This window comes from Denticeps clupeoides, chromosome 15 (assembly GCF_900700375.1).
Source record: "Denticeps clupeoides chromosome 15, fDenClu1.1, whole genome shotgun sequence".
NCBI classification, from domain to species: Eukaryota; Metazoa; Chordata; class Actinopteri; order Clupeiformes; family Denticipitidae; genus Denticeps; species Denticeps clupeoides.
In genome coordinates, this window is record NC_041721.1 from 20,100,042 (window position 1) to 20,244,220 (window position 144,179).

General features: G+C 40.7%; 4 protein-coding genes and 1 pseudogene across 15 annotated transcripts in view; 3 read left to right on the forward strand and 2 right to left on the reverse strand.

The window, feature by feature from the left end:
• Positions 1–17,946: 17,946 nt before the first annotated feature.
• Positions 17,947–66,177, reverse strand: pcnt (pericentrin). Of its 9 annotated transcripts, XM_028954282.1 has the most exons (46): positions 66,042–66,177; positions 64,951–65,070; positions 64,706–64,849; positions 60,711–60,860; positions 60,545–60,625; positions 56,712–58,274; positions 56,547–56,642; positions 56,183–56,317; positions 55,600–55,677; positions 55,422–55,509; positions 55,204–55,268; positions 54,904–55,066; positions 53,573–53,643; positions 53,180–53,267; positions 52,860–53,106; positions 51,735–52,224; positions 50,189–50,341; positions 49,573–49,722; positions 46,925–47,085; positions 46,608–46,813; positions 46,246–46,424; positions 45,799–45,946; positions 45,524–45,715; positions 44,390–44,622; positions 43,938–44,057; positions 43,762–43,782; positions 43,229–43,459; positions 42,801–42,968; positions 42,465–42,617; positions 41,920–42,087; positions 40,881–41,825; positions 40,225–40,395; positions 39,682–40,137; positions 38,601–38,706; positions 38,359–38,525; positions 33,185–33,373; positions 31,738–31,902; positions 31,447–31,609; positions 30,110–30,311; positions 29,799–29,904; positions 28,770–29,195; positions 24,897–25,007; positions 22,852–23,090; positions 22,599–22,766; positions 22,397–22,503; positions 17,947–18,708 (listed from the first exon to the last, which is right to left on the reverse strand). In XM_028954282.1, exons 1-46 carry the CDS (start codon positions 66,087–66,089, stop codon positions 18,665–18,667), a joined length of 9,675 nt encoding a protein of 3,224 aa, XP_028810115.1. In that variant the 5' UTR covers positions 66,090–66,177; the 3' UTR covers positions 17,947–18,664. The 9 variants fall into 9 exon arrangements, with proteins under 9 accessions (XP_028810115.1, XP_028810119.1, XP_028810113.1 ...); XM_028954286.1 differs by lacking the exon at positions 56,183–56,317; XM_028954280.1 differs by having other exon boundaries at positions 53,195–53,267; positions 55,422–55,677.
• Positions 61,296–61,445, forward strand: LOC114765431 (uncharacterized; annotated as a pseudogene).
• A 2,584-nt stretch (positions 66,178–68,761) lies between the features above and the next one.
• On the forward strand, positions 68,762–83,240 carry senp2 (SUMO specific peptidase 2). 3 transcript variants are annotated; one of them, XM_028954944.1, is made up of 17 exons: positions 68,762–69,017; positions 69,430–69,479; positions 69,625–69,728; positions 69,834–69,918; positions 70,470–70,557; positions 70,702–70,879; positions 71,519–71,625; positions 71,715–71,794; positions 71,882–71,948; positions 72,185–72,245; positions 72,371–72,547; positions 76,634–76,765; positions 76,924–77,133; positions 79,313–79,392; positions 81,426–81,510; positions 81,656–81,751; positions 81,943–83,240. In XM_028954944.1, the coding sequence occupies exons 1-17, from the start codon at positions 68,875–68,877 to the stop codon at positions 82,003–82,005; spliced, it is 1,806 nt and encodes a 601-aa protein (XP_028810777.1). In that variant the 5' UTR covers positions 68,762–68,874; the 3' UTR covers positions 82,006–83,240. The 3 variants fall into 3 exon arrangements, with proteins under 3 accessions (XP_028810777.1, XP_028810778.1, XP_028810779.1); XM_028954945.1 differs by lacking the exon at positions 76,634–76,765; XM_028954946.1 differs by lacking the exons at positions 76,634–76,765; positions 76,924–77,133.
• A 1,387-nt stretch (positions 83,241–84,627) lies between these two features.
• On the reverse strand, positions 84,628–98,967 carry pjvk (pejvakin). 2 transcript variants are annotated; one of them, XM_028953760.1, is made up of 7 exons: positions 98,928–98,967; positions 94,908–95,242; positions 94,106–94,301; positions 93,615–93,756; positions 93,427–93,544; positions 92,715–92,858; positions 84,628–85,214 (listed from the first exon to the last, which is right to left on the reverse strand). In XM_028953760.1, exons 2-7 carry the CDS (start codon positions 95,116–95,118, stop codon positions 84,913–84,915), a joined length of 1,113 nt encoding a protein of 370 aa, XP_028809593.1. In that variant the 5' UTR covers positions 95,119–95,242; positions 98,928–98,967; the 3' UTR covers positions 84,628–84,912. The 2 variants fall into 2 exon arrangements, with proteins under 2 accessions (XP_028809593.1, XP_028809594.1); XM_028953761.1 differs by lacking the exon at positions 98,928–98,967 and having other exon boundaries at positions 94,908–95,082; positions 95,189–95,204.
• Positions 97,466–144,179, forward strand: part of col5a2b (collagen, type V, alpha 2b) — a 51,286-nt gene continuing 4,572 nt past the window's right edge. The window contains exons 1-51 of the mRNA XM_028953758.1: positions 97,466–97,634; positions 102,167–102,379; positions 103,888–103,910; positions 103,989–104,021; positions 104,108–104,140; positions 104,277–104,330; positions 106,639–106,731; positions 107,259–107,333; positions 107,565–107,609; positions 112,896–112,949; positions 113,085–113,138; positions 113,438–113,491; positions 113,619–113,672; positions 113,843–113,896; positions 113,996–114,040; positions 114,263–114,316; positions 114,431–114,475; positions 114,604–114,657; positions 115,551–115,649; positions 115,721–115,765; positions 115,872–115,970; positions 116,509–116,562; positions 116,633–116,740; positions 116,818–116,871; positions 116,949–117,047; positions 117,137–117,190; positions 117,289–117,387; positions 117,519–117,572; positions 120,478–120,531; positions 120,614–120,667; positions 120,742–120,795; positions 120,888–120,932; positions 123,808–123,906; positions 124,214–124,321; positions 124,509–124,562; positions 124,639–124,692; positions 125,013–125,066; positions 125,313–125,366; positions 125,950–126,057; positions 126,154–126,207; positions 126,376–126,429; positions 130,541–130,702; positions 130,879–130,986; positions 137,294–137,401; positions 137,608–137,661; positions 137,788–137,895; positions 141,851–141,904; positions 142,093–142,200; positions 142,384–142,437; positions 142,505–142,612; positions 142,862–143,192. Coding sequence (XP_028809591.1) covers positions 97,508–97,634; positions 102,167–102,379; positions 103,888–103,910; positions 103,989–104,021; positions 104,108–104,140; positions 104,277–104,330; positions 106,639–106,731; positions 107,259–107,333; positions 107,565–107,609; positions 112,896–112,949; positions 113,085–113,138; positions 113,438–113,491; positions 113,619–113,672; positions 113,843–113,896; positions 113,996–114,040; positions 114,263–114,316; positions 114,431–114,475; positions 114,604–114,657; positions 115,551–115,649; positions 115,721–115,765; positions 115,872–115,970; positions 116,509–116,562; positions 116,633–116,740; positions 116,818–116,871; positions 116,949–117,047; positions 117,137–117,190; positions 117,289–117,387; positions 117,519–117,572; positions 120,478–120,531; positions 120,614–120,667; positions 120,742–120,795; positions 120,888–120,932; positions 123,808–123,906; positions 124,214–124,321; positions 124,509–124,562; positions 124,639–124,692; positions 125,013–125,066; positions 125,313–125,366; positions 125,950–126,057; positions 126,154–126,207; positions 126,376–126,429; positions 130,541–130,702; positions 130,879–130,986; positions 137,294–137,401; positions 137,608–137,661; positions 137,788–137,895; positions 141,851–141,904; positions 142,093–142,200; positions 142,384–142,437; positions 142,505–142,612; positions 142,862–143,192 — 3,970 coding nt within the window. The 5' untranslated portion in view covers positions 97,466–97,507. The remainder of the gene's footprint in view (positions 97,635–102,166; positions 102,380–103,887; positions 103,911–103,988; positions 104,022–104,107; positions 104,141–104,276; positions 104,331–106,638; positions 106,732–107,258; positions 107,334–107,564; positions 107,610–112,895; positions 112,950–113,084; positions 113,139–113,437; positions 113,492–113,618; positions 113,673–113,842; positions 113,897–113,995; positions 114,041–114,262; positions 114,317–114,430; positions 114,476–114,603; positions 114,658–115,550; positions 115,650–115,720; positions 115,766–115,871; positions 115,971–116,508; positions 116,563–116,632; positions 116,741–116,817; positions 116,872–116,948; positions 117,048–117,136; positions 117,191–117,288; positions 117,388–117,518; positions 117,573–120,477; positions 120,532–120,613; positions 120,668–120,741; positions 120,796–120,887; positions 120,933–123,807; positions 123,907–124,213; positions 124,322–124,508; positions 124,563–124,638; positions 124,693–125,012; positions 125,067–125,312; positions 125,367–125,949; positions 126,058–126,153; positions 126,208–126,375; positions 126,430–130,540; positions 130,703–130,878; positions 130,987–137,293; positions 137,402–137,607; positions 137,662–137,787; positions 137,896–141,850; positions 141,905–142,092; positions 142,201–142,383; positions 142,438–142,504; positions 142,613–142,861; positions 143,193–144,179) is intronic.

The window sequence follows — 144,179 nt, forward strand, 5'->3', positions numbered from 1 at the left end:
CTATAGTTTTAAACAGGAATCCGGGATTATTTTTGTTTTTGTCTATTAACGAGGACAGATACGTTGATCGAGCTGCGCTAAGAGCCTTCTTATAGTTAAGTAGGCTCTCCTTCCAAGCTATTCGGAATATGTTTAATTTACTTTGACGGCATTTGCATTCTAATTTCCGTGCGGTGTTCTTAAGCGAGCGCGTGTGATCATTGTACCAAGGAATTAAGTTTTTATCTCTTACTATCTTCCTTTTGAGGGGAGCGACTATATCTAACGTACTACGCAGTGTTAATTCTATACATTTGGTCGCTTGGTCAAGTTCAGCGGGGTTTGACGGTGAGTTTATCAGCGTTGATAAATCTGGTAAGGTATTAATAAACCTCTGTGCCGTACTTGATGTAATTGTCCGTTTGTCTCTATAACGAGGGGGATTGAGTTTGTTGTATCTGAGACATATTTTAAAAGCGATGAGGAAATGATCTGAGATCATTTCAGATTGCGGAAGAGTAACTATATCTTCTATATTTAAACCAAAGGTCAACACAAGATCGAGCGTGTGACCACCTTTGTGAGTAGGTCCTGTTACATGTTGGTTAACTCCAACTAAGTCTAATAAAGACAGGAATGCGGTTCTTAGTGAGTCTTCTAATTTATCACAGTGGATGTTAAAGTCGCCGACAATTAGGGCTTTATCCACAGATACAACTAAGTTGGAGACAAAATCTGTAAATTCACTAAGAAACTCAGAATAAGGTCCAGGGGGTCTATAAATAATAATCAATGGAACGAATTTAGGATTTTTATTTTGTGAGACTACATGAGTTATATTGGTATGTAGAATCTCAAAAGAGTTAAATCCTTGTCCGGGCTTATGAGTAATACCGAGGTTATCCTTATAAATTACTGCAACGCCACCTCCTCTTCCAGTTAAGCGAGGTTGGTGTACGTAGCTGTATCCAGGAGGACTAGACTCGTTCAATGCTACAAATTCGTTTTGTTTTAACCAAGTTTCAGTCAGGCACAGTACATCGAACCCCTGATCTGTAATCATTTCATTGACAATGAGCGTTTTAGGTGTGAGAGATCTAACATTTAATAATCCTATTCTTATGTCGGTGCTGGTGGTAGGTTCAGAAGGAGTGATAGTAACGGGTAGTAAGTTCCTGAAACAGACACCCCGCTCAGCCCGTGGAACAGACACAGTGTCAGCATATTTATGAGTTTTATTATTAACGTTTCTTGTAGAATCTCTTGTTTTAATAGAGCGAGGTACAGACACAGTGTCAATATTGTACACGCTGGGTGGCGACTCTACGCAAATGGCAGACACTCGGTTTAGCCGGTCTGTCTGCTGCCTGGTCTCGGCTCTGGCGAGTCAGTTTTGTTTTTTGGTTCTAAGACTATGAGCCAATTTTTTAGACAACTGAGTGGCACCCGCCCAGTTGGGGTGGATGCAGTCTTGCCCAGCAATAAAATGTCTTTTAGGGGTTTTATTAAACAGACAAACCTATTGCTACACGAGCCAGTTGCATTCATTCATTCACACCTAACTATGGTATTAGCTAACTATGGTATTAGCTAACTAGATACCAGGTGTCTGTTGCATAACAGCAGCTCTCGTTGAGTGACATGGTTTCTGGTGACTTGAGTTCGGGTTTCTCTGTTTCTGCTGAGGTTCTTCACCTTCGATGGTTTGTGTGTACCACGCCCCATGGTAGGTGATAGGCTACAAAGTCTTACGATGTGTGACGTGTCAAACTTAACTCTAGCTGTGGACTTCTGAGCAGCTGATGCACAAGTAATGATGAGGATGACATGCGTCTGAGTCTTTTAGGATCCTTTGGGGTCCTGAGTGCACTGTTTTATTGATTTCACGTAATGTCTGTAGGTGAGATTGTCTCACTGAGAATCTTCACAGACATATATCTGTAGGAAAGTTCTCCTTGTGGTCAGATGAGAGGAGGGAAGCAATCCTTCCAGCCAGCATACTGCCATAGTCTGCATCCTCTGGCCCACCCATAGTTCTCAGGGCTCTGTGGATGGTTATTCCCTGTGATCTTTGAATTACGAGTGTTTTTTTTTTTTTTTTTCTTTGTTTGATTTGAGGTGCAGATGGGTCTCTATGGGTGTGACTCCTGACAGTCATTAATTGACCAAACAGATAGTTCTCTGGTTGAGAGAGGTAAATAAATCAAGGAATACGATAAAGGAAGGTCTGGTTTTAGATGATAGTTCTCTTAATGCAGAATCAGACCCTGTGGGCATTTGGTGCAGCAGCATCCAATCTGGGTGTGTTCCCCACATTATGTTGTAAAAGGAAGTGATTGTGCACTTGATCGAATAGGTTTCATGGGACACTGGGTCTCTTGTTTGCAGTGATCTCCTCAAGATCATCAGGTCAGTGATTGCCTAGCGGTTAAGGAATCAGACTCATAATCGAAGGGTTGTGGGTTCGAATTCTGAGTGGTCATGGTGCCAATGAGGTCCCCTTAACCAATGTACCATTCTCACACACAGCTTCCCAGGCAACATTATATGGCTGCCAACTGCTCACTAAGGTCACGGGTTAAATTCAGAGGAGTCGTTGTGTTTTGTTGTGTGCACCATGTGTGCTGTGCTGCAGTGAATCACAATGACAATCACTTCACTTTCATTTCACATTCATCTGGCATACAAATTGTTTTTCACATACATGACCACTGTGTGGTCAATTCACAGCATACTCCTGTGAATTGACCAGATATTACAAGTAGATATTCTTGTTGATTTGACACACACACAGTGCATCACTTTGTCCAGATTTAGTTTGTTTATGTTAGCCTTATTCCAAAAGGATTAAATAAAATTTCCCCCCTCAGAATTTTTCACACAACATCCCATAATGCTAAAAAAAACTGAGACAATCACTCTGGCACAGGGTAAATCTGGACTCAGCAGACCACATGACCTCCTTCCATTGCTCCAGAATCCTATTTTTATGCTCTAAGGCAAATTTTCCCTGTTTTCCCTGATCTGTTTAGTCCCAATCCCTTGCGTTCCTTTCACACTGAGCAATATTTATCAAAAGTGTTGATAAAAGGGTGAAATCACATTAGATGAACACAGGACAATCATTCAGCATGCTCTAAAACATGAGTAATAATTACTTTTCCTTTGCATGTGTACTATTAATATAAAAAAGAATGTTTGTAGAAGTTCTGGGTCAATCTGCTTCCATACATGTGATTTTTCAGTTCTTTATAGCACCATTCTATTCCTCTCCACCTCAATGAATTAAGTTCATTCATTCAGTCTTTACATTACATTATTTTGCAGACACTTTTATCCAAAGCGACTTACAAGAGGAAGACACCAGCTATTCTCGTTCGATTTCTATAGATTTTGAGTTTACAAAACTAAGAGCCCTGATAAGGCCTAACTTGTCAGCAAAGAGCATGCTCGGAGAAGTGCTAGACGAAGAAAAAATTGTAATATATATATATGTATTGTTTTGTGCAATGTGTATGCATGTGCGTGTGTAAGTGTTATTTGTCTGAAATACTTTTTGAATAAGAGGGTTTTCACCTGCTTCTTAAAAGTGGTGGTAGTCTCGGCTAGTCGAATGGAGGAGGGCAGGTTGTTCCACCAGCCAGGGACAACAACGGAGAACAGAGTTGATTGGAATCGGAGACCCCGTGAAGAAGGAATTTTTAGTCTCCTTTCGTTTACTGATCTGAGAGAGCGTGCAGGAGTGTAGCTAGGTAGTATTGTATTGATATAGGAGGGTGCAGTTCCATTTACAACCCTGTAGGCGAGCATAAAGGATTTGAACTCAATGCGAGCAGCTACCGGGACCCAGTGGAGAGAGGTAAGAAGAGGTGTAACTTGGGTGTATTTTGGCTGATTGAAGATAAGACGGCTGCCATATTTTGGATCATCTGGAGTGGTTTTATGGTAACTGCAGAGGCTCCAGCCAGGAGAGAGTTACTGGACAAGGAGCTGAGTAGCCTGTTGTGAGAGAAAAGGCCTAATCTTGCAAATGTTGTAGAGAGTGAACCTGCAGGATCTGGAGATTGCAGCAACGTGATGGTTCAAACTCAGTTTGTCATCGATCCAAACTCCAAGGCTTTTTGCAGACGCCGTGGGTGTTAACAGTAGCAAGCCAATTTGAATTGAGAGGTTTTGCTGAGGGGAGTTGTTGCCCGGAAAGATCAAAATCTCGGTTTTGGATAGGTTGAGTCTGTCTGAGAGACAGGCCGAAATTGTTGTTGCTATAGTAGCATCTTCTGGTGGGAATGACAGATAGAGCTGGGTGTCATCAGCATAAGAGTGATAAGAGAAGCCATGTGATTGGATGATGTGACCAAGTGAGTGAGTGTATATTGAGAATAGCAGGGGGCCAAGGACAGAGCCTTGTGGGAACCCCTGTGATTACCCTAGAGAGGACAGATGTCTCACCTCCCCATGATACAGTATTCAGGATGGCACTTACTGACTAAGCAATATTTGCCAGCACATCCTTGGAAAGGCATTTCAAATCGGTCAGTGTGTACAATATAGCTTTAGGCTGATATCAATTTGATAATTGGGCCCTACAAATGCAAACTGAAGACTAAAGAATGCTTTCCAGTTTTCTGATTCCTTGAGATTAAATTTAATAGGTTTATATTAACAGAGCATAATTTAAACACTGCAGGAACATGTTATGTGCAATTTAGGCCTCATCCACATGACAGTTTCTCTAAATTTCTACAAGAAGTTAATATAGTGTTTGGGTTATTCTTTGCATGTCTGTGTAGATGGGCTTAAAGACTCCCCGAACAAACTACTGCTGCCCAGCCTGCTTGTTGCGAACACATTCTATAATTAGCAAGATTGATGATCTGAGATTAAGGATTTTGTTACAAAGGTGAACAGTTTTTTTCTCAGAAACCTGGACATCCCCAACTCTACTATTGAGCTTGTTGGGACATACTGTTTAACATGCAGATCACACTGGACAAAGGAGGAGGTGTGCATTCATGTAAGCAACTCTTAGTGCACCACAGTTACCATTACAGAACAGTATTATGCTAAAGTACAGACCTTTCCATCTTACAAGGGAGTTCACCACAGTGTCTCACTGCTGTTTGCACCCTCCACCCCAAAGCCATTGCCCAAGACAGCACTTGCTAAATTGCACAAAGCGATAAACAAAAATCTTATCCAGAAGCTGTGTTCATTATCACCGACCTCAGGTCTGTACTGCCTAAATTCTACCAGTTTGTAGACTTCCCAAACAGAGGAAATAACACACTGGATCATATTTACAGCAACATTGCAAATGGATACAGAGTGTACCCCTCCCCCACCTTGAACACTGTGACCATTTCTCTGCTGCAGACCCAATCATACAAGCCCCTCATTAAGACACCAATGAGGGGCTTGGTCTGAATGTGCTATCACAAGTCTGCAGGATTGTGCCAATACCTACAGTAGGTAGAGACATTTTCACTCTTTGTTATATTGCAGCCACTTGCTAAAATCATTTAAGTACATTTTTCCTCATTAAACACAGCACCCCGTATTGACAGAAAAACACAGAATTGGTTGCAGATTTATGAAAAAAAGAATAACTGAAATATTACATGGTCCTCTTTGCTGTGACCCTTATATATTTAACTCAGGTGCTGTCCATTTCTTCTTATCCTTGAGATGGTTCTACACCTTAATTTGAGTCCAGTTGTGTTTGATTATACTGATTGGACTCGATTAGGAAAGCCACACACCTGTCTATATGAGACCTTACAGCTCACAATGCATGTCAGAGCAAATTAGAATCATGATGAACTGCCTGAAGAGCTCAGAGAATTGTGCTAAGGCACAGCTCTGCCCAAGGTTACTTGTTGAGTGAGGTAAAGAAGAACCCAAAGATCACTGTGGCTGAGCTCCAGAGAAGCAGTGAGGAGTTAAAGTTGTAGAAAGTAAACCATCACTGGGTTTTATGATGGAAGCCTCTCCTCAGAGCAAGACACATGAAAGTAGGGCTGCAACAACTCATCGATTAAATCTATAAAAATAGATTACTAAAATAGTCTGCAACAAAATTTATAATTGATTTGTTGTGTTGCACGACGAGACATTTGATTAAAAAAAAAAAAAAAAAAAAAAACATTAGTTCAGCACGGGAGGCAGCGAAACACTCTCGGTCTCTCTCCGCACTGATGCCTGCAGAGTTCGAAAGGGCAAAAAAGGGCGAAGCAAACAAAAAAATAAAAAATGAACGGAAGTTGGGCCATAATTCGCCTGCGTTTTTATGAAAAAGTGCCACTTCCATTGCCTGACACCGCCAGTGGAAGCAGGCAGCAAGCAGTGGCCTGAGCATGTGTGACTCCTGGTCCCCGTGGTCTATTTTAGCAGACATCTGGTCTGACCCACCCACTTCTCTTCCCACAACAAAAACCCACCAGACCACAGAATCCCGAACCGCCACGGTGCCACTGAGCAAAGTACCATACTTACACACAGCTCCTTTTTGTTTTTTGCTGTGCTTCACCAAGGGTGACTAAATGTGGCAGAGGACACATTTCGTTGTATCACCGTGTGCTGCAGTATTTCACAATGACAATCACTTCACTTCTTACCTCTGCATCGCTGCCACATTAACACCATCTATGCGGCTGTTTTCTGCAGCAGGCAACATAGCCTCAAAGAGCTAGCCTGAGCCAGGAGCATGTGAGAGAGACTAAGTGTGTGGGTGTGTGTGGCAGTGTGAGAGTTTTTGAGTGTGTTTGTTAACATGCTCTGAAGTAAGGCTTGCCCTAAGCCTTGCAACAGAGAACAAACGCTCTGAGGGCGTTGAGGTGGCTGGAATACTCAGAAATGTCTTTGCCAGCTTTGGATATCTTGATGCTCTTGGAAGTCGCTTTGGATAAAAGTGTCTGCTAAATAAAGTAAAGTAAAAGTAAAGCTGCATTTGCTCTCCACCATGGCAGTGGATCCTCTTTTTTGGAGAGAGGATGTTCACCGAAATATTGCAAAACCTCCCTCTCCACCTCTTGATTTTGCTTCTCATCCTCATCATCACTGCTATTGGAGTCTGATTATTCGAAACATTGAGAAATTATCCCTTGGCTTGAGTAGCTGGGCGCTCTATGTTGGTGGTGGATTCATTTCCGTTTTCACTGGACTGTCTTTCTTGCCTTTTGCCAGGTAGTGCCATTGTTTGAATTGTGCTTTGGACCTTAAATGATTCTTCAAGAACTTAAGTTTCTGAACCGGCGGTCCAAGGCAGCAGCAATTAGGGCAGTGTTAGGGTCCTCAGGTTTAAATACAAACAGGTCTTCCCACCTGTCAGTGATCTGTTCAGCTGCAGGACCCTGAAATGCTGAACTCTTGAGGGTCTGTACCAGCTGTGGAAGCACAGACAGGGTCACATATTGTTCCCCACTCAGGAACATTGTAGCCCCTTCGAAAGGTTCAAGGATCTGAGTCAGCTCTTCAGTCATGATTCACTGCTCCAGCTTTAGATCCAGGTAGTGATGCTTTCCTCGTGGGTTGACTGCAGGATCGGAAAGAGCTGCAGTCACTGGCCATCTCTGTTCAAGGAGCCTGGATAGCATTTGAAGTGTACTGTTCCACCTGAGTGCTGTTGCACTCCCATTTGCTGCTTATTTTCTTTAAGTTTTGTGCAGGCCAGTTCACTCTTTTTAAAGTGCTCCACCAGGCACCTCGCAGAGGCCACACAACTTGAGATGGTTTTGTTATTTTTCAGTGTATTTTGCACAACTAAATTCAGTGTGCCCTGCACATCTAACAGAGGCCCATCCGTGTCACTCTTTCAGAATTCTGGCAGCTGCCACTACATTTGCCCCATTGTCATGGACATTTGCCTTCACCTTTTCAAAAGGAATTAGAAATTTGGTAGCAGCCTCCTCCAGCCAATCTGAAATGCTTGTGGCTGTATGTCTCTCCTCCAGGGGCATTGTAGTAAGGGAGAGGGACTTCATTTCCCAATCATCTCCCAAAAAATGACATGTGACCCCCCCCAGATAAGCCTCTGTGGCCACACTCGTCCAAATGTCTGTTGTTAGTGCAACACAGTCTGTCTCCTTAAGAACACTCTTTAATTTCTCTGCTACTTCTGAGTACTTTTGCTCCATCATATTTGTGAAATGTGTTCTTGAAGAAATGGCATATTTGCGATTGAAAGCTTTAATCATATTCATAAATCCTATGTCCTCAACCATGGACAGTGGGTGAATGTCTGTTATGAGCATATTTAAAATGCTCTTGGTAAAAACTGCAGCTTCTTCCACAGTGCATGAGGGTCCTGTCTGGACGAAGCTGTCCATGCGCTGCTGTGATGTACTATGGGGAAGAAAAAACAACATTGATTTGTGCAACAAATGCTATAAACTCACCCAAAAGTAATTCAAATTTAATTTGTCACATACATAGTCATACACGGTATGATATACAGTTAATAGAAACAAGAGTGTCTCTTCTGTACTTAATGCGCTCAATGGTGGTGGATTTGTCGGTGAAGGGTTGTTGAAAATACAACAATTTGTTTAAAAAACAAAAACGGCAGTCAACCTCACTGGCGCCATCTTGGGTAAATCTGCTAATGAATGTAGATTTGTCCATCTGTTGCATTTATTATTACTACCTTATGTATAGGGAAGGCGTGTTTTGAGTTGTAACTTATCAGTGTGTGTGTGCGTGTGTGTGTGTGTGTGTGTGTGTGTGGTGCGGCGCGCGTGGGAGAATTTGTATTTGCTCTCATGCTACTTATCATGCCTCATCACTATCGACTCATAACACAGGCTACAATAATTAGACATTATGTACGTTCTAAGAAGCGCTAATGTTCATATCATTTAGCAATCATAAAAATACGATACCTTGTAGAAGCTCCGAGTACGCTTGGAGAACTGTAGTTCACGTGAGGATGTTTTCGGTTCAGGTGCTGTAGCATTGACGACGTACTTTTATGGTAGGACAGGTCCGTTTTACAGTGTATACACTGCACTACATTGTCCACCTTATGCAGCGTAAAATGGTCCCACACTTTAGACATTTTTTGCCTTTTACACACACACACCGGTATCTTCATTTTCTGCCATCTTTGAAATGTGCTTCAGGTAAAACAAGTGAACCTGGCTGGTGTGGAGCTCCACAGTAGACGGAAACACGTATACGACTTTGGTGAATTAAACGAAGCTCGAGGCAGAGAATTTGCCTTGAACATTTTTTGTAATCGAATTATATGAATAATCGTTTCAGCCCTACATTACATGTCCATTATGATGCTACTGATCCATTTGAAAATCCCTGAAGCTTTAGTTGTGTAAGAATGGACATCACGGGAGCCTGCTTTTGCCTTGCATAACAGATGTCTGCAAGGGGAGGTGTGACATTCCTGTGTCGACGGTTGTGGGTGAAGATTCGGCACCCCTGTTTTACATGCCTTTTGTCCTTGATGGTTGTGGGTAAAGATTCGGCACCTCTGTTTTACATGCCTTTTGTCTGACGGCAACGTGTGAAGTATCAGCCGTCAGGACCGCCCACCCTCTTTGTCTTCCCCAAATGGGAGGCACCGGGGGCGTGACATCAGAAACAACAGGTTCTGATTGGTCAGTGACTACTTCCTGTAGGCCAGTGACAACTTCCTGTAGGCCAAGGGTATAAAGGTCTGCTCACATGTGGAAAAAGGGACCTCTGAGCTTTCTTGCTCAGGGGGTTTTCCATCGGAAGCCGGAAGGCTTCTGAGCCTTTCTCTCCCCCTCTCTTTCTCTTCTCCCTCTTTCTTCTCATTTTTATTTTCTCTGTAACCTTGGTACCTTTTTACATTCAATATTCACATGTAACTACAATAATTATTTACCGGTGTCAATAAATTAGAAACTGTTCATTTTTAACCTCTACTGTGCCATGCCTCTTTCTGCCAGGTAACATCAAATTGGAGTGGTTGAATACAGTGCTTTGTGTGGAGGGAGAAAGAGTTTTTTCTACACACTCTATTCTCTTCTCCCACACCACATCGTCTTTTTTTTACAGTTGTTATGTTGGTGGTGGCTGTGGTGACCCTCTGGTTTGTTTCATGCTAAATCATCGTTTAGCAGTTTCCAGGAACCAGGATTTATCTGCTGGTCTCCTCACTGGAGTCAGCCAGTAGTCTGTGCGCTTGATTCAGTGTCTCAGAGAGAACCAACAGAAGCAGCGGCAGATGGTGGCATTGTATGACTGATATTGAAATATGTGGTTATAGTGGTATATTTGTGCTACAGCAGCCCAGTACCCTAACTAGGACAGCCTTACTAGGGTGAATTTAACACCTGTGTCTGTGTTTAACAGGGTGACTGTGTGATAAACTTTGTAATTGACATTGTGTCTGGGTCTTTAACAGAAGGCCAGAGAAAACAGATCTGTTTTCAGTTTTGATTTAAACACTGAGACTGTGTCTGAGTCCAAGACACTGACTGGCAAGCCGTTCCACAACTGTGGAGCTCTATATGAGAAGGATCTGCCCCCAGCTGTGACCTTCTGTACTTTGGGTAATAAATGCATGGACAAACTTTTCTACATCGTGCATTGAGATGATGTTTCTTATTTCTGCAATATTTCTCAGGTGAAAGAATGCTAGTGACATTATCTACATGTGAATCGAATGAGAGACCTGCATCAATGATGACACCTAGATCCTTTACTTCAGTACTTGGTGAGATAGAAAGGCTATCCAGAGTTATGATATAGTCAGCCAGCTTCTGTCTGGCTGTTTGAGACCCAATTATGAGAGCTTCCGTCTTATCAGGGTTTAACAGAAAGTCGGTGAGCATCCACTGTCTAATGTCCTTCAGACAATTCTCTATTCTGCTGCCTCTCATCTGGCATTGCTGATAGATACAACTGTGTGTTGTTAGCACAGCAATGAAAGCTAATACTGTGTTTGTGGAGGACGTCACCTAAAGGTAACATGTATAAGGAAAATAGTAACAGACCTAGGACAGAATCTTGTGGAACATCAAACTCTACTTTACTATGTAAAGACGAATCACAATTGATGTCCACAAACTGATACAGATCATCAGATATGATCTGAACCATACAAGAACTCGACATGCCCTGGACTAAAACCTTCTCCTTCTCTTTATATGCCCTTTCAATGATATCATACGCTCACAATTACACCTGCAGAAAACTCCCTAGAGGTTGAAGGCCAACCAAAGCTTAGGAGGTAAAGGAAGAAAAGAGAAGGCAAGCAAGGCCTATTAAAATATGTGGAGGGGTAGTATGCTGAACTATAGTAATAGTAAGATCTGTTTACTGGCCAGGCCTCAATCCTTAATTGTAAGAACTATTTACTGGCTAGGTCTCAGCAGCCAGGCAATGAATTATGATGACAGATGTGCAATAACATTCACTGAACTTGCATATTTAACTAACACTCTGTGTGTGTGTGAAGGAACACAGATAAATAAGATGTTTGTTGGAGACTTATATAACATTGTAAGCATTATGCATTTATATTTTGAACATTTATTTATAAACCGAAGTCATAGAAATGTAATATGAATTGATATGCCTAAGCACAGACACACACACACACGCACACAGAGGAGACAGCGTCTCTCCCTGAGCTGGAACTTCCCTGAGAGAATTCCACACAAATTTTGGGAGTGAACGTGAATCATTTAAACAAGCCCCTGACACATTGTAACAAACTGCAGCTGCAGAGAACTTAGATAACACAGACAATTAAACACATTATTGAGACAGGGCACATACACACAAACAAGACCTCAGTGTTTTGGGTCTTCTGGGTGTTTTTAGGACATGACCGAAGATCAATGTTTAAGAATGAAAGCCCCGTTGTGCGGGGGGTCTGTTGTATTATTTTTTTGCATATTGCAATAAAGAGAACTGTATACGTGGTTTACTGTTACTGGAGTCTTCAGCAAAATCCTCCACCACACAACTCTGTGAATCATCTTGAATGGCCCAGCCAGAGCCTTGACTTAAGCCCAATTTAATCTCTGGAGAGACCTTAAAATGGCTGTCCACCAATATTTACATCCAACCAGCCGGAACTGGAGAGGATCTGCAAGGAGGAATGGCAGAGGATCCCTAAATTCAGGTGTGGAAAAACTTGCTGCATGTTTCCCAAAAAGACTCATGGCTGTATTAGATCAAATGGGAGCTTCTAACAAATACTGGGGGTCTGAATACTTAGGAAGATTTCAGTGTTTCTTTGTTAATAAATCCGCAAAAATGTGAACAATTCTCTGTTTTTCTGTCAATATGGGGTACGGTGTGTACATTGAGGGAACAAAACATATGGCTGCAATATAACAAGGAGTGGAAAATGTAATACTTTACATACCCACTGTATGTGAAAATGCTCTTCATTGAGTGGGAGTAGCTTAGTGTTCATTAGGGAGAAAAGAGTCTGCTGAGCTGGATGGACAGTTGTTGCTTTTGTAGTCTGTGATTGATCAAGCATCTTGATAAGGGCATCTGATAAATGCTGTAAATGTAATTCAGACCTTTAGCTTGTAGGAGTGCATTGCTTCTCTGATGCCTCTTCAGGTTAGCACTGGCATAATGAAACATTTAAAAGACTATGGAAAAGTGTCTACAAACATTTTTTTATTTTAATAGAACAAATGCCAAGGAAAAAGTAATAATTAATCATTCACATTTTAGAGTATGCTGAATGATTGTCCTGTCTGTGTCTAATGTGGTTGTCACCACACACGTTGTAACGTCGGCAAGCTGATGAGATAAGTAAGCGCAGAGACGGGACATTTCGGGAAACAATGACTTATTAATAACTGAAACAAAACCAGGCTGAATGATACCATGAAACATTAAGGGGAGAACTTGAACTAGCCCGCAGGTGTGTGGGGATTGCCAGAACTCAAAACACAAACACAAAGTTACCAGGTCCACAACGATAGATCTCCCTCAGATCTACATGCTGCTTCCAAAACCTCTGCATGTCTAACTGACATTTCATCTTGGATGGCAGCCCATCACCTCAAACTCAATTCCAACAAAACTGAACTAATATTCATTCCAGCAGATTCTTCACCACACCAGGATCTTGCTACTTACCTGGACAACTCACAGCTCCCTCCTTCTACAACAGTCTGCAACCTTGGAGTAACAATAGACAACCAACTCTCCTTCCCGACTCACATCAGCAATCTTTCCCGCACATGTAGATTCCTTCTCTAAAATATCAGATGAATCAGCCCCAACACAGGCCACCCCGATACTAGTTCAGTCCTTAGAAATCTCACGAATGTAAGTCCTTTCTAGCTGGTCTACCTTTATGTACCATCTGACTCTACAACTAATACAAAATGCAGCAGCACGACTGATCTTCAACCTTCCCACTACCCCACTGCTACGTTCCCTCCACTGGCTCCCAGTAGCTGCACGCATCAGATTCAAAACACTGATGCTGAACTACAAAGCCAAACATGGAGTAGCACCATCCTACCTCACAGCCCTTATTACACCTCGCACTGCACCTCATATACTCCAAGCCTTCAGTACTGCTTGCCTGATCCCTCCATCTCTGAAAGTAAAAGGACGACACTTATCTAGACTCTTCTCTATCTTGGCCCCAAGGTAGTGGAATGAACTTCCCCTTGAGATCAGAACAGCTCAGTCACTGAGCACTTTCAAACAGCAGCTCAAGACCTTCCTCTTTAGAGAATATTTAGATTAACTTGTAACCTTCTTATTGTCTGAGTTATGTACAGAAACTACAACAGGGTGAATAAAAAGATTGTATTCATAGTTGGGGGTCCTAATCACTTAATTGATGGTAACATGGTAGCACGTTTGTAAGTGGCTCTGGATAAGCGTGTCTGCCAAATGCCTTTAATTTTAAATGTAATGTTAACACACAAGCCAGCGCCAAGGGTCTTATCGCACAGCGCTGCATTCCATTCTGCATGAAACTTCTCTGTAAAACAGTCTCTATATTCCAGCTGTAGTTTGATGTAGTCCAGTTTATTTTACAGGGAACGGACAGTGGATAATAGGACTGACATGAGAGTAGCCGACTAGGATCAGCTTTTAGCCTAGCATGGATCCCTGCCTGTTTCCATCACTTCTGGTTTCACTCCACAGTTTCTCGTACATAATCCTGTATGTCAGTGGGAAGAGCACCAGTGTCCATATAACTTAATACATTAGAAGTTAATTGCCCCAGCGAATGCACGAATCAAGGCTAAAGGCAGTCCAATGCAATATTAGTGTGTAAGACACTAATTTATTTAGTTATTTTTGATAGGCAGTGTGTATTGTAAACTAGTATCGTGTGGTGTCAGGAAAGGGCTTCCATTGTGGTTTAAATTGTAATAGCAATAGAAGTAATGCACCAATGTCCTGCCCACTTAAATCAAACTTTTAGAAGTTGAGAAATAAAATAATTACCCAAAAACTGGATAGAGACTAGATTTACTACAGTTTATTTATTAAAAAAAAAAAAAAAAAAAAAAAAAAAAAAAACACACACACACACACACACACACACACACACACACACACACACACACACACACACACACACACACACACACACATATATATAAAACACAGGTCTGCAGCTGTGTGGGTCCTTAAATTCAAATTCTTAGTCACATTCATAGTCATACATGGTATGATATGCAGTGAAATGCTTTAGCAACTGCTACTGACCCCAGTATTGCAAATATACAACGAACCAATATGCAAATATTGCAAACATAAAAACATAAGTGTAATATTTGGTTAACATAAAATGTGTACCAGGTAGGGTGGTGGTGTGCAAATGAGTGAAGTCAAAGTATAAAGTGAAAAGTGAAAGTGCTGGAGTTTATTAGAGTTCTATGAAGTGTCGTGATCGTTGACCGCTCGAATAGCCTTCGGGAAGAAGCTCCTCTTCATTCTCTGTGTTGGAGCGGAAGAGTTTCCCTGATCGCAGCAGAGAGAAGAGTCCATTGTTGGGGTGGGTGAGGTCCTTCACTATCTTCCTGGCCCTGGTCCAGCATGCTTGCTGTAGGTTGATTGAAGGTCAGGGAGCTTGGTACAGATGATTAGTTGAGCTGATTGAACCACCCTCTGTAGGGCTCGCCTGTCCTGCATGGTGCTGTTCCCGAACCACGTTGAGATGTTTCCCATCAGGATGCTCTCTATGGTGCAGGAGTAGAAGTTCCTAAGGACCTTGGAAGGCAGTCTAAAGTCTCTCAGTTGTCTGAGGTGGTAGAGACGCTGCCGGGCCTTTTTCACCATGGTGTTGATATGACAGGACCATGACTGGTCCTGCGTGATGTGAACACCGAGGTATCAGAAGCGGTCCACTCTCTCCATTGGGCTCCTGTTGACAGTGGTCCGGTAGTTACTCTCCTTAGGTACTGGTCATCATTGCAGTCTGTCACTTGTGGGGCTCAACTCCTGGGTCTGTAATGAACTTTAATCGGAGTCAGAAGTTCGGTGTCTTGATGCAAGTGTGCAGATGACACTTTGAGACACACAAAGTTCACAAGCAACATCTGACTGCCTTCCACAGACCATTAAGTGATGTGTGTTCATGGCTGTTTGAATGATGAACTTGGAAAGACAATATTAGCTTTTTATACCCACAGAATGTTGAAATTGATGACACATTGAGGAAGATTGAGGAAGTATTGAGACGATATGATAAGGCACACCAGTACACAATGAGACTATTACATGGAAAACACAAAATGAGGTGTATCACCCCAATACAATTGATCCCTATCCCAAGAATGTCTGAAGAGAAACAAACATTGTATGTATAACATCCACTAAGACTCACGATATCTTCAACATCTCACTGAGCACTGCCGTATTTCCTACGTGTCTGAAGGCCAAGGCCACAACCACCGTGCCTGTGCCCAAGAAGTCTTCAGTGTCTTGTCTCAATGACTAGTCCCGTTGCACTTTCACCATCATGATTAAGTACTTCGAAAGGTTGGTCATTAAACATATGAAGACCCTGCTGCCCTCCACACTGGACCGACTAAAACACACCTATCACTCAAACCGCTCCACCACCAAATCGCCATCACCCTGCATCTGACCTTCACCCACCTGGACAATAAGGACACATGAGAATGCTGTTCAGAGTTCAACACAATCATTCCTCATAACCTGGTCAAGAAGCGGAGCCTTCTGGGCCTGAAAAGCTCCCTCTGCAACTGGATCTTGGACTTCTTGACAGAGACCTCAGTCTGTCAAGATCAGGAACAGCACAGAACAACCTGAATCCCAGGGCCAATGGAAGAAACTGGTCCTTCCATACATGGCTAGTGTGTCTGAAAGACTAAAAAGGATTTTTGGGAACCACCACATACCGGTCCATATAAAACCTGCAAACACTCTGAGACAGAGAGTAGTCCATCCCAAAGACCAGACAACAAAACAGAAGAGCAATGTAGTGTATGCGGTCCAGTGCGGTGAAGAGTGCTCCGAGCTGTACATTGGGGAAACCAAACAGCTGCTACACAGGAGGATGGCCCAGCACAGAATGAGCAACACCTCTGGGCCAGAATCAGCAGATTACCTTCACCTTAAGGACAAAGGATAAGAATGTTCAAATATTGGACAGAAGATGAGTGGTTTGAGAGAGGAGTGAGGGAAGATTTACATGTGCAAATCAACAAACCCTCATGGCCTCAGACACAACCTCTCCCCAACCTTTTCTGCCCTTTCTTCAATCCCCGGAAAAATCAGGCCAAATTCACACATTCACCAGGTTGGCCACATTTAACGACCCGGTTAATGGGGGTAGGAGGAGCCAATGCTGTTCATCAGTGATGCACAGCTCAAACCACATCAAGTTCGCCAGCAAGAACAATGAGTCAGTGTACAGAGAGGAGGCATCCCAGAAGCAAAATCAAGACACCTGAACAGTCAGGCACTCACCCCTCTGGACTTTGTTGTCTACATGTTTTTGTTATATGTTATTCTTTCACTGTCTGTGTCCCCCGTTTGCACTTTATGTAGCCCATTTAGCCATGTTTGTCTCTAACGTGCACTTTGTCAGTATGTAACTGTAATCGTTCAAATGTAGCACCAAGTTCTGTAGAAATGTTATTTTGTTTCAATATGTACTAACATGTATATAGCTGAAATGACAAAGCTCAACTTCAACTTCATATGCCTATTTTATTGTGAGTAGTGTATAATCTGATTATAAATATAAAAGTTTCTGCCCTGAGGGATTGCCACCATATCATGGTGAGGGGGACACCAAAGTTAATAATATTAAATAAAGCAAAGTGATTGTCCTCTGCATTTAACCAAATCACCCTGAGTGAGAAGTGGGCAGCCATGACAGCAAAGAGCAGTGTGTGGGGATGGTACTTTACTCAGTGGCACCTTGGCGGATTGGGATTCGAACAGGCAACCTTTTGATTACGGGGCCGCTTCAACAGCTACGCCACACCACTGACCCATACAGTTATCCAGACACAACCCCACCCATTTCCCACCTCCATTGCCACCATGTGCCCCATTCACATTTCTTCCTGCCACTTAATTTTACACACACAGGTCTAGAAACAGCATATGGTTTGCATATGATACAACTGTGATCAATCTAATCTCCAACAACGAGACCACTTACATGGAAGAGGTGGGAACCTGGAGTGCTTGAGCCATGATAATCTCATCCTGCACTCTAAAGACATCACAGGAAATAATACAGGACTCTGCTCACGCACAAGTCCTGGTTCTACCCAACCGCCATGCTGAATCCCCAGCACTCACTAATTAATATGAGGGAATCACCGGACTTCTGCACGAGCACAAGCACACACCACATACAGTATACTGTGCATGCTGTGACTTGTACACTCACACACAAACACCCACTTTGTCCTTAATACATAATGCTTCGGTAAAAATTGAGTACTTTATTCTAACTTTCCTACCCCATTATATGTGTCTTTGGAGTTGTGCAATAATCACAACTCTTTACTTTTTTTTTTTTTTTTTTTTTTTTGCGTTTACATGCACATTAAATTGTAAATATTCTAAACTGTATCTTGTATTAAATTTTTACTTATATTCTATTTATCTTTGTTAAAAACACTAGTTTAAATATGCATCTGCTGGTTTTCTCCAAATGCTCTCGATGAACTTGTATATTGACTATAAATAACAGGTTTTTCATGTGGACAGGGACTAAAAGCAATCACCGTGAAGCAATCATGGCAAGTAGTATTTTTAAGTTCAAGTGTATTCATTGTTTCTCAATTTATTACTGTTAAATACAATTATATTAGTATGAACGCTGGTTAGAATGGACTTTTTTTTAAACTAGGACCCCAAAAGATGGGTGTCCATGGTAGCTACATACCACTAAGAACCGGCCCTTTACATGTCTTTCACTATTCATTCACAATACAGAGCTCAATGAAATAAAATTTATTTGTCCACATAAAATGGTGGCAATTAAAAAAAGAAATGTTTTAAAAAAGGTTTCTGAACTGCTTGTGGATTTTAAAAGTTAGTAATATTCTATATTTGCACAGTTAAATTAGAACATTAAACATTTTACAAAAAAAAAACACCACCACCACAATTTTAAAGATTAGTAGGATATTTTGTATAAAACTGAATACAACATATTATACCAATAAAAATCTGTAGACACAGAAATAGCTAGAAAATTTCAAAAGACATTCCTTTATCTGTCTGCTTTCTTGGGACAGGAGAGAAGCAACATGGATCCTGATAGAGAAAGAAAAGTGTAAGACCAAAAATGAATATACAGTGAAGTATGAAGTATTTAAAAAAATAATAATAAAAAAAAAATTTAAATAAAATAATTGTATCTGGAATATGTGTTTGGTTCCACCCATTGAGAACAATTACATACACTTTAGTAAGTACACAAAGGTGAAAGACATTGTGATAATTTGGGTTTTTAGTTGTTTTTAAAGGCTAGAAACTGAGGCTGACTACACTGAGATTAGAGTCTCTCTAATGGCATTCATTTGACCACATTTCATATAATGTAGACTAAATCATTCAGGATTATAACTGTTATGCAAATGTACAGGCTAAATAACACTGGTCACATATGGTTTCACAATATATGTACAGTACAGGCCAAAAGTTTGGATCAAAACCCACGTGTTCATTCATAGTTATATACTTAACCTTTTCAGTTATTTCACCTTTTGTTTTATATTCTAGTTTCTTCAAAATAGACACCCTTTACTCTGATTACGGCTTTGCACACTCTTGGCATTCTCTTGATGAGCTTCAAGGAGGTAGTCACCTGAAATGGTTTTCACTTCACAGGTGTGCCTTATCAGGGTTATTTAGTTGAATGTATTGCTTTATCAAAGAGGTTGGGACAATCAGTTGTGTTGTGCAGAGGTCAGGTTACTATATAGCAGACAGCCCTATTGGACAACTGTTAATTTATATTATGGCAAGAACCAATCAGCTAACTAAAGAAAAATGAGTGGCCATCATTACTTTAAGAAAGGAATGTCAGTCAGTGTGGAAAATTGCAAAAACTTTACTTGTGTCCCCAAGTGGACTTGCAAAAACCATCAAGCACTACAACTAGGGCTGCAACTAACAATTATTTTAATAATCGATTAATATGTCTGTTATTTTTTTATTAATCGTTGAATCGGATAATATAAAAAAGAAAAAGAATTCATTTCCAACCCTTTATTCAAAAACAGAACCAAAATCTTTAGAAAGTGCACAAACATGTTGCTCCTTGAGCTGTTATAATAATAATAAAATAAAAATGGACTAACACAAAAAAATACACATGTATGCTTTACATCTGCCAAATATAGACTTTTTTTTTTTTTTTTTTTTTATAAATAAAGTGCCACCTGAGCTGCCAGAACGATAAATAATTAAAAAAAAAAAAATAAACAATACAAATCAGAAAATTTAACAGGATTTGTTTGAATGTCAGAACTTGTTCTCTACACTACACTGCAGATGCACACACTCGCAGACGCACACACTCACAAACTCTCACACTGACACACACTGCAAAAAATGCTTTTCTAACTTAGTAGTTTTGTACTGATTTCAGTCCAAATCTCAAAAAAAAAATCTTAAATCAAGATACATTTACGAGACACATGAAATAGCATAAGAAATGATGTCTTGTTTTCTGATAAAAAATCTCAAAATTAAGTGATTGTTTAAAACAAGCAAAATTATCTGCCAATGGGGTAAGAAAACTAATCTTAATGAGATTTAATCTCAAACAGAAGTTTTAAGAAATCACTTAATTTTCTCATGCCGTTTTTCTTGTCTAGTAATCTTAATTTAAGATTTTTTAGATATTAGGACTGGAAACGAGACAATATTACTAAGTAAGAAAAGCTTTTTTTGCAGTTTAGCTATACATGACAATCGATTGAAAAATGAATGGTCCAAAAAAGGCTAGTGAATAAAAACATGTCTTTAGTCTTTTAATGCAAAGTAACTTATAGCACCCCTGCTTTACTACTGTTATTAACGAGCTAACGCTAACTTGTCATGCTTGTCAAGCTGGATGACGGGTTAACATTTACATTTACAGCATTTATCAGACGCCCTTATCCAGAGCGATAATCAGTACTTACAGGGACAGTCCCCCTGGAGCAACTTAGGGTTAAGTGTCTTGCTCAGGGACACAATTGGCGAGTAGTCCACGCGGAGACGCAGAGAACAGTCCGAACGCTGTTTCATGCCCCCTCCACACCTGTAGGTGGCGCTGTAAGTCCCCATCTAGTTCTCCTCCGCGGCGAGTTAAACTCCCGCACCAGGGACATTACGTTCCTCACTTCACAGCGGAACTAAAGTAGGATTCTGTAGTGACTTGCCCTGCTGCTGAACTCCCTTCCTCCTCATCAAACACGCGTTTCAGGTGCTGGATCAGTGCCATGTCGCTTTTGCATATTTTCGCGCAGATTTCTCTGCCTCCGCCATGTATCTGTCCTCTACCTCCGCTCGTTTTTTCTTATTTTTGCTCCGCACTGTCTATGAGGCGCCAAACTCTGCTAGCATCTGTGCGCGAGAGAGACCGAGTGTGTTCACTCCGCTCCGCGCTCAAATAAAGTTTTTTTAAAATAATCAAACGTCTCCGCGTCGCGCGACATAACGAATCGATTAGGAAATTCGTTGCCAACTCTTAGTAATCGATTTTAATCGATTCAATCGATTCATTGTTGCAGCCCTAGCTACAACGTAACTTGCACACGAGGACAAACCCAGGAAAGGAATACAAAAAGTTCAGTCACCAGCCTCAGAAATCGCAAGTTGTCAACATCTCAGATCAGAGACCAGATAAATGTCACACAGAGTTCTAGCAAGGACTGTCTAGAACAACTGTTAAGAGGAGACTGGATGAATCAGGCATTCATGGTCAAATAGCTGCCAAGAAACCACTACTAAGGAGAGGCAACAAGCAGAACAGATTTGTTTGGGCCAAGAAACACAAGGAATGGACATTAGACCAGTGGAAATCTGTGCTTTAGTCTGAGGAGCCCAAATTTGAGATCTTTGGTTCCAACTGCAGTGTCTTTGTGAGATGCAGAAAAGGTGAAAGGATGGGATTCCACATGCCTGGTTCCCACTGTGCAGCATGGAGGAGGTGTGATGGTGTGGGAGTGTTTTGCTGGTGACACTGTTGGGGATTTATTCAAAATTGAAGGCACACTGAAACCATCCCATCTGGTTTGCGTTTAGTTGGACGATCATTTATTTTTCAACAGGACAATGACCCCAAAAACACACCCCCAGGCTGTGTAAGGGCTATTTGACCAAGAAGGAGAGTGATTGAATGCTGCGGCAGCTTCCACAGTCACCAGCCTGAACCCAATTGAGATGGTTTGGGGTGAGCTGGACTGCAGAGTGAAGGCAAAGGGGCCAACAAGTGCTAAACACCTCTGGGAACTCCTTCAAGACTGTTGTGAAACCGTTTCAGGTGACTACCTCTTGAAGCTCATCGAGAGAATGCCAAGAGTGTGCAAAGCCGTAATAGGAGCAAAGTGTGGCTATTCTGAAAAAACTAGAATATAAAACATGTTCTCAGTTGTTTCACCTTTTTTGTTAAGTACATAACTCCACATGTGTTCATTCATAGTTTTGATTCATTCAGTGAGAATGTAAATGGTCATGGAAAAAAAAAAAAAAAAAATTGAATGAGAAGGTGTGTCCAAACCTTTGGTCTGTACTGTATGTATACTGTAGTGAAAATATCAGATTTCTTTGCTTGACTACCCACTGCAAACTGCTTACTATATGCTGACATTTATGTAATTGGATTTATTCTGTTATTGAACTACTTTTACAGCATTAATGTTTATGCTTTTGCTCAGTGCTGTTTGTGTTGTGTACTGAATCCTTTTAAAAAGTACATTGCCTCACATCAATCTATCAGTCCTCGTTTTACCTGGATTGATGACTTCTAGTCGCTGCTGGATTTTTTCTAAGTGCTGGATGTAGTCAGTCAGCGAGCAGTCAGCCTCCCGAGATGTGGACATAGGGCTTGTGTGCATCCTAATGACAGATGTCAGCCAAGAATATGCATTAGAAAACACATGGAAAAGAGCTAATAAACTCATATGCTAGAACTCATAAAAGCAATAGCTTACCGGTTCTGTAGTATAAAGGGAGATTTGACTGAAATCCTAGCAGCAGTTAGTTGAGCTGTTGGATCTCGCATGGTAGCACTGTTAAAGATCTGGACAGAATTTTCAGACTTCTGAATCTCGGTCCTCTTTCTAACAATCCGATTCCATTTCTTGGTGAGAAACTTGAGTCTGCAGAAAAAGTTCAATAAATGTAAACTGCATGGGACAGCAAAGAGTTTCTAAACAGTCCTTACTCCTCAGTAATTGTGCTCACCTGGAGATGGCAATGACTACACGCACCCAAGTCCTGAAGCGGTTGAGTGGTCGTGGACGGGGAGAAGCAGCTTGGGGGTCCAATGAGGAGGGACGTCCTCCCATGCGTGCAATAAGGGCCAGTGTGACATGCTCACACTCCTGGAACCCACCCAGCAATAGGAGCAAGTACCGCTTTTGGTAAACCAGAGACTTACGGAAGCTCTCTGCACGTAAGTATTTCTCATAGAGACGCTGCATCTGCATTTTACAAAAATCACAGAACAGCGTCAAATCATTAAAAAGCCTCCACACATATACATATTATGTAAGCAGAAAATATGAACTGTCATGTCAGTCAAAATTTATATTGTCCCTGAAAAGTACCCACTGCCTATGGTCAAGGAACTGCTGGAATGGCTAAATTAGTCTAAAAGAATTGCTTATGTCTGCTTGTGTGACACAAATGGGGGTCTCCGAATAAGTTTTTGTCCACCCTACTTGTCCACCATTTTTGCTGATATTTCTGGGGTATGCATTGCATGATTAAACACACTTACATTCTAACATGCATGCTGTTTTATGACTATGACTTATCAATTCTTCCAATCAAATTTTCTACATTACTTCAAATATGTAAGTGAGATAAAACTTAAGGACATCTGAACCAGGTGTTTTTCTGGTGTTTATGTAGTCAGGTGATTGCGAGCTGATCAACAGGGTTAGAGGGCTACCACCAGAAAAATGGACATGCCAGACTGCAATCAGGTGACTTGTTTGCAAGATCTGTTTTTCTCAGTGAGTGTGTCTGGCCCCTCACTTAATGCCATGAGCAGCAAGGAGAGGATCAGCTGGCACTGGAACACACCATTGCCTTTCCAGTGTTTGTTGTGCAGAGATCAGTGTCCAAAAAGGAGCCCTCTCACAGGCACCTACGTGTGGTGATCCAGTTTGTCCTTTACCCAGTGACTGATGTAAGGGATTGAGAGGTAGTGAGTGCATGATGTGGAGTGTAATAAACAATGTTCCTTCTGTTCTGCCATTCTCCCAACGCTTGGGGTTCACACTGCCTTTCCTACTGCCCAGCTGGTCGAATGGCAAGCATGTGAACAGTTGCTTTGGGTTAAGCTCTGTTGCTGTCTTGCACTCACTTTCAGCTTGGATGCAGACTGGTGTTTCAAGCTTATCGCTGACTTCTGCTAATGCAATCTAAACATGACAGCAATGGTGAGGAGCCTTAATCTACTCTGCCCAGTGAGGACATATGCTTTTTGTTTGTGTGAGCAGCGGTTTGTCTGCATTGCGAGGTCAGCATGAGGCCAGCCTCTGTAGACTATGGAGACCATCGCCTTGAGCAGGGGACTAGTCCCAATGGATGCATACATTTACAGCATTTATCAGACGCCCTTATCCAGAGCGACTTACAATCGTTAGTTACAGGGACAGTCCCCGCTGGAGCAACTTAGGGTTAAGTGTCTTGCTCAAGGACACAATGGTAGTAAGTGGGATTTGAACCTGGGTCTTCTGGTTCATAGGCGAGTGTGTTACCCACTAGGCTACTACCACCCACCATGTGTGCTTACAGCCACATTACTCACAGTGTTTCCACAGTTTTGTCTGGTTAGGAACTTCTGCACAGATTTCTTGTGTTTTGTCAAGTGAATTGACTAAAGAGAAATGTCATGTTATCTGTCCCTGAAGAGGAACAAGGTACAATACTACTGCCCTGCCGTGGTGCTACTTAGATTGACAAAGAGCAGCAATTAACTGAGGAGAGATTGGAGTAACAGGTGGTTTTATTCGGGTACATGGCCCCTCCCCTGTCACACATCACCTGCCTATAGGTGTGATTAAATGGCGTATGCAGCTACACACACAGAAGCATGGTTTTCCCATATTTCTAGTACCTTGAGCCTCTTCAGGGAACAGTGGTTATATGCATAACCTTACATTTAAAGTGCTACTGCATTCTTCTAATGATTTAATCCATGAACACAAAGCCACATTATGGAGAACTGTGGTGCCTTAGCAAGATGGGTGAGAAAGATCATAAACCAGGGGTATCACCTTGGGGTGTGAAGGCTCAGACACATGGTCAGCCTTGGTCATGCGAAGGATGTTCCGCAGGCAAAACACGTCATTCTGCTCTGCTGTTTCTCTGATCCCATCGGACCTCATCTGCACAAAACACAGCAAAACATTTAAAGTTAAAAAGCACAGCTTTCTAAAACCGCTCTCCAACCAATTACATCAAGTTGGTATTTTTTTTTCCGCTGGCATAATGTCAATCAACCTGTGGGCCAAATCTTGACTGATTCATTCATTCATTCATAATCAGTGCTTGGAATTTGTGGGTTTTTGTTTATCCATCCGCATCCTGAGGATTTACCACAAGTTCTCAATTGGTTTAAGGTCTAGGGAGTTTCCTGGTCTTGGACCCAAAATTGTAATGTAAATGACTAGGATGTGGGATGCATCAACTATAATAACTATATTAACTATAAGAAGGCTCTTAGCGCGGCTCGATCAATGTATCTCTCCTTGTTAATAGACACAGACAAAAATAATCCCGGATTCCTGTTTAAATCTATAGCCAAACCAACCAGGAATAAGACAGAAACGGATACTACCACTCAATATCATCATATTAGCGATGATTTTATGAATTTCTTTAATACTAAAAGAGTCGCGAATAGAGATAAAAAGCACAACAAATAGCTCCGCCGATATTTCTATGGAAAACAATATTCAAATAGCTGACCACCGATTAGAACGCTTCAACCTTAATAAAGAGCATGAATTAATTAAATTAATCTCGTCGTCAAATCAATGCACTTGCGCTTTGGATCCGATTAAAACAAGGTTTCTTAAGCAAATAGCACCCAATATGATCACTTCTATCCTCAAAATTGTTAACTCGTCGCTTAGCACCGGCCACATACAAAGTTCGTTCAAGGTAGCAGTCATTAGACCCCTGATTAAAAAGCCTGATCGCAGTCGGCTTTCAAATTAGACCGATATCAAACCTTCCCTTTATATCAAATCTTAGCTTAGCGCATACCTAGACAGTAACAATATCCACGAAGTATATCAACCGGGATTTAGACCTCATCATAGCACTGAGACAGCGCTGGTTAAAGTGGTTAATGACCTGCTGTTGGCCTCTGATCAGGGACGCATCTCGCTGCTTGTCCTGCTTGATCTGAGTGCAGCGTTTGACACTATCGATCACGTTATTCTCCTTGCCAGGTTAGAGAATGTTATTGGGATTAAGGGAACAGCCCTTGAATGGTTCAGATCATATTTGACCAACCAATATCAGTTTGTGGACATCAATGGTGTTTCGTCTTCACATAGTAAAGTAGAGTTTGGTGTTCCACAAGGTTCTGTCCTATGTCCGTTACTTTTTTCCCCTACACATGTTACCTTTAGGTGACGTCATCCGCAAACACGGTATTAGCTTTCATTGCTACGCTGACGACACACAGCTCTATGTCAGCAATGCCAGATCAGAGGCAGCAGCTGAACAACAAAGAGAATTGTCTGAAGGACATTAGACAGTGGATGCTCACCAACTTTCTTCTGTTAAACCCTGATAAGACCGAAGCTCTTATACTTGGGCCTCAAGCAGCCAGGCATAAGATGGCTGACTACATCATAACTCTGGATAGTCTTTCTTTTTCACCAAGTATTGAAGTAAAGGATCTAGGCGTCATCATTGATGCAGGTCTCTCATTCAATTCGCACGTAGATAATGTCACTAGGATAGCATAAGAAATATAATTTCAATACATGCTGCAGAAAAGTTGGTCCATGCATTTATTACATCAAGGTTAGATTACTGCAATGCATTACTGTCTGGATGCTCTAGTAGGTGCATGAGTAAACTCCAGCTAGTACAGAATGCTGCAGCCAGAGTTCTAACTAGAACCAGGAAATTTGACCACATCACCCCAGTCTTACAATCACTGCACTGGTTATTTACAACCCGCCACACCCCCTTCGATCAATGGGTGCGGGGTAACTATTGGTACAAAGGGTACAGAAGGTCACAGCTGGGAGCAGATCCTTCTCCTATAGAGCTCCGCAGTTGTGGAACGGCTTGCCAGTCAGTGTCCGGGACACTGAGTCTCAGTGTTTAAATCCAATCTCAAAACCTTTCTGTTTTCTCTGGCAGAGTCCCCCTGTTAGACACAGACAATGTTAAATTCACCCTAGTTAGGCTGGCCTAGTTAGGGTACCGGGCCACTGTAGCACCAATATACTACTATTACCACATATTTCAGTATCAGTCGTACAGTGCCACCGTCTGCCGCTGCTTCTGTCTGTTTTCTCCGAGACACTGAATCAAGCGCCCAGACTACTGGCATACTCCAGTGAAGAGACCAGCAAATAAATCCTGGTTCCTGACAACTGCTAAATGAGACTACATTCTGGACTCCTCCAACCCCACAACTGTAGGATTTATTATTATATTGTACAAATCATCACCAGCCCTGCACTGACACCATTTGCAGGCTCACTCTACCCTGGAAGGGGGTCCCTCACTCCTTCCCAACGTTTCTTCCTTTCTTTTTTTTTTCCTCTCTCCTAGAAGTTTTTTTTCCTGTGGAGTTTTTCCTTGTGTGCAGAATGGTAAAGTGTGGTGGGTGTCAACTGTAGGGCCTGTTAAAGCCCATTGAGACATACTGTATGTGATTTTGGGCTATATAAGAAATAAATGTTGTTGTAAGGCCAGGTCGGACTGTTATGGAGACCTTGGGACAGGGACTAGGAGTCAAGAACTGGTATGGTGCCTTAAGGATGTGAAATGTCTGGTGACAATTTTGTGGGGGAGAGTGTAATAATTGGGAATGCAGGGCTCCGGGAAAGGGAAAGAGAGTGTGCAGCAGCCACAAGGATGGTCCAGAGTTAAAATGACAATAAATCCTCTTTCTGCCCTCAAGTCTTATAGGTAAGTAAACTCTGGTAGAGTAAGAACTTGTCATCTAGGATGCATGGGGAAGTTGCATAAAACATTAGTGCAGACACGACTACAGTCGTACATCAGACAGGAAGGTGCAAGCTAATTGCTAACCGGCCAGCATGAAAACAGGTTTAGTAAACTCAGGAATACTGCACAGATGCCATTATGTGCAATGCGATAAGATGTGCATTTTGCCGATTTGTAGTTTGGAAATCAGAGTTAAAGTTGTTGTTAAACTAGAACCAATGAATGTTCATATTTTCACTTTTGGGATTTACTGATTAGTTATGTTGTTAAGATGGTATAGTTAATTTGGGAGAAAATGCAAATAATTGTTGTGTGTAAATAAATTATTAGTTATCTGTTCAATGGAAATGTAAGAAAAAGAATTGCAGAATGTTTTAGTTTGTTCTGTTTAAGCATTAATATTATGTGATATGACCTGCAGGGCTCTGGGATAGCACAGGAGAATAGGAAAAGCAAGCAGCAGCCAGAGGTCCAGAGTTAAAATGACAATAAATACCTTTTCTGCCCTCATGTCTTACAGCCTCCCCACCTACTTTCATTTGAATGTGCTGCGCCAGGGTGTTTGGCCGTGCCTCACCCAGTAACAAACAGTTCCCACACGCTGCTCCCCGGGAGCCTTTTATGATTTCTGCATCAGCTTTAGTGAGCGGTGGGCAGACATTTCATTCAGTCACTGTGTGCTGTCCCGCAGTGTATCACAATGATTATCACTTCACTTTCAAAGCTCTCAGAGCTTAAATAAAAATCAATAGCGGGTAATTACTAATTATGCAAAAGTCAGCCTTTTTATGAACATAAGTTCCTACATGCCTGGTTCCTACATGCACATGTGCGTGTAGCGTATTGCATATTGCACTACATTTGAATAAGTCCACATTTGTATGCTTGGCCAAATGTAATACTGACATGTTGCATGTCCAATAGCTGGCTAATTAAGAGACCTGTACCTGTTTCTGCAGCTGCTCTTCTTCCTGGTGCTTCTGCTCTTGCAATGAACTCATTTGCAGCTGCTCCACCTTGACGCCCATTTCCTGTGCATGAGCACGCTCCTTCTGGAGTTGTCCCTGAAGTTCTGCAATGCACTTTCTGTCATGTGCAGTAGCAGCTTGCAGTCTACGTGCTTCTTCCTCAAGCCGTTGGGCATGGTTGTGGCTCAGCTGTACCAGAGTACCAGACAGTCTGGAACACCGGGCACGTTCCTCATCCAGCTGCAACAGAGCTTGCTGTGTACATTCACGCTCATGGGACACTAATGTGTCACAGCGGGAACGTTCAATCTGCAGCTCAGATCGCAGATTGCTGTTTTGCAGTTGCTCCTGATCCAAACTCACATTCAGCAATCCCAGTTGAGATGCCTGCTCTTGTAGTGTATGCTTGAAAGACAACACATAAAAGCAGATTCAGATTAACCTAATAATAATAATAATAATAATAATAATAATAATAATAATAATAATATCAACATATGAATGGTTTTAAAGTTCCCCTGACATGAATTCACTTTAAAGTTCAAAGTTCAAGTTCCCCTATTGTCAATGATTGATGCTAGAAATAAAAGTGTCCATTCTGCTTCGCCTTTCAAAGAGATGCAGCTCAGACAGCCTGAACTGAAATTTGTCCCTTTATGTAGTCACAAGGGGATTAATGTTTTTCTAGAAAAACGTCGACACGGCTTGCCTATGCCAAACATTGTGGTTGAATGTGTTTATGTCATTTCTGCAAATGCCTCCTCAACTTCTACAGGCCACTCTCCTTGTTCCACCTCTCACCTCCTCATTACCATTTAAAAGCTACAGACATTGAAACGGCACATCCCGGGGAAATCTCACTGTGGGACTGGATCAAAGTTATTCTGCACCAAGGCAGAATCTCAGAGAGACACTTCAGATACAGTATTAGGTGACCACTAAAACCTGTTTTTAAAAAAAAAAAAAAAAAAAAAAAAAATGGCATGTGAATTTAAGAATTTTAAAAACCTCTAGTTGCTGCAGCTGATCCTCCAGCTCTTGAACCCTGGTCTGTTTTCGATGGACAGCCTCCTCACATGCTTGGCACTCAGCACATTTGTCCTCCAGCTTTTGTCTATGCATGTGAGACACACACACACACACACACACACACACACACACTCTCTGTTAAATGCAATATGGGAAATAATTGGCAATCACAGGGACCAGTGTATTTGCTGTAATGCTACCATTTCTAGACATGGAGGGATCATGACAAACTACATGTGTGTGTTGCATATAGATATGTAAGAGAAGCAGCGCTAAAGTTGCGTACATACCTGTAGGAGCTCAGCTCATGATGTAGCCCCTCCAGAGTACTAGAGACATTTTCCAGCTGCAGATGAGTCTCATCTAACTGCAACCTCAGCTTCGAATACTTATCCTTCTCTGCCTGCAATTTGCTGTGATGCTCCTCCCCTTGAGATCGTTCTAACTGAAGCTGAATTTGTAGCTCCTGTGACACCATCTGCAGCTCCTCAACTGAAAACAAAAACTATAAAATGGCCGAAAGCACAGACTGCATGGAGAAGCAAAAAAAATAAAAATGTGCCCAGAGTAAACTTGTCAATGAGTTCTGTATTCGACACACAGATTGTCGCTGTATTTTCTCTCTCATTAAAACAAAAACCTAGAAATCTTCACTTTTTAAAAAATATAGCCAATGTGCAGATTTAAGCACTTCTGATGGTATGACATTTAAGGACATTTCCAAATGGAAAGACAGGGAATAGTTTAATATACATTAATTTAGTGCCTTTCAGCTTGGGGTCAAAGTAAATGTGTAAAACCATGTAAGTCACGCAATTTCACACTCCTGAAAGCCATAGATAGTGTATAGTGTAGATAGTGATTTCTTTTTTTTTTAACGTTGTATAGTCAAAAGTGCAGCAAGTGGAAGAGCAGCTGTATTATTTAGCAAAATTTCACAATTTACCAGCTGCAGCAATTTAAATACCAATGGGTTTATGTAAATTCACAGACACGCATGACCATGAAAGTGGAGATTTCTAGGTTTTTTATTTAATGAGTAATAGAAAATGAATGTCTTTCAAATGCAGAACTCTACTGAGGTCAAGACCTTTTATGGGAGAGGGGTTCAAATATTGTGTTTTCTATAATTGCAAATTTGCACAATATTCTACGTTCATGTCTACTTCGGAATGTGAAAGTTTATTCAAATTATATATGGCAATATATAGTCAATGGTTCAATTTATATTGCAATATGAATTTTATACTATTTGCAAGCAGCATTGAGCAGGCCCAATGTAGTAAGCACACTGATTTGCAACCATCTTGCAAAGCTACAAGGCCTGTGAAGTGTAGTTGCAGGTGGACAATAAGTTATGTGAGGAGCATTCAGTTTGAAGTCTTGTTGGCATGCAGATGTGAATCGGGTCAATGCTTACTGACATGCATAATGTTTGTACGCATAATATTTTTTGTCACGAAAAACAAAGGCTCTAAAAATTATTATTTTGAATACAATAGAGCCTTTGTATGTTCTGCGCATTGGGCCCCTTTTATAACTGCATGTGTATGTTCTGGTCAGAGCCAGAAAAGGAAACATGCAAGCTCTAAATTCTATATTCAGAAGTTTGTGTGTGAGTCTGTACCATCTCTTTGCAGGTGCTGCTGCAGTTGTGCACTCTGTACGTGTGCAGTTTTGAGGGATGTCTGCAACTCCTGCAGCTGCTCCTGCAGCCTCTGCACCTCTGACTGCTGATTGCACCAGTTGGCACAAATTAGCTGTTCAAGTGAGCATGTCAGCTGCTCAGTCTGAAAGAGGAAAAAAAAATACTAATATAGAGCACAAAAAGACAAGAAAAAAAACCTTTTGAGGTGATACCATAATACAGTACAATCATAGTGACTTACAGCAGATCATGTTAAAATTTGAAACTGACCTGTTCCTGCAGCAGTGTCTCTAGGTGTGTGAGAGGGCTGTGGTGCTGGGGTGCATGATAAAACAGGCTCTGCAGCTGTGCGTGTAGCCATGACCTCTCATTTTCCAACAGACCCTTCACTGCTTGGAGCAGCTCCATGGTCCAGTCATTACAATCACGGTCCATCTGTCAACGCACATAATTGACATTAATTTAATAGACTAATTATTGTCTTTAAAATACGCATACACCTGGTGAGCCTACCTATTTAGATTTATTATTATTAGAAAATAAAAAAATGAATAATTTTATATATACAGTACAGACCAAAAGTTTGGACACACCTTCTTATTCAATGTGTTTTCTTTATGACCATTTACATTGGATAATTCCCACTCCGCATGTGTTCATTCATAGTTTTGATGCCTTCAGTGAGAATCTACCAATGTAAATGGTGATGAAAATAAAGAAAAACACATTGAATGAGAAAGTGTCCAAACTTTAGGCCTGTACTGTATGTGTGTATCAAAATTGGTCAAGCCTACAGTCCAAAAACAGGTGTTTCCAATTTTTTGTTACATGTAATAAAAATGGAAATATCCCCCTCACTTAGTGCTATGTTACAGCATCTTTGGCAGTATTGACTGACCCTACAAGCTTGCTACACTTTTCATTTGGGATTTACTCCCACTATTCATGGCAGAATCTTTCAAGCGCAACTCAGTATTTGCTTGTTCAATGTTACAAAATGTTTGTATCGATTAAAGGGGGAAAGGTTACCTCCCCTTTCTCATGCTTTGTCTGCTCAGAGAATTTTGCACCCCTCCCGTAAAGAATTTGCTCCACCGACAATCATGGCTTGCAAACATCAGAGCCCAGACTTGAATCCAATTTAACATTTCTGGAGAGATCTTAAAAGGGCTGAGTACAGACATTTTTGGAGCACTAGTGGAGTGCACTAGTAGTACTAGTAAACATGTTGGCCTCACCAGTATCACAATTAAGGTAAAAAAAATGCTTTAACTAGTGAAGTATTTTGGCTTTCACTAGTACTACTACATTTACAGCATGTATCAGAGCGCCCTTATCCAGAGCGACAGTCCCCCTAGAGCAACTTAGGGTTAAGTGTCTTGCTCAGGGACACAAAGGTAGTAAGTGGGTTTTGAACCTGGGTCTTCTGGTTCATAGGTGAGTGTGTTACCCACTAGGCTACTACTAGAAAGACATTTGTAATTTACTACTAGCACTAGTGGCCTGAATGTGGCACACTAGTGAACTAGTAAGACGTTTGGCAGCACTAGTTCAGTCCAAATAATCACTATTCTTGCTTATTGCAGAATTTAGATTTGCATAATACATTTCTTTAAAAAGCACTTTTCAGTTTTTTTTCTGTAAACAAACAAACAAAAACAAAGCGGTGTGTGGTTTGAGCACTGGTGAAGTATCACTGGAATACACACACACTCACCTTAGGCTGACAGTCGGCCATTCTGCATAGCAGACTTCTAAGTGAAAGCACAGTCTCCTGCAAGGCCTGCCTCTCCTGCTGCCATGAAGGTGGAGGGGATGGATCTGAGCCCATCTGTCCTGAAGGGGCGGAGCGCCGGGAAAGAGAGAGAAGTCTGCAACTTTCCTGATACATTCGCTTCAGCAAAGTCTGCACACACACAAAAAAAATGTTAATAAAAAAAAACAAAACAAAACTTTTAAAATGTTTCAGTTTCTCTCAACCAGCTTTAACCACTTTAAAATGTCAAATGGGTGGTAGTAGTCTAGTGGGTAAGACACTCAACTTTATTCCAAAAGACAAGTCACAAGTTCAAACCCCACTTACTACTACTACTACTGTCCCTGAGCAAAGTCTCCACGGGGGACTTTGCTAATGAGTCCACACCACAGTTAAATTGTAATCAAAAAGCATTGCAAATCAATAAACATTGAACTCTGGTAAACAGGGCCGATGGCACTTACTGACACATGTAAGAAGCAATTTCCAAATTTCTAAAAAATTATAGTAAGAGGAAAGAGGAAAGATTTTCATAGCAGAAAAAGGACATCTGGAGGACAAGGAAAAGTTACAAGAACCAGTAAATAAAATTCTACAATTATCTGGCCATCGAGAACTACAAATCAAAAAGGAAGAAATTAGACCATGTCAGACAGGAGCTTCAACACCTGGGAATTTATACAGCGCCGCACTAGGTGTGGAACTAGGCTGCAGCGACGAGTCAATGATGTCAAAGAATCAGTTCTTAAAAAAAAAAAAAAAAAAAAAAACGTCAATGTCAAATCCAGTACTTGACATCACGCCCAGACACACGTGGGAGACCAAAACAAAGCAGAATGGGTAACGAAACTCAGTCCACTTCTCAGGTTCAGCAGCCTGCACTCCCAAGCAATAAGTCATCAGAAAACAACTCGCAGTCCTACCAGAAACGTAACGGTAGTTACATGTAGTCTTTGCGAGATGGAGCTAGCATACCACACTAGCACGATGCTCTCACTTACGGAGTCACGAGTAAGTAACGTTACGCTCACCAATGTTTGTAGTGTATTGTGCAACGTGTACTTGAGCTCTCTGCACTTCATTGATGTGAGCCTAACCCTAACTGCTAATACCTAGTGGCTAAACATGTTGAGCTAACGTTAGTTAGAAATAGCATATACTGCTGGCATTATTGGAAAGGATGGCTAACAGAACACCGCTATCTAGCCACAAAAGCAGTGTCTGCATCACCAGAAGTTCCATTTCATTTTGCAATAAACCATTTTGGGACTAGGGAATTGTTAAAACTAACTAAGGAATGTGTACTGTGAACTACACAGTGTTTGTATTGAACTGCATTTTTTTGAGATTGTATAATACGAGATTTATTTTCAGGCTTTCAGTCTTCTTCCTTAAAAGCTGTAAAATAGTAATTTTATTTTGTGTTAAACTCAGGAATGTCCATACTGTGAACTACACAGTGTTTCTTTTTGCACAGCATTTAAAAAATAAATAAATAAAATAAAAATTCAAGAGATTTACTCTTGGGCTGTAAAACCGAGTGCTATTCCTTAAAATAAAATGACTTTCACAGTTTGTTTTTCACAAGCTGGGATATCCACACAGTGAACTCCACAGTGTTCTGTTTTGCACTACAACTTTTCTTCCAATACCTTTAAACTTAAGTTATTGGTACTCTAAACAAAACCATTTTGTGACACTGCTGTTATTTTGTTTTAAGCAGAAGATTTTTGGCTTTGGACTCTTTTGTATAATAAAGTAATCTATGTAATCTTTAGGGGCAATTAGTGATTTTACGATTTTTATTTATTTTTTTAAAATCATGCAACAAAAAAAAATGGTTAGATAAATCTAATTAGTCATTAGAATTGTAGACTTATTTTATTGAATATCGCTGAATAATCATTTAGGGTGTCTTCATTACACCGGAGTTTCTTATACTCCCATTTGCTATTTGTTCAATCAGTGATCTATATTTTTTATGTCAAGGCTTTTATATTTGTTTCAGAATGGACCTCTTCCATTGCCGAAGGATTTTCTTTTAAAAAGATTAAAAAATCTATTTGTGCTATTTATATGGAATAATTGAAGAGCTAGGTTGCATTTATCTTTGCTATAGCTACTCTTTTATAGAGGAGGCTTGTTTGAAGGCAAGTATTCGCTACAATGAGCAGAAAAAAAAAATTTCAGTGGGAACTCCCAAGTTCAACAAATGACCACGGTGCAAGAACAAGTTCAGCTGCAGGAACTTGCTCAGGAATGGCAGCAGCCAGGTGTGAGTGCATCTGCACGCAAAGTGGGGTAAAGATAGTGAGGTGGAATATGGCCTAATGTCAAGAAGAGCAGCAAAGAAGCCACTTCTCTCCAAGAAAAGAGAATAAAACACTGAAATTGTATCCATGGGCAGTAAACTGGGACGAATTGTTTTGAAAAACAAAAAAAAAAAAGTCCAACACTGCAAATATTGACTCTTTGCATAAACTTGATGTACTTGTCAATAAAAGCCTTATCAAATAAAAATCCTTATCAAAGTTATAAAATGCTTGTAATTAATACTCCAATATACCACAGAATAAACAAAACAAAAAGATCTAAAAAACACAAAAGCAAATTTTGTAAAACCAGTATTTGTTTCATCTACCCAGTGGTCCTCACAAAAGCCCAGATCTCAATCCCATTGAGAAACGGGCAGGTCAATGTTCAATCTGGATGAGCTAGAACAATTTGACATGGAACAATTAGACTGGGCTCATATACCTCAAGAGACATGTGCCAACCTAGTGATTAACTACAGGGAGAAGCTGTTGTCAGTGATAAGAGGCCACTATTGACCATTAAATGGCAGGGGGGGAGCGAGTAATTTGGCACTGTTTTCGTGTTACAATTCAGCAAAATCAATAAAATAAAATAATAATAATAATAAAAAAAAAGTCTTATAAAGATGATGCCCACAAACAGTTGAATACAAGCAGACTAAGGACATTAATTTCTTGAACCAAGATGACCTTACTTGGTTCAGATTGTGTCAAGCATGTGTGGTGGCAACCAGGAGACCAAAGACCAGTGTGTCTTGCCTACAGTCAAGCATGGCGCTGGAAGTGCCTGGTCTGCAAGACCCCCCAAAACCCTTCAATTTAATGACTGCCTTGCTAAATAGAAAAGGTGCTGAACTGGGCAAACATGTCACCAGGCACCCCTTAAGGCACTCCTGGAAAGAAAAAATTTGGAAAATTGGCCCATACACCAGCGCAGGTTGGGGAAACCGGAGTGCGAATGTAATAAACAACCTAGATATAAACTTTATTAATTCGCATTTTTCATGAATGAAGTATTTGAAAAGCAAGGCTTCCTGTATATTGGTAAGGGTCTGATGTTGGGAGATTCTCAACCTCATTACGTGTATAAAAGAAAAGACAACAGAACTAATCAATATACCCAGATTGCTGCACCGAGGACCAGGCCAAAGAGCTTCCCAAGGATGTCAGATTGTGGACCAACACAAGGCTGGAATGGGCTACAAGAACATTGCCAAGTCGCTGAGTGAGAAGGTGACAACAGTCATTCAAAAATTAAAAGAATCATAAAATAACTGCCAGTCTCCCTCAGTGCGGAGCTCGACACAGGATCTTACTTCATGGAACTTCAATGGTAACAAGAACAATGTGAGACCAACCCAAGACTAGAGGAACTGATCAATGATCTTAAGCAGGGGTGTCAAAGTCAAATGGACAGGGGGCCAAATTAAAAATTTAGGAATAAGCCAAGGGCTTGGACTGATCGAATGTTCATTGAAAAAAAAGAGACCACATATAGTCTAGTGATCCCCATTAAACAGTCTGAAAACCAAAAAATATATTGCTATATGATCAAATAAATAAATAAATAAATAAGCTTTATGAAAAATCCCCAAAACATGAACATTAAATGAATGAAGCGGTATTATTTCAAGGCACCATCAGTATTACTTCTCAGGGAAATAGCAAAAATTGCCTAAATTTACTTCAAAGAAATAAATATCAGCAATTTTCTATAATTCACTCAACTGAAATATTTTTATTTGATTGAAATACAATAAAGTGCAAAAATCTTCAAGGAAAAGTCACATGTGGTGTGAAAACAAATATTTCACTTTTAAACTTTAACTGAGTAAAAACTCTATAAATACGTCATTGCACAGTAATGTTCACTTTTTTGAAGCTGTGGCTGATACTTGGTAGTGTCATCTTTTGAACAAGTTCATCAATGTTCGGGGCCAGGCTCTGGGCTGAGGAAATCCTCAGGATTGAGTGGAGGTGTTCTGCAGTAAGTCGACTTCTGTGTGATGTTTTGTTTAGCTTCATCAAAGAAAACAGTTGTTCACACAAGTATGTGCTGCCAAACATAGACAACGTTTGAGCAGCCTGGATGCGCAACTGGGGCATTGTTTCGAGGAGGAAATGGGCAAACTCCGCAGCACCCACCGCCGCATATTTTGCTTTCAGTGCATCACTGCATTGGAGCTCGATCAACTCCATTTGGACGTTTGGTGGTGAGCTTTCCACGACAACTGCAAATGGATTACTGAGCACTTCAAACCTGCTTTTTTGTGCTTCAAAGTCAGCAAATCGGTGTCGAAAGTCAGCGGTGAGTACACTCATTTTATCAGCAAACTGTGCGTACGGGAACACACTGGTAGAGAGCTTTTGAATAATGAAAGGAATTGGCCTCCCGCTCAGAGCACCACCGTTGAATTGTGGGAAATGTAGTGCGTTGGTGCGTGTAAAGTACCTGGATGCTGCTGGCGTGCAGTGACCTGCGGGTCAGTTCTAATAATAAATTTATATAATCCCCGGGGCCAGAAAAAACCCTCTCAGATGTGGCCCGCGGGCCTTGACTTTGACATATGTGATCTTAAGGGACCTCAGTGTTGTGATCAGATGAGATCAAAATCAAGCTATTTGGCATCAACTCAACTTGCCATGTTTAGAGGAGGACAAATCCTGCCTATGACTCCTCATAGTATCCTCATAGTAAATAAATTAATAAAAGACATTGTATTACAGCTCAATGTTTCAGTCTTGATAACAATTGCTGAATCGTAATTGCATACCTGCAGTTCACAAAAGAATTAATGGTAAAAACACAAAATACCTTACCTGCAGCTCAGGTGACAGCTGTTCACTGTAGTACATGCTTCCTGCAGCACTGTCTGCATTGGTAGGTGCAATGCCTCTGCAGCGCAGGTATTCCACAAACTGAGCATCCAAACGCTCTGTATTCTCCAACTCCAGTTTCAACCGCATTCCCAGATTGGGACTCATATCTACACACACAAAACGAATGACACATAATGGCATGAAAGCAGACACACACACACACACATTAACCAATCACTTACTGCTGCCATATCCATCACTAGTCCATTCAGGTTCAGAACCAGGAGAGGGAGAGCAGATGAAGTGGGAGGGAGTCAGGGTCAGTTCTAGGGTGTCCAGCTCCCTCAGCTAAAAACACAAGACAAACATTACAGCAGAATCTATGGGTTTTGTCTAGTCTAACGAATAAAACGTAAATTTAAAAACACTAGGGCCCTATGATTTCCATGATGCAGAACACCAGAATAGCAGAATCCAACAAATCAGTTAAGTTTATAGCAGAATAATACATAAACAATTCATGAATAAGAACAACTTCTCTTTGGTAAGAACAAATATGTGACGACCACTTACAGTCAATAACTCATATCAAAAACAGAGAAAACTAGCAAACTTTTAATCATGCAAGTAAAATCATATGAAATGCACATATTTACAAAAGGAAAGAATAAATGCCCAAGCACTTTGTTGAACAGTGATTAAATGTGAAGTCATATTGCCGGTTATAAAAGGAAAACATGGAAGAACTAAAATGGTGCTTTGCTCAGTGGCACCTAAGGGTCATGTAGCAGAAAACAAATTTGAGATAATTGTGAAACCAGGATTATTTCTCAGACAATTGCACCACCAAAATTTCTAATTGTTGCAACTCTAGCCTCGGGTAACCTGCTTGCCAGATGTTTGGGCAGTAGCATAGATGCTCAATATGATGGTGGTGTACTGGCTGGCTGAAGAATCAAAGTAGTATAGTTGATCACATTAATGTTAAATAGAGTTTAAAATGAATTAGATCGATACAAGGTGACCGATTTACATTTACAACATTTATCAGACGCCCTTATCCAGAGCGACTTACAATCAGTAGTTACAAGGACTGTCTCCCTGGAGCAACTTAGGGTTAAGTGTCTTTCTCAGAGACACAATGATAGTATGTGGGAATTGAACCTGGGTCTTCTGGTTCATAGGCAAGTGTGTTACCCACTAGGCTACTACAACCGGTAAACACAATAAAGTAATATTATTCACATTATTAGTCAAGAATAAACTATGCTTATGAATTATACCATTTCTCTGACTGAATGCACAGCTCCACTAGCATCTTACCTTATTGCACTCAAGTGAGTCCACCATGGAGTGGATATCTGAAGAGCAAATGGAGCCCAGAGAGCGTGTAGAGGGGGGTCCAGACTCAGGGGAGGCTGCACGCTTAGGGAGTGACTCCAGATGAGAGTTATGCAAACCACTGAGATCTGACAGGCGGGAGGTATGGAAAAGTCTTGAGTGATCGTCGCTTAAGTCAGGTTTGCGTAACAGCTCAGGCGAGCAGAGGGATAAGTCATGTGACATGCTCTCTTGGAAGCCCAGGCATTGTGGTGGTTCTTTGGGGGTCAGAGAGCACTCCAGATCCTGTATACTACAGCGCTGTCGCAGATGCTCCAACTCCCTCTGCTGACAGGCTAACTCTTGCTCTTGCACGACCAGGTTATCCTGCAAGCCACAAAGCTCTGCCTTCAGGCGAGAATTATGCACTACTAGATCTGCTAGGGCGTGGTCCTTGGACTGAGAGACATAGAGAGAAACACAACAGCATTTACATTTTTCTTCTGTACTGCACACTTGAATGCATACCCACTCACATTTTAGTACCTGGCCCTCCTCCTGCAGCTTATCTGCTCTTTCTGCACTGGAGCTAAGACCCTCTTTCACTGCAGCTAGCTCCAGCTTCAGGGCATCATGCTCCACGCTGAGCTGGCTTAGCTGCCTCGCCTTCTCTCTAATGGCTGATTCTGCCTTGGCCAAGGTCTCCTCTGCACAGGTCTGCAGAAGAAAGTCAATTCAGCAGTTGCCCTCAAAATAGAAATGGGAACTGGAGTGCTACTAGAACATGGTGGGTTTTACACCACCATTCTACACATCTGCTTTATCAGACCTGACATTTATTTCTGCTGCTTTAACTAGTCACATAAATAGTGCATAAAATAATTTAAATAGAAACAGTGAGAAATATAAACTAAAAGTAAGCTTGTGGGAATTTATTTAAAATAAAAAATGCAATAAACAGTGCAGCTGCTCATATGTAGGACAGGTTTTATTTAGTTTTTGTCTTATAACACTGGTTAAAAAGTTAGGGGGTTAGATGGTGGAATCAGTAAGCACAATATATTTGGTAACACCTGTAAAACTAACATACTGACCCAGTAGCCTTGTTACTTACACACTTCTAAGAACACCGGACTCGTTTTGAGTTCAGGAGTTAATGACCGCAGCAGCAATGAATGAAAAACTAAATTTTTAATTCCTACCAAAACATCCTTCTGGGCTTCCTCATGTCTGAGAACTTTTTCCTCCAGCTGGGACTTTAGATCCTGAATGAGAAGGTTCTTTGAAGTCACTTCCTGTTTCAGCAACTCATTTTTCTCCTGAAGTTGTTTCACTTTCAGTTCCACAAACTGCCCCCCCCTGGTCTCCAAGGTTGCAATCTCTGAGCTTCCTGTCTGAAGTTTCATTTCAAGCAAAGTTACATTTGACCTCAGATGTTCTGCAGCAGTGTGGCTCTCCTCTACTTCTAGCTGAAGCATCAACACCAGTGACTCCAGTCTGTCCTTCTCCACAGTCATAGATAGCAGGTCCTGGTGGGCTTCATGCCTCTCCTGCTCAGCGGCCTTTACCTGGAGCTTCAGCTTCAGCAGGGTGTCCTCACAATGACTCAGCCGGTCTTCCAGCTCTTGGAGACAGACTTCCAAATGCTCCACCTTGTTCTGTCTCTCCTCTAGCAGGCCACAAAGCTCCCGTACCTCTCCCTGTTGCTGAGACAATCTTTGTTTTTCTTCAGTTAGACAGGACCCGAGAACCTCCACCTGGGTTCCATATTCCTTCTCCTGGGAAAGCAGAAGCTTTTGCAAGGCCTGCTTCTCCATGGCTGCTTGCTCCAGCTCATGTTGGAGTTCTTGGTGTTGCAATGATGACTGCATGTTATATCTGGTGAGTTCAAGGCACAGGCTTTCTTCCATGACACTGATTGGGCCAGTAGTCCAGCTGGTGCCCCCCTCACCCTCACAGTCTCCTTGGCTGCTGGGCTTGTGGCAATCAGGGCCATGGTGGGCCAACTCTGCCTGCAATTTGTGAATGACCTCATGCAGCTGTTCCACTTCCTGCTCCTGGTCCTGCTTCAGGCGCTGCTGGTCACAGCGCAGTGCTTCCAATTGGTTGCTCAGATTCTCAACCTCAGCCTGTTTCTCCTCCACAGCCTTGAGCACCAAAAAAAAACAAAAAAAACACATAGCATCATAAATGCTTTTGGGTTATGTAATCAGCTTTGGTGGGCTTCAAACTGTGCCTTACACAGTTGTCTTTGAACGTGTGCAGCTCCTGCTGCATACGCAAGATCTGCTGGTTTAGGTGGTCAATCTCTTGGTTTTTGTCTTGCAGAAGGGCTGCAGGAAGCTGGGAATGCACATACTCCATGTGATCACACTGTTGGTGCTGCCCACGTAGTGTGTTCACTGTCTCCTACACAGGAAACAGAGACCAATATGACACTTCCAACGCCCCCAGTGAGTGGCAACCTGTTGCAGCAACTATGCGTATTTCTGAGCATCCTTCTTATTTTTAAAGATGATTTTATTTCAACACAGCCTGCCTGCAGCATAATCTGTCAAACCACACATTAGAGGTCTGCAGATAAAAGAGGACTGGTGAAAAGAGACCGACAGACACACAATTCATTTAGGCAGTGAATGGAAAATTCCTCTGTTGATGCCTTTATCATGTCTATGCAACACCAGCATGAGAGGGATTAAAAAGACTGTAGGTTTTAAAATATATATTATAGTTTTTAGCGCATATTGCCCATTCACAGGTGTAGTAGTGAAATATTAAAATGGTACTTGTAGCTCAATGAGTTCCAGCTGCAGCTGCTCCTTTTTGCTGTTGTGCTCCCAGCTGAGGAGCTCCACTTGCTGTGAGAGTTGCTGAACCTCCTCCCCCCGTCTACTCAAATCACTCTGCATTTCATGCACCTGCTCCAAGAGGAGCTCAACCTGACAAATATACATAGTAATCTTTCAAATAGGCAAAACACCAATGTGTGTAAAAATGTTTAAAATCAGGCGTCCCCAGGGCAGAGATAATGTTAAGTTTACAACTCAGCTTATTCTTATCAAACTACTAGGAGGTCACAGCAATTTATGAAGTCTTTTATTCACAAGAACACAGACACAGACCTGCTCTTCCTTCTTCTGTAGCTCCTGCTGAGTCAAGTTGAGCTGTTCCTGGAAGCTCTGGTCGGAAGCTTTGTCAGAGAACCAGTGTCGAGATTCATCTAATTTGGACTGCAGTGCAGAGATTTGGAGCTTATCTGCATAGAGTTGCTGCTGCAAGGCCTCCTTATCCTATGAGGGTGTGGGATCATTAAATGTACAGCATGCCCCTGACCATGCTATTGCAGTCAGATAATCAGATAAATGTGGAGCATAGACAAAAATGACAAATAATGACTTAACATTCTGCTAAAAGACAGACATTTCTCTATTTACAGGCCTGATTGTGAAACAATCTCCGGGAGGTGAGCAGCAAGTGGGCCCAGATATTTAAACAGCCTGATATATAATAACACGAATCATGACCCTTTGCAATGTGACTGCTTATGTACCTGCATTAGTTCCTGCTGCTGCCTGTGCACCCTCTGCATTTCCTGCTGTGTTGGCACACTAACGGCCCCAGTGCTAATCATAAGTGCCTGCTCCAATTCACAGATGCGGCCTGCCATCTTATCAATCTCATCATCACGCTCATCCACATCACGCTGGCACTGCTCCTTGGCCTGCAGGAGGGTAGAATAGTCCTCCATCTTGTTCTTAATGAGCGCCTGCAGACTTTCGACCTGGGCAAAGAATCCAGGTCATTTCAGACACAAAGCAGAATTTAACAGACTCACTGCAAGATTGTATAAAGAGCAATGGACAAACTCAAAATGGCAAAGGAGATGTAGAAGGGCCTTAAATATACATTTGCAATGAATTTACAATATGCAATGCACAGCCATTATTCAATCTACACTACAGCACAAGCAAAGAGCAGTACACTGAAACATGAAGGAAGGGTTATGGGAAGTGGGACTTCACACAAAGCAGTGAAACACAGAAGCATCGAAGAACTGTTGAAGCCTCTACTGCGGTGTCATACCTGAAGGACCAAGTCTTCAATCTACATCATTTAGTAAAGGGGAGGGAGAGGTGGAAAAGTCAGCATCATTTGGCATGTCAAAAGAGCCATATCACATTCTAACTGGATAAAAACCTATCATGTTAAAACCACTGCACAGACATAAAATGGAAAATTATTTTAGAGATGACCCTTACCCTTTGACAGGTCATGTCCCCTGTGCTGTGCCCTTTGGCCGAAAGTTTTAACTGAACCTCCAGGTTCTTGATCTCCTGCTGAAACTCATCTCTTTCATGTTCACGCTCCACTGCTTGTTCCTGCACAGAAGTCCCCAGATTAAAGCTGCATTAAAACATAAGTCAAACCCTCTGAAACTGGAAAAGTTCATACTAGAACTGCACTCAATTAAATCAGGAAACATTTTAGGCTTAGCTGAAATAATTTATTGTTTTGAGATTTCAGTTAAGACATATCAGAGTTTTTTCCTATCTCCACTTAAGTGACACGGAAGATGCTTATAAAATAAATAAATAAATAATTAACTAAATCAATACTATTAATGCACACCCCAACAGTAACAGTACATTTCTGCAGTCTATATGTATGCTTACAAATATTGTGCAGTCTATAAAATGTACATGGAGCTCACATCAATGAACTGTCTGTTGTGCTTCAATTGTTTCTCCAGAGCTGTTATTTGCTGCTGTAGGTCCTCGGTCTCTGTTCTGTGGACCTCCTCCAGCTCCTGGGTATGATTCTCCTGCTCTTCCAGTGTGCTCTCCAAGAGATGGATGCGGCACACAAGGAGGCCACGTTCTTTTTCCGCCTGCCTTTGGACATCCAGACTCTCCTGCACCAACTGCTGCCTCTCCTTTAACAAACCTGCACACAAACCCAAAAGCACTCAGTAAAAGGATTTTTTTTGTTAGCATGGTTCCTGCCGCTCAGGTGTCATGAAACATCCAATAAAAATTTAATTTTTTTATTTGATTTTAGCATTTTTTCCCCTAATGAATGCTACTATTCATTAGGGAAAAAATAAATAAATTAATAAATAAACAAAAAAAACACCATACAAAGAAAGCCTGTGTTCCTGTCCCTTTCTATAGATTCCCATTACAGGAGACCGTTATTTAAGTGCAATGGACAAGCACTCCATGCCTAGAGAAAATAGCAGTGGCAGGGCTGTAGACTAACTTTTTTGCACTGGTGCACCACATTTTGGACTGAATTGTATTTAACAGTTTTACAGGTTCACTTTTCTTCTTTTTTAAATAGTTTCATATAGGCAATATTGACATGTAAGAAATTACCCAAATGACTAAACAAGCTGACTTTTTATTGTGTATACCATGTCAGAATGACAGACATAATTTTTCCAAATAAATAATACACCCTGCAGATGCAGATACATTTTTTGTTCAGGTCTGTAAATATTTTCTATGGCCCTGCACCACAGATGCACTAGCATAGAAAAGAAAGTGAAGTGATACACAGCACAGCACACAGAGTTAAATGAGTCCTCTGCTTTTAACCAATTTCTCTTAGTGAGAAGTGAGCAGCCATGACAGGCGCATGATTATGGGGCTGCTTCCTTAAGTGCTAGGCTATCACTGCCCCCGCTAGGCCACCACTGCTGCCATAACTTAAACAAAATGATAATTTAATGATTTTTCATGTGATTTAGTGTTAATATGAAAAAACGGGCCAAGCACAAAGCTGATACAGCTCCTGAGGACTTAAAACAATATCCCAGACACCCTAATTTCAAAGCTCCACTCACAGTTGTCTCTCTCCTCAAGGGTACCAGTAAGGGTGTCTCTCTGTCGCAGCAGTAGTGAATTTTGCTCCTGCAGCTCCTGCAACTGTAATTGAAGACTCTCCAATTCCTGCACTAAACGTAATTCCTGCACTTCCTTTTGCCCAAAACACTCCTCCAGAGAGGCTTTCTCACACACGTATCCCTCCAGCAGGCCTGAGAAAATAGATACAAAAGGAACATTTCATAAACCAGCTGACACTCCCACCCAAACACTATTCTGCTCCAGATAAGCTCACCTGAAGCCTTGTGCAGCTCCAACTCCAGTTGTTTCTTCAGTCCAGTCTCCTGGTCCAGTTTCTCCAGAAGCTCAGACTGATGTACCAGCAACTGGGTGGTATCACCACCCTGTCTCAAATGTTCCCCAAAATAATGCAAGGACTGAGCCTGAAACACACAGACACTAGAAACTCTAAGTAGTGTACACACAGAAAACTAAGTCTAACTAAGTGAAGACTGTGGTATTTATCAGACACCCTTATCCAGAGCGACTTGCAATCAGTAGTTACAGGGCCAGTCCCCCTAGAGACACGGAGCGTTAATGACTAAATGGTAACAAGTATGGTTCAAACCTTTGACTGTGGTCTTCTGGTTTATAGGCTCGTGTCTAACACACTACCACTTAATGAGGCATAAGGCCTAAAGTAAAACTGTGCGTGTCTACATGAGACAACCTAAGTACTTGCCTCTAAGAGCCTCTCCAGCAGCTCCTTTACAGCACTGTGTAGACGGGAGCACACTCTCAGCACCAGCTCCTCATTCTGAGGATCCAGCTCTGGACCACAGAACAAACTTTCACACAGCTTTTGAGATAGGTCTACATCCTCACTCATTGACCACAAACTGCTATCCGATACACAGCCAGCTATCCAGAAAAGAGAATAAAATAAACAAAAAAAAAAAATTACCAGAAAGATTGACTAATGGCAATTTGGTAACCTTTATTAAAAAGTGTGACACTTTAATAGCACAACATGGTATTGAATACATAGTTATTAAATGTATATTTCATTCTTAAAGTATAACAGATAATTCCAGCAGTACTCACCAGTTTCTGGGCTGCAATCAGTCTCTCTAAGTGCTGGCATGGATTTGGGAGTAGGTAGCTGGTTCTCCACAGTCTTGCTTTGAGAAACTGGATCCTTAGGACATATCCCAACTCGAGCACTTATCAGCTCCTCTGTTGCCATAGTGATCTTTAGCATCGCTAGTATTACCTGCTGAAGGTGCCCATGAGCCTCGATGAGAGTTTGCCTGCAATTATTAAGTAATGATTAATGCTGAATCAAAGAATTGTGATTGTTTAAAGTGTTCCTATAGAGATGGACCGGTCAATGGGTCATTCTTCCAGTATAACTGTCTGACCTCTGCTGGCTAGAGGTGGAAAGGTCATCCCGAAGCATGGCCAGCAGGTTACTGGACTCCTGGTTCTCTCTCTCCCTGCGCTGCAACAGCCCCTCCAAGGTTGCCATCTCACAGCTTTTGCCCTCCAGCTGCCTCTGTAGGTCACACATCTCGGTGCGCAGCTATTTACACAGACATGCGCACATGAAACACACACACACACACACAAAATCGTGAGAATCTTACTCGGGCCCGGTTCATGCCAAGGAGAACACCCAAAAAGTATCTGATCACCTGGCATGCAGCGCACAACGTGCTCAACACGTCACACTGTTGTCACTCATCACAGACAATGGACCACAATGGCGGCAGTTTCAACACAGGGGCTTGGTGGTCGCAAACGTAGAGACGACATATGGGTGTATTTTAAATATAACCCAGCAGATAATAAAACAGAGTGTATTGTGAAGGAAGGCCACAAAGTAGGCGGAAAAAATACGACCAACCTTAAGCGGCACCTGAAGGCTCACCACAAGGATATTTTTTCGAAGGTAAGTTACTAGTTCTGTTAACATATCGTATAGCCTATGTAACGTTACAATGTTACTCGACAATCGGCTCGTGATAAATTTCATAGTAAGCTTATAAATTTGTACGTTTTCCACATACTCCTGCCGCAAATGGGCTGCTAACTTCAGGCTAAAGTTAGCTTTTGTTACGCTAATGTCAGTTCATTGTGTGTGTGTTACTTTAGCCATGTTTACATTCAGTGACGGTGTGGTCATCTCTTTGTGTGTCTATGTTCTGTCAGCATGTAACTTGATATGTTAAACAGGTCGAGTTATTGTTATACGTAGTCTGCTAGCTTCAGTCTAAAAGCTACAAGTGACGCTCTACAGGCCTAACCATGACCTGTGCCCTCACAGTCAAGACACACACACACACACACACACACACACACACACACACACACACACACACACACACACACACACAATATAATTTGGCTGCTGCTCGGAATGAAAGATCAGAAAGTTTTAGTACAGGGCCAGTTAATAAGCTATGTATTTTTGTTTTGCTTGTTTGAGACTTAAGAGAGAGAGTGAGAGTTAAGACCATTCTATTTTCTTAACATGGTAGTATTTTGAGTATTTTTCATAGTATTTTAAGTATTTTTATGGTATACCTACATTTGATTGTTTTGTATTCACCTGTAAACCTTTACAGGACATGTACGTTGTATACAGAGATAGAGTAATTGTATCCCTTCTTTGTTTTTTCCTCAACCAGATCCCAGAGGCCAGAACTCCTAAAGAGAAACCTGGTGGTCCAAAGAACAACAGGGCACAGTCATCTATCCCAGCAGCCTTCGCCGCAGCATCCAAATATAAGTCAGACTCCCTGGAACAACGTGCCAAAGAACAGGCGATCGCTCTTTGGAATCTTTAATTATTTTATTACATTGTTTGCACAAGTTAAAGATAGATGTATGATGTCTGTTTTTACAAATAATATGCATCTTAATTGCACTGGCAGACAAGGCCAAGTTGAGCATATGTGTTCCGCATCCATCACTCATATTTTGGGTATGTGTATATTCATTGTACAATTGTGGCTTTATTTCTCAGAATTGGCTAAAGTAGAATGTTTTTGTTTTTGGCTTTTTTGGAGTAATGAACATTGATTCCACTGTTACCACTTTATCTGTGTGTAATGCACAATCATTAGATCAGAAAGTATTTGCAGTTGGGTGGAAACCTTGTACGTCTAAAACCATTCCTTTATTATTGTAATTATTGGTGAAAATAGCTGATCTGCAAGCTCACAATGTGTTGAACTTATAGATCTGCTTCTATTTTCACAACTTGTGTGACACTGCCCAGCAGAAATCCCCAATACTTATTAACCTTGACCTAAATTAATTTGTTAAAAGACTATACTTTTTTTCTTTTTTTTTTTACTAAAACTAGACAAACCTTTTTGAGTTTCTGTCGACTAAAACTGGACTAAAACTATCACATATAGAAGTGACTAAAATTTGAATAAAACTAATAAACATTTTAGTCCAAAAGACTAAGACTAAGACTAAATCTAGGATGGTTGTCAAAAACACTGACACACACAACAGCTACCAACAATAATAAAAAAAAAAATTGTCCTGGAGAGCTGAAGCTTATTTATACATCAATCAGTTAATAGGTACTCCCCCATTCAGGTGTAGATTAAACTAACACGCTGAACTAGAGCTCCTCCCATACACAGCCCATAAAGCTGCACTAACCCCCCGAGTTAATCCAAACGAACACCATGGAAACAAACCCCAGTAGTCACACACTTCCACAACAGAGGGACCAATCACCAAAGCAATATAGAGCTAAAGCCTTCAACATATCACATTCTTTTAACACCAGAATGGCCTCCATTCTGGAAATAAAGAGCTGTATATGAAATCAAAAGGCAAATAATAATATACCATTCTGACTGAATACCAGGGTATAAATATTAAGAGAAAAAAAATACACATATTGAGAAAAGGTGATTTTTTTTTTAACAAAACCGTGGGTAAAATGCATTTTCCCAATTCTGCAGCTAATGTAATGGTCAGATTAGAAAGACAAATTTGTGTAAATATTATTTCTAAAAGTATAAGCAGACATTACATGCGTTACCTGGGTCACCACAGAGTCTAGCTCCTGCAGCTGCAGTGTGAGCTGTTCCACCTGCTCCCTGTAGGTCTGGTCCTTCTGTTGCCTCGGGCGCTCTTGCTCCTCTGAATTGCAACTCTTCTCCTCCCACATGAGCCACTTCTCATTTTCTTCCTGATGTTGGTGATAAGTACAGCATGATAAGAAAATGACAAAACCACAAGCCAGAGAATAAATCCTTGCATTTTCAATTGGGAAAGACAGGGGGGGTTAAAAATGCCTAAATATAAGGAAACCTTGGAACCAAGCAGAAATTGGATGGTCAGCGGATGTTGGCAGTGGGGTAAGGGGATGAGGGATTAGTGCTGACCCAGAAATTTCCAGCTGGTTAAAGCCAGGTCCATTTGACCAGAATCACTCATCACTGCACACAGAGATTAGAAGATCTGATCTCAAAATCAATTTCTTTTTTTTGCCACATTTAGCTGGCTGACTAGCTGTTGTTGACTTGTACTTGAGCAGATCAAAGTGTAGCAAACACAATAATGACATAGCATACGACAAAGCATGGCAACATTTACTAAATCAGGGAAATAAAAAAAAAAAAACATCAGAAAAGAAAGAAATTGTGCACACACACCTGCAGCTGCAGTTTCTCAGTGCGTCTCAGATCTCTGAGCTCCAGCAGGGCGGCAGTATGTTGAGTCTCCAGATCTAAAACCTGCTGTTTCAGAGCAGCCAATGCTGAACAGTGAGTTCCCTTCTGCTGGGACAAAGCTGCAGACAACTCTTCCTGGAGGACAGAAATATAGTTAAATATATAATGAGGCTTTCCACTCAAAACAAAGCTGATTGTTTTACTTAAAAGGTCCTTAAACAAAACAAAAAGCACTTGTGCTCATACACTTCCCTAGCAAATATGATTAACCATGGACTAATTTCTTGGTCTGAGTTAGTGTTTTTATGTTTACCTATGTTTTATGGTCACCTAATTGTAATTTAGCCTAAATCAATTCCACAGACAACAGTCCAGTGTTGTGACCCATAACAGGAAAAGCCAAAAAGTTGATTACACATGGGAATTATCAGTTTGGATGAAAATCACAGCATGCATGACTCAAAGCAAATAGAATTAAGGGTAAGTTGTCTTGTTATTGTTACTGCTTATGAACGTAAACTGTTCCTGTTAGCTTTGATTGGAGAGAGGTAATACCATATAACCTCAAACAGACGGCCTACCTGAAAAGTTGTGCTAGCAAAAACAATAACATTTGTTCATCTAATTGATGTTAGAATTGTTTTACTGTATGTGACTTGTCCATTTTTCTATGACAATCACTTCACTTTCACTTAAATTAGGTGGATCCGAAAGTGAAATGATTGTGTGCTGTGCTTCACGATGACCGTGCACACAACCAAATTGGTCATCTGCACCAGTCACCCTTAGTTAGTGTGCAAACATTTTGGAATAAGGTTGTAACGTAAAATATAGAAAAAGTGATTCACTGTGAATAACTTCCGGATGCACTATGTGATTGTATGCACTATATGACTATGTAATAAAACATTTACAATCAAATGCAGACCCTAAACTTATTAAATTTGCATGTAATAAAAACCACTGCAAGCCTGCCACATTTAAATCAAAGTTAAAACCTATTTTGAAAAAGGCATGAAATGAAATAGAAATAGCCATAAATTCTTTCATTTCAACAGGTCTCAATTACTGCAGTGCCCTTTATGCAGGAGTAAGGCAATCTGCGCTATCTTGCCGCTGTATCCATATGATCTCATATCATGGTTCAAAAATCCAAATAATAACCCGGAAACTGCAAACCTTCCCCCCCTGTTTTTTCAGTTAAAACAGCAGTATGGCAAAATTTCGATTACACTACTGAAAACAGATATCAGTTGCATTGTCAACAAACCTTCTCTCAGCCATAGATGAAAAAGATTGGGAGCAGTGTGTGGGGATGGTACTTTGTTGAGTGGCACCTTGGCGGATCAACATACATATATACATATATGCATATCTAGATATTACTTCCAAAAGCACTGCATCGCATTTAATAAAAAAAAAAAATTAAAAAAAAAAGAATCCAATTGGCACCAAATCCAATTCGTAGCCCAGCTACATTTTATTTTAAAAAGCACCTACTGAAATTTTCTGCATCTCTTGGGCTCACCTGATGGGCTTGTATGAGATCTGCAGTCATAGCATTAAACTCATCCATGTGCACTTGGGCAAGATCTCTCCTCAGGTTCTCTGTGACAGAATGGTGTTCCAGTTGGAGCTGCTCTATTTTGGAAGCATGCTCTTCCTCCAGAGTTGCTTTGAGCTCCAACAGAGTCGCCTCTTTCTCATCCCAAATCATCTGGAACCTCTTCAGGAATGTGTTCTCCAGGACATCCATGTTGACATGTTGAATGTCCATCATTCTTGCCTCAAGGTAATCTTTCTCTTGCATGTGCCTGCTCTCCAACTGCACTTTCATGGCTTCTTGCTCAACCTTATTGGTCTCTTGAAGCCCTAGTGTCATGTGCCTGGTGGTTAACTCTGCTTCAGAATTTGTGGGAATGGACAGCTCCATTTTGTGTTTCTCCATGATTTTCTCTGGCTCTGATTTTGAAATGTGTTTTTTCATTATATTCCTGGCTTCCAGCATTTCGCATTGGCTAGGAGAGGAACAAGAGTGATGGTCAGAAAAATTCAGAAGTGGTGGAATTTTAGGAACCCTCACTTAAAAAAAATACTTATAATAAATACCTAATCTAAAATTGTTCAGCCTTTGGGAATTGTTCAGCATAATTGTACAAAATTCTGCATTATTATTAGATCCGTTTCTACACATCTTTAGAAACTACATATCTTTTCAATATCATATCTTATCTTTTCTTTTTCTTTTTTTTTTTTTTTACACTAAAACATCCAGAACTTGTTAGAAGCAGAGCTTGAAAGAACCTAACTTTTTTGTTCACCTGCTCACAACACATGCTCTATATGGTTCTACATAGACTGAGTCTCTTTTCCCACATTTTAACATACACCATACTATTCTGCATAAACCATGAAAACTCACAAATAAAATAGCTTTAGAAAATAACCCTAAAATCTTTGCTGGCAGACCAGACAGAAGTTAGATAGTGTACTTTCAGTCACAAAGTGATATGTATAAAGACACCATGCCTCACTGACTCAGAGAGCCTGGGATTAAATCAAAGATGAAGATCAATCAATATATTTGACCAAACAACAGTACTGATTTCTTTAAATTCTACTGATCATTATACTGAACCATCTCCAATGATACCTGGCATTGCCAGTCTTGAGAACGGACTCCTCCAGCGTGTCCTCTACCAGTCGCAACTGCAGCAGGGCAATCTCCTCACGGCGGCTCTCCTCAATGGACTGCAGCCACTGCTGAAAGAACGTGCGCAGGTTCTCCAGCTCATGCTCATTCTGTTCCTGGAGATCCTGCCTCTGTTGAGCAAACTCCTTCTTCAGCTTTCCTACATCATCCTTCCAAGTAGAATGCACCAACAGATGTCCTTTGAGCTCTGGTAAAAGAGTGAGATAAGAGTATGTTGTGTATCGAACCCTTTGATGTAGCGGTCTTAAAACCTTTTTAACCTGCCAGCTCCTTACGACTGGCCCTCATGGTCTCAAGTTGATCCACTTCCTCTATAGAGGAGACCTTCACCACTGCTTCCAGTTTTTCCTGAAAAAGCATAGAGCAATCTCTTGTTCACAAAGGCCCCAGAAAATGCTGTTAAATGCCACTTAGTTCTTATTCACCTTGTTTTATAATGCAGGGTATATAGTCTCAAATTTACAACATGCGAAACACTTACAAACCAAAATTTAATAATTAACTAGCAGCGAATCATACGGAAAGCATAGGTACTATAGATGAGAAGCGCGAGCTCGAGCAGCGAACTGTGGATAAATGTGCTTTACAGATACATTATATGAATAAAATAAAGTAGTAAAAAGTACAAACTTCCTATTCCACCCCAGACTCACCACTTGAAATGTCTCTTTATCATGTAGCTGTTGATTGGGTATATGGCTATCCTGCAGCTTCTTTACCTTGCCTACACACACACACACACACACACACAGTTAACAGAAGCTCCAAAATAATACATTGGGGGAATTGTTCTTTCTCTCAGTTTAAATAAACCTTCCAATTATAATTCTGGACTATTATTCTAAGCTCTAAAGACAAAGCATGAGTTTAATCCATTGATGTTGCTTGACACACAATACTTTTATGAATATTATTTATTTGTAAGTGTGCAATGTAGTTGGTAGAGGCAGGTTTTTTTTTTTATGCTTACAGTAGTTAGGGTCTAACTAACTAACTAACTAACTAACTAAACACATTGATGCTATGTGTTTTAGTCTAAGCGCTAGTAGCAGCTGCAGTTACTGCTTCATATTCTTTTAATACCCCCTTGCCACGTTAACCTAAATCCACCTTTTGTCCTCTCGTAACTTGTACTGAACATTTTTGCAAACTGGATTGGCATTGGTCACCCGCTGTACAGACTGGTGTCAGTAATGTGCTGCACACATTATACAGTGGTGGCCTAGTGGTTAAGGAAGCGGCCCCGTAATCAGAAGGTTGCTGGTTCGAATCCCGATCCGCCATGGTGGCGCTGAGGTGCCACTGAGCAAAGCACCCCCCCCCACACTCCATGGGCGCCTGTCATGGCTGCCCCCTGCTCACCAAGGGTGGTGGGTTAAATGCAGAGGACAAATTTCACTGTGTGCACCCTGTGCTGTGAATCACAAGTGACAATCACTTCACTTTATTTTTTTATTATACTGCCTAAACACTAGTTTAAGCACACTCTTGACAAACCAGAAATTTACATGATATCCCATTGTAATGCATTTAGTCTTGAATGACAGCCTAATGACATTGCTTAAGAGGATTGTTTAGCATGAATTTGCCACCAAATGTTTACATTGGAGCACAGTTCCAATATAAAACATCTCGCATGGGATCCAAAGCATTCAATAAACTCAACATTAAAATGTTTTTTACTGTCATGAAGAAATAAAAAAAATAAATAAAAAAAAAAGTGAAGTGATTGTCACATGTGATACACAGCAGCACAGCACATGGTGCACACAGTGAAATTTGTCCTCTGCATTTAACCAATCACCCTGAGTGAGCAGTGGGCAGCCATAACAGGCGCCCAGGGAGCAGTGTGTGGGGACGGTGCTTTGCTCAGTGGCACCTTGGCGGATCGAGATTCGAACCGGCAACCTTCTGATTATGGGAAGGCCTCCACTGCCCCACAAAGTATAGTAGAAAATTTTAAATTAATGCAAAAGACACTTACGAGCAGTAGATTTATGATCATTTGAGGCCTGGTTCAGATTCTCTTCCACCTTACAGTTAAGTTCAGCCTGGCTCTCAGTCAGGTTTGTTTGAGCGTCTTCCATCCTGGCTTGAAGGACAGTCTGCTCTCTGGCAGAGGGATGCTGAGAGAGCTTGATCACTTTCTGGAAAGGAATGAGGGTAAAAGAACAAATGTGAACAAACAGCACAGGATATTAATGTTTGTGAATCTCCTGTGTGTGAGTGTGTGTGATATATATATATATATATATATATATATAAAAATTGGATTTCTACTTACAGTCTCCTGTTCTACGAAAGATCTGTGTTCTGAGATGTGCTTTGCACATTCAATCCTTAGCTCCTCTGACAGGGGGGGAAACCCAAAAAAAAAAAAAAAAAAAACACTTTACAATCAGACTAGATAGAACATCAAAACAGATGTAGGTTGTTATTCAGATGTTGCAAACATGTTATTTCATTAACAACTTATTTTTGCCAACCAAACAACATGCTCACCAATCGCCTGCTGGTGCTTATGTTGGGTTCTCTCAGCCTGCTCCCTACTCTGGTCGCGAAGTCGCTCCAGCTCAAAATGATGACGTGTCTGAAGCATGGCACTTTCTTGAGACAATTTTTCTCTGAGTGCAGTCTTGAGCTCCAGCAGTGCTGCCTCTTTGTCCTTCTGCATGCTTACCTGCAAAAGCTCCATTTGGGCTGTGTGTAGGTTGGTCAGACTCAGACGGAGTGCCTCTAGCTCCAGATTATGCTGTGTCTGTAGGTGGACATATGACTTTGCTGACTAAAGTCAGGTGGTCATGACCGAACAACTTGCTTAATAAAAATCAAATAATTTTTCTGCTAAAACCCTTTGAGGCCAAAAGCCCCCCAAGTAACGCAGTGCAGCCAAAAATAAATAAATAAATAAATATAAAATTGCCAAAAATATTGTGGGTGCGGGTTCAAGACCATGCTCAATTACACATCGGGTAGAAGCAGAAACTATGGAGATTCCTACGGTGGAATTTGGTGAAACAGTTGTAATAAATCCCTAATAATTCCCAAAATTACACATGGTGGCAAAATGTACCAAAATGGACAGTTCAGACAGTCCACTACATAGTTTTCAAATTTTTTGGTGAAGGTTATGGTTGAGATTTAAAGCTGCCACAGCTTTGTGCAGACAACCAGATCGGCAAGTACACGGTACTGATCCCTGATGTGGATAGCCAAAAGGAGACAACTGTTATTTTAACATATCTTAAAATGCTATATTATACCTGTGCCTGGAGAAGTTCAGCCTTGGGTGCCTCTTCAATGCTTTTCTCAAAGAGTTCTTCACTAAGCTGCTCTAATTCCTTCTTTTTCTGGGCTACTAGAAGAGCCATAGCCCTACGGTGCTCTCGTTCATTGACCTTTACATGGAATTTAAAGATAAATTAATACAAGTCAGAGAAATTCAGAGGCGTGTAAATACTGAACTATGAAGTTTTTTGGGGGCGACCATAAATCATGGCTTGACGCAGTCAATTACCATGTCTTCAGCATTTCAGGGCAGAGAACTCATTTTTCCTTATATATTTTTAAACTCACAAAAGACTAAATAATATAGAAAAAGGAGCAACTGAACAACCCAAAAAGTACCTCTTTCACCAAGCAAAGCTGTTTTCGGTGCTCCTCTTCCAGGTCGGCACGGAGACTTGTCAGCCTTTCATCAATTTGCTCATTCAGCTCAGAAAGCTTAAAAGAAACCAAAACATAAAACAATGCCTTATCTTTCATTTACAATTCTCCAATGATTCTACTCACCTCATTCTGATGTTCCTGCTCCAATCGAACGATTTCCTCCTGATGAGCACTTTTTAACTGAGCAGATTCAATTTCTTCCTTTCTCAAGAGTGACTGCAACTGTTCTTTGTGCTCATTCACATGATCCTGAATAGTCTGTCTCACAGCAGCCAGCTCTTTCTCCAAGAAAATCTCTTTTTCCATGTATTCCTTGTCTGCCTTTTCCCACTCTCCCTTCAACCTTTCCAGCTCTGACTCCTTGGTATGTAGTTGGTGCTCAAAGTTCTGTAGCTCTGATGCTAGTATGTTCTCCATACTCTTAACCTGATCGTGAAGAGCTTTAATACACTGCTCCAGGGCAGCTTTCTCTGTGGCCTCTTTATATGTTGATTCCTTCAGATGTGTCAAGCTGTTTTTGAGGCAAAGGACCTTTAATTCAAGGGCTGCCTTGTCTTTCTCTAGTGTCTCAATTTTCTTGTCCCTCTTCTCCATTTCACAGGAGACCTGATGAAGCTCCTTGTAGACAGAGTCCACTTCAAGAGTCTTCTGACCTAGAAGTGTTGAGGTTGACTGGTTTCTTTCTTGCTGTTCCTCTAGTTGCTCAAGTAGTTGGTCCCTTTGATTCTCTAAGGCTGAGCACTGTTGAACAAACACAGTCTGGACATCACAGTCTCCTTCTCCATCCAGATTTATTGCCTGATCCACAGTGCAACTTATGTGAAATAATTCCTCCTCCTCAAATTTCAGCTTTTCTTTTTCTTGAAGGACCTCCAGCTGCCTGTTGCGCTCCTCCAGTTCACTGAGGTCCTGACACTCCGGGAACAGCAACTCTTTACCCAGATTTACAGCTTCAGTATCCAGGATTAGATCTTTTGAAGCAGATGCATGAATGCTATGAGATTTGCTGAGCTCAGAATGCAGACTCTCTGTATCTTCCACTGGAAAGTCCTTTTTGGTAAGATCAGAAGAGAATTCTCTATAGCTCAACATCCCTGACTCAACACAAAGTGTCTTGATTTCAAGCCTAAACTGCTCAGATGTTTCCAACTGGCTTTGTCTGTCCCCAATTTCACTAGCCCAGGAGCTGTTTATGGGGTCCGCAGAGGGCAGGTAACACTCCATCTGGTTGGAATCATTGTCTTGTGAGGATGAGGCATCTAGACACAGTTTCTCCTTAATAGAAAAATTTGAGAAATTGGTACACTGGATCTTTGTAAGTATCTGTCGAATCCTTCTAACCTCTTCATTATGCTGTTCTTGCAGACGTTGTAGATCAGCTTCATGCATTTCTGCCAGCTGGGCCATGTCCATGCGCCTCTCCTCTTCAAGCATCTGCAGTCGTAATTCGTAGTTGGAAATGTCAGCCTCATAATTGGACCTCAAGCGGCAAGCATTTTCCTCTCTCTCACTAAGCTGATTGCGGAGATCTTGTACAAGACCATCCAGCCACGCTCTCTCCATGCTGAGCTCCACCTTGTCAGCCAGCTCAGCCTCCATATTCTGGACTGGCTGCTGCAAATGATCAGCATGATCCCGAGCTTGGCAACGGTTTTCACATTCATCCTCCAAGTCTGCCAATAGCATCTGAAATAAATTGTAATATTTTATATTGATTAATCAAACAATGTAAAGCCCAATTCATATACCAGTAACCATATCAATTTAAAACCCCAAATTAGCAGCATAAATTCAAAAAATGAATGTACTAGGTTAGGGCTAAACTATAAAATTTAACTCAACATTGCGAATGCTATGTTAAAAATCACAATGACTATTCTTGCAACCCGACTGACTAAAAACTGAAAAGACAGTTTCAGAAGACACTACGAGCATTGTGCTGCATTCGAGAGCAGCTTGGCGGGGTTATCAACCGTTTCTCCATTGGCCGACTGTGACGTTTTCTCTACGGAATTCTTAATGGAAATCCATTCAGGGCAGGTGAGCTCCAGGAGTCTTCAGACCATAGCAATATGTTATAAAATGTTTTTGATAATCTTTGATCTTTCTGAAGATGATTACTCTAATGCAGCCTTTCATAACAATAGCTGCATTTTAGATGCACTTATGATTGTGAGGTATAATAAAAGTGAATGTTACACATTTAAAACTTTATCCGCAGATACAGCTAGGTTGGTAATCTGCTAAAAGAAAGTTGGAATAAGGTCTAGAGGGTCTGTAAATAATAAATTAGAATGTTTATTTTTTATATAGCCCAAAAGCACATAAATTATGTCTCAATGGACTTTGACTACTGTAAAGGAAATCAGTCTGGAGCTCAGAAAGAAGATACTAGAGGCTCACATTAAGGGGGAAAGCTAGTTATTATCAAAAAGTTTGAGAGACAAATACTGGTTTTCACAAAGTTTACTGCTCCAGTGCATCTTTTTGCCAGTCATTTTTGTAGTGTATTGAAGTATAAATTATTTAATGATAAAAATATAAGTATAAAAGATTAGGTTTTAACTTATAAATTAAAAATTACATCAAACGTAAACAGAAAACATGGAATACAGAAGAATTATAACGGAATATTGGAAAAAATAAAACTGAGCCCCGCGGCAAGCGCAGAGTCCGCCCTCAACTGACACCACGGATGTCTGAACACCAGACCGCTTTTCTGCTCGTTGTTGCAAAATCAAAGGGTCCACACAGGTGTACGAGACTTTAACTGTATTTGGAAAATTATGTGACCATGTAGAAAATGTACGGGATTAATCATGATTCATTGATATCGAGGCATTGACAATCATAATTGAATCGAATTGTGATGCCAGTGAAGGTTCACACCTCTAGGGGTCACACCATGAATTTCTCTTTATTCATACCCAGAGGTGCACAACACTATTCATTGAACAAGACTACATGAAAAGACTACATACTGTGGTGGCAGTGGTGGCCTAGCGGTTAAGTAATCAGAAGGTTGGCGGTTCGAATCCCAATCTGCCAAGGTGCCACTGAGGTGTCACTGAGCAAAGCACAGTCCCCACACACTGCTCCCCGGGCGCCTGTCATGGCTGCCCACTGCTCACTCAAAGTGATGGGTTAAATGCAGAGGACACATTTCACTGTGTGCACCGTGTGCTGTGCTGCTGTGTATCACATGTGACAATCACTTCACTTCACTTCTATTCTGCTTTGTAATGGCATTTTAGCTGTTCTGTTCTCAATCCAATGTATTTATCTAGCAGAAACCTTCCTCTGAATTACCTAATCATTGAGATTTGTAGCTTTTGTGAAATATCTAAGGTTTTCCTAAAGTGATTGTCCTTGTGAAACCATGAAGCAAAGAACACAGTGACACACAATGAAATGTGTCAATCACTCGTTGTGAGCAGTGGGCAGCCAAGGTACTTTACCCAATGGCACCTTGACTGATTGGGTTTTGAACCTCCTTCCTTATCCGCTAAGCCACCACTGTCCCTGTAGTATCTTACAGTTATTTTCTGCATACCACATTCTTTGTGTAGTGGTATAATGCTACAGTCTGCCAAGTGCAGTGTTTGGTGGCAGTATATATAGACCTACTTTTGAGTTTGTTAAGGAAAATAAAGAGTCAAAGTATATTATGTGGTGGGATTCAGAGGTTGTTGCACAGTGACAACATTAACCACAACTACCTGTTGTTCAGTATGAAACCAGCAGCACAAATTCTGCATTGTTTATACAGTGTTGGGTCTGAAAATGGCTTGAAACGATCATGCTAAGAAATCAGGAGTATCATTTCCTTCACACTGACTAATCAGATGTGCACCAAGTTGAATCAACAACCAATAACAAAGATGAGGGTAAAAAGTGCCAAAGAAAAGCAGCAATATTTGCAGTGTCTTGTAAATTGTTCAGAGATTAGGTCTGACCTGCCAAGTGTCATCCAAGCACACTTGGTCCACATGGGAGACCTGGTTCTTGAGGGACACCTGACAGGAGTATTCCTTTATCTGTCAAACAAATTTGGGGAAAAAGAAGAAAAATTACACACATCAAGTTTAGCTGTAGAAATGAAGACTGAAGAGACGCACATACCTTTTGGAGCTGCTTTTGTAGGCACTGTATCTGGTCTGTAAGTTGCAGTGCCTCCTGCTGCACCTGATCTTTAGTCTCTAGCGCTGTCTGAAGGTTCACACTCAGTTGAGAAATAATCTTGTTTCGTTTCTCCACAGCATATTGTAGCTGCTGCTCATTAGAGATAGGGGCTTTACTGAATTACTCCACTTAATTTCACCATAATTTATATACAGAACACACCTCACCAACTCTCATTCAAATGCAACAAAATTATAAAACAGGGTTTATTACTGCAACAAATCATTTTTCTGTTTAATTAGCATGTTGTTGCAACTAAATTGGCTATATTTCAGGAGAAAAAAACAACACATTGTACGCTCACTAATGTCATATGCACTAGATCTCTCATTAGAATGTAAAAGTGAAAGAGAAGTGAAGTTCAAACCAGCAACATTCTGATTTTGGGTCTGCTTCCTTACCCATTAGGTCACCACTGCTAATAATAAAACTGCACGTTTGGCTTGGTTAGTGAAGAGTGGCATGCAGTGATGTCACATTCTTGCTGGTGGGTTCATTGCAAAAATGAAGCTGTGGTTAACAGACTGTGCTTCTATGCCTTTTTGCTAAGTGTAGTATCTGTTCTTAGTGTAATATCTGATATGTCTCCCATTGGGGGACTACATATCAACCAGATTTTTTTAACAGGGAGTTGGTAAAAGGGCTTGCTTCTTCCACTCCATGCATAGACCCATATTTAAAGTGAAAGTGAAGTGATAGTCATTGTGACACTGCAGCACAGCTGCAATACTACCCCAGTATTGCAGTACCTCTGGGAGCAGTGCACGTTTCTCCAGTCAGATAGGTCATAGGTGAAAGTGAAAGTCATTGTGAAACATTGCAGCACATCACATGGTGCACACAACAAAATGTGTCCCCTGCTTTTAGCCAACCACCCTTTGGTGAGCAGTGGGCAGCCATGACAGGCTCCCAGGGAGCAGTGTGGGGGGGACGGTGCTTTGCTCAGTGGCACCTTGGCGGATCAGGATTCAAACCAGTAACCTTCTCATTATGGGGCCACTTCCTTAGACACTAGTCCACCACTGCCCGTGATATTTGTGTACCCAAAGATGGCTGCGCCCATGCATGCTGCAGCTTACAGAGCTCCTGAGACCACTGTGTTAAACGTTAATTTGTGTAGCGTCTGCGTAGGATCACAGATGGTCGATCTTCAAAGAACCTTTTAACCTTTGACATTTACATATAAATTACAAACCTGGACCATCAGCCTGATTGTCCCGTCTTCCCCCACTGTCACAAACATGATGCTAAGCAGACTGGGTCTGCAAACTGCTCATCGGGGCTCCAAGCTTCAAAGCATTTCAGAGACCTCCTGTCGGGCTCCACCCTTGCAATACACAATCACGCACACACTTAAACACGTTCTCTGTACCTTGTGCTAGGAATATGTGATTATAAGTGGATCCCGTATATGCACGCGTTGTGTGTATGTTCCCTTGTATGAATTATACTAGTTACAACTTTCTATTTTGCATTAGGTAAACTCTAATTACCTATAATTAAGTGTATAAGTGTATCTCTACTTTCCTACCTCCTAAAGGTCCCTTTCTTGGTGTCAGAAGGAACATCTCCTTATTACTGAAACAGTGATGCATACTATGAGGTCACAAAATGCATCATACAATTTCTATAAGGTAGAAATTGTAACTGCAATGAACTACAGTTTCTCTCTGGACCAGCCATAAAAATTCCGGTCAGTCGTAAACCCAGACAAAGGGAACTTCTCCCGCCAAAATTTCACACTTGTGATTGGCCATTCAGGCCACATGATGGGCGTGCCAGAAAGCATCAAAAAGAGCGTCACACAGGCACGCATGGCTCAGAACTTCTTTCCTCCTCCCGAGACACTTTTTTTCAACACTTTGATAAGCTCACCTCTGGGGCTTACTCTTTGGCAAGTTTACCTTCAAGGAAGACCTCCAGCTCCAGACCTAAGGATCGAGGATCGTGACCCTACCGCATCAGGACTCTTTTGCATGAAACAAGGACCAATGCAAGTAACATCTATAACTATTTAGATGCACGTTTGAACCCCTTTTTAAGGAGAACTTTGATTCTCTGACGATTCTCATTAGGCTGTGGTTAATTGATGTGTAATACTGCCATTCTCTTTTCATCACTTTCCTTTACCCTGTATGTATATGTTCGTCTAATTGTTGTATGTTAGCTATAGCCGTGTTTATTAAATTCTTTAAATTCACAATCGTTTGTTTCTGTGTGCTGCGCACATCTGGAGTCACTGAACGTTTGACCCTTTAAGCTACATGCTAAATTACTGCTAGCACGCAGAGTGGGAAAGCTACCTTTCCTGGCAAAAGGGGGGCTAATCGTTCCCAGAATTGATAAATAATTATATTACCTGCTCCGTGGACGGACAGATCAAGTAATTGTAACATTAATTCTGCTACAGTCTATCTCAAAATCTAGTCTAAATGTTTATTATTAATTATAACCAGTTATAATTAATTCTAGATATTTCCTTTTGAGCAAATTCGTTACATTTGTGTCTGTCTCTTAAATTTATAAAATGTAGTACAGTTTAATGATAGTAGCACACAGACATATATTTGGTTGATAAAATCTGCTCTGTTTTCGGAACAAGGACTATTGTAACTCTCAGGTCACAAATGATCGATTGCTTGACTAAATGTATTGAATCAAATTACAGCGTGCCAACCAGTGGGAGATGATAGAGAGGCAGCAGGAAACATCCGGCTGGACTGAATGAGTGGACAGGGAAGCCGCTTTGTCCAGTAAGACCCGCGGAGGTGGACTATGTAAACTGAATGGTACACAAACACTGCAGCAGTTTCACAATACTGTTTATCACTGATCGAGGTCTTATCGGTAAGATGACTGCCATTCTACCTGCCGAAGGAGTACAGCTGTGTGCTGGTGGGTCGCTGTGTTAACGCACAGCTAATGTAATTTCCTCAGGGATCACTGAGGAAATTACGTGGACAGTCAACACCACCTCATTAATTAAAAAGCTCACAGACCAAGTTTCCCTCACCCATCCTTACCACATTCTACAGAGGCACCATTGAGAGCATCCACAAGAGCTGCATCACTGTCTGGTACGGCAACTACAACACTTCTGACTGCAAGAGCCTAGAGTGAATTGTGAAGACAGCTGAGAACATCATTGGGATGCCCCTGTGCACACTGTGAATCCCCGAAGCTTCGCACTCTCTTATCTGTTTATTTGTATTTGGTGAGATGACAATAAAGTTGACTTTGACCTTTCAGGCAGTGGTGGCCTCGCGGGTAAAGAAGCAGACTTATAACTGGAGGGTTGTGGGTTCAAATCCCCAAACGCCAAGGTGCCACTGAGCAAAGCACTGCTCACTAAGGGTGATTGGATAAATGCAGAGGATTTTGTTGTGTGCAGAGTGCTGTGCTGCAGTGATTCACAATGACAAACCACTTTCACATGCTCCCCCCTCATGACGTTACAAGCTGCTCTCATAAAACCAGTCACCTTTAAAACCAACCTTTCCTCCATCTTTGTTTCTATTGGTTGTATGTCAATGGGTCACATCCTAACTGATCTTTATTTCTTTAAAAAAAAAGCTTGGTGTTGCAGCTCAAAGTAGGCACGGTTAACGCTACTATTGAGCACCCCCACCTCACAACTGCACCACGTAATGAGTTTCATAACTCTCATTTTAGTTAACAAACCCATAGAAAATGGGATTCACAGCACAGCACTTTCCTTGCCGCTGTTCACATTTAATTGAAATATTAATATTAGAGTAATTATCTCACTAGACCATAGTACAGATCTATGCACAGACAAGGGGTCTAAAATACTTTGCAGCCAAGATTAATAACAAACAAGCTACATATTTTAAACATTTTGCTTAGTTTCAGCACAATAAATAATACCAGCATAATTTTTCAAAATGAGAACTATGCAGCGTTGCAAGTATTACCTTAAGATGTTCTTTGCCTGTACATGGAACCATCTCTTTATCTGGGTCCCCAGTCTCCTTGGCCTGATCAGTTGCATTAATAATTCCAGGGTCGAAACTCTGCTCAGGTAGGCTATACTCCAAAGCGGGAGGCCTGAGAGTGACCTGAAAGTTTATGGCAAGAGGATGGAATTTAAAAAAAAAAAGAAAAAAAAAGTTATCTTTGTAAGATTGACTACACCAAGAATGTGTGTTATTATTCCTACCTCAGGGGCTTTCAGTTCACTTGTTCCTTCATTCATCTGGACATTTGTGCTTCTTTTTGTAATTTTTTTTTGCAAACCCAAACTGTCACTTTTCACCCGACGCTGTCTGAAGTGATCAAGCTGCAGACAAGTATAAGGACAGGTAACAAAATAACAAGCACTCTAAGTATGGAATTAGATTTGTGCCAAAATGTTTAAAACAAAACTTTGAATATAAAACTAAAATATAACACTGAATAAAATAAGAGGTTGTAATTTTGACTAAATACATTTTTACTTACATCTCACTCTTTCATTTTCGCTTATGACATTTTCAGATATGCTGCTTATTTTTACAGTTTCACTGTCGGATTTCAGTCAATTTGCCCCGTTTTAGATTTACACTGCCTGAGGATTTATTTGGACTTCTGGCACAATTCTCTCCTGTGGACAGGGCTTTGCCTCATTGGGCAGCAGGTATTTATGTGTTGTACATAAGAAATAAAAAAAAATATCCATAAACAAAGTCAGAGAAAATCTGAAGTTGCTGTGTTTGCATGGAATGAAAGCCTACATCAATACAGGAACATGTGAACTTGTGAACTGCAGCCCATCCTTCTGTAGCTTAGGGCTTTATCAAATGCTAACTTCTACCAGCCTGGTGAAATGTTGTTTTTTGTTCTCCTACATATAGATAGATAATAGATGATCGCATGTGGCGCTGTATGAGCCCTGTTATTTTAATAAAAGCTTAACAATAAGTAGAGTTTTACTAAAACGACGCGGACAAGAAAAAGGAAAAGACCGTTACAAAGAGCAGAGCATGTTGCAACATATCGCAAGGGTTAGTATTTCACATTTTCACAGAGGAAGTGCATGGCGTAAAATATTTAGTTGCGCCCGAATGTATGTTACTTCGACAAATGAACCACCATGAACCGCCATGCCATATAAGCAAACACAAAGAAGAGACGACAAAACAAACCAGTGACGATTACTGTTTTACCACGCAAACAGGGGTGCATGTCTGTGGCTTTTTAGTTTCTCGATTCACCTTGCCATTCTAATCATAACACAGCAATCAACTTGGGAACGAGAGAAAAAATGCAAACCTTTGCCTGTGCGGCCTCCAGTCTCCTCTGCCTCTCATCTTGCTCCATCACACAGAAGAATAAAAAAAAAAACTAAAGGCATAAAGACGCTTCTTTAAAACGTCGCTAACACTTCTACAAGGCGTCCTGATCGTTTCAAACTAAAATTCACAGTAACTGTCAGTACGATTTCAACATGGCCGCCAACTGCTTCAGGTCCGCCCTTATTGCGCTGTGGCGTCAAAGAAAGCCAATAAAAATGGAGCAGGAACCGTGTCAACCAATGAAATTAATTTTTACTGCTCTTTCGCCGCCAACCAGAAGTACAGACTACAGCCCGCGAGCTGAGCGGATAAGTCTGGAGCCGGGGATGTCGGATTCGAAATTTGTAACATACCGCGAACTTTAAACCGAAATTGGTTTACGCCTGCGTCTTAAATTTTGGACAGTTTCTGATAAGAAACCAAAACGTCAGATTCTTAAAAATATAGAAATCTTTGCACGTTTAAGTGATGTTGTGGGGAAACGCCACCTGAGTATAACCTCAGTAAAGTTGACTTCTGTATTCATCAGACATTCACATTTATTGGATTTTACATTTACATTTAAGGCATTTGGCAGACGCCCTTATCCAGAGCGACTTACAACGTTTCTCTTACTCAAGTATGTCTGTGAACTTACACAACTTCAACCAACGTATATATGTATATGTGTATATATGGATATGTTTTAAACAGTGTTTGGGAGTAATGAGTCATTTGATACAATAGTCAACACATTAAACACATTGTGAAGGACTGTGAAGTTGTTAAAGAATCATTTCTGGAGTCTGCAAGTACACTGTTTATTTACTGGCTATAAATTAAAGCAGAGATCATACATGGACATGCTGTTATCTTGGAGCCCAGATGCACACTGATGCAAGGGAATGGCAGATGACATTGACACGTCTGAATGTTTTTCTCCAGTTTTTATGCTGATGAATATGGCACAGATTTGTGTGTTTATCCGAATCTTTTTGGGAGATATGAGTGCCAAAGAAGAGCTGGTGACTATTTTACAATTTAAAGAACACACTATATGTGAAGGTATTTTCCATTGATGTTTCAAACACTGGAAAAGAAACTCCTGTTCTTGAATGGTGGGCATGCCCGATGCGCACTCTCAAAAATTTCCGGTGAAATCTGGCAACCCTGTTTTCATAGGAGATTATAAATGATGGTGAGATGAAGCCTCATGAGGTATCGAACCACTTGAGCCAATTGGTTAAAGAAAGTGGTCATCTCTTAAAACTTCATGTGCACATGACACCATCTGCCGGCCAGGTGTATAATTACAAAAATACTGTTTCAGTATATTGTGTGTGAAAACTTTCACAAAATGGTAGTATCATATGATATGATATCAAATTTTGTATGCTTGTGTACAGTGGACAATGATGTACAGAACAGATGAGATGTTCTTAATTTTTAGTTTTTTTTATGGTTATTCGTTTTTGATTTTAAGCGCTTCAATTTTGACAACTTCTCTGGCCTTTCACATTGTTCTAATAGAAATAATTGATTAAAAAAATTGTCTCCTGTGACCTCATGAGAGGTGGAAGCTGGGGCGATTTCCTCTCCACCTTGTTTTGACTGTATGGTGTCACAACATGAAATCCGTTGCTTTTTTTTGAAAAGTCATATTGCTTTAAATCAAGGGTCCAGGAGTGTGCACTTGCCTGATGAGTCTCCCATTTCCAATACAACTGCAGGTGCCAGCTTTGTTACTTACGTTACAATTTATCAGCCGCAGTAGTTGCAACAACCAATGTGTTTGTGTAGGTTTACAGACATACATGACTTTTTGAAAGTGGAGTTTTCTAAGTTTTGGTTTAATGAGATCCACAGATCCAGCAAAGATCTGTGAATGTCTGTTGAATACAGAACTCACTTCTGTTTTTACTGCTGTTCTCTTACCCAGGGGTGGGCAAACTTTTTAAGATCAGGGGCACATTGACTTGAATTTGTCAGATGGGCCGGGCCAGCACCAGATGCATACATATCAGACGAACATAAAAAAAGCATTACAATGTTAATATTTACATTCACTTTTAGTGGGGTTGCTTAGCAAGTGTGTTCACTTCAGAGAAAGGCTTGCTATACTAAGAAAGAAAAGGAAATGAGTGGGTTGGATGTAAATAGTTGAATATTGTATGATGAGATGCGTGTTAGAAGGGGGTTAAACACAGTTTAGTGTAGGTGGTCTCCCTTAGTGTAGGTAGTGTCTCCATTGCGTATCCATTTACCTCGCAAGCCAGTGTAAAAAACTGTCGGTTTTCAGCTCCATCTGCGCCTAATGCGCCACCTGATGAAACGCCAGGCATTACAGGATGAGTTCAAATGAGAACAGTCATAATTATTACTTTTTTGCAAATTTTAGAGGTACGGATTAATAAAACCAACAGGGATAGGCCGTAGTTTGCTCACCCCTGCTTTTACCTATCCATCTCTACACACTTTCATAAAGTCTCCAAACTATATACATGCTATCAAAACTCTTTACTCACTCTAAACTCAGAACTGACCGCAAATGTCTATCAAAAACCTACATTGGGGGTTTATAGTGGTGTCAAACCTCGCGGCAAACTCTGAACCACTTCCCAAAGCAGTCACGTGATATGGCGTCATTTTAACTCCTCCTCCGAAGTAAGCCTTGATACGCGCTTCGCGGAAACGCCCCTTCCATTACTCGATACAGGCTCCGAAGGCTCGCACGCCTTATGACATAACTAGATATTAGCCTGTCTGCTACACCTTTAGTAGACCTGGCATTGACAAACGAACAGGTGCCGATTGTTGTATGGTTTTTTGGTATGTATGAATGGATAGTTGACGGTCTATCGTCGCTTTTCGTGCCTTTCTCCGGGGTAAGTTCCGCAGACTGTCCTGAGAACGGAGGTCGTGGCGAGCCGCGGGACAAGAGCAACAGCAGGCCCGCTAAACGAAACTATCAGAGGTATGAGTCGTTTTGCTACCCATGGGCGCTTTATATTACCTTCTTATCGGCCATATTTAATTTTAGGTGAAGTATTTCGAAAAACGTAGCACGGTCGTATGCGAATAACGTGTAATTTTTACCAGTGTGCATGATTTGTTTGCTAAATGGCTAACTTACCCAGCTGCCACAATCAGTGTCAGTCGAGCCTTGAGTGGTTGGCTTGTAAATTTGACTAAATTGATTGTGTTTTTTTTTTTTTTTTTTACTGGACTGTGTTGTCCTCTTGTAAATCCAACGTTTCCGCTGTTTTTCCAGATAATGACGAGTTGAGTAGCGAGTAACTGTTGTAAGACATTACGTTAGCGCAACGGTACTGGTTTGAAATTCCGTTCTTTATGTTGTTGTGTCATTGTTTTGTTGGCTGTTGAAGTGTCCACTGTCCGGAGGCAGAACCCGTGGAAAGTAAGAGACCCAGGAGAGGTTGGTAGATCAGATTGGTTCTTGCTTTCTATGTCTATGTGCTTTTCAGTCATTTTGCCATTGCTGTCCTCGACAGATACAACTGTCTTTATTAATATGAGTCTAACGGGAGTTACAATGTTCATGATTATGTGCTTTTGTGTAGATGTGATTTTAGGCATTGTGAAGAAAACTATCACAGGAGTCACAAGGTTTCTTCGTTTAGGACACCTAAAATCCAGCATCCATGACCAGAACTGCAAATTTGAGGTAAAGTGATTCTTATTCTCTCATGTTGGTTGTAGTATTGATTGTACAATCAGGTTGTCCATTTGATTACTCTAACTTTTTTTTTTTTTTTTATTTACATGACAGGGTTGTCCAGTTGCACTGGCAGGAATCAATGAGATTCCCAGCAGCAGCCTGAAAACACTAATCAGTAGCTGTAAAGTTAAGATGGGTAAGAAATACTAGCCATTACCTGTTTCTACTAGTGGCACAAACTTAACATGCAACTAAGTATTAACCAATAAAATATTTTAGACTGGGTACAGGTACAGAATACATGCTGGTAATTTAGCAGTTTGATTTCATTAAAAAGCTGCTGCTTTCCTCCGAAAGCATGGGAGAGGCTGAGTACATACTGAGTTGGATGGAGAGCCACAGAAAGCATATTTAAAAAAAAAAAACTAAATGGTAATATTTTAGAAAGGTTTTCCAGAGGTTCAAGAGGCTAGAAAAAGGAACAGATATAACATAATGTAGTAAATATTGTGCTAGTAAAATGTTATTTGAAATGTAGTGGATTTAAATTTGAGCAGGGCTACAAGAATCATTCCTAGCTTCAGAGGAAGGATTTACGAGTAGTGCAAACTGGAATCAGCTCATTTAGTTATGGTACAGGTATACAAAACTAGTTGGGGGAAAAGACTTGCCTCATAATTGGAGTATTCTTCAAAATTCTTTATCACAAAAATACTGCTTTAGTGCCTTCTTTTTTCTTCTTGTCAGAGTCTCAGAGAGAGGCAGGCAGTGAGGCAAAGGAGAAGGTTTTGTTGAGTTTCAGCCAGAACCTACACCCCCTAAATAAGAACCACGAGTGAGTACTGTAATGTTTATTGTTTGATGGATTTTGCTTTTCTGTAATGACTTTTTCTTTTCTTCTAGTACTTTGAAACTTGTACATATAAGGTAATGTCAAATACATGCATGTGAATTAATGAAAAAAAAAAAATTCCTACAGTGGATCTCTATTGTCCTGGGAACCTCAGGACCAAGCTGCTCAAGACCTGACTCACAGACGCTCATTGCATCTTATGCATTTCCGCCCTGCCACTGGTGTGACCAGTTCTCACTGTGACCGAGACTTCAGCACCATCCCAGCCATCCGCAACCACAAAGCTTGTCTGACCGTAGAAAAGGTGGGGGCAATAACCAGGGAAAGGGGTGGGCATGGTGTGGATTAAAGACTTTCAATTTGTGACATGCAAAACTATCTCAGATTATCTTAATTAAATAAATTAACCTATTTACTTTTATGGCATTCATCAGAGCCCTTATCTAGAGCAACTCACGATCACTAGTTACAGGGGGTAGTAGCCTAGTAGGTAACACATTCGCCTTTGAACCAGAAGACCCAGGTTCAAATCCCACTTACTACCATTGTGTCCCTGAGCAAGACACTTAACCCTAAATTGCTCCACTAAAAAACTAAAATATCTAATTTATATACAGCAGAACCTTTTATACTACTATATGTAATACATATTTGTTAAATGTACCTGTTTTTGAAAAAAAAGCCTATGGATTTATTCATTTATTTTTGAGGAAGAAATTGGTCAAATTACATTTGCAGTGATGTAAAAAAATATGATTTTGTGTTAATGAGCTGACAATGGCCATGCTATGGACACGTGCTACCTTTTCAAAGCTGATTGTAAGTCGCTCTGGACACAATTATAGGCAGAGACAAATTATTTAGCTGCTGATGATATTCATTTAAAATTGCCAGTTATGTGAGTTTTAAATAGTGAGACTTTTTTTTTTTTTTTTTTATACAGGCCCTGAAAGAAAGTGACCGGGAGCAATACAGAAGACTGGTAGAGATGGTATCGGAAAAGTATGGCAAAAGCAAACCTCTTCCTTTTGGACGAATGAAGTCGGCAATGTTAGTATTGTCTCTTTGTTTTTTTTTTCCTCCCCTTTCATAGAGTTCTATATTTGTAACAGTTCATTCTGTGTCTTTGGTCTGTAAAGCAACTCTGTCCAGCTGGATGACCTCAAAATTACCCAATTTAGTCAGGGATTTGACCTAAGCCACATTAAGCCCCCAAGAGGTATGATTTATTCTGATTGCTCTTGTACCTGATTAGTGAGACTTGGGTGAATTATTGACACACCTTTAATGTCTATTCCTTTTGCAGCATTGTCCAGTGTGTATACATGGAAGAATGTATCTACTTCTATACAGACGAAAGATAATGAAAACGGGTAAGTCCACTTATCTGATTTGATGCACTGACATGGAGTCTTTTCTCAGCTTGTTTGTTTAAACTAAACTATATGGACCCAATTATTGGCACCTGGAAGGTTTAATAGCAAAGACTTTGATCTTTTCAAATTCATTTTCCAAGCACAATCTGACACACAATTTGTGTCTGAATAAAATGCACAAATTCATTGACTGAGACTTGTCCATATAGTGGGATATTATCTCTATCTGGTAGGCCTGCAGTGGTTGGTGGGGATGATACTGTAAAGAACAGACAACCCATCAGTAAAGCAGTGGTAAGAGAGAAAGAAATTTGACAGAAATTTGTGGGATTCCCTCTTGTGAGAATCTGTTCAGCTAAATATTTTCACTGCCAACATGGTAACTATAAATTCTATTACTCTGGTTTTGAATTCAACAGACACATCTAGTAGATGTTGACCTGTCTGCAGAAGTTGCTGCTCGCCTTAATCTAAAGGACCGAGTTGCTGGGATACAGTCCTCTCCCACACAGCGGGTCGTTCATGCTCCTCACATCAGACCAAACGGCAACACAGATCCCCAGCGCTCAGACGAAGAAGTGCCCAACCTCACCAAGGTCAGCAAGAAAATATACAATGTTGATAGTGTTATAAAAATATTATAGAATTTGTCTGTAATCAATGCTTCTTATCATTGTGCGTCACTGTGCTAATCCATGTTTATACATTGTGCGGGTAGGTGTATGAATACAAGTGGTCATTGTGCAAGCAAAATACATCGGTCATGCAGTGATTGAGATTATACATTTATTTTTTTCAGCATTTGACAAATGGTCCTATCTAGTGTACGCTCAGCGATGGGCATAGCTGTAGTGCACAACAGCAGCAACCATTCCACCTGTTGTGTTGTCACTTGTGTATTGTGCCGCGCTTTAAATGTTGAATATATTTTTCCAGGCAGCATGTTCAGTTTGGCGGCACAAAATGTTGACCCCTTTACCAGTAGGTGTGAGTGCAGCCTTGGAAGGTGCAAGGGATGGAATAGCTAGAAAAGAGCAGAATGACCGAAAGCCTACAAGATGTTGGACATAACTTTGAGTTCTCCTCTGAAACTGATGTGACTTTGTTTTATCTGGTATATGGTTGTGCTGTATATTGATTTATCTGTTAAAAAGTTTAAGCATATTCCTGCTGCAGTGCCTTTGCTATGGACACGTGCTACCTTTTCAAAAATAGTTACATTAACGTTACAGATCAAATTATATACAGTCTAAAGTTTAATTTATAGCGCAATATGAATTTTATGCCATATTGCACATCCCTAATCTCTCTGTTCACTGTCATGTTCCAGACTGGAGTCAGGGAATGCAGGGTAGAGCTAGAAATTCATTTCAGTTGGGTTGAGGTAGCGTGAGCGGCAAGCATATACGAACTTCTGGTCTATTGTATTGTATGATTCGCTGCTTGTAAATTTGTTTTGGTGATTGGTTAAATTTTTTTTCTATGTTATAAACATGTTTTTTGATGATGTTAGTTTAATTTCTACATTTCAGCCACTGTTGTCAGGTGATTGTGACTGCAGTCGTGGCAAAAAGTTTTGTGAATGACACAAATGATTGTGTGCTGTGTTTCAAAATGACAATGAAATGTATCCTCTGCTTTAACCCATCACACTTGGTGAGTAGTGGGCAGCCCTAAAAGGCACTCGGGGAGTAATGTGTAGGCACCTTGGCGGTTCAAGCAACTTTCTGATTACGGGTCTCTTTCCTTACCCGTTAGGCCAACCACTGCCCTGAATACTGGTTTTCCCAAAGTTTGCTGCTTTTGTTTTTATTATGGCAATATACTCCAGAATGTTATGAAGAGTGATCAGATGAATTACAAAGTGCCTCGTTGCTATGAAAATTAACTTAATTCGAAAAAAACTTTCAGATTATTTCAATTATGTTCTCGTTAACACAAGTGAGAGTGTTGACCAACATAAGGCTAGAGATCATTCTTTCATGCTGATTGAGTTAGAATAACAAACTGGAGGAGGGTGATTCTTGAAATCATTGTTCTTTTTCTGTTAACCATGGTTACATGCAAGGAAACACTTGCAGCAATCATTGGTTTGGTGTAAAGAAGACACTTTTCTCCAAGGCTGATTAAGAACCGTTTGGTGAAGAACAATGCCTATGCAAGCATGATTGAGCACAGTGCCATAAGGTCAAAGTGATAAGTGACTCGGGGAACAAAACATTGAAATTTTGGGTCCATGGCCATGGAACTCCCTGGATCTTAATCCAATTGAGGCATGTAGATAAACAAAAACCCACCAATTCTGACAAACGGCAAGAACTTATTAAGAGGGAATGGACTACCATCAGTCAGGATCTGACTCAGAAGTTGATTGACAGCATGTCATGGCGAATTGCAGAGGTCTTGAAAAAACATTTTAACTCTTTGCATGAACTTGATGTAATTGTCAATAAGAGCTTTTGATTGTACATGACATAAAATTGCAAAGCTAACTCCTGTTCTTCCGTGACAGGTGGTGAGCCGAATAAATACAGAGTATTTATTTTTGCAGGGCGCTTATTACTTTTCTCAGTGTTTTAAAAAAAATGCTGCTTTTTCCACTCTCAACCTGTCTTGCTCACTCTCTCACTTCTGTATTTGTTCAAGTTCATCTGCGTGCTCGCTCAACTCTTGGCACAGCTTTACAAATGTGCAACAAAACCAACCAAACGTATGTAACTTCTGATTTGTGATTTGGTTTGTTATTGTGGCAAAAGCAGCATTTTGTGAGACTAAAATGCACAGAATAAATTTTTGTTCGCTCAGATGACATTTTCTATGCACAATTTCATGTTCCGTTCACACGAATGCGGAACAAATATAACTCCATAAAAGCCACACTCACCCCCTACAACAGCGCTGCCCTCTTTAAACACCCTGCACATTTTACAATTCATATGTGATTGGAATGGATATGGAGTCGGGCAACTGTTAACTCATGCAACAGCATGAGGCAACATGACCAAAAAAAACTAAAATATCTAATTTATATACAGCAGAACCTACTGTATACTACTATACTATATACTACTAGAATACTACTTATTATATGTAATACATATTTGTTAAATGTGCGTGTTTTTGAAAAAAATCCTATGGATTAATTCATTTATTTTTGAGGTTGAAGAAATTGGTCAAATTACATTTGCAGTGATGTATGTAAAGATAAAAATATGATTTTGTGTTAATGAGCTGACAATGGCCATGCCCAGGTCTAAACCTGGCTCAGTATGAGTTTTGTGTGAACTGTGATGTGTGGGGGCAAACAAAAGTTTTTGTGCATAGGAAGCACCTGAAAAATGGCAAAGTATGCGAGGAAGAGAATAATAATAATAATATTTGCAAAAGCAATAGGGCTTTGCACCTTCGGTGCTTGGACCCTAATTAGGGACTTAGTGGTTATAGTAAAATGCCTGGATACATGTTGATTGTAAAAGTGGTCCTGGTGATCCATCTAGCACAGCCTAGCTGACATGTTCATCATACTCCATTTAATGTACAGAATGCTTGTCTAAAAATGTCTTTAGCCTGGACTTATTTAAAAAAAAAAAAAAAAAAAACATGCCTTGTGTTCAAGGCCGCTATGCTAAGACCTTCAAACACACAGAAACAACTCACAATATGACATTGTTTGCTCTGGTGGGGCCTACAGGTCTGCAACAGACCGGGACCAAATTTGGAAAAGTGTGGGGGGAAAAAACATGTTTGCGCTGAATCACACTGAAAGTGAAATGATACTGCACTGCTTTTAACCAATCACCCTTGGTGAGCAGTGGGCAGCCATGCCAGGCACCCGGGGAGCAGTGTGTGGGGATGGTACTTTGCTCAGTGGCACCTCAGTTGCACCTTGGCGGCTTGGGATTTGAACCGGCAACCTTCTGACTATGGAAGCGCTTGGTATGGTTGGGGGGTTTTCTTTCCGCAAGGTTTGACATACGACTTGGTTTGGTTGGATCAACGTTAGGCGCGCTATTCCCAAAAAATGTTTTTGGAACATGTTTATTATTCAAGTAAAAAAATCTGCTTTTTTGATTTTTGCAGCCGCATGGCTAGACATAGATATTAAATTGATGATTATACGACAAGCTTTGGACACATGTTTTATGTAACTGTAAGGCAGCTGCTCAGATTGCATTTTACATTTAACAACAGTTAGCAGATGCTTCTTCTCCAGAGTGAAAACATTTTTTTATTTTATATAAACAGTATCTGCTATCAGCAGTAGGGCCAGTTTAAAACTGCATACAGTTTTGTTTTTTAAAAACAACTAGTCCTAGAATCTGCGCTTTTCATAAAAGTGGAAGCCATATTTACATGTTATATTTGCATAAATTGCCAGATCTGGAAGACATATTCAAGACCCTACAGCAAGTGTACTTGCCAAATTTCAAACACATTGGTCACTGGGGGACACAACTGGAAATATTTTTTTCAGGCATTTCTAGGATTGCCTGTATAGTTAACCTTGTTTGGACACAATTGCTTGTGGCTATATTACTGATAACTATTTAGTTTTTACTTTCTAACTCTTAAGTAAAAAGTATATATTGTTCAAGCCTAAGTAAACTGGTGCATATGTAGCACTTCCTTAATGTTTCTGTTCAAGTGTAGTGAAATCACACCCTGTATGTGCATCCCGGCAGGAGATGCTACAGGAAGTTAGTTCTGCTCTGTCTCAGAGGGACTCCAGTCTTGTGCTCAGCAGTGCTTTTAAGTTATGCATTACCAAGAGGGACCTTGCCACACTACAGGAGGGAGCCTGGCTCAATGATGAGGTTGCTCTTCTTTTAACTCTTGTAACTGCTTGTATCATGTAATGAGCTCCTTGTTAACATGAATTTGCATATTTAGGAGTTATAAAATGCTGCATTAAGTAATTGGTTACTGTAGTGTTGAAAAAGAGTTTAAATCTGTCTCTCTCACTCCCTTCAAGGTGATCAATTTCTACCTGAACCTGGTGATGAGCCGTAGTGAGGTGGAGTTGCCAGCAGTCAGGAGAGTATACTCCTTCAGCACGTTCTTTTTTCACAAGCTGCACAGGGGTGGCCATGGAGCGGTGTGTCGTTGGACCAAAGCTGTGGATCTTTTCCTGTATGACATCATCCTGGTGCCCCTCCACCTAGGTGTCCACTGGTCCTTGGTGGTGAATTTTCTTCTTTTACTTTATTCTGCTTGAATTTTTTGTTTATAATTACATAATTTTATATATTTTTTCCCCTTTTGTTTCTTTGGTGTGTGTTAACGGTCTTAATTAATCGTGGCATAGACTTCATCAGAGACTTTGGGCCATATTGATATGATGGCATCATGCAGTTACTGCCGATTTACTGATCATTTATTTCTCTTGGACCCAATGGTAGTAAGTGGGATTTGAACCTGGTTCTTCTGGTTCATAGGCCAATGTTACCCACAAGGCTACTACCACCCTACTCTATTAATGCACTCGACACTCTCATTCCATTACATAACAAAAGCCAATGGAGTACAGTGAACTATAGTTCAGGAAACCAGTTTGAAGTTATTTGAGCTTGTTGCTTGTTTGTAAGAATCATTACGTCAGCATCCACTATTATGTTTAAAAATCCACTCCAAATAAATATTAATATAAAATTATTGGCACCCTGTCAGTTAGATTTTGTTGAACTTTGAGCTTGAATTATCACGCCAACAATAGCAACAAAGCACGCTTTGAAACCAAGATGGAGAGGTTTATTTATATCAGTGATTTATATATTATATAAAACATATCATGAGGAGGTGATAACGTGACCAATTTACCAATTTTCAAAGTGATTAAGAATATTGATTTCATAATTACTTTTGGGCTCCACTTTTGAATGTTTGCACTGATTATGCAGCCAACCTCATCCCTAGGCTGCATTACAAGTCCTCCAATCAGAAGACAGAAACACAAAGAGAAAAGAAAAGAAAAACGCCTGCACTGTGCTGACTCACTCTTGCATATGTGGAATTTACCATCCACAGTGGAGTGGATTTTGAAGGATAGAGAAAATAGAAGAGTGACTTAGTGATGATTTAGCAACAAATGACAGTCACTGAACAGAGAACTAGACATTTCTGGCAGCACTAACTACTGCAGTGTTACTAAAGGTGAGGGGAGGGTTGTTAAAGGCTGGATTGAACGAAGGGCATGTGGTGGGTTATGAGGGACTCTAAAGGTTACTAAAATAAACTGGAGCAAGACCATTCAAAGCTTTATAGGTGATAAGCAGAACCGTAAAGCCAATCTGGAACTTAACTGGAAGTCAATGCAAAGAATATAATGCAGGCATAATGTGATCATACCTTCTAGTGTGTGTAAGAACCCTGGCTGCTGGGTTTTGAAAGTGTATTCATTGAAGCAGCAGAGCACCCAAACAGAGAATTACAGTAATCCAGCCTAGATGTTATGAATTTGTGAACTAAATTTCTTTCTAACTCTAGCAATATTTCTTAGGTGGAAGTAAGTTGTCCTAGAAATATTTTGAATGTGACAATCAAGTGACAAAATCAGCAAGAGTCACACCCAATTCTTTACAGATGTACTAAGACCTGTTGATAAACCAGCACACTCCAATCTGTATTCAGTCAAACCACGTCTCACCGCTTTGAACTTGAAGTGATTGTCAATGTGAAGCGCAGCAAGCAAAGGACACTGTGCCCACAATGTAATGTGTCTTCTGCATTTAACCCTGCATCACCTTAGTTAGGAGTGGGAAGCCTTGAAAGCCAACCAGGGAGCAGTGTTTGGGGGATGGTGCTTTGCTCAGTGGCACCTTGGTGGTTCGGGATTTGAACTTGCTTACCTGCCAGGCCACTACTGTCCTTTTGGTACTGATCACCAACACTTTGGTCTTATCAGTGTTGAGCATGAGGAAATTGTGGGTCATCCAATCTCTGATGTCCTTCAGACAATTTTCTAGTTTAAGGGAGGTGGTGAACTTCATTCGGCTTGACTGAGATATACATTTTTATGTTGTGTGCATAAAAATGAAAATTTACCCCATGTCTATGGAGTAACTGACCGAGTGGCGGCATGTACAATGAAAATAATAAAGGTCCCAGTACTGAGTCCTCTGGAACACCCGTATTTTGGTTTGGTTTGCAGTAGGATTTGAACCAGCAGATAGCTGTACCAGGAATTACAACTAACTGGTCAAGCTAATTTAGTAGAATGTCAGAAGCTGCACTAAGGTCTAATGAATCTTTTTACTGTATTAATACTGTACTGATTATTCAAATTTTGTAATTAAATTGCCATTACATATAACTCATTACCGTGTGTGTGTCTTATTTTATATCTTTGGTGTGTTCTATTACAGGTGATTGAATTCAAATCCAAGTCTGTGAAATCGTATGACTCGATGGGTCAGAGGCATGATGACATCTGCAGCCTAATACTGTGAGTTATTGTCATGCTGGTGTTATGATTATCAGCACAGTGGTTCCAATTATGGGGAGTTGGGAGCTAATGCAATGCAGAGGCTGTTATCATATTTATACCACATTTCCATTATTTTACTATTCAAATGCAGGACTGATACACTAATATTTCAATGTGTCAAATATGCACCGAATTTACAGAGATCCATGCAACTACTCAAGTTAAACAACCAGGATCTGAAATACCATGCGGTGCTCATAGCACTGAGGTGCCATGTTGGATCTCCAGCATACTGCCGTGGCTGCAAAAATAAATAAATATCTGATAAATGAAATTCGCCATGATCTGACCATATATCTGAGAGGCGCAGCACTCCGAGCAATGCACATTAGAGCTGCAAATCCTAGTGGGTTCATGCTCAATTTCTATAATTTCAGATAGGTCTGGTCTGGTTGAGATTGCACGGTAAATGAGCGGTCAGCATAATTCAAATTTCTGGTCAATATAAATTTGTTTCTGTGATTGGTAAAGGTGTTTTGCATGTTGTAAATATTATTTATGAAATATTAGTTTTTTTTAATTAAACATTAATGTGATTGGCAAATCTTGGCTCCCGTTGTCAATGCTTAAGTGATTCATTTTTATTAATGTAAAGTGGATGTTGAGGAGGTGAAAATAAATCAATACTTTCTGAGTCGAGCTCGAGCCGTGTCGGGCCTAAAAAGAACAACCATACATTTGCCAGGGGCAACAGCCATTGCAGAAATTTAGTTTAAATAAAACTAGTTAAAAAAACTGTTTGAGAAGCTAAAGTAAGCAATATTTTGTGTTGTAGGGTCTTTGTCAATGGCTACTAATCAGTAACATGGTTTACTTTGGAGTATTATAATTGCCACCTACTGACCTTTCTTGGTATGGCTGTAATATCTCAATAGATGGGCAGGCAAGTGACTAGTTAAAAGCAGTGATGGATTACTGAACAGGCCTTCCAGGCCCAGGGTCTTGAGAGCTCTGCACAAAGATGCTTCTGAAAATATAGGCTTATACTGGGTTTGTTCATCTTGTGTCTGAATATTTCCACAAAATTCACAAGAATTAAGATAATTCTGCCAGTGGTCTGTGTGCTTGATTCTGTGTCTCGGAGACTAACTGAAGCAGCTGAGGACGGTGGCACTGTACAACCGATACTGAAATATGTGGTAATAGTAGTATATTGGTGCTACAGTGGCCTGGTACCCTAACTAGGACAGCCTAGCTAGGGTGAATTTAACACTGTCTGTGTCTAACAGGGGGACCGTGTGATAAACTGGACTTTATAATTGACAGTGTCAAAATGAAGTGAAATGAGTGTCTGAGACTGTCTGAGTCCCGGACACCGACTGGCAAGCCGTTCCACAACTGTGGAGCTCTATAGGAGAAGGATCTGGTCCCAGCTGTGACCTTCTGTACTTTTGGTACCAGTAGTGACCCCGCACCCATTGATCTAAGGGGGCGTGGCGAGTAGTAAAGAACTAAAAGTTCACTCAGGTACTCTGGGGCGAGACCATTTAGAGCTTTATAGGTCAAAAGTAGGATTTCGTAGTCAATCCAAAATTTTATGGGTAACCAGTGCAGTGATTATAACCGCTAGGCCACCAGCTGGCCCTCATTTAAGGGGTCAGTTTAAAAACTATTCTCACAGTGGAGCATACACTTGGATAATGATGATCAGGGTTATTATATATCAGGCTGTTTATATATCTGGGCCCATAGCCAACAAGTTATATGTTAAGTGTGTTGCTGCTCGCCTCGAAGGCATGGAAGGAAAAGAAAAGAAAGCATTAAGAAAAAAAAAAAAGATTTGCACTGGCCAACCAACTATTAAGCAATTTGACCTATTAAATGTCAGTTTTTATTTAGTTCAATTGAAACCTGAATAACTGGGTGATTTGATACAATCTGGAAACACCTTTTTCATATACATTTTTTGATATCATATTTAATTGTAAATTTTTCTTGTTTTTTAAAATAACAATGTTTAAAATAAATCAAGCATTTGTTCCTCTCTACAGACAGTATCTGAAAGCTGAACTGAAGGTGAGGAAGGGAAAAGAGCTGGATGTGTCAAAGTGGAGTGTGAGCAGCATGAAGAGTATAGTGAGTATATCTTATGAAACTAATGACTTTTACATTTAGTTATTGCAATTATTAAGTGTTTATAGTTATATAATGAACCAAAAATGATTTAGAACAATTATATTAATAATTTAATAATAATTGGTGTGTGATTTGCACTCTATAGGAGATCCCTCAGCAGAGGAATGGCAGTGACTGTGGAGTGTTTGTGTGTAAATATGCAGACTACATTGCCCGTGATCAACCTCTCACTTTCAGACAGGTACACATTACATGTCAGAAAGGTGCTTTGTGCCCCCCCCTTCTTTTCCCTTAGATTTCAGATTATACTGCACTTAATTTGCAAATTAAATTTTGTCTTCTGTTTAGTCTTATCTTTGGCTACTATATTGCATATGTGATTGTTGTTAGTAGAAAGTTGTGTTCTCAGCCCTGTTTCCCTGCCCTCTGCAGTGTCAAATGCCCTCCTTCAGAAAACTGATGATCTGGGAGATTCTTAATCAGCGACTACTGTAGGAAGTCGCTAGATGGTCTGACTATGGTTACATCAGGACCAAGCCTAGGACTACAACTGAAATGTGGCTCCAATACAAATAACTAATTTCCGTACCAGCACTAATGGACAGACTGGTGAATACAGTTACCCTCCCAAAGCCTCTGGAAATGTGGTCTCCTTTTGGGCTAATTGTAATTTGTGTTACAATGGGATTCCTTTGTTATGGGATTCCTTCTCTGTTAAGGAGAAGAGTAAGGATCGCTAATGAACTTAGTGCCAAGTTGTAACCCACTGGCTTGAAATAGGATGATTAAGTGGACATCTTAGTGATCTTATTCAGTTAATAAATTATCTTCCTTAACCAAGGTGATTAGTTTCGCTATACCCCAAAGGCTTGTGTGCGTGTGCGTGTGCGTGTGTGTGTGTGTGTGTGTGTGTGTGAAAATATGGCTTTATCTGTCTTTATGGCACTGTGCTGTGAGTCGTGTTTTACATGAAAGCCTTAAAAATTGCATATTGTACAAAAGAGATTAAACAAATTTAGCTCTTTATGTAGGCAGCCCTTCTGAATAACTTTAAGTGAATAATCGGGCTAGATTTAAATATTCACTTATTTTTCATTTGATACTTAGTAAAGTGTCCACATTCCACCAAATGCCCTGAGAAGCTCCTCTCTTCTACACGCTCTTATCACAAGCGTTATGTATAAATGGGGTACTGGAATATGTAATTGTGTGTATACTGTCTGTACACCTGTTCTACATAAGTGCCTTTAACTGGATTTGAAACCAACCACACTGAGACTTTAATGGTTACCAAATGTTAAAGATGCCTGTTTTTTGTGGCTAGTCATCTTTGTGTGTTTGTATATGAGAAACGGGATGATCGGATTTACTTGCTTTTAAGTCTAGATTCATTTGTAGCTGTGTGTGTATGTAAGTTACATGTTTAAGCTAAAACCTTAATGTCATCTGGTGTGCAATTCAGGCTATGCCCTGCTGTGTTTTGAGTAGCTGTTCATCTCCTAGAGAATAAATAGACAACATTATTTATTGAGATAGTCAGTTAAGGTTGCATATGTGTAATAATTTAAGGCTAAAATCAGTGGTTTGCAGCATAGATCAGCATGAATGGGAAGATCTACAGGGACAGCTGTGCCTCTAATGCTCTAGTATGCATTGCTTTCGTTTTTATGTTTGTGTGTGAAGAGCTCTAAAAACTATTTTTGTATGTATTAAAAGATATCTTGCTAATATTTGTGGTTTGAGAATCATTTGAGTGTGTGAAATTGTAATACACTTAGAGACCCATATAAACAAACCTGCATTTTATTAATTTAACAAATAAATACGTTTTCTAATAATACAAAAAAATGTTGTCGTCTTTTTGGCTGCTCCTGCTTCGGCTTGGAACAGACACCATGAAATCCATTGTCATGTGTGTTCCCAGTATCTGGGTTTACAAATACTAAATAATGCTACCTTCAGTTTGGATTTTTCCCCCCTTTTGCCACAAATTTTAATGCCATTTCTAATAATGGTGCTGTGAAGATAAGTGGCTGGAGATGAATCATTGAAATGATTGTTTTCTCCTCAATTTGTATTTTACATTGCTTTCATTAGATGTTTTGGGTCTTTATGGGATCACGTGTTCTTTATTTAGCTGTGAATTTTATGATGTGAATTATTTTGTAAATATTTTCTGCTGATTTAATGTTATTTCAGTCATGATCACTGCATGAATAAAGCAGAGAAGCCTGTGTGTATTTTGGATATTTTGATTACTTATGTAATTTGCTGCATCCTGACTGCAGCCTCATCATTTCACAGCATAATAAACAAGTAAATGGAGACCACAACTATAAATTGTTTTAAAGATTTACATATTAAATATTCAGTTTATTTCTTGAATTAATGTTAACTAAGCAAAATAGTCAAAAACAAAATAGATTGTCATTCTTTGTGCTGAGCAAGTGACTTTATGTAAAATAGTTCCTTGAAATCAATTTAGTTTCAGTATATAAAATGATACGGAAAACATTATTTATATTCCTTGCTCCACCTGACCATAAATCCTAAACAAAGCCTATTATCTTGCAAAGCACAATTCATGATGGACTGTCAGCTGATTTTAAACTAACCAACTGCATCCCAAAATTGTTTCCTACACATTTTAATGATTGTACTCCTTTTGGTTTGCTTTATGGCCATTCAATTTGTAGAGGCAAAATTACTTCTTGCTGATCACATATAATGTATTTGAACTTATAATTCATGTTTGTGGTATGTTTGTATTTCATAAATTTCATTGCTAAAATATTAAGCCTGTGAGTTTCACAATTTTCTGCTCATGTTATTTGGATAAAGTTGAAATAAGTGTATAAAGCTGTTTTAAAGTTATGTTTATTTTCAAATTACAATCAAATATTTGAAACATCGATAATTTTGCTTAGACCAGAAAAGCACACATCAGCCATATGACTCAAATCTAAGATAAAGCTATACAAGGAAGCTCATTCACTAACAATACCTGTGCCTTTTATTAAAAAAATAAATAAATAAAACAGCACTGCAATAAAAGTAGCATGGCCTACAATTCATTAATAAAACCTACACTAAGGTATAAAAAAATTTAGCTGGGTAAAATACACCTCACAACAACAACAACAAAAAGAATCCCAAGGTTATGTCCCATTGTAGACACATTATCTGCTGCTTTTTCAAACCATTAATAATGCATCACAGTCTGAGCTGCATTGGGCTGACTTATGAGAAACAAGCAGAGATGTTACTCCCTGAGTCACTGACACACAGACATAGGCAGTATGCACGTACAATGACACAAAAACAGGGCTTGTGAAGCAGCAGTTGTTCAGGTTCTCAATAATTACATGTAAACCTCTCTATCTCTGGTCATCCCACTTCTTCTCATCTGAGAGTTTTGTGCCACAGGTCAAAGCATGGCACAGCATGCAGCCGGATGTACTTGTGTCCTCCAGTGCCGCACTCCAGGCACCCGTAGACGGTCTCACGGCGCTGCTGCCCCATGCCACACAGGACACAGGGACCCTTGGGGATGTTGTGGTTAAGCAGGTTAACCCGAGTGTGAGCCCCTTCTCTCAGGTAGCCGGTTGACAGGTCTGTCATGCTCGCTGCCTTCTCATAGTAATCAGTTGTTATGTCTTCCATGACTGTGTCCAAATGTGTGAGCTCCTCAAATGTCCGATCATCTAAAGGGGAGGGTAAAAGTGGATGTAATTTCAGGGGTTAATGTAAACGACCACAATTAGTCACAAAACACTGGAATGACCATACTCTAAACCTCTGGAAGAGTTTCTTTTATAGTTTCTTCCTGAATTTTTTTTTGCAGCATGTCAGAATTGCCTCCCAGAGCTGCCGTTTGGATTGGATCTGCCTCCCACGCTCATGCGCAGCAATCGACTAGTACTTTGAGCAGCGGAGAGAAAATACGAGAAATCTCAGCTTGACTCAGACCTACTGTATTACCAGAATCTTCTGCGCAAATTTTCCACTAACCTCACTGCTGCTAAAACTGCTTCCTACAAAGCTAAACTAGAAGCCTCTGCCCACAACCCTCAAAAACTCCACAACATCTTCTTATCCCTACTCAACCCTCCGACTCCCCCTGCCCCGTCTTCCCTAACAGCTGATGATTTTGCCAACTTCTTCACAGGGAAGATTGAAAAAAATATGTGAGACATTCTCCACCAAAAATCCTACTCTACCCTCTGAAAATTCTACAACTACTCTAAATCAATTTTCTAAGCTCACATCTAATGAATTCATTCAGATAATATCTACAGGCAACCCAAACACCTGTCCACTAGATCCAATCTCCTCTGACCTCATCCCTTTCATTTCTTATATCATAAACAGCTCAATGTCATCTGGCCATGTACCATCTGCCTTCACTTCATCTATCACAGAACAACCTCCTGGATCCTAACCAGTCTGGCTTCAGAACAGCTCATTCTACTGAGACTGCCCTTCTGGCTGTTACCGAGCAGCTACATGCGGCCAGATTGACAAAACCTCTCAACCTCTCTGCAGCATTTGACACCGTTAACCACAAGACTCTCTTGTAAATCCTGAAGAGGCTTGGAATTCAGGGCTCAGCATGGCAGTGGTTTGCTTCCTACCTTGATGAGCGATCTTACCAAGTGACTTGGAAAGGATCCACCTCTACCTCACGTAGACTCTCCAATGGTGTCCCTCAAGGCTCGGTGCTAGGTCCTCTCCTTTTCTCCCTCTACACAAGATCACTTGGTGAGGTCATTTCCTCACATGGATTATCCTACCACTGCTATGCTGATGACACACAACTCCTCTTCTTGTTTCGTCCCTCAGATCTACATGCTGCTTCCAAAATCTCTGCATGTCTAACCGACATCTCGTCTTGGATGCCAGCCTCCAACTCAATCCCACCAAAACTGAACTAATATTCATTCCAACAGATTCTTCACCACATCAGGATCTTGCTATTTACCTGGACAACTCACAGCTCTCTCCTTCTACAACAGCCTGCAACCTTGGCGAAACAATAGATAATCAACTCTCCTTCTCGACTCACATCAGCAACCTTTCCCGCTCATGTAGATTCCTTCTCTACAATGTCAGACGAATCTGCCCTTATCTGTCAACCAAGGCCACCCAACAACTGGTTCAGTCCTTAGTAATCTCAAGACTGGACTACTGCAACTCCCTTCTAGCTGATCGACCACTATGCACCATCCGACCTCTACAACTCATATAAAATGCTGCAGCACGACTGATCTTCAACCTTCCCAAATTCTCCCACACCACTCCTCTGCTACGTTCCCTCCATCGCTAAAGGTAAAAGGAAAACATTCATCTAGACTCTTCTCCGTCTTGGCCCCTCGGTGGTGGAATGAACTTTTCCTCGAGGTCAGAACAGCTCAGTCACTGAGTATTTTCAAACGACAGCTCAAGACCTTCCTCTTTAAAGAATATTTAGATTAACTTGTAACTTTCTTATTGTCGAACTTGTGTACAGAACCTACAACAGAGTGAATAAAAAGATTGTATTCATAGTTGGGGGTCCTAGTGAACCGGAATTGATAAATGTCATAGACATTTATCAATTGTAAATGTCATAGACCTTTTGCTTGAGGATCAATAGGATTGAGGTCAGGGCAGGATGGGGGTTACACTCTGAGTATCTCTTCTATTATGACCATAGCAGCAAATGATGCAGAGATAATCCTTGCATCATGAGATCAGAATCAGAATCGTGTTTATTGGGCAAGTAAGTGCAAGCACATACAAGGAATTTGATTCCGGTAGATGGTGTCTTTCAAGTACAGAGAAGAAGAAAAACAACAATAATGTGCAAGAATGTGTGTAAGTGTAATATAAGATAATATTTTATACTGTTTATAAATAAATATATATACTGTGTGTGTGTGTGTGTGTGTGTGTGTGTATATATATATATATATATATATATATATATATATACAATGTATGAATGTGCATAGGTATATACGTGTATAAAGATGAACAATGTACAATAAATAGGCCAAAAATCGAAATCCTATAATCAGAGAGTACATAAAGCGCAGTGTGCAATGTTAGGTGATTCGCAGTGGTGCATTGTTATGCATGAAGATGGTGTTGTTATGGAAAGAACTGTTCTCCACAAACTCCACATTCTTTAGAGGTCATTTTCACGCCTCCAGGCACCCTAAAGGCACCGACCAGATCTCTCTCCATAATTTGAACATTAGTCTTCATGTATAAGGCGGTTATTGACACAAGTTAACATGGGCAGATCCTAATAGAACATACCCATCAGGTAAACGCACAGTCACTGCTCTGTGCTCCCGACATCTACCACACACACCCCAAAATCTCACTCCAAGGTTTTTGGAAAACAGCCCTGGCTTATGGCTACAGCCAGGTTTGTTTCTTACATAATTAGTCTTTGTGTACTTGAAAATTATGCATCATACAACAGTTCTAGACACTGTAAATTGTTTGGAGATGGCAGTGTACAGCCTTGGCCAAATGTTTTACAAATGACTCAAATACTGTTTTTTCACAAAGTTTGTGGCTTCTTTTTTTATGATTGCAATTTGCATATACTCCAGAATGTTATGAAGAGTGATGAGATGAATTAAAGTCTCTCTTTGCAATGAAAATTATCTTAATCGCCCAAAAAACATTTGCACTGCATTTCAGCCCTGCCACAAAAGGACCTGTTATGATCATTTCAGTGATCCTCTCGTTATCACAGATGAGACTGTTGAGGAGCACAAGGTCGGAGATCATTAATGCTGGAGATTAACCCAAGGAAACGTGGCGCGCTGTGGAGACAGGGGGATGTAGACGTGTTTTCCAGTGGCTTGTTATATAATTTTTACTTTTTAAGTGCACTTGATTTACCCTCTTTTTCGTACCAAACTTTAGTGCCAAAGTGTATGGCACAATGGCTAACCGCGGAAAAACCGAGCAATCTAAGTCAGGCCGCAGTAAACATCGGTCTTCTCCTGAGCTGGAAGCTACTTCACAGTCGGACGCTAACGAAAGTTTATTGCTGGGTATGAGACGAATGATGGACGAGATGCGAACCGACATCCTTGATAAATTTGATTCTATTATTTCGGAAACTGTCCGTAGGGAGATAACAGTGGCTCTGGAAGTTTTTGATGGCAGGTTAGCTGCACAAGGAGAGACAATCGCGAATCTCGAACGTTCGGTGAACGATCACGATGGTAAGCTAACCGAGCTGCAGGCTAACGTTAGCACGCTAACAGCACAGGTAGATTACCTGTCCAGGAAATGTGAAGACCTGGAAAGTCGCTCCAGATTAAATAATATTCGCTTGGTGGGACTTCCCGAGGGTCTGGAGGGCCCACGACCAACTGAGTTTGTGCAATCACCATTGCAGAACTTAGATTGGCACTGATGTCTCAGCAAAGTGGAAAATGTCCCGGACCTGACTGATTTCCTTGTGAATTCTATAGAAAGTTCTGGGATAAACTGGCTCCATTATTGCTAGACATGTGTAATGAATCGTTTGACTCTGGCTGCCTTCCTCAAACCCTTTCACAAGCCACCATCTCACTGCTTTTAAAAAAGGGCAAAGATCCTTTGTGCTGCTCATCCTACCGCCCAATCAGCTTGTTGAATGCAGATTTTAAACTTTTATCAAAATTGTTGGCTGTAAGACTGGAATCTACCCTTCCAAGCATCATCTCTGCAGACCAAACATGATTTATCCGAAACAGACACTCTTTCTCTAACCTTAGATGTCTGTTTAATACAATTTATAACACTCCGGATCCCTCAGCTCAGGAGGTCCTCATATCACTTGATGCTGAAAAGGCTTTTGATAGAGTGGAATGGCCCTATCTTTTTCATACACTGGGAAGGTTTGGCTTTAAAACAAATTTCATTTCATGGATTAAGATACTTTACTCCTCACCGCAAGCATCTGTTAGAACAAATAATACTCAATCTGAATATTTCCCCCTCTATCGTTCGACTAGACAGGGTTGCCCCTTAAGCCCTTTATTATTTGCGCTTGCAGTTGAACCTCTTTCAATTGCACTTAGGTCTAACACTCAGATTACTGGAATTGTTAGGAATGGGCGGGAGGTGAGAGTGTCCCTTTATGCAGATGACCTCTTGTTATATATCTAATTTACCAGTTTCAATCCCTGCTGCTCTTACTACTCTTCAATCATTCTCTGAGATTTCTGGTTATAAATTAAATTTGAATAAAAGTGAATTATTTCCCATTAGTACTGCTGCTAGGAATTACCCTCTTTATAGCTTACCCTTCAAAATTGCCCATCATAATTTTACATATCTTGGTGTCTGTGTCACATCTAAATTTGAAGATCTTTTAAAGGCTAATTTTGTTTCCTTGCTGTCTAAGGTTCGAGAGGATTGTGAATGGTGGTCCATTCTCAATCTGTCCCTGACTGCACGTGTTAATACGGTGAAAATGAATATTTTACCACGTTTTTCTTACCTATTTCAATGCATACCAATATTTCTGCCTCAGTCATTTTTTCAGAAAGTTGACTCTGTGATCTCTGAGTTTATCTGGAACAAGAAAGTTCCAAGACTACGCAAACAATACTTACAAAGACCAAGAAAACTGGGTGGGTTAGCCTTACCACATTTTAGGTTTTATTACTGGGCATCTAATATTAGGATCCTCAAATACTGGCTTCAGTCCAAACCATCAGATGCTCAAATCAATTGGTTGGCAATAGAAGCAAATTCGGTCAAACCTACATCTCTGAGAGCTTTTGTGCACTCTGCTATTCTGTCTTCCACTTTGCCTTATACTAAAAATAGGATTGTTAGAACTACTCTCAGAATTTCGGTGCAGTTTAAACGGTACTTTGGGTTACAAACTTCTTCCACCTATGCCCCGCTGGTGGCAAATCACCAGTTCCCTTCATCTCTGGTTGATGATCTGTTCTCTATGTGGTCAAAAGCTGGAATTCACTGTTTTAAAGACCTATACATAGACAATGTATTTGCCTCTTTCTCACAACTGCTTCATAAATATTCTCTTCCTCAGCATCATTTCTTTAGATACTTGCAGGTGCGTAGCTTTGCTCATCATACCTTTCCCACATTTCCCAATCTACCCCCAGACTCTGTTTTAGATGACCTTCTTAAACCAACTCCATCTCTGAAAGGTTCGGTTTCTCATACTTATAATCAGATTTTTAATATATGTACTAATTCACTAACCCCTCTGAAGACACTTTGGGAAGAGGATTTGGGACAGGAAATTCCTGATGAGATTTGGGGGGAGGTTTTGCTGCGAGTTCATGGATCATCTATTTGCGCTAGACTTGGCCTCATACAGTTTAAAATCTTACACCGTTCATATTACACTAAGCTGCGGTTATCACAAATCTATGAGGGCGTCAGTCCTTTGTGTGACCGATGTCAGCAGTCCCCTGCCAATATTATTCATATGTTCTGGCTTTGCCCTTCATTACACCAGTACTGGACTAAAATATTTGACATGTTGTCAGAATTTGTGGGGAAAAGAATAGAGCCCAACCCACTTGGGGCATTGTTTGGGGTTTTCTCCTCACCTTCTTCATTATCTGTTCATCAAAGGGACATGCTGGCCTTCTCTACCTTACTGGCAAGAAGACTAATTACAACAAACTGGAAATCCTCGAAACCTCCCAGCCAAATTCACTGGATACGAGATATTCTTTATTTTGTTAAACTGGAAAGGATAAGACTTTCACTTAGGGGTTCCCTTAAGACATTTAAAAAGATATGGGGTCCTTTCCTTGATCTGGTTAAGAATAAGAATTTCCCTTCTGGTCCTGGGTGATACAGTCCGCGTCTCGGTGGAGCTCTGCAGAGGTGGTTTTAAATGTATTTATTTATTTATTTATTTTTGTATAGGTTGATGGTGGGGGTGGATTGTAGGCTGCTTTTTTGTTTCTTTTGGTTTTGTGTTTTTTTTTTTTTCCCCTTTTTTTTGGGTGTAATATCTGAATGTGTATGTATGTATGTATCATATATATTATTTTATCTTTTTTATTTTTTATTTTTATTATTATCTTTTTTAATTGGGTTTGAGAGTTTGAGCTGTTTTTCTTTTGTAACCTTTTGACAATATTGTTATTGCCTATGCTCTAATTCTAATAAACAAAGTTAAAAAAAAAAAAGGAATGGCAGCAGGCATCTGCATGCACAGTGGAGTGATGTCAAGAAAGGCAGCAACGAAGCCACTTCTCTGCAAGAACAACATCAAGGACAAACTGGGAATGGGCTGCTGAGGACTGGTGTAAAGTCATTTTCTCTAATGAAGCCCCTTTACTATTTTTTTGGGGTATCTGGAAAAATGATTGTTCAGAGAAGAAAAGGTGAGCGCTATCATCAGTCATGTCTCATGCCAACAGTAAAGCGTCCTGAGACCAGTAATGTGTGGGGCAGCTTCTCATCCAAAGGAGTGGGCTCACTCACAATTTTGCACAAGATCACAGCCATGAATAAAGAATGGTACCAAAACATCCTCCGACAGAAACTTCTCCCAACCATCCAAGAAAAGTTTGCCTTTTCCAGCATGATTGAGCACCGTGCCATAAGGCCAAAGTGATAACTAAGTGGCTCAGGGAACAAAACATTGAAATATTGGGTCCAAGGCCAGGAAACTCCCTGGACCTTAAATCAATTGAGAACTCCTCAAGAAGTGGGTGGACAAACTCCAAGCAATGATTGTGAAGGAATGGGTCCCCATCAGGCAGGATTTGGTCCCAAAGTTTATTGACAGCATGCCAGGGCGAATTGCAGAGGTCTTGGAAAAAAAAGGGCCAACACTGCAAATATTCACATTGACTAAATTTGATGTAATTGTAATTTATAAGTTAAAACTTTGGATAAGTAAAATATTTTATGCTTACATTTTTATAAGTAAATAAACTATACTTCAATACACCACAAAATGACTGACAAAAAGATCTAAATACAATGAAGCAGTATACTTTGTGAAAACCAGTATTTGTGTCATTTTGATCATGACTGTAGCTTTCCACCTTAATGTGAGTCTCTACTATCTCCTTTCTGAGCTCCAGACTGATCTAAAATGCATCTAAAATGCAGCTATTGTTATGAAAGGCTGCATCTTCAGAAAAATCAAAGATTATCAAAAACATTTTATAACATATTGCTATGGTCTGAAGACTCCTGGAGCTCACCTGCCCTGAATGGATTTCCATAAACAATTCCAGACAGGAAACGTCGCAGTCGGCCAATGGAGAAACGGTTGATAACACCGCCCAGCTGCTCTCGAATCTGTTCCCTCTCAAATCCTCCTACAGACTCTGGGGCCACACAGATGTCTGAGCACAAAAAATAGAGGGTCATATGAAGACAAATCACACTGAGGAATAAAGTCCTAATCTGAGACACAAGTATATGCAGAATAAGCAAGTTATTCTTAGTCATTCTAACACACAAAACAGTGCACAAAACAAAATTAGTCCATCCCATAAAAGAGCATTGGACAGTAATGAACGGTACCTGGGGAGTAGAGTGAGCATGGTAACTTGTTCTAAAGTACCTTAGTGGCACCAGTGAACATGCAGTCATGAGTCCACCACTGCTGCAGGAAGACCACGCCTCCCAATATAATACTTTTAGTACAGATGTTTAGTAGCTTGCATGTGTGCCAGCAAAATTTGTACAATGTCTTGATGTCATGAAGGGCTGCATCATCACACTGGGCTTTAGATTTGAGTATCTAAAGCCCAGTGTAACTGAATTGGTGTGTAAACCCTGCACCCAGTGTTCTAGGATGGGGTCCAGAAGCCATGACCCAGATCTGGATTCAGCGGTTATGGACCATGAGTGAGCCAGTGAGTCTGCACCCATAATTTATGACAATCTTGGGCACATGATGTTCCTCACCGAGACGTCCGTCAAGTCGAACAAACAGCTGAAATATGCTGAATGCTATAGTTGTGTGAGCTGGGATAACAATGGCTTTGTCGCGGCCTCTGGGGTTGTGTCCATCATCAATCTGAAACTGGACAGTAAATGCATGCACATGAGTAGATATGTTTATGTTTGTGTGGGTGTGGGTGTGTTATATATACCCTCATGGTGGTCCCTCTCATGCCGGCATGAACTGTCAGGGAACACTGACGTGTGGTCCGGATGCTCTCCATGACAACACACAGAATAGTTCTCCCACTGTTCTTGGACTGACGGATCAAACAATGGTCCAGATCTACTTTTCTGTAACAAAGCAATATCAGAATAATGGATTTGGTTTCAGAGTTTTGGTTTAATGGTTGGTGAACACTCTGTTCAGACCAGGCTAAAGTAAATAATTAAATACTAGAAGATAAAATATCCCATTTAAAATAATGTAAACATTACATACTCTTTTCAATTTTTTACACACTATGTAGTTATTTATTTAGCGGAATGATACATCTATTTTTGACATGATTGAATATTATGTTAATGCTGAATTTTGTTGCCATGCAGTGATGATAATAATTATAATAATCAATTTCACTTTAATCATCATTACAATATTGTTTGAATATTTGTGTTCTAGAGATTGACTTGAGGCTGATACCTTGAGTTAAGTTCCCTCAGTAATGTAGGCACCTCCACCTCATGCTTGGTTACAATGCCAAATGAAGCTTTCACAGCCACCGAGTCTGATCCACTGATGTTAAATCCAACATCATTGATCAGGTGGTTCCCCAGCCTGCCCGTGAGGGACACATCTGACTTGTCCTCATAGTTCAGAAGCTGATAGGATGAAACACCTGAAAAGGCCAGTTGCATGAAGAACTGTGTTTGATATATTATTGTGAAATGCCCAAATTACAATTCTGCCACTCTCCTCTTTTCATCACCATGTCTCTGCAAGAGCTAATATAAAGCCTTATCAATACTGCATGAATATATTCTAAATCACTGAAAATAAAATTCTGAAACACATCTTATTAAAAAGAGGTACTAGAATAAAGCACTTGGAAATATACAGAGAAAACTATTTCTTGTTTCTAGTTTCAAAAACTAAAGGTGAAGTGATTGTCATTGTGAAACACTGCAGCAAAGCACACCAAATGTGTAAAATGTTAATTTAACCCATCACCTTATTGATCAGTGGGCAGTCATGACAGGTGTCCACGTGTGGGCATGGAGCTTTGCTAAATGGCACCTTGGCAGTTCGGGATTCGAACAGGCAACCTTCTGTTTATGAGTCTGTTTCATTACCCACTAGGCTACCATTGCCCCAGATAATTTATATTTAAATTTCATTCTTATGTTATTATGGCAATTCAACACTTAATTTACAAATTTAGCAGTTGTCAAGTCACCACTACAGAATAATCAAATTAATACAAGATCAAACCATATTTTCTTACCAGCTGTGATCTCCTTTTCTCCTACTAGTATATCCTTAAGAGAGAATGGGGTTGAGGCATACTTCGTTTTTTTCCAGAAGTGTCTGCTTCTTTTCTTGGTTACCAGGCTGAGGGGCTGGTAGCGATCTGCTTCACTGAGGCTTGGAACAGGGATTAGGCAGCCTGTGTCTCCAACCTGTTTCACAAAGTTTTTTGTGGCTGCCGCAAACATGTTGGGAAGATGGCCAACATCAGGATGCTAACTGTCTGATCAACATGATGAAATGCAGTTCTGGACTTACTAGTGCTGCTGTAGCCTTGTGGAAACATCTCAGTTACCATGAATAATGCAGGTCCTGTAAGACGAGAGGGAACACAGTGTCAGTTATGCCTGATTGTCTTCTTGGTACATAAACTATACAGTAGCAAGAAAAGGTATATGAAACCTTTTGAAATGTTAAGGTTTTGTCACAAAACAACCCAAGCTACTTTTCCTATCTGCCTTCAGCATCCGCTTCAGAATCAACATCTCCAGGGCAGCTTGACTCTCTCACTGACTCTCTCCCTTTCCCAACCCAAGGACGCTTAATCACACACACACACACACACACACACACACACACACACACACACACTGATATGCACTCACCCAACACCCCATGCCTCCACCCGCTTTGTACCCCCGTGAACTGGTGGTTCTATGCTGTTTTGGCTGCACACCAGGACTGATGCTTATGCATGTGGGACTAAATCCACCACCCTATTTCACCTCCCCTATGGCAATTGACATTTACTTTATATGTTGTGTTGAGTCTATGTTGCCTTTTTTTTTTTTTTTTTTTTTACGGTTCCCACAATGTACTCCTCCCCATTGGAGTACGATCTGGGGGTTGTCTTTTTTTTAACCCCCCTCCTCTATCCTAATGTAAACCATGCTTTTGTTTCTGACTTTTCCCCCACCTCCAAAATAATAACACAAATCTTTCATGTCTTTATTGAGAACAAACATGAAAAACTCATATTGCTAGTTCAAAAAGTGTGTGAATGAATGATTATTTAATTATTTAAAGGCTTTGTTGATCTCCAGGGTATCAGACGTTTTGCCTGAGACAGTTTTTGATGGGATGCTGCCATCTGATGTATCTGGTGTGCCATTACTAACCTTGTCCCCATGCTCATAAAAGTTAGATCTGGACTGATTCCCATATTCCCGTTTACTGGGATTAAAGTAGAAGGCATAAAAAACACAAATCTCCCATTAGGATCAGGTACTAGGGAGTGATTTGGACGTCTTAATTATGACCCTGTCAGAAGGTTTAAGATGCGTTTCCTGTAAAAAGATTATATGGGTGGCACCCTGGTGATGTAGATAAAGGAAAACCTTGCTATGTTCTATGGGATTGTTCCCTTCCAAATGAGACTGGGGGCTCTAGACAAGCTGATGAGAATGGGCTCAAAGGGGAGAGTGAAACCGGGCTCAGCTCGCTGTAGTAAATGGCCAGCACACAAGGTCATACATGGTGAATCAGTCTGAAAAACACCAGTAGCACATGACATGAGGAATTATGAATGTTTTTACACTAACTCCAGCATGGTTCCTTGCAGCACCCCCTGCGACAGGTGCCATGACAACCACCCATCCCAATCTAGCAGAAGCCTCTCACAAAACAGGAGGCACACCCATGGGTGGCACAAGTAAAAACCACAACAACATTTATTTCTTATATATAATCAAATGTCCATAACTACAAGATGTTTTTAATGAAGAGAGACAAATTATGAATTCTTATGTACAATTCTTATGTACTTATGAAGTGTACAAAATTGAAATAGTATTTTGAAAAATTTAAAATCACTTTTTCCAGGATTACTAGGAATATTTTACAAGTTATTTTGCTATATTCATAATAAATATAATAAAAACATGTTACAAAAAGTAAGCACATTCTTGTTTATACTTTTATTTTTATAATTTCTGAACTTGTCCATTATGAAGACAGTTGGCTCTGGCATGTTGAATGTTTGCATTATGTAGGAATGAATCTTTGTGGATATGAGGCTGATCCAGAATGGTGCAACATGACATGTTTTCAACCTTCCTAAACTCTCCCACACTGCTCCAATGCTACATCCTCTCTGCTGGATTCAGAATCCTTATCAGCACCCTCCTACTTCAGATCTCTCATCACTCCTTGCTCTGTCACCCTGTGTCTAAGTACTTCTGAAACTGCTCTTTAGGGTGACCCAGGTTGATTCTTGCCTGAGCCATTCATTTTGGGGCAGTGGTTGGCAGGTTAAGGAAATGGACCTGTAATCAGAAGGTTACCATTTTGAATCCCGAACCACCAAGGTGCCACTAAGCAATGTACCGTCCTCACACACTGGGTTCTGAGTTATTTAACATTATTTACAGGTCCTAGTGAACCAAATGAGAGCTTATTTTAAAGCACTTATGTAAGTGGCTGTGAAAAAGACTGTCTCAAATGCTGTAAATGTAAATGAGGCTGGAGATGGAGGTTTTGGCTGAGCACAGCAGGAGGAGGAGGATCTTTCCTCATCTCTCAGATGGGCACTGTAGGGACAGACACATGCTACTACAGTGAAGAAGGGAAGACTTGTGGATGATTATCTCATCTCTCCCAGTGATGAGCATGAGCATGGCTATTACTCAACACCTGGCCACGGTGCTCTGTCTCACTGTGTGCCTGGCACAGATATTACATGTTACCTGCCAGAACACACCGACAGGTATGTGCTCTCCATGTTATTCTTTTTAAAATAATTTTTCAATTCTATTTTGAAATACTGAAGTATAATCACCTGTTTACAGTCATTTGGTGCAAGCTATGATTCTTTAAAAATAAATAATTACTGTTCAATTATAGTTGTAGAAATATTTGTTGGAGAACGTTCAGTACAGTTCATAGAGTACACAAACTGAAATAATGGTATTAGTTGTAGCATATCATTAATAGTACATATTTGAACAAAATGAATACATGACTGTCAACCATTCACTGAAATATTGATGTCTATATCATATATGAAACTCTGTATAAAAGTTTAATATATGCTCTGTTTTTCTCTTGATTTAGAAACACAGTAGTTTGTACATTTTTAGTGTTTACTGTCGTCGGTTTATGGTGTTTATGTGTTTTAATTTTGTTAGGTATTTGTTTAAGAATATAATTTTTAACATTGTTGAATAGATTTATGTTTGTAAATTATAATATTAAAATAAGCATAAGCACTTGTTCTACACTTGGTTTGCTGAGACTTGAGTTGATGTGCTGAAGTGGTGCTTTCTGTTTCTTATATCTTAAGCTATTTTAGCAACAGGCTCTGAGAAAATTATGGGTTCTTGTACTTGTAGAGCAACCAGACTAGCAATTGTGGTAATGGTTCTGCCACACCCTGAAACTGAGCACAGAGCAAGGACAGGCTGCCTAATCGGCATGGTTTATTTCATTTTCTTGACACCCCCACCCTCCTGTTATTAACCTTCACTTATTTCACAAGTGGCATTTGAACCTGTGACTTTGTGAACACACGTGAATGTGTTACTCACTAGGCTACTAACAGCCATGCTGATTAAATATCAATATGATCAATATGAATTTGTGAGTTTCTGTAATGAAACTCACAAGTGATTGACATAATGAGTGTCCTTTGCATTATAAATAACATTACATATTGTTTCCTACAAACCCATATGAAAAAAAGTGTAAGGCTAATTATATGGTTTAGTTTCTATAATAACCCCCAAAAATCGCATTAATATTATATACATTATATAACACCCATTAAAGTGAGAGCCGCCATCTTGAAACGGCTCCCACTCATCATTCATGGTTAAACTCCTGTTGTTGTAGTAAGCTTTTTTGATCACCTGGCTAATGAAAACAAAACCTTTTCTGTCTCCCTTTCTGATTACCCTCACTTGTACCTTTGACCGTGTTTCCCATTGCTGACTTACGCCTGGATTAGGATGACTTGCCTGAACACTCCCCTTGTGCCTCTTCTGACTCTGATTCAACTTACCGAATGCCTCAACCTGCTGACGAGCTTGAATACTCCCCTGTTGGCCACTATGTACTTCCTTTAAGAAGAACATCCAATAAGAACAAATTTTAAAAACACATGGATTCTGATGCACTGTGATACTTAAGGGTGTGGCTGCTCAGTGCCCACAGGCAAACTTGAACCAAAAAGTATAATATAGTGCTCTGTGGTTTCCCTAAAATAGTCCATGCTCTCCCACTAAATTGGTACTTTCAGTTTCTTAAGGTTCATCTTTAAGAAGACAGGTTATGCTGAATTTTAGAAGCAGTAGGATCAGCAATAGATGCTGGCTTTACAGATTTTTTTATGGGTCACTCTACTCTAATCTCTACTCTAACCTCTTGTCTATTATATTGTACTGTTCATTGTTCATTTATTGCAGGCCGTCACAATTAGAAAAGCAAAAAGTCCTGACTCTTTCAAAAGGGGATATTCATTTTGCATTGCAGGGGATGTACTTAAAAGATACAGAACATTTAAAACACAGCATTCACAGCATTCTTCATTCACAACAAGAAGTAGAAGAGTTGCTATCTCGTTCAGGAAAAATGTGCCATTTAAACTATCACATTGCACATTGCAAATGGCAAATATAAGTAAAAACTATCACCATTATGAATGTATGTTATTCACCTGGCCATCCTACTGAATTATTTGATCTTAATGTGATCAATGTTTTGATCTTAATCTTATCCCTCTCATGGATAAGTTTCTTATTGACAAAGAATTAACCAGTCTAAATGTATTCATGCTTTTTAATATATTGTTGTTACTGGACAAACCATCACAAACCCTGCACTGACACCATTTGCAGGCTCACTCTACCCTGTAAGAATAATGTTGAGCAAATGGCTGCAGTATAATCAAGAGTGAAAAATTTAAGGGAATACTCTGAATACTTTCCGTACCCACTGTAGGTAAACGCACATACTAGCTGTTCCCTGCACATGGCTATTCATGCCTACACACAGCAGGAAAGGCTACAGGGGCACTAACAGGTATCAATAATAATAAATGTTAAAACTAGTAGGGAAGATATTAATAATGATACAAATATATATGCACACACAAAATACTACACCAATCTGGGATGAAAGAGGAAACATGGACCCTGAATGGGCGGAACCTGTTCCCCCGACGCCAGGGGCCTGCTTTAGCCCCCTGAGTTTAATCTCTCACTAGATCCTGACATTGAGCTGCTGATGAGATGTACCAGCAAGAAATGTACCAAAAAAAATTGTGATACACAGCAGCTCAGCACACGGTGCACACAGTAAAATTTGTCCTCTGCATTTAACCCATCACCCTGAGTGAGCAGTGGGCAGCCATGACAGGCGCCCGGGGAGCAGTGTGTGGGCAGTTTGCTCAGTGGCACCTCAGTGTCACCTTGGCGGATCAGGATTCGAATCGGCAACCTTCTGATTACAAGGCCACTTCCTTAACCGCTAGAGGCGCTTGGCCTGTGGGAGGGAGGCAGAAGGTGTGGACTGGAGCAGTGGACATGCCGCAGCGTGGTGGGGAGGGAGCTCTGGCTCTGTGCGAAGCAGCGGGGAAGGAGGCCAAGGGATTAGGCTGGGGTGGACCGGGGCAGAGGAGAACAGGAAGACGGCTGTCTTGAGGATGGTCCGGGAGCGTGGGTTGGATGGGAGGGCGTCATGGGTGGCACAGGTGGACACCGTTGCTTGGCTATGGGTGGCAGTAAGGTGGGGTAACATATCGTCGTAACAAAAGGGGCAGGCAAACTCAAGGTCAAGGACAGACAAAGGTCGTGGTCAAAAGGCAGAATCAATCAGGTGTTTGTAAAGAAGGCTGGCGTATCTGGGAATTAAACTAGACAAAGAGCAGGCAGCGTCCCCCCTGGCCACCTAACTTTTCTATACCCTCACTTCCTCTTCCGACTCTCTGATCTTGCTCCCTCATCATAATCATTTTTAAAAAATGTCAACAATTCTGTTTTTCTGTCAATATGGGGTGCTGTGTGTACATTAATAAGGAAAAAATGAAATTAAATGATTTTAGCAAACAAATTTGATCATCATTATTGTCAAGCAGGGTACACTGTGGTATGTTCCACTGTAAGAATTTTTTTAAATGTATACCCTTAAATTATGAATTTTGGTGAATTTTTTGGAAATAAATGGGCAATGTTCAGACATAGAATGATCAAACCCGGTAGACCTTATATTTTCAGTATCATCTTTGTGCAGAGCACCAGAGCTCCTGAGACCCTAGGCCTGGTAATCCATAATCCATCTGTAATCCATCTATTCTTTTAAGATTTTTTCTGCCCACCTATTGCTTGTAAAGCATACTGAGGCAAAGATACTACAAGACATAGCAAGAAAGGTCAGTAGGTGGCAATTATAGTATAAAAGTGAAACTAGGAATTGATTAGTAGCCATTGACTAATGCAGTTGTTTCCTGAAGCCCCCTTTGCCTGCCTGGTGCCCTGGGCGCGCACCCTTGAACCAGTGAATTTATTTAATTAGCACAACAAGGTACAGATATCTGTTTTCATGTGGTTGCACAGACATACGTGGTTATGTGTAGTCCTCTCATGTGCCTTTACAGCTAATTAATGCACTATGTAACACGTGGTGACAAAAAGAGTAAACAATGATGAGTGGATGAGATGCAAGGAATAAGCATACGCAAGATCACCATTAGATTTACAGAAATGAATAAAAGAAAAACCTCAGTTTTACTGGGTGGTTAAAGCCTGTAGCTTGCATTAACAGCTTCCTTTTTTTTGCAAGGTGCAAATGACAATCTGAGCTGTTCAGTGTTAATGAAAACAAAGAAAACACATTGAATGAAAAGGTGTGTCCAAACTTTTGGACTGTACTGTATATTACACACAATAATATGTATTATTGAAGCATATTTTGCTTTATGACTAGTGCTGCTCCTCTCAGATATACTGTCAGATGAAGCAAACCTTTATGTATGTATGTATTTATTTATTTAAACAACATTTTACTTATGTTCAACATGAACAATAGTTTCATAAATTCCATTATATCAAACACAAAGCAGTACAAATAAAAAAAGAAACACTTTTTATTATCCCAGTTTATTAGAAAATATTGTATTTCAACAACCTATACACTTAATTAATGAAATGCTTCAAATACATTTCAAGGGTGCTAACAATTTTGTTAAAAATAAATATTTCTTGGTGATTGATTTTGTAAAAATTGCAAAACGTTTCTCTATAGAGGAGGCCACTGGATGTGAGAAGAATGGGCAGCTCTACCCCAACAACGAGATATGGAAGCCAGCACCATGCAAGCTGTGTGTATGTGACAACGGCACAGTGATTTGTGAAGACATTCAGTGTGAGACTCTAAGTACCTGTGAGAATGTGGTCATCCCCAAGGGTGAGTGCTGCCCTGTGTGCCAAAACTATGCCAGTGCCACTGGAAGAACTGGTAAGGCTAATAAATTATTTTTTCATTTATACATTTATAAATAAATGGGATTGCCAAGAAAGTCAGTTGTAGAAGTGCCCAGTTTTAAAGTCCTATGAGGTACTAAATGAGGTAGAAAGTTCTACACTGGTTCTACACATTTGACTTAAGCTGCTCAAATGGGGAGTAGGTGAGCTGAGGCTGTTTTAGATTGGGTGCTTAAAAATTGGCACGGGGTGCAATGATGTGCACACTAGTAATACCATATATTATTGTTACTGGAATTGAAACAGTTGAGGCCATAATTATTTGCCCCCAGTAATGGTATTTGATGGTATGATGGTATCTTGATTATTTTACATCAATTGACTGTATTAACATATATAAACCACATTATATAAACAACAATGATATCAGTGATGATTTGTCCAATAAGAGAAAAAGTCCTACAGTTGTAGAAGTGGAGAAGTCCAAAGTGTAGCCCTCTGTCATGGTGTACATTATGTGTATGATGCTACCGGACGTTTGCTTTGTATGACTGATACTAAAATATATATATGGTTATAGTGGTATATTAGTGCTACAGTGGCCTGGTAGTTTAACTAGGATAGCCTAACTAAGGTGAATTTAACACTGTCACAGGGTGACTGTGTGATAAAGTGGACTACATAATTGTCACTGTGTCTGGGACTTTAACAGAAGGCCAAAGAAAACAGTTTACTGAGTTTTCAGTTTAGATTTAAACACTGAGACTGTGTCTGAGTCCTGAACACTGACCGGCAAGCCGTTCCACAACTGCAGAGCTCTATAGGAGAAGGATCTGCTCCCAGATGTGACCTTCTGTACATTGGTTACCAGTAGTGACCCCGCACCCATTGATCGCAGGGGGCGTGGCGGAGTTCACTCAGGTACTGCGGGTTGAGACGATTTAGAGCTTAATAGGCCAAAAGTAGGATTTTGTTGTCAAGCCTAAATTTGATGGGTAGCCAGTGCAGTGATTGTAAGACTGGAGTGATGTGATCAAATTTCCTAAAATACCCAAATTCCTGGTATTTATATCTGTATGTATGTACATCATAATAACCTGTATGTATTTCTGCATGTTTGGGATCATTAAAACAACAAAACATGAATTGGGATTGAACAGAAAATGTACAATGAATAATATATACTTGTTTGTCAAAATGCATTTTCAAAGAATCCTCAGTTTGCAACAATTACACTTGAGACCCGGACCATGTAGATGTCCAGGTTTGTTTTGGTAATTCCAGTGATCAGTTAATGGACAAAACAGTTTCCAAACAAAAACAAGGAGATTTAAAAAAATGACCCTAAACCTTTTGAATGTTTAAGACCGGAGCCCAGGTGGAGTGCAGCTTGTGTGTTAACTATAGCTGTTAATCCAAGAACTAAATAAAAAAAGACCAAGATGGTCTGTCACAGTACACACAAATGTGAAAAAGACTTATTAAAAAGTGGCAAAATGTATCCTAATAATATTTTTCCCTCCATTTGTCCCCACATTTTAGAGTACATCTCATATCATTTAAAGGTAAGGGAGCCATGATCCTTTAAGGCTCTAATTGTATGGATTCTAATTTATATAATTTTGGATGTACTTGCTCTTTAGGGAGAGAAAGGGGAGCCGGGGGATATTCCTTATGTAAGTGCATATGTCTTTAATGAACCAGTCAAATGCAGAGGGATTGTTTACATTCACCATTTTTAACTAAACGTTTTCTCTTACAGGTAATTGGGATAATGGGTTCTACTGGTCCTGTGGTGAGATTTTCATATTTAATAGAATTCAGTAGATGTCAGTAGAACTCTATTCCTAAAAAATAGATTCTCCTAATGTTCATAAGTGTTCATTCAGTGATACTTATATAAAATGACTGAGCATTGTCTATTTCGCCAGGGCCCTCCTGGGGCAGAAGGTGCTAGAGGGTATCCTGGAATCAAAGGAAGGCCTGTACGTTCTCATTTATTAAAGTGAAAATTATGATACATGCATCACAGAACTCATTGCACACAGCAAAATCTGTTCATTTTTACCCATCTCCAATTATGAGGAGTGGGCATCCATGAACAGAGCCTGAGGAGCAGTGCGTAGAAATGACACATTGCTCAAGGGTACATCAGTGGTACCTTTATGGTGGGTGGCAAGCATGTAGAATTAGCATGAATGGTGGGTATGTTTATTCACTAATATCCAGCAATCATTGAATTGTCCCCACCAATCCCTGCTCTTTAATAATGCTCTGTGTCATGTCCGTGAGTTGACGGGAGAATGAAGGGCAGAGGCGGGACATACTGCCTTGGTCCCTGCAATCTGCACACAAAAGTCAGGGCCGAACCTTCCAGATACGTGCAGGCCCTGTCTCCGCATGTCCCCTCTGACGCTTCTTGCATCCCTCCCTACCCCACGCTTCCCTGAGTGGTGCCTTCTGGGCACACGCAGACCCTCTCACTGCACGTCCCATCTGCCAGTGTGGGGGCTTTGCCGGACTGTTTGATCAGCCCCAAGCCCTCTTCTTGCCTGTTCAGCTGGATCCTCTTGCCTTCCAGGGCGCTCCTCTTGCCTTCCGTGGCGCTCCGCCCCTCTGGATCAGGACCCAGGAACATGCCTGGTCCGCCCTGCTTACCAGCTACCGAAGGACCCAGCACCGTCGCTTCCCCACCCACCCTCCCCTCAGGAGGAACCCCTGGCTGGACAAAGGGTTATTTTGGGCTAGTTCACCTCGCCCTGGACCAGTGTTGTCAGGTCAGGACTTTCCTCCCTGGAGTTCTGCTCCGCTACTTGGTCTCGCCATCTGGTGGACACAAAGAGGGAAGTGGGGGCGACATACAGACACGACAGACAGACAAAAGGGAGGGTCTTCTGCCTCCCTCTCTGGGTTCTCCGGGACCTCCTCAGGAGGTGCAGCCAGGATAACCGGAGGCGTGACCATCTGGCAATCCACCAGTGCTACATCCCACACTGTGTGGTCTTCCTGCACTGGATCCTGGCTGGTTCCTGGCTGGTGTGGTGGTGATCAAACTCCACCCTCAGTAGCTCCAGGAAGTCCCGTTAACCTATTCTGTCTGTTTCTCCTCGTTGCCACAAGGCTACGCCCCAGCCCCAAGCTGACCCAGTCAGACACGAGAGTATGGTGGTGAATTTGTCCGCGATTGAGAGCGAGGGAACAGCGGCAAAGTACACACCACAGTATGTTAGGAAGGGTTGGCATGTACCTGCTGCTCCTGAGAAAGGTCCGGGCACACTGGGCACTTCCCACAGGGGGCTGGTGGATGCTCTCTGCAGCAGGTGGGGGCTGCGCGACCGGAGCTGGAGAGGCAGATTCCCCGCGAGGTATTCCCGGCAGTGCAGTTGCTGGCTGGTGACTCCCTGTTCACCCTCTTCTGCCAGCTTACCCCTGCATCGCCGTCTTCCTCCTTACTGTCTGTCTCTCTCTCACCGACATCACACCATCGGAAGTCACATGGGTCCCCAGAGACCTTCTGATAATCTGGGACAGGCACATACCAGAAAAGCGCAGAGGTCCTGGCTCAACATAATGAAGATCGTGGGGCTCTGCGCTTGCTGCCCACATCACTTCCTTGTTGCTGGTGCCCTCGTCCTCGCTATGCCCACTCACCCACAGACCTTGCTGCTTCTGGGTTTTGCGGATCACCCAGGGATTGCAAGGGCCAAAAACAGGGGAAACAAGGGGAGAACATAAACAATCCTGCAGGCGTGTGGCAATTGCCAGAACTGAAAACAACCAAGTACCTCAGTCGTACAGTCCACATGAAATGTTGCAGCCCTGACCAGCTGCTCCAAAATTCCTTATAACAAGGCTCCAGCCATTTAGACCTAATTCCTCACCCCTGTCCACGGCTGGAGCTTTGCTGTCCATTGGTGCCAGTTGGGTTTCCGGGTGCACCCAATCGTGACACTCTGTCAAACTCTCATTAATGTCTAGATGCACAAATGGTTAAATTATGTTTTCTACTTGAGTTGAAAACACAGCTTCTGTCTAGGACTGATCTATTTGTAGGGGACTCCCATATGGGCTTATATGACTGGCTGCTATTTTTCTTGCTGCCATGTGAAAAGCTATGTTTGTTTGTAAACAGTGTTAAAACTGCAAGAAAAAAAATTTCAGTTAGATGTTGAGCAACAAAACTCCCCTTTTACTCTGGAGCTGCTCTCAAAAGATCAGGATTTTCTGCTGAGAGATTTAAATGTTGTTCCTGAAAGTCAAATGTCAGAACTTATTGTATCTGTGTCTGCACAGGGTGTACCTGGCCCACCTGGCTTTGATGGTGAGCCAGGAGTACCAGGCATGCCGGGAGAACCAGGTCCTCCTGGACATCCAACGCCTTCAGGGGTGAGTAGTAGGTTGAAAAATCTAAACTTCCTGTTTATTACATTGTCTGTGCCATACATTTTATAAGTTCAAAATTCTTAATTCTCTAATGATGTTATCTGCATGCTCTCCTTGTTTTGGCGGGTGTGTTCTCTGGGTTTCCTCCCGCCGGTCAAAGGCATGCACAATAGGTGTTCATAGGTTTAAAGGTTTGCGTGAATGGTATGTGCAATGCCCCAACCCTAGGTGAGTCCTCACTCTCTTCCCAGTGAATCAAGATGGGCTATGGAAGCCACAAATCTACTTAGGAATTAGTGATGATGCATAGTGAGTGGAAGAGTCGAATGATGTCACACATACGGTGGGTATAGAAAGAATTCAGACGCCCTTAAAACTTTCACTCATTGTTATATTACAAAGAACAAAGAAAAACTGAAATTTGCAAATGGATGCAGTATAATAAAGAGTGAAAAATTTAAGGGTGTCTGAATACTTTCCGTACCCACTGTATATTTGTCTTATAGCTAATGGCTGATTTCTGTTCTCAGAACCAGTTAGCATCTCAGATGGCGTCAGGCTTCCATGATAAATTAAGAGGTGCAGGAATGGTTTCAGGAATGCCGGTGAGTAAGAAGCTGGATGCCACAATGACCTGTACTGTATCCATTGATTTATTTCATTTTTTATTTTAATTTACTGCATTTTGCTGATATTTAAATGTCAAAGTTTCATTCCTTTGCTTAATTAATGATCTTTATAACTACACTCAAAATCACAGTTGAATGTCTAATAAGCTGTGGGTAAAACTGGTTTTGTGCCATAAAATATGTGATTTTAAATCTATTTATCTTTAGGGTGAAGCAGGACCAAGAGGTCACCCAGGACCAGCTGGCCCACCAGTGAGTTCAATATGTCCAATGTCATTATACCACTTGTGTGTGTCACCTGTTATTGACAATTATTTTATTTTATTATTATTTATAACATTTTGGTGAAGATGTATTTGTTATTATTTTATAGGTTATGTAAGATAATGTATATTTGTGAAGCTTGCTTGTTTTAGAAGTCACCGTTTATGGTTGACACGTTAATCAACAATGCAATGGTGAAGGAGAGAGATGCAAACGCTCAACATTGTGACTTACATGGTATTTTAATATATACAAAAGAAATAGACAGATGACCAAACATACAAAAAATTAACTGAAAAACACCGTAGCTGGGATAACCTCAATGTATCTCAGAAGAATGCAGGACAACCTATGTGTTCTGCAGATACAATTATGAAGGGTCCTGCTGATCATTAGACTGTGATGCCATCTTGGAGTGATTAGAGTGATGCCATCTTGGTAATCCCAGTGTCACCTGGGCATCACACCATTATACTTTGGTTTTGGGCTTTTCTTAAATGTTATGATTATAAATCTAATCTGGGATGTCATGTTATTTATGACTTTTGGTCGTGGCTGATATATACACAGTGGCAAGAAAAAGTATGTGAATCCTTTTTGGAATTTCATGGTTTTCTGCATTAATTTGTCATAAAATGTGATCAGCGCTCCATCTATGTCGTGACCGTAAGGTTACTTATTGCTTCCACTTTGTCCACCCCAGACACAGGCAACACGCAAAGTATAATTCAAACACTTTATTTAATATTTAAATAACAGACAAAATGCATGTTGGGGGCATATGAGAATAACACTGCCAGGAACGGTTACACCTCACTAGTACTGCCGGGTTAAAGTCACCCTCCCCGGTACACATCGTGACAATTCAGAGCACACATACAAACCCACAATTCATCAGAAATCGGAGATCACACAAAACATGTTTTCAAACCGCAAGTGAAGCACCACAAATGCACATTTTAAGAGGGTTGGGTGGGTAATAAAATCAGCATGGTGACAAACCAGGCTGGTTATCTTAACCCCCATACACACAGCATTACTAATTACCTAAAACATACCTATGTAAAAATACCTATCTAATAAGAAAAGATCTTAAATACTGGTCGGCTCCCCCCGACCAATATGAAACTAGTCTACCCAAACCCACGAAACGAATGGTCGCACGAATTGTCAAACCGGAAGTGTTCACACGTCGGTCTCCGCGCGCTCCACTCCGCAGCTGCGCCGGATCACGCAGTCCAGGATCCCGCGAACACGCCCACGTCGCCCTCCGGAATACTCTGCGACAAGCTCCGCCCAGTTCCCGGCCAGGCGACAAGCTCCGCCCAGTTCCCGGCCAGGCAACAAGCTCCGCCCAGTTCCCGGCCAGGCAACAAGCTCCGCCCAGTTCCCGGCCAGGCAACAAGCTCCGCCCAGTTCCCGGCCAGGCAACAAGCTCCGCCCAGTTCCCGGCCAGGCAACAAGCTCCGCCCAGTTCCCGGCCAGGCAACAAGCTCCGCCCAGTTCCCGGCCAGGCAACAAGCTCCGCCCAGTTCCCGGCCAGGCAACAAGCTCCGCCCAGTTCCCGGCCAGGCAACAAGCTCCGCCCAGTTCCCGGCCAGGCAACAAGCTCCGCCCAGTTCCCGGCCAGGCAACAAGCTCCGCCCAGTTCCCGGCCAGGCAACAAGCTCCGCCCAGTTCCCGGCCAGGCAACAAGCTCCGCCCAGTTCCCGGCCAGGCAACAAGCTCCGCCCAGTTCCCGGCCAGGCAACAAGCTCCGCCCAGTTCCCGGCCAGGCAACAAGCTCCGCCCAGTTCCCGGCCAGGCCGTATGAATGAAAACGCAACAAGAGCAGGCGCCGTTCCACTCTGTCCACGCTTCCTTCCCTCGTCGGCCACCGTCGCGATACGCCGATCCCACTGCAACAAACACCGTCGGGCTGCTGAATGGAATGATTCAGGTCCACATACAATAACGCCTTAACCGGAAATGACAACTCCGACGTCCCTTCGCGGGGTACTTAGCTCGCGTTGTCGGTTACTGGCTGTAGCGCCGCTGGCCGCTCCGCCTCCACTACGCCGCCGGTCACCGTCCGGCGTCTGGTCGCGTCGCCGCCGTTCGCGTCGCTGGTGACGTCACGAGTCCCGGTTCCTCGTCACCGTTCTCTCCCGTCCCCCTCACGATGCAAGGTGGGCCCTATTTATCAGGCATACAAATCTACCCACAACCAATACCAAGTCTCCTCCAATTAGTCCATCAGAGTCATTGAGAACCAGGCTGATTCAACACACCAGTCCCTGGTAGGGACATAGCCAGTTATTATTAGTGTTCATTTAGTCCAGGATCCACCCAACGAGCACCAGTCAGCAAAATCCAAAACACCTTACAACCCACAACACTGCACTACAAGCCGCTGTACTTGACAATAACACAAAACGTTCTGATCTTTTATTATCTTTATTGAGAACAATTATAAACAACAATTAACAACATTGTTTGATGACAAATGAATGAAGGTTCGAACCACCCTTTGGCACCAATAACCAATCTGTGTACATCATTTAGAGGAATATTAACCCATTCTTCCTGGCAGAACTGCTTTAGCTCAGTCATATTCTTTGGATGTCTCATGTGCCTGACTCTCTTCAGTCATTTCATAGTATCTCTATTGGGTTGAGGTCTATTCTCTGAGTTGGCCACTTTCAAAAAGAGGATTTTGTTTTTCTGAAACTATTCTGTGGACTTGCAAAAAAACCAACAACAACTATTTATTTTTGTATATCCCAAAGTCAAAGCCAGGACATTCCACAGATGCTTGATTGGAATGCAATCTGGAGAATTTAAAGGCCAGATGATAACCTTAGAGCAATACAAAGTCACACATGCTACCTTCTGATTACTAGGCCATCCACTGCCCTAGGTTGAAAATCTAGATACCAAAGGTTTTGACAATTCTTCTTTTCAATTGAGGTACAGCTCAGACGGAATACAGAGCATCTGTTAACATACATTTTTAAGTCTATGTAGATGTAGGATTTAGGGCCATTATAACATATCAATATAATTTTATCTAAACCATTAATTTATTATTAATCATACTTGATTTGACAGGATCACTAGGATAGCATTATTTCACCTTAGAATTTGGGTGGTAGTAGCCTAGTGCATAACACACTTGCCTATGAACCAGAAGGCACAGGTTCAAACCCAGGTTTACCATTGTGTGCCTGAGCAAGACACTTAACCCTGAGAGGTTGGTCAAGGTTAGATTACTGTAATGCATGACTGGATGCACAATCAAAGACCACATCAAACCCAATCTGACCTCGCCTTACATTACTTGAGTTTGCAATCCACAACAGTTCTCAGAATCGGGCCTGAGGCAAGAAGGAGCAGCCTCACCTTAAACAAACGTCCTGCTCCCTTAAATCAAACTTTAAGACATTGATATGGAAAATAAATCAAATAAAACAATCAAATAAACACAAACTTCTGATATATACAGGGTGGGCAATTTATATGGATACACCTTAATAAAATGGGAATGGTTGGTGATATTAACATCCTGTTTGTGGCACATGTGAGGGGGCAAACTTTTCAAGATGGGTGGGTGTCATGTGACACATCAAATGTATTGGTAATTTCACAAGAAAAATAATGGTGTGCTTGGTTTTAACGTAACTTTATTCTTTCATCAGTTATTTACAAGTTTCTGACCACTTATAAAATGTGTTCAATGTCACCAACCGTTCACATTTTATTAAGGTGTATCTATATAAATGACCCACCCTGTAGTACCTTTCCTTTCCATATGATTCGCTGCTTGTACATTTGTTCTTAATTTGATATGCAATTCTCGGCCACCATCCTTGCATTTTAATTATCGTGAGAGAGAAGCTGACAGGGTGAAACGGAAGCTAGCCTGTGGCAATTAGAAAGCAAGAAAGAAAGAAAGAAAGAAGAAGAAAGAAAGTGAAGTGATTGTCATTGTGATACTCGGTGCACACAACGAAATGCGTCCTTAGTGGGCAGCCATGACAGGCGCCCGGGGAGTAGTGTGTGGGGACCTCAGTGGCACCATAGCAGATCGGCATTCAAACAGGCAACCTTCTGACTATGGGGCCGCTTCCCACCACTGCCCCACAAAGGCCACCACTGCCCCACAAAAAAACACGTTTTACACCCACTCATTTCACTGCACACTTCCTTTTGCTCTTAGTCTTAATATTGTCAATAGTGAGAAGTGTTATTATTTGGTTCACTTTTTTTCTGCCTTCAGGTGCGACACCCTAGTTCAACAAGTCTTGGGGAAGAGGCCTGACAAAGTGCGATTATGAAAAAAAACAGTTATCCATTGCATCCATTTCCCACCTCTTTGGCCAGTACGTGCCTCCTCATATATGCTGGCTAGTATTCGGGACTCACTGTTTAAATATAAACTGAAAACACATCTGTTCTTTCTAGCCTTCTGTTAATGCTGCAAAAAATCCCAGACACAGTGTCAGTTATCAAGTCCCGTTTAAAACACAGTTACTTAGTTGTACACAGGGGGGCAGGGGGCAGTGGTGGCCTAGCGGTTAAGGAAGCGGCCCCGTAATCAGAAGGTTGCCGGTTCGAATCCCGATCCCGAACTGAGGTGCCACTGAGCAAAAGCACCGTCCCCATGGCTGCCCACTGCTCAGGGTGATTGGTTAAATGCAGTGGACAAATTTAACTGTGTGCACCGTGTGTTGTGCTGCTGTGTATCACAATGACAATCGCTTCACTTTCACTTCATCTCGCCTCAGTTTGGCTGACCTAAATGTTGTTGCTGTTGGTTTGCACTTGTAGTATACTCTTTTCAGATAATGGATTGAACAGTTCTCTGTGAGATATTCAAAGCTACCTTTCAACTTGATCCCTGACACTTCAAAACATTATCTCTTGCCTGTTTGATGTGTTCCTTGGTCTTCATGATGCTTTTCATTCACTTATTTTCTCCAATAAACTGAACAAAACTACATAAGTGGACTATATTTACTAGTTTCTTCAGATCAGGATTTTTAAATTTGTGGTTGTAAATTGACAATGTAGACATGTTTATGGGGTATGAATAGTTTTTCAAGGCACTAATATACTAATGGAAAATGTATACATATAGTTACATACACATATAGTTGACCACACTTGTAGATGTGTTTGTGAATTTGGGCTTTGAGTGATTTCCGTTGTTCCTTTTGGGGGGACATGCATGTTTAATTGTCTTTTATAAATACATTTTAATTTATAAAAACTGTATATTTCTCACTCTCACAGGGCCCTACTGGAGCACAGGGTGTCCCAGGAGATGTAGGAGACCCAGGAACAATGGTCAGTGTCAAGACCACTGATAAAATTGATAAGTTCCTACTCTTCACATTTTGGTTCACACCGCTAAACAGACAGTGGACTTCAAGGACATGAGTGCGTGTGCAGTGTAGTGTCTGAATACTGATTGTCTTATAGGGTTCTTTTGGTCACAGAGGCCCTGATGGACCCATGGGAAAACCAGGGCTAGATGTGAGTACAGTCATTTTAATATTAAACTATCAAAGCATAAACTATCAAAACATAACTATCAAAACATGTTTGCTTGATTAGCTGAAGCCAGTGGACTTTCTGGACTTTTGAACAATTCCCTTTATGGTTGATAATCTACTCAAAAAATGTGTATTGGTCAAATATGTCTGATGGTTGTGTTACTGAAGTATTCAATTATTTTGTGTTCTTAAATGGCTCTTTAAGCAAAAAGTAGGCAAAGCAGATGTATTAACTCCTTTTAAGGTAAAAAAAAAAAAAACAACCTTTGATTGAAACAGGGTATGCCTGGTCCACCTGGAAACACTGGTGAAGTGGGATTTCCTGGATCTCCGGTAATGTTGACTGCATTTAGTACATTACATGTTATATTTAGGGCAGGAAAGTGTATGTGGAAAAGAAAAATAAGTCTCATAGCCTCATGCACTCAGCTTGACACATTTGCATATTAATGTGTTCCAGGGATCTAGAGGGTTTCCAGGATTGCCAGGAACATCAGGACTGAAAGGGATCAAGGTGAGTGGGGAGCTTTCATTGCCTTTTAAATAATTAAATATTAAGTAAAGTGAATTAACGAACTGTCATAGAATTCTGTGCTCATTATGATTTTAAATGCTCATCATAATGATAGTGATGATGTCTATATATGTCAAATTTCTGAGTTGGTCATTTACTCTCTCCTTTAGGGATTCCCAGGTCTGGCAGGACCCCGAGGGGAGCCTGGTGCTGTTGGATTAAAGGTCAGACACAACCTCCTGTTCAGACATAGTAATGTTTCAATTTTTTTATTTCTTCTAACCACTTTCTTTGTATGTGTATGTGTGTATGTATGTTACCAGGGTGAATCAGGAAAGCCAGGGGAAATGGGAGCCCAGGGGGAACGTGTATGTACAAAAAACACTTCTCATAAATCATCTTCCAATGTTTTGACATGCTTTCATGAATTTATGCATTATGATAACTCATATTATTACTCATGTTATTGTCTAAAACCAACAGGATGGTCAGACTAATTTAGTCCTTTAGAAGAAAATGTTTTTTATTAGGCAGATCAGAGTGTAATTAATTGGTGTGAAATTTTGTGTGTTGCTGGGGTTGCTCTGTAGGGTTCTATAGGAATGGCAGGTGAAAGAGGCAAGATTGGACCAACTGGGCCAGTGGTAATGTATTTTATCTCATTTATGCATTTATTTATATATAGACTATTAAATTCTGAAGCAGAGTTTTGAACAAAAAAAAAAAATTCAACAAGCAGATTTTATTACTTTTCACAGGGCAAGCGTGGCACATCAGGAAACGTTGGTAAACCAGGGCCTATGGTGAGAGCTGATTATTACTTTTGGTAATAAAAATGACAAAGTCAATACTGAACATGAAGGTTGTTGTGGGGTTATCCTAGAGACATTGTGTCATTACTTACATCTTTATTTTTTTTTTATCTATTCAGGGCCCATTGGGGATCCCTGGGGCCCCAGGTTTTCCAGGAGTATCAGGATCCAAAGTAAGATCATTCTGATCATTATCTGATAATTATCTGCAGAGAATAGTGTTTTATCAATTTTACTTATATTTCTGTTGCATTTTATTGAAGTATTTTATGTACTGTATATTTAACATTGTGCATCTTAATTAATTTAAATGCTGGTTAAATTGCAGATGTTGAGGATATTAATTGATGCAATTAATAAATCTATTTCATCATTTCAATTCAATTTAAATTTTCATCATAATAACATTTCTTTTGTTTGGAAAGAAAATAGGCAATAGTATAAAAGTAATTGTAACCACTGCTATTGTGAAACACATAAAAAAATTGTTCTAACCTTATGTCTGTTAAAAATCAGTGTCCCTTATATTAATTGTTTGTTTATTACAATGTGGCAGTGGTGGCCTAGTGTATGATATGGAAACAGACCTGTAATGGAAGGTTGCCAGTTCGAATGCCAAACCGGCAAGGTGCCATTGAGCAGCCACTGAGCATAGTCCCAGCACAGTACCCCCTGGTCTTTCATGGCCTGCCTCACTAAGGTGATAGCCTAAATGCTGAGGACATATTTTGTTGTGTGCACCATGTGCTGTGCTTGCTGTGTATCACAATGACAATCACTTCACTACTTTTACTTTCACTGTTGTATGTCTCCCTAAACCTCTACACAATAGATCAGATATGGTAGTATTAATGTATGGTATAATGTATAAAGTGCTTTCTGGTTGAAGAAATGCTTTATTTTCCCCAGGAGGGCAATGCCCTGTGCCAATTTCCCCTTTGCATGTTTAATGTTGTGTTTCAAACAGATTAAGTTTTCTAGGATTGCCGCAAGGAATTGTATTTTCTTTACTTGTTCCATATATGTGTTATTGAAGCACATTTCTACTTCTGTGTTTCTCTGTGAGGGTGAGGCTGGAGCTACAGGGGTTAGGGGTCCACATGGACCACAGGGCCCAAGAGGTGACAGCGGTTGGCAGGGTCAATCTGGTTCTGTTGGGAATCAGGTACATTATTAGAAGCAGATTTATATGGCAGATAAAGACTACTTTCTACTGATTACTTTCTAATGATGCAGGGTCCAGCTGGGACAGATGGGAGTCCAGGATCAAAAGGCCCAGTGGTAAACATAGGGTCATGCCACAGCCAGGACACTGAAGCCAAATATCTCACAAACATAATGTAAAGATGCTGCTTGAACTAAATACATTTAACTGCCTCCCGTACAGGGCACTGCTGGAATTCAGGGGCCCGTGGGACTACTTGGTCCTCCAGGTCATCCAGGTCCTCAAGGAACCACTGGACTGATAGGGATGAAAGGTCAATTGGTAAAAGATCTTTTTAATAAACTTGCATTGCAAAAAAGATAGCACACATTTATCCAGTGTTGAAGGTTTAGACTTCAACCCAAACAGTTAGTTAAAAGCTTAAAAAATGCTGTAAGTAGAAGACTTCAACAAGAGTGTTGCTCCATAGGAAGGTATCTACCAGGCTGATACCTTCAGCCAGATAGAACCATTGAGGGTGACTGACCTCTGCTACTACTATGTTGATAAAGATGTCTTCATATGAGATGTAATTAATTGCATCAGAGAAATTATGATATAGAGTTCATAATTAATAAGGTGGTGTTGTAATCAAGACTTCCAGTGGCCACTTTTTGAATCATGAACACTGATCTGATCTTATCTAGATCCAGGCCTGAGAGTAGCTTTCACATCACAAGATGTTCTTTATAAAAATTGAAACTGCACATGTTGTATTTTGTATACATTTATAAAAAGTTCAAATAAAATGCACTTACTGAAATGCACTTACATATATAATCTGTTAAATAAATCTGGTCACACTCACTGTCTCCATCAGGGTGATGTGGGAATTCCAGGATTTAAAGGAGAGCCTGGACTCAAGGGAGAACTGGTAAGTTCCCGGATTTGTGACATTTTTACATGTCAGATTTCTTGCCTCATTGAAAGGCCTTCTTTTGCAGGGCTCCAAAGGGCCACAGGGTGAAATGGGCCCTTTGGGTGAGGAAGGGAAGAGGGGTCCACGAGGAGATGCTGGTTCTGTGGGGGCACCTGGTATGCCTGGAGAGAGAGTAAGTGTTTTAAACTGATGTAATAACATAAATTATTTGGGTTTTGTAGAAATTAAAAATACAAAATTGTGTGTCAGGGGGCTCCCGGTAACCGAGGCTTCCCTGGATCTGATGGACTGCCTGGTCAGAAGGTACAAATTGGATAAAAAAATGATAGCCTTCATCGTACAATTTGAAAATGGTGATATATTCTTTTTGCTGTTATTAGGGTTCCCAAGGTGAGCGAGGCATTCCTGGATCAACTGCTTCTAAAGGAGCCAATGGAGATCCAGGCCGACTCGGTGAACCAGGAATTCCAGGTGCCAGGGTAAGCAGAAGATCTTGTTTTCAGTCATTTTTCAAGATGAGCTCCTATTTTACTAAGAAAATTGTGTTTACTTGTATTTCTTTGTTCAGGGTTTGACTGGTGTTCCAGGAATCCAGGGAGCTGAGGGGAGGATTGGTCCACAGGTGACTAATTCATGTCTACTCTGTGTGTACTAACTGTGTGAAAAGTGTAAGTGATCAGCAGATAGAAAATATAAGTTTCTAAAGGTGGTTTCATACAGGGAGGTCCAGGAGAAGATGGTGGCCCAGGTCCAGCAGGTGCAACTGGGACTCGGGGTCTACCTGGATCAATGGGTCTTCCAGGGCCCAAAGGTTTCAGTGTGAGTTTCACTTATAACTTCTATTGTGCATTCAACTAGAACATAGCTTGTGACCACCCCTGTCTTTTTGTTAATAATGCAGTAGAGGTTCATACATACACTGATCAAATTTAAATGACTTTATTCTCTAGGGAGATGCAGGAAAGGCAGGAGAGGCTGGCTCTGCTGGAGTTCCTGGACAAAGAGTGAGTGATTTCTTTCTAACTGCACTAAATTAGCAGGAGAATGTTGAATGAGGCTGATTTCAACTGAAAAGATAACCATATGGCATACAAATGTGTGTGAAGCCAGCAGTTGGATTTGGTTGGACTTGGTTCTCCTTCCTCTGAATTCAAGTGGTCTGGATTGATGCTAAAAGCTGATATTTTTAAAATTGATGTTAAAAGCTGATAGGATGACAATGACGCTGTGTCATTGGAAAGTGTCAGTAGGACTAAGACAGAACACATGTGTGTAAATGAATGGGATTACAGAAGGGTGATTAGGTTACAGGGAGTAGAGTTCAGATACTTGGGTTCAACAGTCCAGAGCAATGGGAAATGTCAATGAGAGGTAAGAGAACGCAAGCAAGGTGGCAGGAATAATTTGTGAAAGGCAAGACAGTAGTGAGACCAGGGATGTAATATATTATATAGGAATTAATGCATTAGAATAGTCCCTTGCGAAACAAACATATATTGCTATATATTAGAATTTACATTGGCCATATTCCCCATATATTTGCAATGCCTTTTTCAATATATAATCTCATTTAATGATAGTATGGCAAGCCAAACAGGAAATAAATAATATATATATATTGACAGGGAACTGAATATATGGAATGAAAGTCTGAATATATGGAATGAAAGTCTGAATATATGGAATGAAACTCAAATATATGGAATGAAAGTCTGAATATATGGAATGAAACCCGAATATATGGAATGAAAGTCTGAATATATGGAATGAAACCCGAATATATGGAATGAAAGTCTGAATATATAGAATGAAAGTCTAAATATATGGAATGAAACCCGAATATATGGAATGAAAGTCTGAATATATGGAATGAAAGTCTGAATATATGGAATGAAACCCGAATATATGGAATGAAACCCGAATGTATGTAATGAAAGTCTGAATATATGGAATGAAATCTGACGTCATGCAGTAACACCGCAAATAATTCTACCAACATTCAGCATAGGACTACTGATGAAGTAGTAATATTTTTCGATATTTCCATATCAGGCGAGCTTCCCACCGCCATTCCTACATAAACCTCCGTCTTTTAATATGGAAACGGAGGTAAGTAAACAGGGAGGAATTACAGGGCAAACTAACATTTTAAATCCGATATACCAGCACTGCCCGATCCCAGCGCGCCATGCAATGTTTAGATTCAGGCTGCACACACAAAGTTTATTCTATTTTACACTCGTCGCTGCCTGTGCGAGTATCTCCGGCGCCGTTTTAACATGTAAAATCTGCACCAGCGGAATTTCACACGCTACACCGGGTTCATCATAAACTCAACTCACTATAGAGCACAATCAGCCACAGGGACGATTTTATACAAATTACAGCGCGGTTTAGCGTGTTTAGCAGACACAAAGGTTCTGCTATCTTTAAAAAGTGCAGATTACATTCATGTATAAAATAGAAGAGAATAAACGTTGTGTGTGCAGCCTGAATCTAAACGTTGCATGGCACGCTGGGATAAGGCAGCGCTGATATATAGGATTTAAAATGCTGAAGTTAGTTTGCCCTGTAATTCCTCCCGGTTTACTTACCTCCGTTTCCGTATTAATGGACGGAGGTTGTAGGTAGGAATGGCGGTGGGAAGCTTCGGTCAGTGCGGATGCTTCATGAATAAGCAGCTACTGTCGCTGCATTAGGTCTTCCACGGTGAAACATTGAATACATCTCTATGCCCAATGCTGGTAGAATTATTATAAGTGTTACTGCAAGCATTAGCCAGAGTGTTTATTATGTCTTTGCTGCTTAAAACTGCTGCCACTGGGTTTGGTGCAGAATCACTCGTGGTGAGGAACAATTCACCTGTTTAGTGAACTAACATTCTCAAAATGGCGCCAACGGCTTGGTGACATCAGATTTCATTCCATATATTCAGACTTCATTCCATATATTCAAGTTTCATTCCATACATTCAGACTTTCATTCCATATATTCAAGTTTCAATCCATACATTCAGACTTTCATTCCATATATTCAAGTTTCATTCCATATATTTGGGTTTCATTCCATATTTTCAGACTTTCATTCCCTATATTCAGTTCCCTGTCAATATATATATTATTTATTTCCTGTTTGGCTTGCCATATTATGTAGGATATTTTTCAGTATATTTAATAATATATTAAATAGTAAAACAATATATTTATTCAATATATGAAAATGGCAATAATGCAGTATTTTCATATATTGTCATATATCATATTTCATATATTGCTTACATATAAAACACATTATTATAGAATATATCAACATATATTACTATGTACAATTCCCAATATATGAATACACACAAAATATATTGTCACATAATATATTTACAAATATATTGTGGTTGTGTACGGGGTTCTCAATCTTGTACCCCCTGTGAAATATTTCTGCCTCACACACACCAAAGAATTTGCGATCTGGAGGCAACGGTCAGAGGACACTTCCAAGAGTTTTTTCTGATAAGTGACCAGTATCTTGCTTCTGTTTACTTCAGACAAGAGGTGGCATGGGGAGATCTGTGCTCAGTCAGAAAGGTGTGCACTTTTGATCGTAACTACATTGTTTTGCAGAATAGCATGTACTCATAAATCAGGATCAAGTTGTGCGTTTCCACTGACATCTGTGGATTCATCTAGTTGGAGTGAATTTTTTTTTTTCTTGGCTACAAAGCGCTAAACTAATGTCATGGAAGCTTGCCGACCATTGGCTACTTGGGGCAGTGGTGGCATAGAAGTTAAGGAAGTGGCCCTGTAATCAAAAAGTTGCCTGAGGTGCCACTGAGCAAAGCACCGTCCCCAATAAGAAAGTCCAATAAGTAATGAGAATATGCTAATGAATGAAAGGATTTATGATTTATTGTAGGGAGTAAATGGAAAAGATGGTGAAGAGGGTTCCTTGGGACCAGCTGGACCACTGGTATGTCTTTTCTCAGATCAAAAGCATGATTGTTTCCATGCTGTGAAATGTATAATATAATGCCTTTAATAATTTTATTCAGGGTATAGCAGGAAAGAGAGGAGAGCAGGGACCTCCTGGAATAAATGGCTTCCAGGTATGAATACTTCATCACACAGGCTCTAAGTGAAAATAAACCTTTAAAGGGCATTTGGTGTTTCATTGTTCCAGGGTTTGCCTGGGCCCCCTGGTCCACCTGGAGAGCATGGTAAACCAGGTGACGAAGTAAGTATGATGTTGACATTTCTATACTTAAAGTTAAAAACAATTTATTAATTTGCATTAATAAATCATGTGTCCTCACTGACTGCTGACAGGGTGTTCACGGAGAGACTGGAGCTGCTGGTGCCACTGGACCGAGAGTAAGCTGCGTCAGCTTTTTCATGTACAGTACTGAACTGCATAGTTATAAGATTGTGGTCATCCCTTGCGAAATACTAAGTACTAGCAGAACCTATGTCTTAGCTACATAAAAAGTTATTAGGCAAAATTACATAATTAGGCAAATTTATCTTAATCATGTTTACATTCAACATGATCAAGGGGGATGGAATGGCATGGACTCCAGCTGAAAGCTAAGAAAGTAGAAAACAATTCTGCCACTTTAATAACAGCAGTTTAATATAAGATGCTTCAGTCCCAACTGATGGCCTATAAAAAGGATTACCAAGGTGCCATAAGAAACATCTCATGATTGGTAACACCAAAGAGCTCTCTCAAGACTGTCACAACCATATTGTTCCAAAACATACTGATGGTTCCAGCACTTTTGGGGCCATAATCCGGAAGTGGAAAGAACATTGTTTCACCATAAACTGGCCACGGCTAGGTACTACCCAAAAGATTTCAGACAGAGGAGTGAATTATCAGAAGAGTTGTCCTAGAGCCACTTGTGGAGAGCTTCAGAAAGACCTGGAATTAGAAGTTACAATGTTTTCAAAGATTAGATGTGAAAACATGTCATGAATTGAGGAGGAGACAGACGAGAGAGCACGTCTATGTGGAGATGAGAAAACCCAATTGTGCAACAGCGCAAAGAGGGCGAGTGAATCACCACCTGTTTGCTCTACAAGTGATAATCAGCTGGTTGTTGACACTCGCACAAAGAAACACAAGAAAAAAAAAGGGAAGCTTGATCAGGACAAGGTAAAGGATCGATCTTACTTTGTCAGAGGAGTGGAGCTAAGTCATCCAGCTGAAGCCAATCAATGACTCATTAAATGCCGGGTGCTTCATTCGCTTCTGCGTTCCCCAGGTCACGTGAGCGGAGTCACATGTGTGGGGCTGGTTTTTTTATATACAGCCCTGGCACTCTTCTAATAATTGAAGTTAGAATGAATTGAAAATTAAACATTCTTGATATTCAGATGATGGAGTGGCTGGATTTCTCCAGTTTCCCAATCACTAACCCAACTAAATTAACCCCACTTAAATTCAGATCACACGGTGCCTCCACTATGGAACATACAATGCATAAGCTATTTTAGCGCATAAGTGTATTTCCCCAGACTCCCAATAAATACCAGCAAGCATTCAAAATGTTCTAATAAAAAAGCAGAACCTTTATATAACTCCCTCCCCAGCCCTGTAAGTGAAAGAACCTAAAAGAACATGAATAAGAGACATAAAAAACATAGACAAAATACCCAAACAATTAATGGTACTAACGCCAGTAACACTACACCTAACACAAACCTACAAAGACTAAAGAAAAATTCGTTGGGGCACGTATGGTGGTGCACTTTCAATTCCCCAATATTATACGAGTCTTTTCTCTCGTCCCATTTTTCTCCTGGATCAGGTGATGTGTCTGAAGCTGGGTTCAGGCTGTTCTGTCTTTTTCTATCTTTTCCACCTGTCTTTCATTTTGGTTTTCTCTGTAACATTGGTACCTGTTTTACATATAATATTTACATGTAACTGCAATAATAATCTACTGGGCTTAATTTTGACATTTACAGCATTTATCAGACGCCCTTATCCAGAGCAACTTTCAATCAGTAGTTACAGGGACAGTCTCCCTGGAGCAACTTAGGGTTAAGTGTCTTGCTCAGGGACACAATGGTAGTAAGTGGGATTCGAACCCGGGTCTTCTGGTTCATAGGCGAGTATTATACCCACTAGGCTACTACCACCCTCTAATAAACTAGAAACTGTTCATCCTTTTAACCTCTATTGTGCCATGCCGCTTTCTGCCAGGTAACATCATGTTGAAGTGGTTTGAATACAGTGCTTTTGTGTGTAGAGAGAGAGAGTTTTTTATAACCATTCTCCTCAGTTTTACAGGGTTAAAAAAAACTGCGGTTAAAAAAAGCACACTGCGGTGTCCATATTCGCTCCAGCACAAAAGTAAAAATGCAACAGGGACGTTGTTGGTCTCCTCTAGCTTCAGGAACGTTGCGCAGAAAAGTCGCTATGAATTCCAATGCCATTGTCTGGAAAGGGGAGCTGTAGGAGCTGTAGGGAGCTGTTGTGAGCAAAGTTGCTTATTGCTCACAAAGGCTGATGGATTAAAAGCAGAGGACATATTTTGTTGTGTGCACCGTTTGCTGTGCTGTAGTGTATCACAATGACAATCACTTCACTTTTAAAGAACCTTCAGTATTTGAAGACTTTTGTGTGTACAAATGGGCCAAAATCATAGCAATGCAAAGCATGCATCTAGTTTCTCCATACAGGAGGTACCTTAAAGCTGCCATCACCAACACAGGCTTTTATACAAAGCATTAAATACATTTCAGTAATCTTGTTTAATATGTTTTCTTTGTGTACCCAGTGTACCCATTGGAACCTCTATGGACAAATGCTTTTTTGGGTCAGATCAAGTGATGCAGTTAGTCACATATTCACATATATGCATTTTTTTTCAATACACTTTAAAACACTTTTTTGACGCATTTTTATGTTATCGATTTTTCAGATTGTTTTTTAGTGTGCTTTTGATACTGTTTACTTTTCAATCCACTTTATGCTGTGACTATGCAAATTTCTACTCATGGGACAAATAAATTAATAATATCTTATCTTAAAAACCTAGCCAGTACCTTGCCTTCAACAGAAAATAGCCAGGAAGCCAGAACCAGAAACATAAATTCTAAAATGACATCAATGTCACCTTGACTAAAACTACAGAAACCAGACATTCTGCTTTCTGCTAGTAGGTACGGAATGCAGTATAAAAGTGTAGTAATGAATGAAGTATGAATGAATGTGTGTGATCTACTTACCTTTACCCAGGGGGAGCGAGGAACTCCAGGTGAAAGAGGTGAAGTTGGACCAAATGGCCTTCATGGGTCAAAAGGCCTGCCAGGAGCGCCAGGTCCTGATGGGCTAAAGGTAATTAATGCAACATGGCATCGTTACAGGGGTGATGTGAAAGCCACTTCTGAGAGTTAAAGGGGAGGTGTAAAATTGTTCACTAATTTGTTAATGATAGGCATGTCATGCTCTTCAGAAAATCAGGCTCCACTGAAGGCCACTGCGTAACCTTGTATGATTATTTTACACAGACCAACATAACCTGATGCCTTACTGCACACAAACACTAAATCAGACTGTGTGTGATATATGCAATCAGCCTAAAGAATAACATTTCATAACTTTTATGTCAAGTTATATAATTGCCTCCTTGTCTCCACTCCAGGGTAAAGCAGGTCCCACAGGAGGACCTGGGGAAGCTGGACCCCCTGGACTGCAGGGCATGCCAGGAGAGAGGGGCATATCAGGTCTTGCTGGATTCAAAGGCGAGAGTGTAAGCATCCTAGAGCATACTATTTTCCTTGATTGTAAACCATTAAACATCTGCTTGTGCTTTTGACTTTTGATTATGGATCAGATTTGCCATTGTAATTCTTCTTCTTACCTGTTGTTGGGCATAGAGAACTATGATGCCTCTTTAATGTGGGTTCCAATCATCAACAATATTTTTTTTCTGGCAGGGTGCTGTTGGAGAGAAGGGGTCGGAGGGGACTGCTGGCAATGATGGCCCGAGTGTGAGTGATATGAAGCAGGCCAAACTTACTAAATTGAAGTTAATGAGAAAAAATTTATTTAAAATGTGTCTTGTAGGGACTTCCTGGATCAATTGGACCTAATGGCCCATTAGGACCCCCTGGAGAAAAGGTGTTAGAGCTAAACTCACTTCCATTCTTTTATCACTATATTTCAATTCTACTTTCAGCAAAGCAAACTCAGAGGCTCAGTGTGATCATTCTTCAGTTATTTTATATATTTTTATAATTACATTAACAATAGTGAAATGCTATCAGTAATTGATTTAAGTAATATTTGAATCAAATGACTTGAATTTGTATGAATTAATTTTCAATTAAAATTATTTGCTCTAAGAGAGAGCATGCAAGAGAAAAACTGCACGAAACTTTACTGATACAAATACTATCCATTCTCTGCTCTAATGAACTTTTTTGTCCTGATTATTGTAGGGAGAACCTGGGCCTCGAGGACCCCAAGGAACCCCTGGTTCCAAGGCTCGGGCTGTAAGTAATGAGATCTGGACAGGCACCACCTATGTTATGGACTTTTGTTGCCTGTGGCTTGTTCTTTGTGAGCGTGTATGTTGTGGACTTTTTGACATATTGTGTAGTGTTGTTTCAGAATTCCAGGTGTGTTCATTACTAATAAATTACTAAAATGTCATCATTTCATTCACATACTATTCAGAGGGCAGAATTTAAGGTGTTTGGTCCAAAGAGGTATGTACTCATGTACAGTTTTTGTTTCAGGGTTCTCCTGGAGAACCGGGTCCTTCTGGAGCTGTTGGCTTTGCTGGACCTCCAGTAAGTATTTTAGGCCTTCTCTAGAATCACAGTGACTTTGATTTTTAAAAATAAATAAATAAAACATATTTCTCCTAACATGAAAGTACATTATGTAGATTGTTATGCCAAGGCTAACCATATTTTGATTGTGTTGGTTGGCTACATTAAACAAGCATGCTATAAACCTAGTTACTGAACGTCATATTATCTGCAGTTTAGAGTTAAAATAAAAGTAAACTAGGCAGTGCCATGGTAGACTCTTACTTAACTTGTGAATGTTAGTTAAGATTTTAAATTACATTTAAGATTATTCATCTTACTTTCACAGCCCTACATAACATTCCCCCCCCGTCTCTATCTTACTCCAGGCTGCATACACTCTTTGTCACTCTCAGATCCTCCAACAGTAACCTCCTCACTGTCTCACACACCAGACTCCTAGTGTTATGACCCCACAGCTCTGGAAATCTCTTTCTCAGTCTCCATCAATAAACGTTTTTGAATTCTGTGTCAAACACATGTATCTTTTTTCATATGGACATATGTATGTATGTATATATATGGTTTTCTTTATCCTGTATGTAAAGTGAGTTTCTTTCAGGGTCCTGATGGACAGCCTGGGGTAAAAGGTGAGCCTGGGGAGCCTGGTCAGAAAGGTGAAGCTGGGTCACCTGGGTCTCAAGGTATGGCTGGGAAACTGGGCCCTCAGGTGAGTTTGGATACTTTGATAGAACTAGGGAATTAAATTGTCCCAGCACTGTGAAGAGATCTCAGGTACACTGTACTGTGGTGCTTCTGTCTGTAGGGAACGGTTGGAGTGACAGGTCTGAAGGGTGGTAGAGGAACACAGGGAGCAGCTGTGAGTAAACAGAACTTATTGCCAACTCTAGCATCAGGATTCCAGCTCAAAGGTTTTATCCAGTATCTCAAAAAATAATTCAAACCTTGCCATTTGTGAATCTTGATTTCTGTATGTAACTAGGCTAAATATGGTGACTGTCATTTAGAGTTTGCCTCTTTTTGCCAGGGGTCTAGTGGTTTCCCAGGGTCCCCAGGAGGAGTTGGTTCCCCAGGACTTGCTGTAAGTAAGATTTTAACTGCTCTCTCATTTAGTCCCCTGTATCAAGGACTTGGGTGGTGAGTTGTTTTCCATGACTGAATTAAATCCTGCCAGGCCTTTTCCATACCCACTGCCCCACATTGATTAGTCAGAAAAGGAAATTATTATATGATATTTACTAATGTTAGCATGCATACCAGTTGGTAGTCTTATAGTACCACTGTATAGTTTAGTATAGTATAGATATTGTAGCATCAAGTTTGCCCTCAGGTCTGGATGAAAAGATGAGAAATACAGACCTCTTGTCATTATCTCTTATCTCTTATCACTTGACATTGATGTTCAAGCCCCATGGTTTTTAACACTTCAGTCAATAAAACTGTGAGTCCGTTACAGAAACCTACATGTGCCTGCCAAGCACAACAATTTCCCTCGCACCTGCTTGTTGGGTTTAACCTGTGTGGAAATGATTTGTAGTTATGCACCTGTTTTATCTTTGATTTAGTGACAGTTGTTGAGAAAAGCTGTGATCTGGTCAATAGATAAAAACACCCTGCAGACAGTGACAAAAAATGTGAAAATATTTCATTGTGGTGTTTTTTTTTTTTAATTTCCACCTAAGGGATGATTCAGATGATGTTGTGATGCCCTGCCCTGATCCTGTTGTATGAATAAAGTGACTGTTTTGCTCCACCTGAGTTCCCTCCTTTTTTGGTGTGGGCAGCTCTATTTTATGGTGTGCAGCAGGACTTCCCAAGTCACATGCAGTTCACCCACATAGAAGTGTGAAACAGCGCAGTGACTGCTAGATCATACCTGTGAAAATGATTCTGCTATTGCTACTGCCGCCTGCATTCAATCTTTCATATAGGCACAACATACAAATCATACAAGAATTTTTACTCTAGTGTAACTTTAGTGTTAGACTTCATCATAGCACTGAGACAGCGCTGGTTAATGACCTGCTGTTGGCCTCTGATCAGGGCTGCATCTCGCGCTGCAGCTCTTGTACTTGGGTCAAAGCAGCCAGACATAGGCTGGCTGACTACATCATAACTCTGGATCGTCTTTCTATCTCACCAAGTACTGAAGTAAAGGATCTAGGTGTCCTCATTGGTGTCCTTAAAAATATTGCAAAAAACAGAAATATCATCTAAATGCACAATGCAGAAAAGTTAGTCCATGCCTTTATCACATTAAGGTTAGATTACTGCAACACATTACTGTCTGGATGCTCTAGTAGGTGCATGAGTAGAGTTCTAACTAGAGTTCTAACTAGAACTACAAAATTCAACCACATCACCCCAGACTTACAATCACTGCACTGGCTACGCATCAAATTTAGGATTGACTACAAAATCCTACTTTTGACCTATAAAGTTCTAAATGGTCTCACCCCACAGTACCTGCGATCAACGGGTGTGGCGTCACTACTGGTACCCAAAGTACAGAAGGTCACAGCTGGGAGCAGATCCTCCGCAGTTGTGGAACCACTTGCCAGTCAGTGTTCGGGACTCAGACACAGTTTCAGTGTTTAAATCTAAACTGAAAACAGGATGCTGCAGGACCGGAGCTGAGGTGAACCGGTGGAGAAGTGCTTGGACGGCTTGGATGGAGGCAGGGGTCATCTGGAAAGGGTGTAGTGATGGCTTTGTGAGAGCAGTGAGGGGTGCAGCGACTGTACTGTAGCCACGGATGAAGCGTTGATAGAAGTTTACAGACCAAAGGAACTGTTGCAGCTGCTTCAGCATTGTGGATAGGGGCCACGACACTAATACTTCCAGCCTCTTGGAAGTAGAGTCCAAAGGGAATTACTTAATTCTCATAGTGACCAGTGGGGGTGATGAAGGTGGTTTTCTACTCATTGTCCTATCGGATGCGGATCGGATTGTATGCTGACCTGAGGTTGAGTTTAGTGTAGACCTTGGCACCTGAGACGGCCTCGAGGGCATGTGTGAGTAAAGGAACACAACCCGGCATCAGTCCAGCAAGCTGCTGAGTTGTTGGAAGCATTCCGGTCAGCCCGGCAGAGACCCAAAACCTTCAGGTTGCAGAAGATCAGTCTCAGCAACTGGAGGTAAAGCTGAAGGTAGTGAAGTTGGTCAGAGTTAGGGGTACTGACACTGAAGTATGCATTACTGACACCACTGCTTTACACCCTAGGCCGTTAGTTACGTCTCATAGGGGGCCAGTTATTTGTCTGTTGCAGTCAGACCCGGCATATTGCTTGCAATTGTCATGTTGGGATAGCAAAGAGGGCAGGCATGTGTGGGCTACCTGGATCTGGGAAGAAGACTACCCCTGTGGTATTTAATGGCCTCACTACAATAGCACTTCTTGACACAGGTAGTACACAGACTTTGTTACAACCTCATCTAGTGGAAACACAGCTGAACTCAAATCAAGGTGTAGAATCATCTCAAGGATGATCAGAAGAAATGGACAGGGTCTGAGTTAAATATGTCACAGCAAAGGGTCTGAATACTTAGGTCCATGTGATATTTATTTTTTCTTTGTTAATAAATCTGCAAGAATATCAACAATTCAGTGTTTTCTGTCAATATGGACTGCTGTGTGTACATTAATAAGGATATATGATTTTAACAAATGGCTGCAATATAACAGAGTGAAACATTTAAGGGGGTCTGAATACTTTTTGGACCACCTTTACTACCTGTGATTATATAAATTTAGCTGTATTTCGTAGTATAGTACATTATTTTGGTATTTTTCACAACAATGAAAATCTATTTTACACATGATTCGGTATCATTTATTTAATTTAATTTAATTTACAGTATTTATTAGACGCCCTTATCCAGAGCGACTTACAATCAGTAGTTACAGGGACAGTCCCCCTGGAGATACTTAGGGTTAAGTCTCTCGCTCAGGGACACAATGGTGGTAAGTGGGATTTGAACCTGGATCTTCTGGTTCATAGGCGAGTGTCTTACCCACTAGGCTACTACCACCCTATCATAAATCATGATTCGGTACAAAAGCGGTATCGAGGAAAGACCTACTCCTTTAGGAGCAAAAATGGGCAGAAGATCACCAATTTGCCGGCAAGTGTGGGCAAAAAGCTTTGAAATGATGAAGAACAATGTTTCTCAAAGAAAGATACGAAGAGTTTTGGGCATTCCTCCCTCTACATTGCATGACATAGTGAAAAGAATTAGGGATAAATTACCGTACGTAAAGGCCAAGGGCACAAGCCTAAACTGAATGGCTGTGATCTCCGAGCCCTCAGACGGCACTGCATTAAAAACCGTCATTCATCAATAAGTTATATAACTGTGTGGGCTCAGGACTACTTCAGGAAGTCACTCTCAAGCACTACAGTATGTAGTTACATTAAAACTGGATGTAGTAAACTGTACTGTGCCAAAAGGAAACCCTACATAAATAGTGTCCAGTGCTGTGTCCAGTGCTGACTTCTCTGGTCTTGGAGGCATTTGGGATGGTCCATTGTGCAGTGATGCACGAATCAGGTGAAACAAAAACCACATACTGCACACACACTGCTGCATAAGAAGAGGATGCTTGACTGGCCTGCCTGCCATTTGTCTCCTTCAGAGAATGTTTGACGCATTTTGAAATGAAAAATGCGTCCATGAAGACCCTGTACTGTTGCGCACCTAAAATCCTGTTTGCTGGAAGAATGGGACAAACTAACACCTGCAACACTTAGTCACTTGATTTCTTCAATGCCTAAATGTGTTGTTAAGTGTTGTTAAAAGACAGGGGAAATGTACAAAGTGGTAAATGCTGTACTGTCCAGGCTTTTTTTCAAGCCTGAATGGCAAGAATGGATATTTATTTACAAATCAAATGATGTTGACAAGAAAAAAATAATTATTTTGTGTTCATACAGTCTGCAATGAAATACAATTTGAGGACTGTTTTTTTCTTTTTTTATTCACATTTTCCACCCTGTCCCAACCTTTTCTGATTTGGGGTTGTAAAATGTTTAAATATTATTATTTTTGTGTATAATACCACAACAGGTTGACCTGCTTTTTGATATTGAGTGCCTTTAATCGTACCATATCCTTGCTTGAAACATAAAGATTTTATTTAGTAATACTATTATTAGACAACTGCAGAATAATTTCTGTATTAATTTCTGCAGGGACCAGTAGGGCAGGCCGGCCTACTGGGTGCCCCTGGAAAGCGTGGTGCATCTGGACTACGTGGTGAACATGGTCTTACTGGGCAGACAGGCGAGCTTGGAGCTGCTGGTTCACCTGGAATTTCGGGAGAGAAGGGAGACTCTGGGGAAGATGGATTACTGGTAAATATTTTCTCCTAGTGGAACTTGAGGTACATTCTATATTGGAGATTACACATCTGTAAATACCAAATGTTTGATTTTGTTAACCAAACATGATTAACTGCTCTTTCCAAGCTTAACAGTTATTACTATATAAGCACTCATCTTCAACATCCTTCTCCTTTTTTTTTGGTCAGGGTCCTGAAGGGCCCCCAGGACCAGCAGGCATCACAGGGCACAGAGGACTGGTTGGTCTGCCTGGTGTGAGGGGAGAGAGGGGAATGGCTGGTTTACCTGGCCCTGGGGTGAGTTTACCTGGCCCTTACCCTCTGGCTGAAGTATCTTGAGTATTTGGATTGTCCTTATCAACTACATGATGCATGTAGGAGTACTCACGATTTAAATCCTACTCTGGTTACTTTCTCAGCAAGTCCAAGCCCAGGAGATTTTGGATTGCTGTGTTACAGATCACGTCAAATTGTTTTCCTTTTGTTACTGCAGATATCAGATCTAAGAAATTGACTTTCAAATTAGACACAAAGTTGGTACAAGCCCCATACAGCACAATTTACATTTCAACAGCATCTACAAAGCTGGAACTTTTCCCAATTTGGTCATTTTTCTATGTGATACAGTAGATGTGTGGGTATCTTCTTCACTGGAATTGGTGACTTGCACTATTTTAAGATATTTCACCATGATTACTTGTATTTGATGTCGGGAATAACCATTGTTTCCAGTGCACTGTGTTTATTTGTTTTGCCAGCTTGCTGCACACATACATCATCAGGTTTAGAACTGTAGCCTTTCTTAAAGGTGGGCAGCTCTCTGTAATTAACTTTTCCTGTAAAAAGTTATAAATATAACGGTAATCAGTGATTAATGGGCCCCCCGTAAACATGGTACAACGCTCTTTGATGTTATTGTAAAAGAATGGATGTGTGCAGAATGATTTTACCAAATACATTATTCATTGAAACTGTCAGCCATCTGATTCCTCTGCTCCTGAAAGAGAAATTGCTCTGTAATTTTGGTTTCTGAGAAAACACATATAATGTAAAAAATATTTTTATGCGTTTTAGCTAAAGGATATAAATTGGAAATTTGTTCAAAATGGTGACACGACTTGGGATATGTAGATTACATAGTATTTCCACAGGATACAAAAAACTGTTTGATCCAAAACCACAGCTTTTACCTTGCATTTGAAATGTCATAGGCAAGAAACTGTTCGACATATAAAAAATTCTTACAAACACTTCACAAAGAACATATTCACAACATACTGACCAAATTGGACCAAATCTCTGAAGCTGTAGCCATGGCTGTGGTGACCCTCTGGTACATGTCATGCATGGTTGTCTTGTCAGAAGTTCATTACCAGGAACAATGATCTAGAAAAACTCAAGGGAGAGACAGTAAGTAAGACTTGGATGGCTGATGCCTGTGTACATGTTGAGAGCAACAAAGGCCCCCTATCTAGGATAGCCTAGGTGAGATGAACATCATAGTATTTGTGTGTTTTAACCAGTATGGAATGCTTGGCTAAAAATATGTGTTTTTAGCCTAAACACTGACATTGTATCTGAGTTCTGAACATTACCAGAAAGGCTGTTCCAAAGCTTTGGAGTTCTTTAGCAGAAAGCTCATCCACCTGCTTTGTTAATTTGTTAATTCTCTGTACCAGTAAGAGTCTGGTGTCTTGTGAGCATAATTCTCATGTAGGGTTGTACTCTTCTAACAAGTCACTTAGCTAATTCGGGATCAGTCTATGTTGAGCTTTGTATGTTAGTAAAATAATTTTATAGTCAGCAAAATGTTACCGGTAGCCAATACAGTTCTTCAGATCTTCTAGTTCTAGTTAGAATTCTTTCAGCAGAATTTTAAACTGGAGTTTACTGAGAGATGATGCCAGGCTTCAAGTAGAGCATTGCAGTAGTCTATTTTTGACATTACAAATGCATGTACCGTTTTTTTTGCATCATGCCTGCTATGTTTTCATCTTAACCTTGAAATATTGCAGAGGTGAAAGAATGCAGTCTTACAGATGATGCTTATGTGATTCTCTGTTTATTGTGATTTCCAGGTCTTTGGCAATTGTACATATAGTGGTGGGAGTCCCATCATTGTTGACTGAGAGGTCGGATAGGTTTCTTCTGCCAGCTTTAGGTTCAAGTAACAATATTTCAGTGTTTTTCGAGTTTAGCTTTAGAATGTTGCTGATCATCCAGTATAATGTCTTGTAAACAGTTCTCATTTTTTTATATCAATGCCTTATCCATGTTTGGTTGAGATGTACAGTTCATCTGCATAGTTGATATAATGTTTCCAAATTATGTTTCCAAGTGGAAGCATATACAGAGAGAACAGTATTGGTCCTAGTATAGATCCTGCGTTGATCAACAGTATCAAAAGCTGCACTGAGATCAATTAGAATGAGTATTGAAATACAGTAATTGTCCGATGATATAGCAGATAATTTTGAACTGACAAGGGCTGTTTCCGTGCTGTGTTGTGAATTAAAAACCTGACTGGAATGCATGAGTATGCTGGGATTTCCCAGGAAATTAGCTGTTTTGCTATGGCCTTTTCTAGAATTTTCCCCATAAATGATAGGTTTGTTTAAGTGGTGTATGGATATAGAGCCAGGTCGCATATGGTACCAACAATCTTCTTGAATAGCTTTGTTGGTATACTGTTTAATGTGCAGGTCAAGCTTTTCAGTGATGCTGAGATTGCCTGTAATTGTAATTGGGTGATCAGGCTGAATCTAAAAGTAGGTGAAATTTTGGTGTTGCTTAGAATTTGTCTTGATAGATATTCTGTTTTAGCTGACTCCATTGCTTTTCTGTATTGATGATGGCTCTCATTCCAGGCTGTTTTTATATTGTATTTCTGTCATTTTCACTCCAGCTTTCATGTGGTGAGCTTGAGTTATGTTATCATTGTACCAGGGAGCTTGTTTTTTTGTCATAATTCTCTTTCTCTGGGTTGATACCACTTGATCCAAGCTTTTGCGAAGTGTGTAATCAAATAGCTCAGTTATGTGGTCCAGCTCTGAATGAGTTGATTTCAATGGTACCTTACTTACTATACTAAGCTCTAAGAACTCAGCAGTGGTGAATGGTGTGATTGTTCAGTTTATCTTTATCTGTTGTGTCAATCTAACATGTGATCAGACATACTACTGTTCATTGGTAGGATCTTGACATATTGTTGCTGAGTTTCAAATCTAGAATGTGGTTATTGCAGTGAGTAGGTCCAACAATATTTTGTTCAATTCTGACAGACTCCAGAATTGAACACAGTTCTAAGAGAATCATCATTATTTTCCATGTGTATATTGAAGTAATGCAAAGCAAAGCAATTATGATTGCTTTGTGTGAAGGTGTACGAGCAGCCATAGGCAGTGGGCAGCCATAAAAGGTGCACAGGGAGCAGGGTGTGGGAAAGCTGCTTTGCACAGTGGCACTTTGGCAGTTTGGGATTCAAACCCATAACCTTACGATTACGGGTCCAACCTGCTAGGTCACCACTGCCCCCACAAATTTCAAACAGAGGACTGAAAAGTATTATCAGAAGAGTTGACCAAGAGTTGTCTCAACAAGGGGTCAGTGCTTTAGAAAGATTTCAGCAGTTAAACTTTTCAAAAAAGAAGTAATTCCTGTATCCATGCTCACCATGCAAGACTCTGATGCTGAAGAAAAAGCATGTTTAAACTTTGCTTAACAACATGCCAGTCACTTTTATAAGCCTTTGTCCTGTCCACATTCATATAGTCAAAGTACATATGACCTTTTTTAGTTTAACTCATTTCACAATTAAGACAAGGTTATCTTATTAGAATTTCATTACTTTATAAACTCAAGAATGCACTGTCTATTCAGGGATTGAGGAAATTACATCATATAGGCGACCAGATGGGAGAAATCATAAAAACGTGATTTAACAAGAGGGAATAACATATTGTCTTGTTTTCATCCACATTTTAGTATGTTTTAATTTGTACACCACATTTAAACTCATTTTTATTTGTCAACAATACAATATCACATGATTGTCATGGCCAACACGCATCCAGCCCACCAGAGAGTGCCAGACCAGCCAGGAAGACCACAACCCGGAAGAGGAAACAGAAGCGTGCATCGTCGAGTATAAAAGTCGGGTGACCCTGAGGAGACGCTGCGCGCTCTTTGTGTGAGATTATTCATTTGAGACACTCGCTTCCTTAAATCACGACCTAGATCTATTGACCCATGAATAACGACCTTCGCCTGCCCCCAACTCTGAGCTTGATCCTTCGAACTACAACGAAATCCATGTTCCCCTGCCTTCCTGCCTCCCAAGACGTCCTCCCGTCCCGCCCATGTTCCCAGACAATCCTGAAACCCGCCGTCTTCCTATTCTCTTCAGCCCCGGTAACCCCCACAGATCCCGACTCCACTTCCCGCCGCGCTGCGGCGCGTCCACTGCTTCCTCCACGTCCCCATTCCCCGCCAGTCTCTCCCCCACAGACAAAACATCCCCGATCCTCCTCCCCAGCCCCTAGCATGTCTGCAAATGCGTCACAGAACTCACCGTGTGACAATGATATATTTTTTTTATAGTGATAGACAATGCTTTGACACTGAGCAAAGCATTGTCCCCACACACTGCTCCCCGTCCATACGTAACAAAAATATATTTCTTAATATATTTCATAATATACACTACTCACAATTAGGGATATTGTGACAAGTTATGGATATTGTGAGAGACTTAGTGGATGTCATACATACGGTGTTTGGGATAGGGAGGCAATTGTAATGGGGTGATACACACCTCATATTTTTGTTTTCCATGTAATGGTCTCATTGTATACAGGTGTGCCTTATATTGGGGCCAATACCAAGAGACAACAATTTCATTATTCTGTAGGTGTTAAAAGCTGTTATTGGCAGTAAGTCATTCCAAGTTCATCATTCAAACAGCCATGAACACACAACATGAAATAATGGACAAGCAGCATCACCTAACCATGGCATACCTTCGGATTGGTGGCAGGCTGTTGCTCGTGAACTTGGTGTGTCTCAAAGTGTCATAAGCAGACTTGCATCACAACTGTCAGAACTTCTGACAGAGTTCATTACAGACCCAGGAGTGGAGCCCCACGAGTGAAGTGTGAAGTGATTGTCAGGCGCCCAGAGAGCAGTGTGTGGGGACGGACCCCTCAGTGGGGTCTTGGCGGATCGGGATTCGAACAACCTTCTGATTACGGGGCCACTTCCTAAACTGCTAGGCCACCACTGCCCCATGACCGCCATGATGACCAGTACCTAAGGACCTATGTACATCATTATGCAACTGCCACACATCTGCTGGCCTGTTTCTAGAGAAACCATTAACAACTGACTCCACTGCTTTGGCTTGAATGCCAGATGACTGTTGCAGGTGACTCCGGTGACTGCACTGACACCAAGACACCGGTGTGAACATTTGCAGTGGGCACAAGACCATGTGACCTGGAAAAGGCAAGAGTGTTCTACCGTTGGGTGTCGGGTCCCCTTGCACTGAAATGATGATGGTCAGTGTTGCTGGAGAAGTACCCTACTAGTGGTAGTTGCCTAGTGGGTTATAGTCCACATTTTAGTATGTTTTCACTTTGTACACCACATTTAGACTCATTTTTATTTGTCAACAATATCACATGATATTTTTTGAGCAAAGCATTGACTGCAGTGTCCCCACACACTGCAAACTCTCCTTTGAATCAGAAAACCCAGGTTCAAATCCCACTTACTACCATTGTGTCCCTGATCAAGACACTTAACCCTAAATTGCTCCAGGGGGACTGTCCCTGTAGCTACTGATTGTAAGTTGCTCTGGTTAAGGGCAACTGATAAATGCTGTAAAACGTAAATGTAAATGGAGAAGGTGAGGTGAGCGATATACTGAGGTCAACATGGTGGAAACACCCGCTACTGACATTGTCCCTGTTATTGTCTAAATTTTTGGGGTAATAAATATTAAACTAATGAAAATGGTGTTTCTTCTCATATTAGTAATATCAAAGGGAATTTTTACTTATTTCATTAAGCAAATAGGAAACAATAACAATTGTCCTAACCTATTGTGAATAGTGTGTTTTGTGTGTATTCATATATTATACGTAGTAATATATGTTGATATATTCTATAATAATATATTTTATATGTAAGCAATATATAAATATATGAAATAGGATAGAGGACAATGTTCCCTGACCTGAACCTCATTTGTGTGAGACCAGTTGAAGCAGAGACTGAATGGTCATACCCCACCCCCACGTGACCTGGCAGAACTGTAGCATTTGATGGTCTAAATAGTCCAATTCCAAGGGGAATGTGTGTAAATAGAATAAAATGTGTGTTTGTGTGTGTGTTTTGCATGTAGGAGTGGTAGTAACCTAGTGGGTAACATATCAGAGGACCACAAAGTTACCAGTTCAAACCCTACTTACTACCATTGTGTCCCTGAGCAAGACACTTAACCCTGAGTGTCTTCAGAGGGACTGTCCCTGTAACTACTGATTTTAAGATGCTCTGGATGTAAATCTAGTGTGGATGTGTCTGAAAGAATTTTATGGTTTTTCAGGGAGCTCCAGGCAAGCCAGGAACATTAGGAACACCAGGAGCTAAAGGTCCTTCAGGTTCCTTAGGTTTGCCCGGGTTGAGAGGCCCTGCAGGACAGCCGGGGGCAGAGGTATTGCTGGAAAATAATCTGAATAAAACTAATTGCAATGTTCATTTCAGTTTCTCTTCCCATTGTTCATAAATTGCATTGTTTATTATGGTAATCTTTACAACACCCTGAGAATGTGCGAACAGAACATGTAACAGAACATATGGTAATAGTTCAATACAAAGTAAATGTTTGTGCTTATTCCCATTGTTTACTTGCTCTTATAGGGTCTTGCAGGTTCTGATGGACCATTGGGCAAGGACGGCATGCTTGGTGTTCGGGTGAGTTCAAGTATGCCCAACTGCATTTGTGTCTTTTACAGGAATTTGAGTGCGATTAGTTGTTGGTCTTACCATGCATTTGAGAAATTGGCGTCACTTAAACTTGCATGTATTGCTTGATTTTAGGGTGATAGAGGTGACCCTGGACCTGAGGGACTAGCAGGTCCTCAAGGCTCTCCTGGCACTCAGGGTCCAGTTGGAACATCTGGAGATCCAGGACAACGAGGAGATCAGGTCAGGCAGCCGAATCAGTTAATATAATTACCTATTGGGGAAAGTAATAATGTACAGCAGAAGTTGACCTAGCCAGTGTATTTGAGCAACTGTGCATGTATTTTTTCATGCAATCAAAAATTCATGAAGCACTCTTCATTTCTGTCTTGTTGTGCATGAAAGAAGCACATTAGAAAAACTTGGTTAAAGGCAGCTCATTACAGTGCAGCAATGGTGGAATGCTTTTATTAATAAATGCATTCCATTTATTGCTTCAACAGTAAAGGCAGATTGCAATGGCTGATTTGGTATTGTGGTGGGTAAACTACTTAATACTCCAGTAATCTTAGCCAATATACAAAAAAGAACAGAACCACGTAGACACTTGTCTACGCCAGCAGACAAACATACATTTACAATATTCACAATCTGTACCTAGGAGTCATATTGCAAATGAAATAACCAAACTCCTCTCCCGTCTTCAGCTCAGCACTGTAATTGTTCTGTCTTTTTATTTTTGCTTTTGTCTTATCATCTGTCTGGAGGTGGCAGCTCCATCGCAAGTGACGCAGTGTTTTATATATATACACACACACACACACACACACACACACACACACACATATATATATATATTTATATATGCAGTGTTGGGAAGGTTACTTTTAAAATGGATTCCACTACAGATTACAGAATACATGTCAGTAACGTATTCTGAATACTTTGGATTACTTAATTTATTGTCATGCTTTTTACAACTACGTGAATGTAGCAATCACAGATTATTTAACCATTTCTTTATTTATAAAACTGTATTAGACAAACATAAAATATGCCATTGAAAAGTATTTACTGTTATGGTCACCAACATATTCCATCACTTAGTTAAAAAAAAAAGTTGCATTGCACAAGGAAAAAAACCCTCTTGACCCTCTTCCTGATTAGGACAAAAAAATATATACAACAATTCTCAAAAATTAAAAATATACTTTTTTGGCATTTACTGTCAATATTATTCTTCCACAAATAATTTCAAAATACTAAAGATCCTTCAATACAAATCAGATATTTTAAACTTGATGTGACTGACAAAATGCACTTTAAACCTTGCCACCAGATATAATTTTAAAACACAAGACAGGGAGGGAAGCGCAGAGGCGGGACATGCTGGGAAAGGTGTTTTATTAACAAACAATGAATAAATATAAATAAACAACAGCGTGGTGGCCAAAAACGGGGGATAAAGGGGATCAACATAAACAAACCCGCAGGTGTGTGGCTATTGCCAGAACTCAAAACACATGGGCATTTAACAAAGGCATGCAACAAGAACCATCTAAGGTGTCAGTGCTGAACTGTTTGGTTGAAAAACTTAAATCCCCCAAAAAATCCAATAATTGGCTAACAATTGCAAAAAACAAACACTAAGTTTACAAAATAATGAGGTTACAAGCCTTATCAGTGAATAATACCAAGACATTTATTATAAAAATTATTATAAAATTATGCCTCGCACTCATGCTGTACTTGAACATTTTGCAGAATTGTTTGGCACTATTACGCGCAGTATTATGCACACTATTATAAGATGGCTTTTGCGCACGCCGGGCAGCTCTCCACGCGGTGCTGCCTGCCTGGGTCGTCCTGGTGGTTCAGAAATCCTAAATCTAGAGGGTATTCATTCGTATGAAAGTTGAAGTGATGTGATTGTCATTGTTTAAGCACAGCACACAGTGGACACAATGAATTGAGTAGAGGGCAGCCAAGACAGACGCCTGGGGAGCAAAATAAGGGGGCGGTGCTTTGCTCAGTGGTACCTCTGTGGCACTTTGGTGTTCCCCGGCAACATTTCGATTTTTGGGTCTGTTTCCCTGCTCTCTAGGCCACCACTGCCCCAAATAGTCCTTCGACATGGATTCTTTTCCCCGTTCATATGACATATTCACATATAGATTACTTTTTAATTGGTAGTAAACTCAGTCCTCTAGTTAATGTGTGTAACTATCAGACCGTAGTCATTTCATGCACCCCTGACAATGATTACACATATTCCTACATCTCACCCCATGACCTGATTTCTTTCTGGAGAAATTCTTTTATTTCTGAAAGTCAACCAGACATCTGATATGTCCCTTTTAGAATTGTGGGAATCAAGGAAGGCCTATTTAAGAGGTCAAATTATATCACACAATGCACACCTCAGGAAGGTCCACACAGTATGTCTCCAGCAGTTGGCACACGAAATTAACAAGTTGGACGCAAAACTTTCCCATGATCAGTCAGTCGCTAAATAACAAACAGAATTCAATTTATTCTCCACATGGCACTTTGAATACATTATTAACAAGACTAAATCTCAAATGAAAATGGGGAGAAAACCGGGAAAAAGAAGGGTTAATCAAACTATATCTGAGATTAATGATGATTCTGGCATTATCCATACAGATCACATTGAAATTAACTTTGCGCTCCTGTTAACTCAAGCTCTACTCTAAATTGTATACTTCAGAATCTTTGGGAATGTACTGCATGTTAGATAATTTTTTTGAGAAACTGGACATTCCGAAGGTTAATGATGAAACAAGGATAGATTTGGATAGCCCCTTAACCAAAGATATGGATTCGATACAGCTATTGCAAACTGGAAAATGCCCTGGCCTCGATGGCTTTTTTTCAAGAGATTAATCAAGGAAAAAGGCAATCCTTTTATGTGTATTTGATGAGTTTCAAAAGGTGGGTTCTCTGCATCTAACTATGCGAGATTCAATTATATGGACAAATCCCACTTTCGACTAATTTCTTTACTGAATGTGGATGTTAAAATACTGTCTAAAATGACTGCCCAACAAGTGAAAAAGGTTTTGCCTTCCATTATATCAAGTGATCAGACTGGCTTTATTAAGAATCGGCACTCACATTTTAATTTAAGACTGCTATTTAACATTCTTTATAGTCCCTCCATCTGATGCTTCTGATGTCACTCGATGCAGAGAAGGCATTTGATTGGGTAGAGTGGGACTATCTCTTCTATTCCCTTAGACAATTTGGTTCTGATATTTAAAGGCAGCTGATTCTAGTGCAGCAGTGGTGGCAGCCATCTTGCATGGTTGCTTTTAAATGGGCTAACTTAAACAAACAGTTTATGTTCTGCCAAGGTGCCACTGAGGTGCCACTGAGCAAAGCACTGTCACCACACACTGCTCCCTGGGTGCCTTTCATGACTGCCCACTGAAAGCAGAGGACACATTTTGTTGTGGGCACCGTGTGCTGTGCTGCAGTGTTTCACATTAACAATCACTTCACTTTCAATGTCACTAGGTGAAGGTGAAATGATTGTCATTGTGATACACAACAGCACAGCACACAGTGCACACAGTGAAATGTGTCCTCTGCATTTAACCCATCATCCTTAGTGAGCAGTGGGCAGCCATGACAGACGCCCTGGGACGCAGAGTGTGGGGACAGTGCTTTGCTCAGTGGCACCTTGGTGGATCGGGATTCGAACCGGCAACCTTCTGATTACGCAATCACTTCACTTTCATGGGGTGGCATTGTGTGCATCCTTCATATTTGCATACAGGAAGTCGATTGTCCTTTTCTTCCTGGAGGAGCAATGCACAAACTGATTAAAAAACAGACAGGGTCGAGACTCCAGAAATTATGGTGGAGTTGATGACATCACATGCTGTCTTGGCATGTACATTTGGGGGTGACACACACCAGCAACATCATGTTAGAATTTCATGTGCATGTAATATGGTCAAAGATTCACCACCAGCAGTTCAATGTCATGACAGGAGAAAATGTCTAACTGTAACTTGTCCAGAGTTGTGCCACCTGATGTTAATAAACAGTGTAAGTCCCCCAACTTTGCACTTGCCACCAGTCTTTATGTCCATGTCTCCTCTTACAATAAATTCATATTATATTATTAATTGCAGGATATACATGTGTTATGGGAACTATTTTTTTTCAGGGATCACAAGGACTCCGAGGGCTTGCAGGTCCAGCAGGAATTCGAGGAAAGAAAGTATGTTCCTTTTGAATGACCTAGAGCAATCAATTTTTTGTCCAGTGTACTGTAGACATGTCAGCAGTGTTAGACTGGTTAATCTAAAATAACCACCTTCTATTTGCAGTCAAAGTACAGGGAGTAATAGCTGACAGTTTACAATTGATATATAGAACTATGGAATCAAGGCTATTTGTTAATCCCAGGGGCCTCAAGGACCAATGGGAGACAAGGGTGACAAAGGAGATACTGGAGAAAGAGGACAGAAAGGTCACAGAGGATTCACCGGACTCCAGGGACTTCCTGGAGCTAATGTGAGTTAATTATTTTTTTTTTTTACTTGCAGTCATGAGATTCACAAAATAGTCTTAAATTTAATCTATATTAGATATGTTTTTTCTCCGGGATGTCAAATGGTTAAAGCACACAACTTCAATACCTGTTCAATATGTTCTAAGATGTAACAAAACTATATATATTTTTGTTTTCTTTCTAAGGGAGCCTCTGGAAATTCTGGACCTCCAGGAATCATAGGACCCAGTGGCCAGAGGGTATGTAGTCATGAGACAAACACTATGAAAATTGTGATAAAATCTAAACAATGTCTGCAATCTTCAGGGTCTTCCTGGTCCAGTCGGACCACCGGGGAAGGAAGGAGAGACAGGAATCCCTGGAGGAATTGGGCCACCAGGACCACGTGGTGAATATGGTGATACTGGACCTGAGGTGAGCAGTAAGGGTCCTTTGCATTAATGTGTTTATCACTGTGCTGATTGCCATAACTGTATAACATAACAAAGAATCTTTATGAAGTCCACAACACAATTTTATTCCAGCAAACCATGTTACAGAAGTTGCATGGTTACTATTGCATGGTTATTCATGTGCTTCTTAATAACTGTGATATTCTTCTCAGACAGAAGAGTCAGGTTTTATGGGTAATTCTAAAGCATTACAACAATATATTTTTTCCAGGGCCCTCAAGGTGATTCTGGCCCCCCAGGTCCTCCTGGCCCTCCAGGCCCTACCACAGCAGCAGCGGAGGACCTCTTTGGTGGACTTTTAGACTATGAAGGCGAGGCTGATGTGGAGTCTGAAGGAGCCCCACCTCCACTACCAGAGTTTAATCAAGATGAGGCTCAGCCCAATAATCAGTCTGGGGTGAAGTTTGTGGACAGCGGTGTCCATGCATCCATAAAACATCTGGGCAATGTGATTGTCAGCATGCGCAGTCCTGATGGCAGTCGGGAACACCCTGCCCATAGCTGTGATGACCTCAAACAATGCTATCCACTCAAGAATAGTGGTGAGTTGCCATGTCCTCTTCACAGAACTAAAGTGAACTGCCGTATCATCCCATCATCTGCATTAATAACAACATTTATTTCTTATATAGCCCAAATTCACATACAGTATGTCTCAATGGGCTTTGACAGGCCCTACAGTTGACACCCCCCACACTTGACCCTTCTGCACACAAGGAAAAACTACACAAAAAAAACTCTAGGAGAGAGAAAAAAAAGGAAGAAACCTTGGGAAGGAGTGATAAAGAGAGGGACTGCAAGTGGTGTCAGTGAGCCTGCAAGTGGTGTCAGTGCAGGGTTTGTGATTGGCCAATAAGAGAAAAATATGTGTCCATTATGATGCTAATAGTCCATTTGAAAAGCTTTAGTTGTTACAGTGGTGGTGGCTGTGGTGACCCTCTGGTTCAATTCATGCTAAGTCCTTGTTTAGCAGTTGTCAGGAACCAGGATTTATCTGCTGGTCTCTTCCCTGGAGTCTGCCAGTAGTCTGTGTGCTTGATTCAGTATCTCGGAGAAAACAAACAGATGCAGCGTCAGACGGTGGCATTGTACGACTGATACTGAAATATGGTATATTTGTGCAACAGTGACCTGGTACCATAACTAGGGCAGCCTAACTAAGGTTAATTTAACACTGTCTGTGCTTAACAGGGTGACGGTGTGATAAAGTGGACTTAATAATTGACACTGTGTCTGGGACTTTAACAGAAGGCCAGAGAAAACAGATTTGTTTTCAGTTTAGATTTAAACAGTGAGACTGTGTCTGAGTCCCGGACACTGACTGGCAAGCTGTTCCACAACTGTGGAGCTCTATATGAGAAGGATCTGCTCCCAGCTTAAAGTACTTTCTGTACTTTGGGTACCAGTAGTGACCCCGCACCTCTTGATCGCAGGGGGCGTAGCTGGTCGTAAATAACTCAAATTTCACTCAGGTACTGCGGGGTGAGACCATTTAGAGCTTTATAGGTCAAAAGTAGGATTTTGTAGTC

Coding starts and splice junctions, on each gene's coding strand:
- pcnt (XM_028954279.1), bottom strand. CDS start 66,089: ATGGAGCAAGATGAGAGGCAGAGGAGACTGGAGGCCGCACAGGCAAAG. Junction 25,008..28,769: donor AAGAGCAGCTGCAGAAACAG/GTACAGGTCTCT, acceptor TGTTTTGTGCAG/ATGAGGTCCGATGGGATCAG. Junction 22,767..22,851: donor GTAGTCATTGCCATCTCCAG/GTGAGCACAATT, acceptor CTTTTTCTGCAG/ACTCAAGTTTCTCACCAAGA.
- senp2 (XM_028954944.1), top strand. CDS start 68,875: ATGTATGAATGGATAGTTGACGGTCTATCGTCGCTTTTCGTGCCTTTC. Junction 70,558..70,701: donor CCCCTAAATAAGAACCACGA/GTGAGTACTGTA, acceptor AAATTCCTACAG/TGGATCTCTATTGTCCTGGG. Junction 72,548..76,633: donor AAGTGCCCAACCTCACCAAG/GTCAGCAAGAAA, acceptor GCATCCCGGCAG/GAGATGCTACAGGAAGTTAG.
- pjvk (XM_028953760.1), bottom strand. CDS start 95,118: ATGTTTGCGGCAGCCACAAAAAACTTTGTGAAACAGGTTGGAGACACA. Junction 94,302..94,907: donor AGAAAAGGAGATCACAGCTG/GTAAGAAAATAT, acceptor TGGCCTTTTCAG/GTGTTTCATCCTATCAGCTT. Junction 93,757..94,105: donor CTGAGGGAACTTAACTCAAG/GTATCAGCCTCA, acceptor GCTTTGTTACAG/AAAAGTAGATCTGGACCATT.